The 144,179-nt window shown below is 43.6% G+C and overlaps 1 protein-coding gene across 1 annotated transcript; it reads left to right on the top strand.

Annotated features, from left to right (window-relative positions):
• The first annotated feature begins 40,597 nt into the window (after nucleotides 1–40,597).
• Nucleotides 40,598–108,364, top strand: PENK (proenkephalin). Its single transcript, XM_078685650.1, has 3 exons — nucleotides 40,598–40,864; nucleotides 42,691–42,837; nucleotides 107,421–108,364. Exons 2-3 carry the CDS (start codon nucleotides 42,694–42,696, stop codon nucleotides 108,069–108,071), a joined length of 795 nt encoding a protein of 264 aa, XP_078541776.1. The 5' UTR covers nucleotides 40,598–40,864; nucleotides 42,691–42,693; the 3' UTR covers nucleotides 108,072–108,364.
• The last annotated feature ends 35,815 nt before the right edge of the window (nucleotides 108,365–144,179 follow it).

Genomic DNA, 144,179 nt, shown 5'->3' on the forward strand with positions numbered 1-144,179 from the left:
AGTTTTCTTACACTGTTTGTTGTTACTATCCTTGGATGTTGTCTCTGGACATATCTTGGATCTGGCCTAGAGAATGTAAACCCTTGTGTCTTATTCAGGAATCTATCTTGACAGTTGTTTGTGTCTGTGGGCCAGATTAACCATTTCTTCCAATCAGGATTAGTTCTGTTTTTAAGTAAAATTGTTTTTATGTTGACCCTTCCTTCGGAAGTGTTTTTACTATCAGGTGTAGGTATAGGTATAGACGGTTTGTTCAAATCTTTTATATTGGCTAGACAAAGACAGGATGTCTGTTGCACGGTGTCGTTCAGAAACATTATTTGTTCAGGGATAATGCAGGCTCAAAATAAAGATTCTATTCCCTGCACCTGCCAGTCTTTTGTGCCCCAGACAGTTTTAGTTTCAATGTTGTCACTCCAAAATTCAAAACCTAAGGAGGACAGCTGGGCATAAAAGGCTGCACAATAAGTTTGCTTAGTATTAGTCAACATACTTTTAATTCCTGTCTTATTAACATTTTTAAAGTAAAATGATTCCGGATTTGAGACATTAACCCCTTGCATGCTGATGACGGCCCCCAGCCGCCATGCACTACGGCGCTCGTGTGCCGATGACGGCTGGGGGCCGCCATAACCCCGCCCACTTGCGATTTTGCCGCACAGGCGCAGAATCACGGCCGCACGCAAGGGGTTAAAACCTGAGAAGTATGGACATTTTTCATAGAATGTTTTTGAGCTACCTTTTGGTGGCTTTGGACAATGTTCCCATTGATTGAAAGTATAAACATTTGTAGGGTTTGCAGATTTGTGCAAATAATGATGACCATAGTGATTATAACAGTACATTTGTTCATAATCTGATGAACCTTCTAAGTATTCATGTTTTGTAAATTTTGCAGACATCTCTAAGTCTGACATCATAGTATTAACCGTCTCAAAGTCCCAATCATCAGTAAATGAGCTGGGTGAAACAAAGTCACTAAAGGAAACCTTAAATTGATGTAGAATCTTCAACAGCTCCGCTGGGCCAAAGATGTCATAATCAGTTCTGTCCCGTGCCATACCACCAGGTATAGGAACGGCTGTGATGTTCACTGATGTCAAGTCTCTTTGTTCACGATGAGATGATTTGTGTGGCTTGAGGAGTAAGTTGATGTTCTTACTTGCTGTGTCCATTTTACTACATTTTCCATTTATCAGCATTCCCAAATTTAACACAAGAATTAGCCAAAATAGGAGAAAAAGTACGCCTAGCACAATCCAAAGTTCAACCCATGGTGAAACCAGATACGTTTTTACAAGTTGCTGAAAAAGTTCTGTTACTTGGTTTTTTAAAGTTCTTTTTTATGGAGTTGTTTCAGGCTCACTGGGATCCTCGGAAAACGTATTAAAGTTAACAAAATAGCCAGATGAAGCTCTGTCAATTGTAGGTATTGCATCTCAAGAGGTACAAGTTCCATGGCTTTATTGCTTAGTCCTTCTTTTCGCACTGTAGATTCCTCAAAGGTGATGAGTCTCTCAGTTTGAACCTCTTGGATAGTAGCAAGATTTGGTTGTCTGCTACATCTTTGGAGTCCACTGGGCCTACTACTTATTATTGGCCACATGATGTGGTTTTACCAGGTCGATAGATATGAACCTGTTCTCCTTTCTTCCAGCAAGGGGCGGCAGTAACACTGTTCTTGATCTGTGGATTGCTAGCACAGGTACTGGTTTTCTGTAAGAAGTTCCAAATTCCTTCTTATCCGCGATCTTTTCTCTGACTAGATCCCCAATCTTAGGAATCCAGGCAGGCCTTGCTGGGACAAGTGGTTCTCCTTCAGTGGTCATTGGCTTCTGTAATGTGCTGCTTTGACGTCTCCTTTTTTCATTTAAGTACTGCAAATCAGCCAAACGGCTTTGATATCAAAAGGTTTTCGTTCTACCACTGAAGTGTGACGATCAAGGTCCTGGACAAGCATTCTAGTACCAAAAAGGATTTATTTCGTATGGAGTGATTCCACCCAGAGAATTTCTTGGCAGATTATTTAGACTACGTTGGACACTTATTAGATATTCGACCCACCCGTCACCCGAGCCTAATACCCTAGCTGTTATAGATTGCTTTATGTCCCGGTTTTTTCTTTCCACTACAGAATTTCCCTCAGGATGGAATGGACTAGAATACCGCAATGCAACGCCCAGATTGGCCATGGCCTCCTTGTAAGCTTTGGAGCTAAACACAGGACCCTGGTCAGAATGTAGTGTGCCGATTGCGTATGTGCCGATAAAGACTCGCAAATCTTTTATAACAGTTCGGGTGTCAGCTGAGCGCTGAGGCCACATCCAAATGAATCTGTCCTAATAGTTGTGGGACTGCATTTGTCCATAGTGATGTCTGCATGTAGATAGTCTAATGCTATCTAACAAAGGTGTCTGTACTGGCTGGCTACACTGTAGTCAGGTATCTGGTGGCGTTCTCTCCTGCGATCTCTGATGCAGTCATGGCAATTAATTGCAAATTCATGAATGTGGGCATTCATCCCTGACCACAAGTATGTCTGTTTCAATTCTAGTATCGATTTAGAGATCTCGATGTATCAGACCCTCTCCCTAATGTGCTTCGTATATCAAAGCTACTCTAAGTCTCCTGTTTGGAATTAACCTATCCCCCACTCCAGGGATTCTAGCAAAAGGAACGGAGTTGGCATCAATTATGTATGAATATTCGAGTGGATATTTTTGAGTAACGCTGCACCATTGCCTTTGCTTGTGGCATTGACAGCTAGCATTATTTCGCCGTCTATTTTTGTTTTCGAACGAGTGATTGCAGCTACGGAAGCCGTTTGCACAGCTGCCTTTGCGGCTTCATCAGCCAAAGAATTCCCTTAAACGTGAACGCCATCATGCTTATGACTCAGTGTATGGATCACGTGAGTCTTTTGTAGTTCCTTTTGTAATTGAACTACTTGTTCCCAAAGAAACGTATGCTTTATTTTGCCACCTTTTGAATCTTTGAAACCGTTTTGAATCCAATTCTGCAAGTATGCATTGTAAGATTGAACGCAGTAATATGAATCGCACACTATGAGTCCGGGGAATTTGTGATCGGTATTTTCAAGCGCCATCTTGAATGCTTGTAGTTCAGCTCGCTGAGCTGTACAATCTCTGAGAGATTGCGTTTTTGTTACCATAGGTCGGAATTTACCAGCGAACTTTAACAATCACATACGCAGCACTACAAGCTTGTTTACCCCCCAATTGCGGGCTGTGTAAATTATACATTCGTACTGTTCTCGAGGCAGAATCTCAGTGGGCAGAGGACATTCTTGTTCGTATTGTAGAAATTCTTGTGTTTTCAAATATGGGTTAAAAACGTATTCAACGTCTGTTGCAGCAAGAGAGATAACCCATTGTATCCATCTTGGATGGAACGCCTTTGATTCGGAATGCTTGCTTTTGTCACTGCCTCTAAGGCAGGTACAGGAGTAAGGACCATTATGCGTTTTCCCTGCACTAGAGCTCTCTCTTTTGCTACTGCAGTTTGAATCGCTGTCAGAATTTTTTTTGTTGAAGTGAATTTCATCTCAGATTGTGTGTACAAGTGTGATTTATAAGCAATTGATACTTTTTCACCTTCATTAAATGTTAAGTACGTGAATCTGCATCTTCCTGGGATGATTCTGATTACAAGGTTGCGTACGTTTACGCGTGTCTGTAAATGTGTCGTTGCTAACATGTCTGTTTGAACTGAACGCAAAATATCTGTTTGTTTCAGAGTCCAAATAGTGGTTTTGACATCAGGTTTGATTAATTCCTAAAGAGGTTTAACCCTTTCCGCGTAATTTAGAATGTAAGTTCTTCCGAAATTCAGGAAACCTAAATTGACTGTAAGTTTTTCAGCGTTTTTGGAGGTTGGAGTAGCGCACACTTTTTTTAAAAGTTGGTTGCCAGGCTTTTGCCTTCACTTGATAACTCGTATCCTAAAAATAGGATGTTGAGGTGGGCAATTCTTGATTTCTTAAAGTTGAATTTATTCCCTTCAGAGGCGAATCCAAGTATAATGGTATTCACTCTGTTCAAGTGCGTGTCCAAGTCATCGACTGTTAGATAGATGTCATCGACATAAGATAATGCCTCATCATCATACGTTTGTAGTAACTCTGTTACTCTAGCTGAAAATAACCCGGACTATTCTTGAATCCCTGGGGGAGACGACTGAAGTGACGGTGTGTCCCCGTAATTGAGAAAGCGGTCAAGTACCTGCTTTCAGGTGCAATGTTTTGACAGAAGAAACCGTTAGAAATATCTAATGGGGTTTTATATTTTTACGCACAATGTTATTCATTAGTGCTGCACTGTGTGCATTTTGTACTGCAAATGTTTTGCAACAAGAGTTTAAATGTCTGTAGTCCAAAACTAGACGATATGTATTTTCTGGTTTGGAGACAGGAAACAAATGATTGTTCACTGACAAGGTGCTTGTTTCAATCACCCCTTGATATTCAAGTTGATCTAATATCTCCCTGACCTGTTTTTTAGCTTCTTGCTTGACTGGATACTGCCTCTGTGCAGTTGGTTGTGTTTTTAACTGGATTTTATGGTGAGGTGAATCCTCATCCCATCCTACATGATTTTTATATAATACTGGAGCCAGGGCTACAGCCCATTTTCTGGCACAGGTGTATTTTAAGTGAATTGGAATATGATTGGAGAAGGCTGGTATAATGATCTCTTCGCCATGTGGGCACTCCCTGACAAATTTTGGTGGCCAGTCTTTTTCAGCTAGAAGAATGTCATAACCCTTAGAGAGCTTCTCCCAAAGGAGTGCTCTTACTTTCCGAGTTATGTCTCCCTCCACCCGGAGCATTACTTCATATAACTTAGGGGGTACACTAACCCTGGTATTGGCAGTTTCAACTTGAATGTCCTCATTCAAGTCCACTGTCTCCAGATGATCCTTCAAGATCTGCTGCGCTGTCCAGCATTGTCTGAGCCCACTCCCCGTTCTTGAGTTGTGTCCTCAAGATCCTCGGCATGTCTTACTTTTAGACCTGCTCCCTTCTTTTGGTGAATTGAGTTTTCTTATTTTTTGGAACGTGTTGATCATCTTTGGACTCCACGCGTTTTTCCTTGTGTTCTGACCGTCCTCTTCTTTCAGATTTCTGTGAGGAATTCTGAAAGGTACGAGAGGAACGTGTATCAGTATCTTGATATCTATCAGGTTTTTTCAAATTATCCCTATTCCTGAGATTATACCTCTTTTCAGAGGGCTCCTTTTGGGAGACCTTCCTCGGGACTGAGAACGCTTCTCGTTAGAAGTCTGTTTAGTATTTTCCCACTTCTTGTTAGGAGTAGTGAGAGTGTTTTTAATAAAGACCTTTTCAGGACTTTCTGTTAGTTGGGGCTTGACTGGTTTCCTACCCAAACTATATCTACCTAGTTCTTCATAAGATTTTTCAATTATTCTGGCCAGTTCATATGGTTGCTCAGTTACATCAAATTCTCTTAATTTTTGGCGGATCACCACAAATGCTGCCTCACCTTTAATATTAGCTAATATTATAGCTGAGACCTGTTTGAAATCTCTCAGTAATTTCATACCCAGATTCAAAGCAGGCTCTGCCCCGTATTCATTTTGAATCTGTTTCAGGACATCTGGTATAACCGCTATAGACAGAACACCATGTGTTTTTGTGTAGATTGCAGCAAAGACTGTACCCCAAGTGTCGCAGTCCTCCAGGTGTGGTGCGATCCCCATTGGTAAACAGATTGTTAAAATTCTGTGTTTCTCATGAGGGGTAGTATCGGGAAATACTGCCTCGATTTGAGTAATTTTTTGAGCTATCCAGAATGGAATTTGTTCCCTTTTTGCGGGCAATTACCCAATGACTGATTGTATAGTCTGTGGTGTGATTTTATTTGTGTTCCCCTGGTGAGGTGTTTGTTGTGGAATCCTTAAAGGAGGTTCGACTGTTAGAGTCCGCATGACATATAGAACCAATTGTCTATGTATTTTGAATAGTTGTTTTAGTTGGACTAATAGTTCAGTGTCTGACATTTCTTCAATGTCAGGATGTGGTGTATAGCTGGCTAGCACCGGCCATGTTGCTCCTGGTCTACCTAGTGGACCGAGCCTGGTAATGTGATTTTGATGTTGTAGGGCGCCTATAACCAGAGCGCATGCTCTTGGTATGTTAGTGGGATTTCAACATCCTCTAAAGAAGTGTATTCCGTTGGATGTTCCTCTACTTTGTAGTAGTGAAACACATGTGATACTGGATTTGCCTCAGGGGAAAAAACCCATGAATAGAATACCTGTGTCTCCTGATATTCATGTACCTCTATGACAAAAATTACCCTACCACCTCTTGGTGATAGGCCATTTGTTATAAGCGTTATAGTGATGGTTTTCCTTACGTTTTCCAGGATGTTTATAGCATCCGAGTCGGTTTCTTGGAAACCTATAACGTCTAAGCCCGGTTGGGCTATAGTGGCTGCAGCTCCACCGTTCTCGGTGTTATTGCTGTTATTCAACATTGTTTGATGAAAGTTGCAGAGCAAGTTTCAAGGAAGCAAAGATAAGGTGCACAATATTATGGAACACTGTATCCTTCAACTTTGAAGAAACCAAAAACTAATACATAGGATTTTCATCCTACTCAGTTATGGCAGATATGTTATCCTTTTATCCACTTCAGACGTCTATTGGAGTATTTTAAGGGAGAAAGGGGTCTTTGTGAAAAGCACGACTGAGTTACTCTAGTATCTAGCGTTAAATTAGTGCCTTGCCACACACTGGGCGCCATGTAGTGTTGTTCCTATATTCCCAATAGGCTCCGCGCATTGGAATAATATATCCTATAGATTTAACGTAGGACTTAGGTCGACTAGGTCTCTATCGAATATATTAAACTTAATTGTGAGTGCCGGTTAGCTCAGAGGTCACTAGAAACTTTCTAAAATAAACAAGAAGGGATTCGTTTCTGACAACCGCATAAAAATTACAACTTTGTTTCCCCAAGAATAAACGTATCTTCAGAGTCGTGGAAACAATAGATAGATATTTTACTCAGTCAATCGTGCATGCTTTGTTTCATTAGAGGTGCAGAGAAAATAGAGAGACGGGCGTTTTCAATAAAAGGGATTTATTGAACAGTCTTCTTTCTCATGCAAGTAAAGTGAAATGCTACAATCGTAATACTGGCTGTAAAGTATAATGCATACAACGTGAAGAGTATTATAAAATAGTATTGTAAAAGCATTGTATGGTTTCTAAACCATAGATAAATACATACATAAATAACAAAGGCTAAAAATACTCAACTGGTGCTTCTAAAATACGCCTACCCCGAGGTACCTAACCTAAGTCTAGTACGAGGGAAGAAGTAAGTGAGGTGTAGCATAGGTTTAGTTTCGTGGCCAAGAATCTATCCAAGATTTCTCTTTAGGGTCCAATCAGCTCCGTACCTTGGTTTCAAATGAAGGAGGTCTGGTATCTCTGTTTCGGGACTTGATGTCCCAACACCCCGTGAGGGGAGCTTGGAAACACTGGAGCTGGATTCTCAGCGAGAGAAAGGACAGCTTCTCGATCAGTGCGTTAGCTGGAGGGTCAGCTTCCTTCGGCACTTGCTGTAGCGAGCTGGGTCGGGCAAGTAGATAGTGGAGCTGCTACGAACCACTGTGTCTTTGCTAGAGCAAGTGTAGGCATATTTATACCTCAAAGGTGCCTAGTTTGACGTAAAGTCGGGCATAATAACGTTATCAAAGAACCCCAAGGGAATGGTAGTTCTTAGAAAACTCCATGAATTCTTGGACAAAGCAATATTCAAGCAAGAGGATGTCCCTGACTGCTTAAGCCAATTTTTCCAAGAAATCGTTGTGGCTTTTTGGAACGGGTGGAAGTAGCCATGCCTGTATTCGGACTGCATGGGCTATGTCTAAATAAGGTTATGATTTCTATGCCTATATAAGGGCAATGTGAATTGTAGCTATATAAGGGCATGAATCGGTAAATTTCGCTCGGATCCTAAAACGCCATACAACATTACCAAGAATAGAAATAGATCACAGTCCTCAAGAACTAGCCTTGGATTGGTCTATTCTACATATACAAAAACCCAAGGTCCTACAACAAGTATTGTCTGCTTATATTCTGAAAAGAATTGTCTGGCATTCAGATAAACAAGATGCCATTTTGAAATTTACCGAATTTTTTAATGGATCATGTAGTAGTGAAAAGTCAACTAAAGAATTAATGATGGACAAATGAAAGGTCATCTATTAGTCTGTGTAAAAGCAAAACAGCTTAGATCTAATAAAAAAGTGGTATACACCTGCACTCTTCCAACAAAAGAAGGCACTCAACAGAGCAACAAGGGCATTATAATGTTAGAAATAACTTTCAACAGTCTCCTCTCTTAAGAGAAAACTGAGGAGGCTAATAAGGGCCAATCCAAAGGCTAAGATGGATTACCAGCGGGAACTATGGAATAGATTGCTAAGTGCTAGTAAGTTTAATAACTCCTTGGCTTTCTGGGAAGTAATTAATTAACTTGAAAATGGTGTAAATTAGGGCCTGCAGTGCAAATATCACGGTAAGTGACTAGCCTGATTATATCGCTACCTTGTATGGTCCTAATGTTTTCTCTACAAATTGGGGAAATAGAATAAATGAAAATGTACCATTTCAAATGAAGTTGAGTAGCCAAATTGATTCAGCAACGGTGTTAAGATTCACTCCTTTAAGCAAAGATGAATTATCCAACTTAATTCAACAGGTTAGATAGAATGGGGCCCCGGGCCCAAATTGTCTTCCAAATGCAATTTTTAGAGCAAATCCAGATTTGTGGTTTGACATTTGGGCTCCTATATATAATGAGGTTCTTCAAATTAATGCGGTTCATGAGACAAGGCACGTAAGTATCCTTCAACCTATTTACAAAAGTGGTCCATCCAAAAAACTGACCAATTACCAATTCTTAGCCCTAACAGATGCTGAGGCAAAAGTCGTTGCCACCCATTTATTACAGAATCCGAAACAATGGTCAGTGGACAAACATCTAATCCCAATCAATTAACTTGGTTTTCATAAAGATCAATCCACAGTTCCTAACCAACTAACGTTAACCCTGATGGCTGAGAGCCCAGTTTTGAAAAAACAAAGTCTATTTGTCTGTTCTGCATTCGACTTGTTCCCACAAGCCATGCTTTGGAAAAAAAATGTAGGATGAGGTATTCCTCGTAAATTACTGGATGCAATCATGCTAATATATAGAAACAATTAGTTTCAGGTTAAGTTAGGGGATGGCCGCAGTCTGACTCAGCGACTCAAAACTTAACGGTCTTAAAAAAGGGTGTGTGCTTGCTCCGTGTATTTAATCTTTTTATGGCAGATGTGTAACAGCATTTGGATAAGATCAATGTCCATCCACCCAAATTTGCAAACTGTCACCTAAAATATTTACAATATGCGGACCAAACGATTACTTAGTCAGACCTCTATAGGTCCACAGCGACTTACAGATTCTTTTGAAGAATATACAGCTATGAATTCTCTTCAACTAAATACTAAGAAATGAAAGATAATGAAGGTAGGGGCATTGTTCGCCAAGTTTAAATTATGGCATGCAAAAGGAATGACAATGGATGTGGTTAAGAGCTTTAAGTACTTGGGAATCCTAATTGAGGATAAGGTCTTTTTTAAAGGTCATTTTAATGTTTTAAGATCTAAGATATCATCTACTAGCTTTGCCTTTAAATTACTATGAGATAAACTTAGATGTCGATTGTATGACCATCTGGTGAAAAAAATGAAAGCCAAGTTGATTCCAGCTTTAGTTTATGGATCAGTTATGTTGAAAGGGAAGAATGCAAAATTACATGACTTACTTCAGATCAAAGCATGTAGATAGTTTTTTTGGATTCCAAATGAAACCGGACAAGCTGGAGTTCGAAACCGGACAAGCTGGAGTTCATCTAGAGTTTCTTCTCCTAACCCAAGTCTTAGCAAGGCAGGCAGCCTCTCTCAAATGTATGTATTCTTTATCTTTATCTGACTCAGGCTCTCTGGTGAACATGTGTTGGTAGGATATAAATAACTCGACCCATGCTCGAGCTTGGAGATCCTCTTTATCTAATTGTTGCCAGACTTTTGAGCTGCAGTCTGAATTTCAGGACATGACCAGAGCCTCTCTTAAATTTTTCCTGAACCGGAAAACAAAACTACTGTAATTTATAGCTGGTTAGGATGCTCTGACAGCAAAAAAGCATGCCTGGGTGGTCTTAAGATCATTTGATAGACTGAAGATCCAGCCTTACCTATCTGCACATTTTACGCCATGAATGAGAGATATCTTTTTTAAATTACATCTTGGAGATCTCCAACTAAGGGTGGAATACCAAAATGGATACAACAAGGACATCCAATTGTTGCAGACTTTGTGGATATGCACAACAAACTTTATTACACATTGTTTGTGTATTTCCTTATTTACTTGAGGCCTGTTGTGCTCTTTTAAAGCCATTGTTTTTAAAAAGCAAGAGTGTGAACATGTCAGCAAGTTATTATGCTTTGTTTATCAGGCAAATCAATCCCAATGATTTGCCAGTTTGTTAAGTTCCTGGTTTTGGTGGAAAGAATGTTTACATCTTTATCTTAAACCATTAGCATTTTTGTTATTCTTCTTCTGTACTAAGTGTATAGTTGTTATACTGTGATTATATGAAGTTATCTTTTTATATCACATCAATATTTAATGGATTGATAAATTATAAACACTTATGCACTTTAGTATTAACATGCCCTATTTGTTTTGCAAATCTCACCTTTGTTATTTTTATGCTATTTTGCTTATGGCAAATGTTTCACTGCAAAATGTAGTTATTTTATCTTGTGCTATTTGTGATGTTTTTTATTAATCAGACAATAAATATTATTACATAATGTGAGCCCTGACATGACAGAAACATGGGGTGTCCTCACTGATCCCGACCCTTTTCATGAACCAGCACTTTGGTAAAATTGCTGAGTAAGATTGTTTATGTCCCCTTTCTGACCTTACTTAGAAGACAATTAAATGATTTATATGTACAGATTGTATCTAATAATGTTATTATGGTGCTTGTTTGTTATAGCCATGTACTATTGCTTCTGTGAGTGTACACTTGCTCTAATTTTAATTTTAAACACATTTTATACAATGTGTTTGTTAGAATTGGGGGTCTCTAGTTGGCAGAGGTAGGTACTTGTGACAAATAGGGACCCTCTCCTCTAATCAGGATAAGGGGATTACACTCCAAAAATAACCCCTGCTGACCCCCTTGGTTGCTGGGCACGAGCTGCAAGGCTTTATCTCAGAGACGTTGTAAGTTAAGCATTAGTGACCACATACAGTAACCCAGTGACAACACTACAAATGGACACCAAACAAGGTTTTATATAAAAAATAAGTATACTTTATATATAGTTACCACAAGACCAATAAATGACAAAAATAATCCACAGTACTATTATATTTCAAGAGTTCTGGTTAAAAGGCCTAGTTCAAGGTTCTGTGCAAGTCGGTAGCCCTATCCGGCTACAGCGTTGTTGAAATAACACAGAGTCTAGCAAATCCAGCGGACCGCGTCGGTACGGGCCCAGTCAAATGTCGACAGACTCAGTCATGGTACCTTTTACATGAGGCGGCCGGCACGGATGTGCCCGCTAGTTCCGGTGTTCGTCGCGATTCAGAAAAGAAAGAGTTGCAGGACGCGATGTCCCTCGATGCGGTGCAGGCAGCGGCCCATTGACAGAGTCGGTGGATCCAAGGCGTGCGTTGCAGGGCGAGACAGTGCTTCTATGCAGTGCTTGCAGCTTGCGGTGTGGCGACACAGCCGGAGTTCGGGAGCTGGCATCGATCAGTCTGGACAGCGGTGTGAGTCGGCCGCTGTGTCAAAAAGCATGCGAGGCGGTGCCCAACTCCGGGGCGTTCACAGGACTCGGAGTCAGCAGCAGTGACGGCGTCCGTCAGGCCAGTACGAGTCAGTGTAGCTAGGCGCTGCACGTCGCGGTGTCCACCAGTCGTGGTGCAGGCAGCGGCACGGTGACAGCGTCAGGACGGAGTCGGTGAGCTCAGAGCTTGCGTTGTTCGAGGCGGACGTTGCTTGACGTGGTGCCTACAGGACACCAGGCCGGTCGTGAGAGTCGGTCACAGCTCCCTGCCTCTGTAGCCACTGAAACAGTGATTCCAGCAGCAATCCACAAAGGCTGGTGAAGTCCACTGGTCCTGGGACTTCGGTTAGGGGCAAGCTCTCTTCCAAGCCCTTGGAGATCTTTTGCACAAGTTGAAAGTAAAGTCCACAAAGTTCTTTCTCCTCTCTTTGGCAGTCAGGCAACCACTGCAGGCCAATCCCCCGAACAGCACTCCAGCTTTGGGAATAGTCTCTCCTCAGTTTCTTCAGGTTCCTCCCCTCAGCAGAGGTTTGTCTTGTAAGTCCAGAAGTGATCTAATTTCTTGGGATCAGGGTCCCAATATTTATACCCCAACATCCATTGTTCTCTGAGGGGAGAGGGGCCTGTGCCCAGTCCAAACCAATTCTGAAGCACTCTGTTTACTAGACTTCTCCTTTCCATTCACAGTGCAGTGCAGGAACATCAGACGCAGCACAGGAGGTGGAGCCAGCATTGTGGAAGGCAAGTAAAGCCCTGGAGCACTTTGTTGACAGTCTTCCTTCTCTTATTTTAGCGTGCAGGGCAGAGATATCAGACGCACCACAGGGGTGGAGCCAGCACTGTGGGGTGGTGGGCACAGACCTATTCATGTCCCAGGTGCAACTCCTCCCTCCCTTCTAGATGCAGATCTCTCTATTCACCACTGGGCTGACTCATTCTGTCTCCTGGAATCCCCCAGGGTATACAACCTTTACAACGCAACTTTTACCACGACCTACCATTACCACGCATTTTTTACAACGCAGGATCCATTACAACGCATACCATTACCACGCATGTATTTACAACGCAGGTACTTTTACAACGCATACCATTACAACGTAAGTATTGGTAAGTATATTATTTTATTAAAAATATTATTTGGTTTTTTTTGTAAAGGGGTATTTTTTGGGTTCAGGGTCAGTTTTGGGTTTTTGGGTAAAGGGGTATTTTTAGGGTTCAGGGTCAGTTTTCAGTTTTTGGGTAAAGGGGTATTTTTAGGGTTTAGGGTCAGTTTTCAGTTTTTGGGTAAAGGGGTATTTTTAGGGTTCAGGGTCAGTTTTCAGTTTTTGGGTAAAGGGGTATTTTTAGGGTTCAGGGTCAGTTTTCAGTTTTTGGGTAAAGGGGTATTTTTAGGGTTCAGGGTCAGTTTTTAGTTTTTGGGTAAAGGGGTATTTTTAGGGTTCAGGGTCAGTTTTGGGTTTTTGGGTAAAGGGGTATTTTTAGGGTTCAGGGTCAGTTTTGGGTTTTTGGGTAAAGGGGTATTTTTAGGGTTCGGGGTCAGTTTTGGGTTTTTGGGTAAAGGGGTATTTTTAGGGTTCAGGGTCAGTTTTGGGTTTTTGGGTAAAAGGGTATTTTTAGGGTTCAGGGTCAGTTTTGGGTTTTTGGGTAAAAGGGGTATTTTTTGGGTTCAGGGTCAGTTTTGGGTTTTTGGGTAAAGGGGTATTTTTAGGGTTCAGGGTCAGTTTTGGGTTTTTGGGTAAAAGGGGTATTTTTTGGGTTCAGGGTCAGTTTTGGGTTTTTGGGTAAAAGGGTACAGTGTAAAAATTAAATATAATTAAACTTAAATTACATTAAATTAAATTAAATTAAATTAAATAAATTAAATTAAATTACATTATATTAATTTTAATTAAATTAAATATTAAAAAATATTATATACTTACCAATACTTACGTTGTAATTGTATGCGTTGTAAAGGTATATGCGTTGTAAATACATGCGTGGTAATGGTATGCGTTGTCATGGATCCTGCGTTGTAAAAAATGCGTGGTAATGGTAGGCGTGGTAAAAGTATGCGTTGTAATGTCATACATCCATCCCCCAGCCCTGTCACTCAAACTCCAGACAAGGAATACACAACCTAGCAGAGGCAGGCTTAAAAGGTTTAGGCAAGCAAATACCTATTTTCTAAAAGTGGTATTTGCAAACACAGAATGTTAAAACCCACTTTACTAAAAGATGTACTTTATCATTCTGAGTCAAGGCATACTAAACTCGAATTTCTACCATGTTCACTGAGTCAGGTAGGATTATAAAATGTAATAATTCTAACAGCCCATTCTGGCCTATGGAGAACAGGTGGCCTTGCAATAGTGAAAAACGAAAATGGCTGTAATTCACTATTAGGACATGCCACACACATCAGGGCTTGTCCTACCTTATACTTACAATGCACCCTGCCCTTGGGCCTACCATAGGGGTGTCTGATATAAAGAAAAGGGAAGGTTCAGGGACTGGCAAGTGGGTGCACTTGCCCAGTCAGCATGACAGTACCAGATTACAAAGAAAAACCAAAGGTGATGATGGACGGAGCGTTGAGAATACAAACACTCACCCCCAGTCAACTGATCTGGGTTTAATCCATCACCGTTCTTTAGCTTACTCCGCCACCCCAGTTCAGACATGGCCATATGCAAATCAGTCTGACCCTGTTCCTCATGGGAACAGTCCAGCCCGAACTGCCAAGCCATGTCTTCCCTGGACCGGAATCAAGCTTCCCAGGACCGGTTTCTGGCATTACAGCCGTCTTCAGCCGGGCTTGCTTGACTCAAGTGGCACAGTGAGCAAGGGACTCACGTCTGAGCATACCCTGCCAACTTAGGGCGAACAAAGAAAAACCAAAGGTGATGATGGACGGAGCGTTGACAATACAAACACTCACCCCCAGTCAACTGATCTGGGTTTAATTCATCACCGTTCTTTAGCTCACTCCGCCACCCCAGTTCAGACATGGCCATATGCAAATCAGTCTGACCCTGTGCCTCATGGGAACAGTCCAGCCCGAACTGCCAAGCCATGTCTTCCCTGGACCGGAATCAAGCTTCCCAGGACCGGTTTCTGGCATTACAGCCGTCTTCAGCCGGGCTTGCTTGACTCCAGTGGCAAAGTGAGCAAGGGACTCACGTCTGAGCTTACCCTGCCAACTTAGGGCAAACAAAGAAAAACAAAAGGTGATGATGGACGGAGCGTTGACAATACAAACACTCACCCCCAGTCAACTGATCTGGGTTTAATCCATCACCGTTCTTTAGCTCACTCCGCCACCCCAGTTCAGACATGGCCATATGCAAATCAGTCTGACCCTGTGCCTCATGGGAACAGTCCAGCCCGAACTGCCAAGCCATGTCTTCCCTGGACCGGAATCAAGCTTCCCAGGACCGGTTTCTGGCATTACAGCCGTCTTCAGCCGGGCTTGCTTGACTCCAGTGGCAAAGTGAGCAAGGGACTCACATCTGAGCATACCCTGCCAACTTAGGGCGAACAAAGAAAAACAAAAGGTGATGATGGACAGAGCGTTGACAATACAAACACTCACCCCCAGTCAACTGATCAGGGTTTAATCCATCACCGTTCTTTAGCTCACTCAGCCACCCCAGTTCAGACATGGCCATATGCAAATCAGTCTGACCCTGTGTCTCATGGGAACAGTCCTGCCCGAACTGCCAAGCCATGTCTTCCCTGGACCGGAATCAAGCTTCCCAGGACCGGTTTCTGGCATTACAGCCGTCTTCAGCCGGGCTTGCTTGACTCAAGTGGCACAGTGAGCAAGGGACTCACGTCTGAGCATACCCTGCCAATTTAGGGCGAACAATGAAAAACCAAAGGTGATGATGGACGGAGCGTTGACAATACAAACACTCACGCCCAGTCAACTGATCTGGGTTTAATCCATCACCGTTCTTTAGCTCACTCCGCCACCCCAGTTCAGACATGGCCATATGCAAATCAGTCTGACCCTGTGCCTCATGGGAACAGTCCAGCCCGAACTGCCAAGCCATGTCTTCCCTGGACCGGAATCAAGCTTCCCAGGACCAGATTGCACGCAGGCTCTGCAATGGCAGACCTTAGACACATTTTACAAGGCCGCTTCTGTAGGTGGCACAACCAGTGCTGCAAGCCCACTAGCAGCATTTGGATTTCCACACCCTGGGCACACTCAGTACACTGTACCAGGGTCTGACAAGTAAACCAAATAGTCAATCATGGAATCACTAATTAATACATCAATTTACAATAGGGAGAGCAAATGCACTTTAGCACTGATCAGCAGTGGTAAAGTGCCCAAAGTCATAAAATAGCCAACAGGTCAGAAAAAATATAGGAGGGAGGCAAAAAGCTCAGGGATGACCCTGCAAAAAGGGCCATATCCAACACAACCCCCCTCCAGCCAAAACGCAGTGACCAATCACTACCTTGATGGGCTTCCCTGCTTAGGGCGATAGAACATGAACCTGGCCCGCAACAGCAGGGGCATATTCCAGTTCTATGCCACTCTGAACCCATTTCAATTCCTCTGTCCATAATCTCAGGGTCCACCAAGCTAATCCATGGAGAACCCTTTTCTTCACCTGTGGAACCCACCTGTGCAGCATCTAACCTTAACTTGCTCACAGGTGTGTCCCAACAGACAGACAGAAAGTCACAGTGGCCACTGACAGTAGTCAGGGATGAGACCCAGGCCTTATGCCTCTCAGGGCTCTAAAACCTCTGTGGTATCCGAGAGCAGGGGCCAGTAGCCCCAGGTGCTTGGCACCCTTTATCCACTCTCCCTCCTGTCAGGTCAGGTATGACATCCTGGCACTGACCCACCAGCCCCAGGCCTGTACCCGGCGGCTGGACAGAGACTGGGGTGGGCTCTCCCACACCCGGTCCTCCTCCTTGGGGCTTTTTACCCTCCCAACTGGAGCGGTACCCCCTTCCAGAATTGTCAGGGCACCTGTGGCAGGTGTCCTGCACAATTCGCCCACCAGTTCAGGGGTTCTATCCTGCAACTGGGTAACCAGGTCAGGGGAGACACCCTGAGTCTGGCTCTCAAACCAAGGGTCTAAACCCTCTAGTTGAACCGGGGTCAGAGGCGAGGACTCCCTCCATCTGCACCCCCTTCCAGAGTGCTGTACCCACCCACCTGGAGTGGTACCCCTAGAAGCTACCTCAGTCAGGACACTGATTATAGTTGCCCCTTCCTCCAGGTCAGACAACACCTGAATCTGGCTCTCCAACCTAGGGTCTAAACACTCAGGCTGCACCGGGGTCAGAGGCGAGGACTCTCTCCCTCTGCACCCCCTTCCAGATGGCTGTACCCTCCCACCTGGAGTGGTACACCAAGAAGACAGACTGGTAGGGACACTGATTACAGATGTCCCTCCCTCCAGGTCAGGTAACCCCTGTACCTGGCTTCCCAACTCAGGGACCAAACCCTGCAGTTGAACACATGCCTGGCTCACCAGGACTTCCTTGGGAGCACACCTGCCCCCCCCCGAGGGTAACACATAACTCCTGTGTTGTGTGATAGTCTGCCTGGCGCAGATCTCCCGTCCCCTGTCCATCTGACAGTGAGCGAAGTTCCCCAGGACAGAAGTGGTGTCACCATGGTCGTTCACTGGTGATGCAGCCCTTCTGGCTGGCCCCTGACCCACTGGTTCTTCCACTGGGGACTCTTTCCCCTTCTCGCCCCTCCATCTGGACTTCTGCACCCTCCCAACTGCAGCGGCACTGCCAGACTCCAGAACTACTGGAGCTCTGCTTACAGGGGCTCCACGTTCTCTAGACACTGGGAGATCCTCCTCAAACGGCCTACAAGTACAGCCTAGGCCCCCGACCTGATGTTCCCTTAAGAAACCATCCAGGCCCTGAGACTGGGTTTCGGGTACCTTGGGACAGAACCCACACTCACTCCTCCTCCTCTGAGACAGGACGTGAGCCCCTATACCACTCCCACTACACTGGGACCTAGCTGGGCTACACTGAACCTCTTCCATCACACAGGACTGGAAGATACCCCAGTCAGTCTTGTTGGAATCACTCCCCAATGCTTCTTCAAACCCTCTAGAATCCACCAACGGGTCAGGCTCCAATGTGAGCGCCCTGGGGTCAGAGAACTCACTCTCCAACAGGTGTTGGCATAGCTTGGAAAACAGGGACTTACAATATGTTCTCCTTCAATTGGAACACACAGCCCCCTACAGGGGTTAACCAAACTATCCTTCACCTCACCATCCAGGGCCTCACACACATACTCCACACCATTCTCCTAAGATTGGCAAGACAGTACCTGACTGTCTCTGTCATACAACCCACACTCTTCTGGGCAGTCTTCACACTCACATTCCAGGACTTCAACTTTAGGGGAACCCCTCTCCCTGCACCTCTCATCTAGAGTCAGCAAAGTGTCCCTCCCACCACCAGGACCATGAACCCCTGCACCAGTTACCCTATACTCCCTCAGCACTAGAAAATTCAATTTTGCTGCCACCATCTGAGCTGGACTCCACCTCTAACTCAGCAAAGCTCAATCTCTGAGCTACACACATTTCTTGTTGCTGGGCTGAGACACTCATGGCCTCAAGCCCCTCGAGTTCTAAATCAAGCTCCCTCATTATCAACTCATGCTCCATTTGCATTCTCTTTGCCTCTAGGGCCAATTTCCTATTCTCTAACTCCAGTTGTACAATCAACTGGAGTTTGGCCATCTCCATTTCATGCATCCTGTTTTCTCTCCTGTCTTCCAACTCCTCCTGAGACAGTCCTCTGGCAGAAACACTGCTACCCAACGGGGAGGTTGCACCCCCCCTTCTGGACCCAGTGGTCCTTCAAGCTGCTGCTCTGCATCCTCATATTCCATCATATTTCCAGGGGCATTCTTTGCCTCAACCCAGGCCCTCAGCGCCTTTTGGTACTGCTCCCTTCTGGAGAGTCCGGTCACAGAAATGTTTTACTTTTTGCAGAAGCTCCTGAGCTGTTTGTTGGTGTAACTTTCTAGTTTCTCTTCCTCCCAATCACAGTCAACAGATGCAACGGAAGCTGCCTCTTCCATGATGGTTGAATCAGGCATGACTTTTCAAAAAAATGGAGATCCCTGGCAAAAACAAGTATCAGAAGTACGTGGTTTCGTTATGGCCTGCACTCACTAAGCAGTGTTCACCAATCACTGTACATGAGTCACAAATGCAAATCCAGAATCCCTTCCGCTGACTACCAATGTTAGAATTGGGGATCTCTAGTTGGCACAGGTAGGTACTTGTGACAAATAGGGACCCTCTCCTCTAGTCAGGATAAGTGGATTACACTCCTAAAATAACCCCTGCTCACCCCCTTGGTAGCTTGGCACGAGCAGCAAGGCTTTATCTCAGAGGCATTGTAAGTTAAGCATTTGTGACCACATACAGTAACCCAGTGACAATACTACAAATGGAGACCACACAGGTTTTATATAAAAAATAGTATATTTTATGTAGAGTTACCACAAGACCAATAAACGACAAAAATAATCCTCAGTACTATTAGATTTCAAGAGTTCTGGTTAAAAGGCTTAGATCAAGGTTCTGTGCGAGTCGGTAGCCCTATCCGGCTACAGCGTTGTTGAAATAACACAGAGTCTAGCAAATCCAGCGGACCGCGTCGGTACGGGCCCACTCAAATGTCGACAGACTCAGTCACAGTACCTTTTACTTGAGGCGGCCGGCACGGATGTGCGAGAGGTTCCGGTGTTCGTTGCGGTGCAGAAAAGATAGCTTTGCAGGACGCGTTGTCTCTCGATGCGGTGCAGGCAGCGGCCCGTTGACAGAGTCAGTGGATCCAAGGCGTGCGTTGCAGGGCGAGACGGTGCTTCTATGCGGTGCTTACAGCTTGCGGTGCGGCGATAGAGCCGGAGTTCGGGAGCTGGTGTCGATCAGTCCAGACAGCGGTGCAAGACCGGCGGTGCGTCGCAAAGCGTGCGAGGTGGTGCCCAACTCCGGTGCGTTCATCGGACTTGGAGTCAGCAGCAGTGACCGTGTCGGTCAGACCAGTACAAGTCGGTGTAGCAAGGCGCTGCACGTCGCGGTGTCCATCAGTCGTGGTGCAGGCAACGGCTCGGTGACGGCGCCAGGACGGAGTCGGTGAGCTCAGAGCATACCAGTGTTTTGATTAATGCCTCTGGAAGAAAGGGGCTAATCTTCCTTATCATTTTTAATTTATAATGGGCCGTTGTCGCAACTTTATTTGCATGGTCCATAAAGCTGAGACCTTTGTCGAAAATGACTCCCAGATTCCTGACCTTTGCAGTTGGGATGGGGGGTGTACCAAAGGCCGGTGGCCACCAGCATGATGGCCATTCTGGGAGAAGAGGTCCAAAGATGACTACCTCAGTCTTCTCTGAGTTGAGTTTGAGACAGTTTGTGGCCATCCATGCTCCTATTGCCGTCATTCCATTTTTGAAGTTGTGGGCAACCTGTCCTCCATCACCCTTAATGGCCAGTACCAGCTGCGTGTCGTCCGCATAAGATGTTAGGCTCATCCCATATGCTCTGATGACATTTGCAAGGTCCGACACATAGATATTAAATAGTGTCGGACTGAGGGATGAGCCTTGGGGGACACCGCATGGCAATGTGAGTTGAGCAGACTGGAACGGTCCAAGGGTGACCGCTTGAGTTCTCTCAGCGAGAAAGGAGGCAAGCAGGTCTTTGGCAGAGTGACTGATGCCTAGCCTTCCGACACGATCGACCGGGGTGTTATGGTCGACCGTGTCGAAAGCTGCTGACAGATCAAGTAAGACTAGAATAGCAGTCCCACCTTGATCCCTTATATTCCTGACATCGTCGGCAGCCTTGATAAGGGCGGTTTCAGTCCCGTGAAATCTCCTAAAGCCATACTGAGAGTCATCCAACAAACGATGTTTCTCGATGTAATCTGAGACTTGGGAATTCATTGCCTTTTCGGCCAGTTTGGCCAAAAACGGTAGACTCGCAATGGGCCTGTAGTTTTTGAGTTCATTTTTGTCTAGGCCAGGTTTTTTTAGTAGGGGTTTCAATAAAGTTTTCTTTAGTAAATTAGGGTAATTCCCTGAGGACAAGATGGAATTGCAGACTTGTGTCAGCGTTGGTATAATGGAGTCCAGGACTGGTGGTAATACTGAGAAAGGGCAGGGGTCTAGAGCAGAGCCTGTTTTAATTGTAGAGACTATGCTTTTTATGTGGTCATCTGTCAATTTCTGGAAACTAGTAAAAACAGTAGTCAGATGTGGACATGATGGAGCCACATTCGTCATAGCTGGTTTAGATGTGAAAGCTTGAAAAATATCGTCCACCTTAGTGAAGAAGAATTTTGCCAAGGCCTCGCAGAGAGCATGGGAAGGAGGGGGAATAAGGTCGGGGGCGTTTCCTGCCAGTGTCTTAGTGATTTCATATAGACGTTTACTGGAGTTTTTGGCGTGATCGATTTGATTGGTATAAAATAGTTTTTTTGCTTTAATGATCATGGATTTATAAAGTGCCAGAGAATCTTTATAGGCTTTCTTGCTTGCTAAGTCGTAAGTTTTTCTCCAGCATCTTTCCAGGTTCCTGTTAATTTGTTTTTGCTGTCTTAACTCGTTGGAATACCATGGGGCAGTCGGTTTTGATCTATTCCTGGACAAAGTTTTAATGGGGACAGTGTTCTCAGTAGCCTGAGCAAGCCAGGTGTAAAATTGTTGTGTGGCCACATTGGAGTCAGTGGATACCAATGGACTGGTATTGTCCAACTGTTTTTTCAGCTCAGTTGGGTTTGATATTCTTCCAATCTTTGAAGGGGCATTGTCTAATGTGGCGGGTTTCATATTTTGTAGGGAGTTAGTGGTAATTTTACCGAATATGACATAGTGATCGGTCCACGGCATTGGACGGATGTCTGTTATTTGGAGGCCGTCCACATTGGAGAATATAGCGTCTAGTGTGTGGCCTGCTAAGTGCGTGGCCTTGGCGACTAATTGTTTCAGCCCCAATGTTTCCATGTCCGCTATAAGAGAGGCTGTATCAGTTTGGTCAGCCTGGTCTAAGTGTAAATTGAAGTCGCCTAAAACAGTTAGCGTGTTTTCGGTAGCTAAAGTTTCCATCATTGTAGTAAAATTGGCAAGGAAACCAGTTTTTGTCCCTGGGGGGCGGTAAATCAATACTCCCTTGAAACTGGATAGTGAGCAGAGCTTTATTCTAAACTGTAGTGCTTCACAGTGGATAGAGGGAATAGGGGTGATTGTGACGGTGAAGCGGTCTCTAGCTATAATAGCTAGACCACCTCCTTTTTTCCTAGCTCTGTCTTGCCGATAAGCTTTGTAACCGATAGGAACCGCGGTGACTAAGTCTGGTTCTGATGACTCATTAGTCCAGGTTTCGGTAACGAAAAGAATATCAAGCTTGTTATCGGTAATGAGATCGGCTACTTCCTGGCTATGTTTACATAGTGAGCGGGAGGCAAAAAGTTCAGGGATGACCCTGCAAAAAATGGCCAAGTTCAACAGTGTTTAGTTGTACTTTTATGGCTTGTAGCAGAAGTAAAGTTTTGACTAACCGATAAACACATCCGTGCTAAATATGGCACCTCATGGCCCATGGCTGCCATTCCATAAAGATAGAGCTCACCTGTCTGTACAGGGTTGTGCATTTTTTGTGGATTACCTGTTGGTCTTTGCAGCACAGCACTGTGCTCCAGCTTGATTGGAGGTCCTCATGTGTGGAGGCTTGGATGGTCAGTTAACCAACCATGCTTCTGGTGGGTAAAATTGTGGTTGGCCACAAAAACCGATAGACACCTTAGAATCAGACATTCAAAGGTCCAGTAAATTATAGATTTGGCAGAATGTGTACCCTACAAGAGGGCAGTGGTACTGCAGTTATCAGGAGATGTTGGGGGGCACTATAGTGACTGTCCCTAGTCCCTTCTTGTGTGACCCTTGGTACTGGCCTTGTGAAGTGGGGAGGTGGTGCTTGCAACAGGGGATACAGTGATGGTCCAGTTTCCCAGGTCCATCTCCCAAAAGGTGTTAGAGGGGTTCCCTCTTTGGGGCTGACTCTGACATTGGAGTATTTCGGGGTCCTGCTGAAATCTTGGTCAAAGCTCCCTTGTTCAGGGAAGCAAGTAGGTTTGCTCCTGTAAAAATTCAAATGGGACCCAACATATAATATCAGTGAGGCTCCAAGAAAAATTGAAATGATCTTGAAGAGTAAGCAATGTGGTCAACCATGATTAATGGGACTTTTTTGCTGGATAGGTGATAAAATATCTTTTTAATTATTCCTATGTTTAGGTTTGTATACTGTAAGAAAGTAGAGGTGGATGTGAGTCCAACACAAGGGATAAGACCGCCAAATTGTCAGGGTAACTCACAGAATCAAGAACTTAGACTTGGGATCAGTCTCCCGGCAGCTATGGCAAAGGGCAGACATGTATAACTTAGGAAAATGTGTAAAATATTCATTAGTATAAAAAGAGTGTAAAAAGTCAAAACAAACCACCATAAAAATCCAATAATCAATTCAGAATAATAGTGAAAATGTTACTGAGTAAAATGACACCAAAATGGCAAAAATCAAATAAGGGAAACCGAAGTTGTGAAATTTTAAAGATTGAAAAAGTAAAGTGCCAATCAGTAGTCACTGTTTGCAGTTGACTAGAACATTAGCACAACTTCAGCTGACCACGATCAAGTGTGGGCTTAATACACCAAGAAGGTTCATCCAAATCAAAGGTTTTACCTTCTTACTTAGCCTCTGAAATGGAAGTCGAAGTCCTCTAGCAGGGCAAGGTTGCCGGCGGTGTTAGCTTAAGTGCTGTCTAACCTGGATAGCTGCAGAACGCGGTTCAACTAAAGCTGTGGGGTTTGGTTGGAAAAGCTCTAGGCAAGAGAAATTCAGACTGTGCAGCCTCTGAAGTCCTTACATCAGGCGTATCCTTCTTGTGCCTTCGCCAGGTCAAGATTTTTACCTTCTGAGTTAGGGCCTGATTTAAAATTTGGCAGGCATGGTGTGTGATGGAGTTGCCTGTAGGCCAAACCCTAATCCAGGTCCCTAGTCATTTTTATGGAGTTCAATATCCTCCAGCAGGGCAAGCCTGAAGCTGTATCTGTCAAAGCTGTCTCAACACCGGAACCCTGTGCCACAAGGTCCCACTGATATTACCAAGGTCTTGGAAGGTGAAATATTTTCTAGGTCCCAATTTTTAAGAGTTTCTGCATAACTCCTCTTGGTCACGTCTAAGACTCCCAGGACCTCAGACGCATCACTTAGAAGCCATGGCTCACTCCAGCAGAGGCCAAGAGCAGGGTCCAGTCCAGTTCCAGCTGCGACTGATCCCTTGGGCAATTCAATAAAAGGCCTCTAGTAGCTTGTTGTGCATCTGTAGCTACACAGGTAGTCAGTCAGCTGACCCGTGGAGTTCCCATCTTAGTCCAGGGTACAAGTACGAGCAGGTCAAGCCCTTCAGGTCTCCACACAGGTCTCAAACACCTGTTCTTCCGTAGGTTCAGAGAGTGTTCTGCTGAGCTGTGGGTGAGGTGCCAGCTTTGTATATTTCATGAGTTAGTGGGTGGGGGATAAGTCCTGGCTATTCACTAACCAACTAGAAAATGTTTTCAGGGCCAAGTCTTCACACTTTTGCAGTACATCATGTTTGCCTTACTGCAAACTATCCCAATGTTCTCTGTTTCGCCACTGATAGGACCTTGTGTGCCATCCATGGATGCGTTTAGGGAAATGAGCAGTCACCTCCTCTTCAGCTACACCAAACTGGCTCTGGGACAAGCCCCCTCTCCCACTCACCTGCTGCCAAACTGGCTACAGAGGGCACATAGAGCAAAAGGCTTCTCTCCCATCAGCCTCCCTTTATGCTTAACCCCTTCCATGCTGCCGTCGGCCATTGGCCGACGGCAACGCTACCTTGCTGATGCTGCCCTCGGCCAATGGCCGACGTGGCCCCGCCCGTTTTGCAGACGTGCCGCACTTTCGCAAAATCGGCAGCGCAACCAAGGTGTTAACTATGAATTAGCAGGCTGCTCCCTTCCCAGATCGTTCCCAGCAGTTCTTCATGATCTGATATCTCTCAAATACCTCACACCCAGATCTTCCTTTGAAAAAGCCGAAGCCAATATTCCTGTTCTGGGAGCAGTTATCATTAAGGGGTAGACTGGCAGGGCCAAATGCTAGCAGGCTAATATTGATTAACTTATTGGAGGCTCAGGCAGGTAAAGTGTAATCTTTTTTAAATAATTGTTCCTATTTATAAAAATTCAGACTGCACCATTGAATTGGATTCCTAATAAACAGGACAATTGTGTTTGAACTATTCCAGTAGCATCTGGAAATAGCAGAGTTATTATTATTTCCTGAAATCTATGTTTCCTCATTGGACAGCTACAGCCCTTTACAGTGAAAATATGTTAGGGGCTAGTCACTGCAGGTACATTCCAACACATGGGGCATGAATCATTTGGGTAAAGTATACTTTTCAGTAATTTAGACTTTTGAGTATGTTTACTACTTTTTCTTACTCACAAAATGTGAGTGTAAGTTACTACTAAAAACAAATGTAGTCAGACCAGCACCACACTTGGCCTACCACTGGTACTGCAACACCCTCCCATAGAAAAAATGGAGGTAGAAAATTAAAATAAAACTCACTGGAAATAATGGCAAATTAAATTAAAATATTTAAAATAGTAAGAAAATATAAATAAATATAATTTAATGGTGATAAAATATAAATTACAACATATTTATTATTTAGTTATAACATATTTTAATACGATATTTTGAATTTGAAAATTAAAGTAACAATAATTTGCACTAAAATATATGTAAATGAATTGTAATTAATTTGATGAATTGCTTTTAAAAATAATTAATACATAGTCAAAAAATTTTTTTATTTTAGGTGGAAATGTATTTCTTTAACTTAAACTAAAAAAACATTTTTTTAATGTAATTTAATATAATTTTATGAATTAAAGTTGTATTTCAAGATTATGTCAAACTGGGGTTGGGTGGAGCTGGCAGAATTTGATTCTGTGGAATTCTGCAGAATTACATTAAAGTTCCGCGAGATATTGTGGAATTCTGCGACGGGTAGGAATTGGCATTTGACGCTATTTTCTTAGCGCAAAATGTACCCTCACTTAAAAAATTGGAGGCAAGGATGCATTTGCGCTAAGATAATAGCGCAGTCAAAAATCACTCGGTGCCCCTATATACTCAGCATTGATTACTGCAGAGTATATAAAGGCGCCACCGCCAAGTGGTATGCAGTAGTTTTTAAACTTTAGAAACCACTGCATATCACTCTGCAGTGCATACCCCTCGGCACCCTGACATACTCTGCAGTAGTCACTGCAGAGTATGTAAGCACGCCGAGGGGTATGTACTGCTGTGCTGTGCAGTGGTTTATAAACAGAAGCAGTCCCTCAGAGTGACTGCTCTTTCTTACCACCCTGTTTAAAAATCACTGCAGTGCATACCCATCGGTGCCGTTGCATACTCAGTAGTAATTACTGCAGAGTATGTAAGTGCGCCGAGATTTATGAACTGCAGTGGTTTCTGAAGAGGGTCACTAGAGGGAGCAGTCCGTATATGTTTTAAATTGCTTGCAGATTAAACTTTAATCTGCAGTGATTTTTAAGTGTAGAGGGGCTGATGTCTCTTCCGGCCCACTATAAAAACATGAATTTGCTGCAGATTAATTCCGCCGCCGGAGCAGCGTAATTTATAAGTAATTTTGCGTTACAATAATAATGCAGATTTACCAAATTCCTCCATTCCACCAGCGGCATTAATAATTCCTCCCAGGCCTAAGTAAAACCTGTTGTGGATTATTTTATTTTGTTCTACATTTAAAATAAATATAAAACATCAATTCACATTAAGAGTTAAGATAAAAATATTTGTAATATTTGTTTTCATCTTAAATAAAAGTTTTTATTTTTCCTTATACTATGCCTTAGTGGTGAAGTATAGGAAAACATTACATATAAATGTATTTAACTGAAAAATCAATGTTCAAAATATTCTTTTACCATAGTTGTACAGCATAAGGAAAAATAAAAATGTTATTTAACGCAAAAACAATATTTAAAATATGTTTATCTTATAAATTAAGGTAATTCAACATGTATATATGTATTTTAAATGTAGAACAAAATGCTATGGCACTTTTAATTTAGTTTTGAACTAAATCTTTATTCAATGAAAATGTATTGAATTAAATTAAAATTACTGTTTGTCTTTAAAGTTAAAAAAAATTCCACCAAAGTAAAATTTCATTTTTTATCATACATTGATAAAATATTAAATGTGATGCATAGATATAATAGAAATCAATTTGGTGATGTTTTAATAAAAATTATTGTTGTATAAAAAATTTTAAACAATAGTGTACTCAGATATTATATTATTAAACAATATATATGTACTATTATTATACATTTTAACATTCAAGTGTATTAATTTGTATGTTTAACTAATTTAAATAATGTAATTTACCATTGTTTCATATGGAATTTTATTGTAATTCCCTAGCTCCATTCTTTTCTGTGGGAGTGTGCTGAGTACCAATCAAAAAATAGAGATAAACGGTGAGGGCACTTTTTGGTATGCTTCTTCTTTATCATCTTTATTTCGACAATATTGTCATAAAAGAAATCACATTACATTCAACGATAAAATTTAGCACACTTCAGATCAATTCATTACATTAAAAACAAACATCAAGTCATATCCGGTGAGCTATATCATCACAGTGAAATACAAAATCGATAAAAAGCATTAAAAACATGATCATCAGAGAGCCCTGTCATTATGTAGTTGGTAATCAAACTCCCCAAAGCTATGTACATGTATCTACCCTCTCCCACTGGGCTGAGCATTCAGATAATTCCGTCTCATAATCCACATTGCTGCTAAAAATTTGGTTACAGCAAAAACGATTAGAGGGGAAAGATCAGTTTTTAGTATTCGGAATGGTTCATGGCACTGACTAATCCCCAAGTTTTTACAGATTGGAACTATCCACTTTTTTCTTGGGATCTGATATCCAGGGCAAAAACACACGACATGCAATTCATTTTCTGACTCTGCAGAACAGCCTGGGCAGTTTTTTGTGGTAGGTGGGCGCCATTTGCTTGTAAGGGCTCTGATTGGCAAAGAGCTGTGTCTCCATTGGAGATACAGTTTCCTGAAGCCAGGAGGGCTGATATCATTCAGAACAGACTCCAATTTGTAATAATCCTTAGTCATAAAAAATGTGTTGGTCAGAGTTCCTATTTGGGCGTTTGATAGGCGGGCAGATAAATTGTATTCAAAGTACAGATTAGCCAGCTGCTTACGTGATATATTAGTACATGCTTGCTCCGGGTTACTCCACATAAGAGGGAGGCTCAGCCTCTCAAATTCCTGTCTTATGTATTTTAACCAGGAGAGTTGTCACGCATTGGGCAGTTTTAGGACCTCCTCAAGTTCTTGCCTGTAGTTATTAAGCTTTGGAGTTACCCAGAGTCGCCTCCAAAAAGTCAGGAGTTTAAGGCCCAATTTCTCATTAACAGGTCTACGGCCCAGGTCTAGCCTTAGGGGCAGCAATGGCATACTAGATGGAAGTGAAAGCAGCTGCCTGAGGAACTTGTTTTCCGTGACGACTATCGTGGGGGCACAATTGTGGCCCCACAATTCGCCGCCGTAGATTACCGCCCCTCGTGCCTGCAATTTGTAAATTTCTAGCGGTGGTCCAATTGGCTTAACTGTGGCTTTGCTTAAAAGTTTAAGAATGCCCCCCGCCTTTTGAGTGTGCTTTAGTTGAGATTTTATTTGATGTTGAGCCCAGGTCATACTCTCATTAAGGGTGAGACCCAGATACTCAAACGTCTGCACTCTTTCAAGCCGGGTTCCTCCAATCACAGGACTTGGGCGCGTTATTTTCGGGGGGTTAAAAATCATGAATTTCGTTTTGGAAGTATTTATTTCCAGCCCCCGTTCGTAACAGAAATTAACAAAGGCGTCCAAGACTCGCTGAATACCCATAGGAGTCTTCGAGAGTAATAGGGTATCAGCCGCAAACATAATCGCGGAGGCCCCAACCCCAGCGAGCCTTGGAGCGTCTCTGTTGGGGACCGCATTCAGGTGGGCAATTACCCCGTTGACGAAGAGGCAAAACAGGGTGGGCGCCAAGACGCAACCCTACCTCACCCCTCTGCCAACGGGGAAGCTAGATGACAATTTGCCTTCTCTCCCACACCTGACCTGCGCGAAATTCTCTGTGTGGAGTCGGATTATAATGTTCAGTAGAGGGCAGGAATGCCCATATCTTAGAGCACACTCCACAATTTCCTTCGTGGGACCAGGTCAAAGGCCGCACGGAGATCCACGAAAACAGTATAAAGTGAACGGCCCTTGATTTTAACCGTTTTCCAAAAAAGCATGGTTAATCGGAAAATCTGGTCCGTGGTCGAAACGTTCTTTCTAAAGCCTGCCTGATATGGGCTTAAGACAGAGGTCTTCAAACTTTTGGGTGCCGAGACCCCCCTGTCAACATTTTCAGTTGTAAGGACCCCCCTCCTGACAAACATTTCTAAACCAGTAGGCAGGGCTCCTGGAATTATGAGGCAGGTGAGGACCAAATTATACGACAGGCGTGACTAAATTGTGTGGGAAGAAAATTTAAATAATGTTATGTGATGCCGCGCTATTTTGGGATAGAATTACTTCGTTATTTTGACATTTTTTGCACTCTGTAAAACTGAGGACAGATTTCACCCCATCAGTACCAGTTTATAACCAAAATACAGCAATTAACATCAGAAAGATGTCTAGTCAACCTTTGTGTTGGGCCTTCCACTCCGCAGGAATACGTGCTGCCACATAAGAAGCTCACCTGGCCGAGAGCAGCAGGGGTCCCTTAAAACCCTGGCGGTCTTGTGCAGAGTTAAGCAATTTACTCATGCCGCTTTCCTCCCACGCCTCCCTTCCATCCCTCTCTCCTCTCCTCTCCCAATCCCGGATCCCTCTCTCACTTTGCAGGCCATTTTCTTTCACCCCTTTTTACAACTTCTGAACTCTCCCCATTCAACTTCTCATTTCACCCTTAATCACCTCTTGCCATTCTGTCTTTTCACTGCCCTCATCTCTAACAGTTTCTCGCATTCATCTCATGGCCCCTATGGCCCCGTCACTTCCTGTGCCCATCTGCACTTCTCATTCACCTCAAGTCTCTCCATTCAAATTGTTGTCTATTTGTATCTTACACCTCTCCAGTCCCCCATTCGTCTTTAACATCTCTCCTTTGTTCTTTCACACCTTATTGAACCAATGTCCCTCTCCCCTGTTACCTCAGCACCAGAGCTTAATTTGAGCAGGTGGCTTCCAGTGCTCCGCACTAGCACCTACTTGTGCACACTGGCACTATGACCATCTTCCACAATGTGGCTCTGTCTGTGTAATTTAGAGATCAGCTGCTTATTAATTCAATATACATTAAAAACGATAAACTCCTGACATCCATGCCATTCTCATAGCTGTGGGGGCTTGAAATAGTCACACTTGCACAGTGTTATGGTTGGAAGTTGAATAGGTATTGTCATTGGCCGCACAGGCAAGGCAACGGGTGGGTGGTTAAAGTTGCAGTGGCCTACTGGTGAGGTCCCTAGCACATGTTTTATTACAAATTAATCACTGCTCAGCACCCACCCCAGTACTCCCTCTCTTCCCCTATCGCTACTGTCTCTCACCCATGGTGCATCAAATTACTTTTTAGGTCACAGATCATCTCTCAGCTATCTTCTCTCACAGTCTGACAGTAGCCCTCCTCTGTGCCCTCAACTTTCCATCACACTCACTTCTTGGGTGTCCGCACTTCCCTTCGGCACTTCACATTTCTCCTCATCCCTGACCTCTTCAATCAAATTCTCTCACTCCCTTGCTGTCCTTTCTCATCCTATCATCTCTCCTCACCGAGCACACGGGTTAGACCTGTATGCTCCTCTTGGCCTGTGCCACTCTGCCTATTGTTCCCTAATTCAGGAAGGCAAAAATTGTCTGTCTTGCTGTTTTGGTGCAGGCTACACAGTTATGGACCGTGCACCCTCCTTTGCTTCGCTCCACCAAGAATCCGTTATCCTTTAGAAAGATATAAAAATCCGGCTCTAAGCTCTGTAGGTCACCCCATTTGGCTGATTCTCCTTCCCCTTCTGTATGTTTCTCATTTGCCTTCAAGCAGAAGATGGCTATTAGCCCCAGGACACCTTTTGGTAACAGTAGCACACTACAAATGTAAATAATAATAGTAATAAGCAGAAGCAGGGGAGCCACTAGACCCAAACTTCGCGGGGGGCTGCACTCCCAGGGCAGGGCTGGCCCTAGCACTGGTCACACACAGCGCAAGTCTTTTTTGGTGCCACATCCCCCGTTTCCTCCTTCTCCATAAATTCCCTCACTACCACTCACCAACAATGCACCTCATCTCTCTGTAGCACCTTTCTGACAAACTTTTTTTTTATAGTGCTACTCATAGTTTACTCACACTCAGTTCTGTGATCTGCATAGTACATGTTCTTTGTAGCAGGCACATTAACCCTCTGCACTCTGTGGATAACAAGAGTGACCATGTGAGTGCGCGGTGAGCAATGCAACAGTGTGAGAGTAGGGAAAGAAGAGTGACTGCATGGTGAGTGAGGGGACCATATAAATTTGGGTCTGGATGTAAGTGCAGAGTGGGACGAATGAATGCATGGTTAGTGATGGGCTTGTTTGAGCGAGTTGCAAATTGAGCAGTGAGAGGGCAGGTGAATGAGCTGTCACATGAGTGCAGGGTGAGTGCAGATCAGTAGTGTGACTGCAGGCTGAGCTACAGGGTGAAAAACGCAAGTGCATTGTGAGTGCAGAGTGATCACTGTGAGTGCAGGGTGAGAGGGTGAATGATATGAGTGCATGGTGATCAGTGTGAGTGCATTGTGATCGCTGTGAGTGCAGGGTGAGCGCGAAAGTGAAGTGCGAGAATGAGAAGTTAGTTCTCTGAATGCAGGGTGCATTCCCAGACACTTGAAGTAACTCAGCATATTATTGACGGTGGCGTAGGGTTTAAGATATAAGTTAAACTATTGCTATTATGACATTAATCAGGGATTGAGGGTGGAGGAAATAAATATTATGCTGATCCTGCAACACACTTCCAGTCCTATGGTTAGGGTTGCCTGCTCATTATTTTCATGTCCCAGACGGTACAAAAATAAGCAGTCACCTAAAGCTGTATATTTCAGCACTCATCTGTGCGTACTTGGAACAACAAATATAAATAGAAAGCACTTTTAATTGTGTTCTAGGGCTGCCTCAATGATCCATGACTGATAATTAAAAGGAACAAACACAGAAAAGTCACATTACGAATGAATGCATATGATTTCATTTACAATCCTATTTAGTGTCAAGAGGAGGCCTTTGCAGGCTCTTTAACCATCAAATGGCTGGTATTTTTCTTCTGGCATCCCTACTTTATATTTCTTTTCATGTAATGCATTCTCACGCTACTGCAGTAAATGTAAAATTCAAATGTAAGGAATAGACAGAGTTGGGGCCCAGGGGGTACTGGAAGTAGAAAAACGAGCATTGGCATAGCCAGTAGGTCTCATCTTTGGGACCTTATAAGTTTTTAGCTATGCAACAGTTTATGTTATTGCACCAAGGATATTGTGCTGCATAACTAAATACTTATAAGGTCCCAAAAGCGAGACCTATTGGCTATGCCAATGCTTGTTGATCCTCCATGCAGGAAATAAATAAATGGTGGGGAACAGGTCTTTGATATTGAGACCAGGGTGATCTCTTTTACTAAAGCGTCAGAAGGATAACTCAAAGCAGTTTTAAATAATTATGCAATATTTTCTCACAAAATGTATAAATTAACACACCAGGGGCCCGATGTAGGTAATTTTATTTTACCACCTCTTAAATACCGAATCATACCGATTCGGTATTTAAGAAGTGGTAAAATATAAGTACCGAGATGTAGGTAAATACAGATGTGCATTTACCGAATCGGTAAAATTCGGTATTTACCGATTCGGTAAATACCGACCGGTAAATGCCCATTCATTCCTATGGGCTTTGAAGCCCATAGGAATGATTGGGCATTTACCGGTCGGTATTTACCGAATCGGTAAATACCGAATTTCACAAGGGTGCAGGGGGTGTCACTTTGACACCCTCTAGCACCCCCAAAACGGGTTCAGGTGCCATGTGGCAGGCATACCTGCCCTAAGGGCAGGTCTGCCTGTCATATGGCACAGGTGTGCATGCACACATGTGCATGCACACCTGAATCGGTATTTTTCCATCAAATAGGATTTGATGGTAAAATACCGATTTTTTAATGCTTGTGGGACTCTGAAGAGTCCCACCTACATATCAAATTTACCGAATCGGTAAAAAGACCGATCGGTAAATTGACAGAATCGGTAAATTTACCGACGGGTAAATTTACCGATTCTGTGAACATATGCCCCCTACATCTCCATTTCCATTTACCGGTCGGTAACGGCCGAATTCGGCCGTTACCGACTGGTAAATGCCTACCTACATCGGGCCCTTAGTGTTTGTGTTTAGGATTCAAGGCCAAGTTATGCAGTCGGTGATAGGTTACAATTTGCTAATGTTGTCAACAATTTCTGGTTTGCACAAAGCTGTTTTGCAAGCCTACTAATATTCTTAACGCTGCAACATGTTTCCTAGCAACACGTATTTCATTTGGGACACTGCTTTCTGATATTCTGAATGCCCACAGTAGATAAAGGGCTATTAGCTTAACATATGGCGAAAACTTATCCATTGTGGCATAAACCCTTAGTCTCTGCCTGGTAATTATAATGTAAATATTTTATATTAAGTGGTGTAATGTTTTGCATTCTAATCATGCATCTTCGAGAGGAAAAAACATCTTCAACTTGGTTGTGTTTTTTTTTGCCGCTATGCAGTTCAGGTATTCCAGTAAGGAACTTTGGGAATGTCGGGCTCTAAAGCCGCATTTCAGAATGGCCACTAGTCAAAAATAGCTCTTTTACAGCACATATGTAAATATACAAATGGTCTTTAACGATCTGTGAAAAACTCTGGCGTGCCAGGCTGTGCTGGAGATAAGACTGCAGACACAGCCTAGCGGAGCCCACAGCAGCTTGAGCTGAGACACACTACAGGGGAGGAGGGGGGCTGAATCACTTGTTGTCCGATGGGCAGAAGTGTGAACGGGAATGCGCGACCCCCATTCAATCACTCCACGGCCCCCCTGGGGGTCGCGCCCCACACTTTGAAGACCCCTGGCTTAAGATATCAGACTCCTCCATCCAGCTCTCGAGGCGATCTAAAATCAGCCTCACGAAAAGTTTCTGTGAGACGTCTATTAGGCTAATCGGCCTGTAGTTGACTGGGAGCAGAGGTGATCCCTTCTTGAAGATAGGGACTATCTCTGCTCCCAGCTAAGTACTTGGGACCGCCATGCCCCCTAAAATTGCGTTAAAAATCAACGTTAAATAAGGGGCCCATATCCCGGGTTCATGTTTAAAAAGATCTCCAGGGACCTTGTCCAGCCCCGGGACTTTACCAGCAGGGAGTCTAGCGATAGCGTCCATGACCTCCCCTTCAGTGAACTCATACTCAGATATAACTGGGACAGAGTCAAGCTCTGTACCACATATGGGCAAATTCCCAATGGAATTGTACCCCCGGTATAGGGTATGGAAGTGATCTTCCCACACCTCTGCAGCGATGTTGGGTGCTACTGCCAACTCGGGTTCGGCCGAACCTGTAGTTATGATTTGCCAGAACTTGCGGGTATTCTTCACTGCAAGGGCAGATGTTTGGTTTGCCCAGTTCTCGTTCCCCCACTCAATATTAGCATGGTGAATTAATTGGCGGTATGCTATCCTCCTGAACTTTATGAGTGCCCTGCCATTGTTTTGTTTCAATGCCTCAAGCAGTTCTCTTTTCGCCAGTCTACAGGCCCTGTTGTACCAGCTGGGCTTGCTACCTGCCCTGCACCCTCTGAGATCAGGAGGGTTTAAGATTTCAGCCAGGCTAGTAACTAATACCCTGTTAAGTTCTGCAAGCCTTTGATAAGTTTCATGTGTCGGATGTTGTACCTTTAGTACGCCTGCAACTTCTAGTACTGGGATAAGCCGAGCATAAAGCTCCGCCACTTGATCTGGATGAGTGACCAGCTTGTCCCATCTTACCCTAAGTCTGTTGTTTGAAAGAAGGGCCCTGTTGGCTGGACCAGACTCAAGTGTAGAACTGCCCTTTAAGACACTTGTAAGGGCAAAGTCAAGGATCAGTGCATTATGATCGCTCTCTCCCCTGGGTGCCACTCTGAAATCTAGTACCCTATGCCAGGCACTACATTCTACTAGGATATAATCAAGGCGTGCCTCCCTCCCTGGTTTATTAAAGGTGTTCATCGGAGGGATGTCCGATTTCACCCTGCCATTGCAAGCCCTGATTGAGTGGTTCAGCATCAGGGTAGTTATTTTATTGCCAGAGGCGCCCATGACCTTACCAATGGCCCAGCCACTTGAGGGATTTTCCAAACATCATCCTCCTCCTGGTTTACACCATCCATCAGACCCACAAGTGGCTCGGAGTGGGAGTTGAAGTCTCCCCCTATCACAAGTGTCACTCCCTCAGGAATATCTCCTAAGAAGGAGGCAAGCTCCTCAATGGCTCTGGACTCGGATGTAACACTCACAGGTCTGGAATAAATGTTAACCATGGCAAGTCTGGCACCATTCCGCCACTCCAGGATCACACATTGCACATCCTCTGATGCCGTATTCATGACCCTAGCAGTGCAGCCTAAATCGGCTCTCATACAAATCGTTAACCCTCCCGACGGTCTGCCCTTTCCCCCTCACCTTGCGGGGACTGAGTATGAGGCATAGCCTATTCGGAATTGTTCTTCCCGTGCCCACGTTTCCTGGAAGAGACATACATCGGTCGTGTCTATGAAAGAACACCAGTCAGGGCAGGCCAGTTTGTTGCTAAGAACTGCCACATTCCAGGAAACTATTTTTATTGTAGTTGGACCCGGGGAACGGCCTTGAGCTTGCGTGGAGGGTTCTTTTAAACTAAAACCTGTCGGGTCGTGATTCATAATTACTTGCTGCATGACCCAAGTATCTGTGATGTCCACCCCTAACCCCTGCTGAGCTGTACTTAAGAGGACAGGTAATTAGTAGGCTAGGGAGGTTATGTGAATGAACAATAGAATGGTTCAGTGGGTGGGAAATTACTAAGCTAGGGGGGTTAGATGGAGGAACAACCCCCCCCGTTTGCCCCGAACATTCTTTGGGTAGTCCCCATACTTTTCATAAGGTCTACAATGCCCCGGTGGCCGTTTCTAGTGCTTGTAGCCTACACTCAATACAGTCTAGTCTAGCCACCATGGGGTCCAGCAGAGATTTCATGGTATTGCTTAAAGTGCGGGTAAAGTTATCCTCCCCCAGGTATGCCCCTCCCCAAACCTGAAAGCAGCTGGCTGTACTACCGTTAAAGTTTGCGGGGGCACACTGCAAATATCATTAACTGATGGAGGGGAGACCCGGTCTGCTGTGGGACCCGTAATCTCAGTAATGGTAGAGCAAAGATCTAATTTAAGCTTTTTCCCACCCTTGGTCTGCCTCCCGTGTTTCCTTTTTGGAACAGCCCCTTCCCTCACCCCTCGTAGCTGGGGGGAGCACCCCTTCAGATAACAGACCATTATCAGTCATTGGGACAGCAATGATTTCAGGAATAGCCGGCAGAGAGTCACTGGGCAATGGTGGACTAGGCCTTCACTCTTGCAGGACGGATGGTATTGTTTGGTCAATACTGTCCAAAAGGGCGTTATGTGAGTCCTCGCCCTTTTCAGGGGTTTAAGCGTTCGCTATTAGGCCCAAAGAGGATCTCCTGACACTTTCAATCCCCTGCGAAAGTCTTCTTTCTAAAACCGTTAGTTCATTTGCCACCAGTGAATTAGCTCTAATGAGAAAATTGTCCAAAGTACCTGCCACCATGGAAGAGGATGCCGTGGCTCTGCTTCTCAATTCCCTTGTCGCCATTATCCCTGGTCTTGGCTGTATCTCTAGTTCAGGTTGTGAACGGGCTTCACAGTGTTCAAGGGCAATCAACCATGGACCAAGAGAGGTGGCCCGGTCCGGTCTTGCTCGGTCTGTAACGGGCTAGAATGGGCCCGCCCTTGGCCCGGGCTTTGCCGGTGCGCGTCCCGCGTGCGCGTGTAGTAGGACCCTAAATAGGGAGGCGGGGCGGGAAGAGGACCCAGGTGCGGCCGGTGGCTGGTGTGCTTTGCAACCTGGTCCTCGCAGTCCCGCAGTGACAGCAAAAAGAAGCCCCAAGTCGGCGTGGTCCCTGGTAAGGCTGGCCTCGAGCAGGCAAGGTCCCACAGAAGTTTTGAGCCTCGAGCGCACTAGGGAGTAATTCACCAAAAAGTTCAATATATATTGTATTCCTCTGAAATGTGGGTGCTCTTCTTCCTCAGGTCCACCGTTCAGACCAAACAGATCAACAAATACAAGAGTTAATGGAAGGAGCGCCACATATTTGCAAAATAAAAGGTCAACAGTCCATGTTGTAGTCCTTGTTCGATTTGTTTTCCAAATGATTCACCAACAAGTTCATTTTCCAACAGAAAAAATAATTCAGTCCAATATCAATAATCCAATATGAGGATGTAGTTCAACGATTTTTTGTAGAATTGACAGGTCCAGCTGCAGGTTTAAAAACAGCAGGAGTCAGCCCACAGAGGTAGGCCTGGTGGCATCTTTCCTTTGTCAGGCTAGTGGATGGTTGCAACATGTGCTGCAGTCCACAGGAGACTTTTAACTATTCCATACCTTTGGTATATTTCTCTCATCATATACTACGGCCATACTGAAAAGTTAAATATGGCAATTACCAGTTAATCAAGTTAACCACGTTTTAGGGGTCAAAGCACATACTCTGGGGACTGGACAGCAGTGGTCCAGTGTGCGGAGATAAAAAACACAGTGGCATTAATAAAACAAAATGGGATGACCAAGCAAAAAACTGCTGTTTCTCGCATATATGTGCAATGTTTTTTTTCTTGAACTGTATGCCAATACTTATGTTTTAACCTGGTCTATAAATAAACCTTGGGAGATCCCCTGGCTATTATCCCAGCTCCTATGAGGTGACGATACTCTGTTCACAAGCCTAGGAAAGTATCTCCAGATTAGTTTAACAACAACAATACCAGGAGAGCTATACACGGTATTGCTGGATTTTCACGTCACATCAAGCTCAATACAGGGAATATTATTGTGCTGCTGATCACGAAAAATATTAGGTATGCTATTCAGCCAAATATGAACCAGCCCTAGTAAACTCAAAGCAGCATTTATGGGGACACAGCAAGCCCTTGGAAACGTTAACCATATATCTGGAAGGCAACCTGAAGCAACCATTGGCAAAGTCAATAGGTCGGGCTTGGATTTTTGCACCTGAATGATTATTTTTAAAGCCTGAAGTGAAAAAACAAGAACATTGTGAATTCTGTATACAATGAATCTGTGAGATAAATAATGTTATATAATACAGAGCACTTTCGAAATTGAAAATAATCCGTCATACGTTACAATGCAAGTACTCCATAGGTGATAAAAATGATTCACCAAACATCCAATAGCATGAGGTGAGAGAGGAGGTTTACTCTTCTGGGCAAAACCTACAGTAGTATATTTACATTCTAAAGAACTGGTAACAATATGTTGTATGGTAGCTGCACTGTCAAGCCAGACCTAACAATCTCTAGTAAAGCCAATAGCCTTGCTTGCATTTGGAGTTTTATTTAAAGCATCAAAAATCCTTCCATACTTTAAAAGAACAGAGCAAAATTATTGTTTTCTTACAGATTCCATCTATGAATTTAAGGCGGTAATGTGTGATGAGTCGGTGTTGTATTGTGATGTAAAGTGATTGCTCATGCTTTGCAAAGCAAGTACTCAATAGTGGGTGGAATAGTACAGCAGCCATATCAGGAGGTGAGACGAAAATATCCCTAAGGTGTATGTATATTTTAAAGAATTAGTAACAACAGGTTATACAGACATCTGCGCGGTGAAGCGAGGCCAAAAAAGATACTGCTGTGCTATGTGTGTTGGTTGTGTGATGTGTTAAGTGAAACAGCAATTACATATTCTACCGTAGTAATAAAAGTATTTGGAATTTGACTGGTGAAGGTTAATACTTGTGATCACATGTGTACCACACAAGGGAATCAACCCGTAATTGAAAGGCACGCGAGACATCATTTCATTGAGATTTAAACATTAGAGTAAAAATGCAATCATAATTTAGCTGACTGCAACCACAGGCAACCCTGCTGATTTTCTCTGCTCCGGCTGCTTTTGGGATTATCTGCCTCCAGTGAAGTCATATAGACGTGAAATGAACGTCACTTCTTTATATCCGTGGTGTCTCATCAATCATTTGGAACTGCATTTCATTCCCTGCCTGTAATCAGCCTGCCAAGAGCCTGCAAGAAATCATTTTGATCAGATTCCAAAGGTGAAGTGGGTAAGTATAGCGTTCACTGTGTTTCCATTTACAAATGCAGCGCAGCGATTACTCTCAAATCGGGAGCATGGGCTAACACATAGGACGTGACTGGTAAGGGGCCCACATTAACTGGTGTGAATGTGTATGTCAGTTCTGGCAAGGTCTGTGTGCATTTATGTTTTTGAATTATGGTTGCTTTGTCAAATGGTCGAGGATAGGTCAGTTGTAAAGACGAAGTGGAGAGAGACGATATTACACGTTTTGCGTAGGACTGATGCAGTCATGGGTTGCTGATGTACTCTGGGGATAAGAGGAGGAACACGCATTTAGGGTCTAGTACAGTACTTGCATGTGTCAGAGAACAAGAACACAGAGTTGACGTCATTAAACACATCCCGTGTGTAGTTACTCTATGCATTACCTATGAGCATTATCTTTCTTATGCACGGTTATACACTCTCAGATACACTAAAAACTTCGAGGGTCTAATAAATGTGGAATAAAATCACTACACAAATATAAAAAAAAAGTAGTGAAAGCAGCATCATCTTATGTACACCTAAAACTCAAAGTCTTCACAAGAGGGTATTAATAACGGTAATGCCACAATGTCACATATGGGAAATGATACTTTCCTGGACTCCTGGATAGAAATTGTTGAAAAGCTCGTATGCAGACACCCTCTGCCTTTCTCGTCTACTGCTGTCGAAATGATTTATAGGCGCAAAAAAGAACTTTCCAGATAAAAAACACTGCCCCTCCCTGTAATAATAATATGGTCTCCCATAACACAGTAGGCGGCGAGAGCGTTGAAAGTGACTCAGCGTGCATCACTAGTCGCTCCAGGTGACAACCCTCAGCCCCTCCACCCCCGTGCACCCTCACGCATCTCTTTCTCACCCCCTTTCAAAGCCCACCGCGCCTCGCAGCGCTCCCTCCTGGGAGCGAGGGATCACAACAAGGCGCAGACGGACCCCCTCGCCTGGCTGTCGTACCTCCTACGTCAGCAGCAGCCAGCTCGCTATTGGGGGAGCGCTCGGCTTTTCCCTTTTATGACTAATTATAAAGTGCGCGCGCCCTGAGCCCCGGCGAAGAGAGTCCAGTCCCGCACTGCCATCCCACTGCTGAAAGGGACGGAGCGTCGCTGCCTCGCGCTCTCCTCGCCGTTCGCACTGCAGACAGACAGACGCCCGGGCTGGTGGCTGCGCCCTCTCACTCTCTGGCGCGAGCTCCAGTCTTGCGAGTTAACTCCAGAGACCCCCAGTCAGCGCGCGCGCTGCTATATAAAGCCGGCGCGAGCCAGAGTCCCAGGAACAGCCCGGGCTGAACACAGAGCTCCTTCTCCAGCTGCAGCAGGAGGACCTAGCAGTGTGAGTAAACTTCTTCCCGGCCCCTGATCTCCGCGCACCTGCGCGCGCTCGCGCGCTCATGCTACCTTTCCAGGAGGGCTATATTTTGGATAGGATTGCACAAGGTGCATTTATTTCGTATAGCTGGATGCTGGCAACTAGCGCTGTACCGGGGCGTTGCACGATAAACAACGCGACAATACTTTAAAAGTCAGTTGCGAATTGGTATATGACACATTTATTCTTTACGAAGCGGCGCCTCTAGTTTGGAACTGTACTAGAAGTTGTTGGTATGTTAGGCATTTTCGAGCTACAAAGGGCGTGTAATTTTAAGTGCATTAAACTGCTAATGCCTACCCCCCAGATAGTGTTAAAAAACATAACAGAGTTGGCGTTTTATACTAGATAACAAAATGACATGCGAGCAGACAGTTGCATTTAAAAAAAATATTATTTGGAAATAAGGACTTCTGCTTTTACTGAATGCTGGGTTTGTTCGGGGTATACACTCGAGAGCGGGCGCTTTGGGTGGGTGCATTGGCGACAATGCTTCCCTCGTACGTTATTGGGAGCCTATAAGGACCATGCGGTCCTGACCCGAGCTAACAATCCTGCTGTTCTGGTGTGTGTTTAGAGACCTGCTGCTCACGTGTAGCCCTGTCCTGTGTTCCAGGCACCGGTGCCCGGGGCTTTGTGTGTTCATAGTCCCGCTGCTCACGTGTAACTCTCCCTTGTGTTCATAGTTGTGATCCTTGTGTTCATAGTTGTGATGCACCTCGATTGTACCTTCTTGTGTTCACACAGTCTTCCTCCTGTAACAGTTTTGTCTTCACAGTCCTGCTGCTTGATCTCTTAGAGCCCTGTGTTGTCTCCACGACACTGCTTCGTCTTCTGTTCTCATTCCTGCTTCTCACCTTATGACAGGCGCACAACCCCCCTTCCCCACCCCCACTCCCGTCATTTGTGTCAGCCCAGGCTGAGACAGCTTCCCGGGGACACACACAACCGCACCCGAGGACCTCACAGGTCTTTAAAGACCATTGACATGTTAACGAGGCTTTGTTGTTTTATTCACCCCTTCTTAGAGCCTCTGCATCTCCACTCTGCCTATTGCTGCCCCCCCCGATGTTGGGCTCCAGTTGCTCCTCTGCATTATGATGTAGTGTTCAAAGTCCTGCTAAACACCTGTAACCCTCCCTTGTGTTCAAAGTCTAATGCTGCTCACCTGTTACCCTATCCTGGTCCTGCTGCTCACCTGTAACCCTGCCCTGGCCCTGCTGCTCACCTGTAACCCTGCCCTGGCCCTGCTGCTCACCTGTAACCCTGCCCAGTCTTCATGCTAATGCTGCTCACCTGTAACCCTGTCCTTGTCCTGCTGCTCACCAGTAACCCTGCCCAGTCTTCATGCTCACGCTGCTCACCTGTAACTCTGTCCTGGTGCTGCTGCTCACCTGTAACCCTGTCCCCATCTTCATGGACCTGATGCTCGCCCCTAACCTTGTCGCGTAATTTAATTCCTGCTGCTCACCTGAAGCTCTGCCCAGTATTCCCACTTCTACTGTTCATCTGCTGCTTTCTCTTGTGCTTTCCCTCTACCTCTTACCGCCCCTTGTTTGCTGGCCTGTTATCTGTTGGTCATATTCCTGCTTGTGACCTGCCTTTTGTTTACATTGCTGCCTGCTCCTCACTAGTCGCCTTGTCCTGCTGGTGCCCGCTGCCCTCCCTTTCGACCTCCGCCCTCTGTATTGCCCGTGCACCTGCCCGCTGTCCCCTCGCCTGCTGTCTGCCCTCTTGCACTCTCTTGCGCCCACTCCAGTTGCTTACCGGTGCCTCTCTTGCTCCCACAGCCCATGGCGTTGCTGCTGCTCCGGCACTGCTGCCGCCTGCTCCTGGTGCTCGCTGCCTGCCACATCGCGGCTGTCCTGGGGGAGTGCAGCAAGGACTGCGCGGCCTGCGCCTTCCGGCAGGGGGCGCGCACCGACATCAACCCACTGGTGAGTAGAGCGTACCCTATCCATCCGGGAGCTGAACCAGTGACCCCTGACCTCTGAAGCAGGGGCCAGGAGAGCAGAAGATTCAAAGGGGCCACTCAGTGTAGAGACAAATGGTTCCTTTTACGCAGTCCTGGATGTCCACCCGTCCTCAACAATATGTATTTCGGAACACTTGTTTTTTTGATGATATCAGTTTGGATTTTAAAATCTGTTATGACCATTTTACCGGATGATCCCTTCAACCCGCCCCCACACTTGAGCATCAAATAGTTTATCAACTTTTTTAACGCTGCAACTGCACCTTCGATTGATTATTAGGGCGAGCTGGGGGTTGGAGGTCCTACCAAACGTGAGTGACTATAAACCTGCACCTACATACCTATACATATATTAAATATACTGTCTGGTATATAGAATGTATGAACAGAGGAAGAGTACACTGGAAGGGCCGCGCGCACACAGCACAGCATTGTGCATGATGGCTTGTCAGTACCCCATACATACTCACCAGTGGGCAGAGCGTCACCGGTATGAGGGCATGCGTCGTGAAAAATATAACTTTGCATCTCAGATTGCTGGTCAGTGAAGCGCCAGAGCCTCGGGGTCACTCAGTTGAAGCTGGAAGGGCGGCCTCTAGGGGTCGCGTTCCTCTATTGCTTATCTGGCAGTCAGTTTATAGCGCTCTATTCCGAAGCTACACTCCGCTATTTCTACTTTTCAGCAGTAGTTCTGCCAGTGCCGCTGCGTACTTTTCAGTCCGAGTCAGGAGACCAGCAGTCTTGGGTAAGCAACAAATTAACAATACAGGGTGACATTTAAGATTATACATTATCGCATCTTTACCGCGACGGTAACTGTTTACTGGTCCCACGGCCGAGCACATACCTAAAATGGAGGGCTGCACCCAGAGTCCCACATCCCGCTGACATTCGGGGCCCCAGCTCACTCTTCGGTCCTTCATACGCACAACAGATGCACATAATGAGCCGAGCTCCAGTGGTATTCGTGTAGGATGTGACCAGACTCGCCTTTACAGGTGCTGACAGCGTAAGCTAACGCGCTTGATTTTAATATAAGTTCGAATACTGTGTTCCTGACCATGGGGTCCGAAACCATGTAGGATTAATGTGTTTGATGATTACTATTTAGATATTTACCTATGTAACCCGGAAAGAAGGACCATTATATAAGCGGTAAGAATACTAAAGTATGTGTGACCCTCAGGTCACACGTTCGAATCTCGGCAAGACAAGTTCGACGATTCATCCTTCTGAAGCCGGTAAATCAAGCACATTAGAGCGGTGATAGTAACAGGTGATGTTTATAGCGCATTGGAACGACAAGTCTGCGACTGCAGTCGATACAATACATTATTATTTTATCAAGATAAAGATAGGCGCTCGATGCATCGTTCAGAAAGACCATAAAAGCAATGAGTATACAATAAATCATGTTTTACACGTGTGGTTTATAGCGCACTGAAACGACAAGCCTGCGGCTGCAGTAGCTCAAGTACATCATTATTGTATACAGATACATATAGGCGCCCGATGCATCGTTCGGAAAGAGCATGGAAGCAATGAGCATACAATAAATCATATGTTTTTCACAAAACATGTCATTTTCAACTTGTCAGCTTTTGAGACTGCCACCGTCTGACGTAAACAATTGTTGCGGCGGCAGACGGATAATAACTTGGCATTTCAATGGGCGGGGCTACATGACTCCCCTCAATCTTGTTTATGTGAGGTTTGTATACAGGTACTTGGCCTCGCAGCGCTCTTCTGCGCTGAGCATGTGGTTGGGGTTTGGGGTTTGCTCTGCCCACGGAGGGCTTCGTTTAGTCGCACCAACAGACCATGCGTACTGAGTTTAATACGTATAAACTACGAATGTGTGCGTTTGTATACTTTGAACATATGCAGAATTATATGGCCAGCCAATACCTTTCAGTATATATCGTATTTCTCTGTCAGAGTTATGCAATATTCACTTCGGCATTTTTGGAGAATTATATTGAAATGATTAGAAACAATGTACAGTTTCCCCAGAGACTGTCGATACACGTCATTATAACGGAAAACACAGAAATAATTCGTGTTTAATACCATAAGAACGTTGCCCACGCCAGAGATAGAACGGCAACAGTAAATGTTAAACGCTTTTGTTTACGCAAAATCTGTCGAGTTTTGATATCTATTGCATGTTCATTGCTGCGCCAGAGTGGGCGTTCAATGAATGTAAATAGTGCGCGGGGGATGCGTACTTCATTGGTGCGGTGTAAGCATCCCACGCGTGGTCGCGGTGGGACATTACTTTGCTAGGATTACAGGTGTCAACCGCGTACCCGATTCAGAACTTTAATCACATGGCATAGTGTGAGCATTCAGCGCTTCCCGGACCGACCTTATAGTGACTCTGAGGCACGGGCACGCGAAGTATAAGGCGAGTATACTTCGCGTGCCCGTGCATCAGAGTCACTTTACTACCAATGTATAATTTAATAATCCGGCGCATACCTGAGTCAAGAACATATTTGTTTATGTTTTATATAGCACGAGTTAACCCGAAGATTACAGCAGATCCAGTTTCGTTACAGATGGCCACATTTATATTTTTTTTGGGGGGGGGGAGTGATTTACCCAGAATCACAGTATATTGAGCGGCGTTGCCGAGACTCGAACCCGGTTCCCCAGGTTCGAGGTCGACCGCTCTAGTAGCCGGGAGGCTACATCCTACCTATAACCTTGCACACTATTAGCATCCAGCGTTTAACCGAGGGAGCACTTAGCAATATGAGCCCAGCGCGTGCCCGATCCACAATTTTACTTTAGGAAGGATATCGTGAGCATTGAGCGCGTACCCAAGCTGGGACTGTACTTCCCACGTTTAAGATAAGATCCCAGTGCGTGCCCGACCGAGCCTGTACTTTACTTCTGAACTATAAAGTGACACCCCAGTCGTACTCGAACTTGGACTTTACTTCCCAAGTATAATGTAGGGATGCAGCCCATTTACATTACATTTACAATCCATCGCGCGGTAGGGCCAGAATGTATTTCCCAGATATAATGTAACAATCAGGCGCGTGCTCGTACTGGGACTGTACTTCCCAGGTATAAATAAGGAAACAAGCGCGTGCCCGGGCTGGGACTTTACTTTACAAGACAAGGGGGGTGGGGGGGGCACGTCTTGGTGCACAGGGTTCACATTTCGAGAAACCAAAGCGCGGGCGGTGCAGCCCTCGTCAATGCTCTCACTTTGAAAAGAAGTTCACGATGCCAATGTGAAGCAGTGAGAAGTAAAGGTAAAGCCTTGGAGCGAATTTGAAATACTCGAGCTAAACAATGCGAAGAAGTCACCAAGGGCAGAGGCTTTGTTTCCAACCCTGAACCGGCCAGTCACACGCCCTGCCTCTCCGACATACGCCACATGACGGATGTTTTTGTTATTATGTTTGATGGTTATCTTGCTTGCATGTTTGGAAACCCGTTGCAAGCTTAGGATAAGCGGAGCTAAGCATGGGGACGGGCGCGAGGCATCGAGCACGAGCCACCAAGGCTGTGCGAGACCTGCATGCTCGTAGCTTACAGGGCTAGTGCACATCACTCACACTTGCCACTGACGTGCCAACGAGGGTGGGTGGGTGCAGCACTCGTGCCAGGCAAGCTTTGGAAGGGGTGCGCCTCATCCCAGCAGGAGCATTCATTCACTGGCAGTGAAGATGTCCACATTACAACTTGCGTTCACTGCTTGCACTTGAACCTGAAAAATGTCAAATATTATGCACGATTTCTCAAGCGGGAATAGACACTAGTCTAGGAATGGAACCGTGTATTCATTCAGTACTAGGGAAAACACAATTGAAACGCAAACAAGCCACATTTTTATTTTGTGACGCACAAATGCATCATTAGATTTTCAACAGTGTCATGACTTCAAACATGCCGTGTGCTTAGGGTGACCAGATTCTCAAAACAAAGACACTTCTCCAAAAACGGGGACCGTCCCAGGAAAACGGGGACGTCTGGTCACCCTACGTGTGCTGCTTTAGGGGTAGCAGAGCCCGGCTGCCTTCGACATAGGGAAACACCGGATCCTGGCGGATTACTTTAGCACAGCAGATCTCTTTCGTAGACATGATCAATTTGTATTCCCTCTGGCTTTGAGGAGCAGCTCTACGGGGACTGTACCCCAATAACGCATATCCCTTTCTCCTTTAATAATTTAAGCCAACGGGCAGGTTTATAAAATCTCCGAATGTCAACGTCACCCCAGGGGCGTAACTCAGGCCTCTGCAGCCCCTTCGGTGCGTGGGTTCCCCTAACCCTTTTCAGCCGAAGACCAATTAATGCATAACCGTGAGATATGGGAGACTCCGGGCACCCTCCCCCATTCTGCAGGGGGGTGGAGGGACGATATTTTGCGTCACACCTCTGACCTACCGCTGTGATAAATGCAGATACCCAAGCATATTGCATTATATATATTTTACATATGATTGTTGAAATTGACTGAGTGGTCACAAAAGTTACATCTACACGACGATAGTATGTCTATGTTACGTTCTGCTGTGTTAAGTTATGGTTGTAACGGTATGTTATATTATGTTATGTTGTGTTAAGGGCACACGGGTATCCAGGCGCTGAGAAGGTGAGTAGGACGAGCCTATATCCGGCTGTGTATTCGATGTACCAAACCCTAATGTACAACAAACACTTTCACATTAAAGTATGTGAATAAATCCCCAGTGGAAGAAAAAACACGTCTCTTTGGTATCACAAGACGGAAAATTTCTATGTAAATCAAGGAAAACCCCTTTGAAATTGGAGTCTTTTTACGTGGAGGCATTTCAACCACAGAGCAATCTTCAAATAGTGCCCGCACCCAGCACTGTCCCAGGTACTGAACTCCGAGCATGGGCTTGCTGCAGCTTCTAGAGCAGGGAAGCCCCAGTAATCGAATAGCTGAAAGACAATGTGTCTTTCGTTGCCTAACTTTATCCCGACTGGGCCTAAGCCCATGTTTTCATGAGTTTACTTTACAGTGGTTGAAGTGCAAGACACTTAACTCAGAATTGATTGAGTGAAGCAGTAACTGCAGACAACACACACTGAAACAGTGAGCAGCAGTTTCCTCTTTTTCAAAACTTTGCTGTCTGCACTCATGCAATAACACAGAGAAGTTCCGACTTAAATAGATGTGCTTTAGACAGTGCGAGTGCATACAACCAGGCCCTCAGCTCTGAGAGAGAGCACATGCTCACAATACAGTCTCAGAAGTTATTTTGTTAGTCTGCTTCAGATGCACACAGAAGAAGAACAGGCATCCCTGCTGAATTAAACTGAATGCAACATCTACTTGTATTTACCAACAGAAAGGTGGACAGTCAAAGAGCAATTTTCTTTTCTGCCTCCAAGAGATCTCGTTTCAGCACTAGGATGCTCATAGGTTCTGTCAAGGGCAGGTATCTTCCACCGATCCTGAATTCGAAATCTTTTATAAATGTTCCTATCTGCTTGTTCTCAATCTCGATTGCCTTAGACTCTTGACTTCTCCTTCCTAACAAGATCTCTGGAACATCTATTTTAAGGACCAGAAACTCTCAGGACACGGTCATCTCGTCTCCAGATCAGGTAGATTGAGCAAGAGGTTAGGTTGTAAAGCAAGAAACTGTGTCTAATCTGTCCATCTGCTTTGTCAATGGTCATTACTTGAGTAAGTGATTGTATTTGCCTTCATACCAACCCTTCTTTGTTGTGACCAGAGGATGAATGTACCAGCTCCAGTGGTGGGATGACTACGTAATACTACTCTACGGATTGACAGTGTCTGAATTCAGTAGCTCTCAACTGGACACGATTAAACCAGCCCATGTGGGAACTGTATGTCAACAGTGTATGGTCTACGCCAACTCTGATTTTTAAGTTTATTTTTTCAATGTGATTTCCAGAGGCTTTGTGCGTGCCTTCATACACGCTAGCTTCAAGAATTCGGAAGCTGCCAGTGGCAGGGATCTTGATCGAGATTATTGCTAAGGATGAAGCACAAGATCATGTAAGGACACAATCAATTGTTAGCCCCTTAATGGAACCTGTTCACACATAGAAGAAATCCAGAGAAATACATCATAGGACATTCTTAGTTTGGAATACTTGCATTGCAGGACTTATGCACCATAGTGTAGAGAAAACATTCATTTGCCTAAGGCCAGGACTAGTATTTTCTGGGAGACATTGGAGATCCAAATGAGGATGTTGCAACTTCATCAGAATCTCTCTGAATTTGCTCTTTTCTCAATGGAACTTGCATGCTCTCAACACACACAACTGGGAATAACCACCAGACCAATCCAAGGATGTCCCACTTTCATTGGATACTCTCAACTTACACCGTGCACATGGCAAAATCCTTGAACATGAAAGGACTAAATCAGAAGGTCCACACTTTGCCACTAGCCAGATGACTCCATTTAACTTCTGACTCAGCCCATCTGACAACTTTTATGGAGACATTTTGTTGGGAAATTGCCCTCTCTGAAGGGTCACCCCAAACTTTTTGATTCCTCCTGCTCGTTTTCTGACCTTCTTTTTGTTGGCTTTAGAACTCTGGGCACTTTCCCATTGCTTATCAGTGCTAAAGTGCAAGTGCTCTCTCCTCTAAACATGGTATATTTGGTTTACACCTGTTTGGCATATTTGCATTACTTGTAAGTTCCTTGTAAAGTGGAATACTATATGCCAAGGGCCTGTAAACTAAAAGTGACTAGTGGGCCTGCATCACTGATTGCGCAACCTACAGAAGTAGCCTTTCAAACCTGTCTCACACCTGCCATTGCAGGGCCTGTGTATGCAGTTTACTGCCACTTCCATTTGGCATTTAAAACTACTTGCCAAGCTTGAAATTAGCTTTCTATTACACGTCACCCCTAACGAAGGCCCTAGGTAGCCCTAAGGGCAGGGTTTTTCTGTGTAAATGAAAGGTAAGACATGTACCAGCATGTTTTGCATGTACTGGTAGTGACAAACAGCCTATTTATTTTTTCACTACTGTGAGTCCTTCTCCTCTCATCGGTTAGTATTGGGAATTCCTTAATACACATTTAAGCTGTAATTCATGATCAGAGAGAGTAGCTTTTTTATGTTTCATGTGTTTGGAATGCCAATGACAAATCCTCTTTACTAGTAAAGTTGGATTTAGCATGACTATTTTAGAAATGCCACTTTTAGAAAGTGGATGTTTCTCTGTGCTTATAACTCTGTGTACTTTGCAGCCTGTCTGCAATACATGTCTGGGCTGTGTGATATCTATACTTTGTGCATTCCGTCTAGACAGCCACAACACAGGAAGAATAGGTGTGTGTGAGTACACATCTACATATATCTGCATTCTGATGGCCTTGCCTGGGCAGAATGGAAAGAAGGGGTTAACACTTTACTTTAATAGAAAGTGTCCTGTCCCCACAAAAAACGACTGATTTCCCCCCACAGATAGCCTAGCAGACTGCACTGGGTTGAAAGAGATACTTGTGCACTTCAGCGAGCTGCTTTGCAGTCACCCCGACATCAAAGGCACTTTTGGGTATAAGTACTGGGTCTCTGACTCCATCAAATCAGACACTTCTGGATCTTGAACTGAAAATCTGTCAGAAGGACTGACGTACTGCCTAAAAGACTCAACTGGACTGCGTGGGCTGCTTGTTGCCTTGCTGCTCCCTGGGTCTGCTGAAGGAGAGCTGGACTCTGCCTTCCCTTCAAGTGATCACCAAGGGCTTGCTGGCTTGACTCATGTTTTCTGAAGTTTCAGGGACACAAAATCCTTCCTGCAATTCTTTTAGTGCTGCTGGACTCTGTGTACTGTGAGTCCCACCCTTGCCTGTGGTGCTCTCTCCAAGTTCTGGGCCTCAGAAGTGGTTTTTGCAGCTGTTTTCTACAAAACCAACGTATTGTCACCACTGCACCAATCGGAACCGACGCATTGCCCTTCGATGCAGAGGCTGTTTGATGACAGCGGTTCTCCACTTGCACGGCCCGATGACGATGCTCTGCGCAGCTCAACAAAGACGCATTGCCTTAACCTCAGCAAAGCTCAACAACGACACAGCGACCCAACTGCGTGGAAAATATCAGCCCATCGTGTCTTCAGCGTCAATGCATTGCTCCATCCAAGGTACTTTCTCAGCGGGCACTGTGTGGATCCTGGATCCGGCCTTCCCTCCATTGCGGTCAGCCTGAACTTTGGATTTGCACTGATCCCTCACAACCTCAAGTAAGCTTTTGACCACTAGCGACTTCTGAGCACTGTTTTTTGGTTTTAATCTTTAAAAATTCATATCTCAACTTCTACTGATTGGATTTTTGTTGTTTTGGTCTCATTTTGCTCAGATCCATATTCTCTATTACCCTAAGCCTGTGTGAAGTCTTTTTTATGGGGTATTCATTGTGTTACTGTGTGTGTGGGTTGCACAGATACTTTAAACATTGACTCTTTAGATAAGTCTGACTGCTCCATTCCAAGCTAACAGAGAGTGAGCACAGGTTACATCCAGGGCCGGACTGGGAACACAACCCAGCCATGGCAATTCTGCCAGACCTGCCTGGGGGTGGGTTGAAGGTAGTGGCAGTATGATAGCACCACTGCAAAACCGGACCCAGGTAACAATACCAGCCCCCACCGCCTGAGAACAATGGATTGCTTATATGTTAGATGGTGGTACTGGGAGACTGATAAGCATTTCCCAGTGTATGTTTTCTGACCCCTTAAAACAAGGTAACAGTGATAAATGGTGTTTGATATGCTTGATTCTTTAACAAGGGCACAGCAAAAAGGTGCAGAGCTGGCATCTATAGTAGAAAGATCAGATGTTACAATTTGGCTGTAGTTTAGGGATGCACCATCCACATCGGTGAATGCAAAAGCACAGCTTCAAATCTGCCACTGAAGCTGTAAATGGCTGGATTCGTAACTGGCAACTAGCACAATTCAAAACTAAAATATTCTGATATGTGGAAAATTCCACTTTCAAATTTAGCTAAGACTCCCCTTAATAGTGTCTTAGAGCTTACATGACATGGGTGCATAATATCATGTAATACTGAGAATGGCCATTCCTTTCAGTACTAAGAATAAAAATGCTATTTCATCGAACAGGATATACTAGCATTTCCCTATTGTAAAAGCCTAATTGTGAATAAAGCTACATTTCCCTAGGTTTGCTTAAGCAATAGCTATCCAGACAATATAATAAATGTACACCAGCTTGTCCACATGTGTCATAAAACTCATTAATTTCTGCCTTATGCCTAGATGAATATTATAACCAGTTGTGCCAGTCTCTCCCTCTCCCAATGACAGCAATTTTCTAGTCCGGTCTGCTGATTAGACATGATGTGTATATCATAGAAGAGGTAGGGATCTTAGCCTACCAGCAGATCTCTGGCAGGAAGGGTGAGGAAAGATGAGTAGCAGACAGGAAGGTATGGAATGTGGGGAAGGGGAAAAACAAAAACAGCAGGTGAGCACCAAAAGGACTGTTGGGAACTGCCAGAAGTAGAATGTTGGAGGCGTGGCTTGGGAGGCAATGGAGTAAGATGTGCCTTCCTTGCTCTCCGTGTCCCCGAGGCCCACAGAGATGCCCTCTACTGCTGCGGGGCAATCAAGATAGCAGCCTGCAGCTCCGACTACTTCTGATGCTGGCCCGTATTCATTTGAGGTGGTTGTACATTGGGGAGAGAGAGCCTGCACCAGCTGACTGATCCCGGAGGCCCGCGGTAGAGGTGCAGTCCATCGGCACCATCTTTCCTCCAACCCCAGCTGAGCCGCTTCCACTACAGCTTGCGGTGGGCAGGCGGACCTGCTGCGCTTTGACCCCGGATACTTTCATTCACAGGATATCTTTTGAATTTAGCTTGCTCATCTATGTATGTCGTGAAGATGAACTCAAATAACTGAGTTCGAAACGCCGTCGACCCCCTACAACATGAACTCCTTTTACTCTGTTAAAATTTTCTAAAGGAGCTTCTGTCATTCTTGTCAATGCAATGTCTTTATTTTAATTTCACCCTCACTTATCATGTCACACCTACTGTCACTTAAAGTGTGAGCACCTGAATACTAATATTGTGGAATGAAAACCTGTCATACACTGACTTACATGTCCCTACTTATATTGCTTACCGCTCTCATTTAAGAATTAAGTTCTTAATCTCTACCTTTAGTGCCCCCCACAGGGTCACTTCGACTTGGACCTTTAGGCCACATCAGAGCCATTGTTTCCCTAAACAGTTTACTACCCCCGGTTCACATATTGGGGTAACCTTGTCCTCCTTACTACCTATAGCACTACTTTACATCGATGCCAAACTTTTCACAAAAATACTGGCTTAGCGGCTGAAACCATATCTACCAAGCCAAATAAATCTGGACCAAGTGGGCTTAATTCACCAGCGACAGGGGGCAGACAACGTTCACCGTATAGCACACCTGCTAGAAAAATTGCATTGATATGATATCCTGGCGTACCTTCTCTCGCTTGATGCAGAGAAGGCCTTCGACAGGGTAAATTTGGTATACCTATGTGCAGTGCCGAATAGGAAAGGGCTGGGGCAGGGCTTTAGCAACAAAATCAAGGTCTCATATGTGGCACCAGTAGCAGGTGCCCATGTCAATGGGAGAACTACAAGACCTATCTCCCTCCGGCAAGGTACACGTCAGGGATGCCTGCTATCGCCTTTACTGTGATAACTAGCGGTGGAACCCCTTGCTATCAAAATTTGTACTATGAAACAAATGAAGGACAGAATGCTGAATAAATCATACATTCACCCCCAGTCAATAGATCTGGGTTAAATCCATCGTTCTTTTGCTCACCACGCCACCCCAGTTTAGACCCAGCCATATGCAAATCAGTCTTGACCCTGTGCATCATGGGAACAGCCCAGACCGGACTGCCAAGCCAGGTCCTCCCTGGACTGGAAACAAGCATCCTGGGAGCGGTTTCTGGGTGTTACTCTTCATCAGCCAGGCTAGCTTGAATCCAGTAGCACAGTGAGCAAGGGACACGGTGACAGGCATACCTTTTGGTGGTCGAACGCATAAGATGAGATTGTTTGCAGATGACCTCCTGCTTACAGTGAAGCAGCTTGAGGTGTCTCTGCCTAGTGTTGTGAAGTGCCTACAGGACTATGAGGCTGTCTCTGGCTTTTGGATCAATATGGCTAAGTCTTCCATGCTCAATCTAACCATCCCAGCCCGAGATGTACTGGCCGTATAGACCCTAGCATCTTTCCAATGTTCCTCTGACTCCATCAACTACTTGGGCCTTAACATTACCCCTACACTCACTTCTTGGACTCGAGCCAATTGGTTCTCCCTCCGCCGCGTCGTCTTGGCTGACCTTTAGAGGTGGAAGCCTCTTCATATCTCTTAGCTGAGGCGCATTAATGTCATAAAAATGAATGTATTGCCAAGGGTTCTATACCTATTTCAAACATTGCCCACGCCAATCCCGCAAGATGATATACTGCGGCTGCAAAGAGACATCCGCGCCTTTATACGGGAAACAACCCAGAGTAGCTCATTCCCTGCTGATGCTACCACGAGACAGGGGTGGCTTAGCTTGTCCCAACCTCCTGGAATATTACTGAGCAGCCCACCTGCGATATATCTCGGAATAGGGGGTACTGTAAAGTGAGAAGCATTGGTTCCACATGGACCAAGCAGTCACATGCAGGCCTCTCTGGGACCTTGCTTGGCTGCCTAAACATGCCAGACCGTTCAGTGCTTATGCTACCACGCAGACCAGGATGATGCTATAATTTTGGGACCGGGTGGCTCTAAAGAGGGGAATGACTACCTTTGCATCTCCATATTCTCCCATTTCCCACAATCCAGCCTTCCCTCTGGGACTCTCACCCCTTTATTTCCACAATTGGAGGAACGGGGGTTTTTGCATGCTCCAGGACTTCTATTCTGGTGACCCCATGAAGTCGTTTGGCGAATGCAGAGCGGACTCCAAACTTCCCCCCACAGCGTGACTCCAATGCCACCAGCTAAGGCACTGGGTATTACACCCTACAGTCTACCCTGCTGCTGCTCGCCCCCACACTTTGTTTGAGTAGCTGGTCCGACCCTTTGATGGAACTTGAGGACTCATATCTAACATGTACCAGGTGCTACACCACTCCACCCTTCCTTGTACACATGCATATCAATCTCTTTGGCATAACACAACACAAGATGAAATACCACCTAACAGTGGGAGACATTATGGGGGGGATATACCTAAAACCTATCGCAGTCTCTCCCTCCAGGAAACTGCATATAAATTGATGTTCCAATGATACTATACACCTGCTTGCTTATCCTCCATCTATTTAGAATTCTCCCCTCTCTGCTGGTGGTGTGGGGAAGGAGAGTGGACCTCTGTTATATTTGGTGGTCCTGTAGAGTGATCGTGATGTACTGGAAAGAGATACTGGGCCATGTTAAATACATCATAGGCTATCCATTCCCCCTCTCATGCTCTACAAACATCTTGGGCCTATGCCCTTCTCACTTAGTCGCAATGACCCACACCGAGTGGACACACGTGAGCTACCTGCTTTTGGCAGCACGACAACTCATAGCACTTATGTGGAAGCAACCAGCCCCTCCCTCACTCAGCCAATGGTTTGTTCAAGTGTGCCATCTCCTAACAATGGAGCGGATAAGAAGTTTTGATGTCTGTAGACGCCCCTAATCCAATACCTCAAGCATATAGAGTTTACAGTTTTAGCCCCCCCGAAACGTCAGACACTACAGCTTCTAGATTAAGGGTGTCCCCCATGCCTCTCACACTTTACAGAACCTTGCCAAATACACAGTACCCCCCACCTTGCTGGACAGTACTACTGCCCGTGCACACTCTGTCCCTTGATAGATTAAGGTCTGTGAATGTTATGTTTGTATGTTATTTCTGTTTCACATACAACTGTACTGTTTTGAACTTAATGTACCAAGCTACATGAGACAGCCTGATATGATGACTCTGTTAAAGCTATAGTTATGCTATTAGGTGGCTTTGAATGCGCCTGTACATGTTGCTACTGCAGGTTTATTGGAACCTGTCGCTACCTTGCAAACCTTATGGCTGATAATGCAATGTACAAGTTTTCTATTTTTGTGATGATTAGTAAAAAGAACTTTAGTAAAAGAAAGTACCATGCTTGTACTGAACATGGGTCTGGTGTGAGGTTTGCCTTTATTAGTGACCTGCTCCCAGCCATCTTGGCTCTTGTCTGGGCATAGGTTTTCCCAGGCATAGGACTAGCCTGAATGTGTTTCGGGTAGGAGGAAAGTAAGTGGATCTCATTTCAATAGGCTAACCCCTCTCCATGCTTCTCAAGTAGGGCCACCCTTGGGCATGAGCAAGCTGGGCCCAGGCCCAGGGCACCATTATTCCAAGGGGAACAGCAGGGAGGTACCTGACTTATGTCATGCAAACAGCAGATTGTCCATCCCACTTGGTCTCAATCGGGTCCCTTTAAAGACTTTTAATCAGCCCTTAATGTACCTCAGCGTACTTGTTAGCATCCCATTAACCTCCTGTCCTCCCATCTTCCTCCACCTCCTACCATCACACTGCAATGACCCACCTGCCCTCACAACAAATACCATGTTTATTTCCACCCAGGGCGCTGTCCCGGTCAATCCGATTTAGTGCCGGCCCTGTTTTCAGGCATCAGAGATGCTGGCCTTCTTTGGTATTAGGGACATAAAAGGACAAGAACAGTATCTTTACAAAAGAACCAGCTGATCAAAGAAAATCTGTAACCTGTGCTGAAGCCCTCACTGGAGAACACAAAGGATAAGAATTGTTAGAACTGGGGGTCTCTAGTTGGCAGTGGTAGGTACCTTTGTCCAAATAGGGATCCTTGCTTCTAGTCAGGGTAAGGGGCTACACTTCTAAAATAACCCCTGCTCACCCCCTTGGTAGCTTGGCACGAACAGGCAGGCTTACTTCAGAGGCAGTGTGTAAAGCATTTGTGAATACATACAGTAATGCAGTGAAAACATGACACCACACCAGCTTAGAAAAAGAAGTAATCTTTACTACTTAACACAAGACCAAACAACAAAAAGTCATAATACTGTAATCAAAAAGAAGACTTTGAAATGGTAGAAATAGTTTAATTCACTGTAGATGGTAAATGCAACACTTTACTCTAAAAAGTACCTTGGATGCGTCACGCAATACAAACAAAAGAAGCACAGGGAAGGTGATGCGTTGGTTCCTTGCTTCGGGGGAGGTGATGCGTCAGTTCCTTACTGCAGAGCAGGGGAGATAATGTGTCGGTTCCTTACCGGAGAGGAGGTGATGTGTTGGTTTCTTACTGCATTCCGGTTACGATGCGACAAGATGGCGCCTCGATGTGATGCGACGAACTGGTGTGATGTGACAAAATGGCATCTATGATACAATGCAACACCATTGGATGCGATGCGATGCGTGCACGCCCGACGGCTGTGCGGCGAACTCGGTAACTTCTGAGCCATGACAGGCCCTGCGACACGCTTCCCTGTTGATGCGACGGCGACCTCTGCGGCAGCAACTCGCTTCTCCGGTGATGTGACACGCTTCGTCGGTGATGCGACGGCGAACAGCTGCGACGGTGGCACTCTTCTTCAGCGATGCATTGGCAATTGCTGTGGCAGCAACACGCTTCTCATTGCATCGTGCTTCCAGCTCCCAGCGAAGCGCAGTCTTCTCCTAGGGCCCAAACAACAGTAGGCACCTCTCTGCAGGTAGAATTCTCAGCAAGGGAATTCAGGGGAGCTGGTGGTGAAGTCTTGTATACCCGAGACTACAGGCAAGTGGCAAGCACATTTCAAGCCCTTGGAGATTTTTTTTCAAGATTATGGAAAGTTCACAAAAGTCCTTTTCCCCTTTCCTTAGCAATAAAGTAACCACTGCAGGCCAACCCCAGAAATAGCAAAACAGCATTGGGGCAGTCTCCTCCTTCAGCTTTCTTGGTTCTTCTCCTTGGCAAAGGTTTGTCTTGATTCCCAGAAGTGAGCTAAAGTTTTAGGGTCTGGGCCCCAATATTTATACCAGTAAATCCTTTGCCCAGCAAAAACCAGTTCTGTGCAGCTTCCTGGCAGGAGGTGGGGACAGCATTGTTAAAATCAGACCTGGCCCAGGTAGCTGAAAGGAAATCTCCTTCCCTACTCTCTATTCTATGAGGGCTCACGTCAGTGAAAGAAGATCTCCCCCCTCTCTATTCAATGCAGGTCCTGTTCAGCCCAGCACCCTGACCCATCAGACTGCTGGAGCCAAGACCCTCTCCAGCCCCCTGTCACTCACAAACCAGACATGGAATACATGGAATACTCACACCTAGCAGAGGCATGCTGGATAGTTAGGCAAGAAAATACCTACATTCTAAAAGTTGTATTTTCAAACACAGAATGTATAAATCACCCACACTAAGATGTATTTTAAAATTCTGAGTTCAGGCATACTAAACGCGAATTTTTACCTAGTTCCCTGAGTCAGTTAGGATTATAAAATGTTATAATCTAACTGCCCATTCTGGCTCATGGGAACAGGTAGCCTTGCAATAGTGAAAAACAAATCTGGCTGTAATTCACTATCAGGACATGCCAAACACATCAGGGCATGCCTTACCTTTTACATACAATGAACCCTGCTAATGGGGGTACCATGGGCCTACCTTAGGGGTGACTAACATGTAGAAAAGGGAAGGTTTAGGGACTGGCAAGTGTGTGCACTTGCCAAGTCGACAGGGCAGCCCCAGGCTGCACACAGGCTCTGCAATGGCAGGCCTGAGCCATATTTTACAAGCTGCTTCTGTGGGTGGCACAACCAGTGCTTCAAGCCCACCAGCAGCATTTGATTTACAGGCCCTGGGTACACATGGTGCACTGTACTAGGGTCTGACAAGTAAATCAAATAGTTAGTCATGGAGTCACTGAATCCGTTACAATAATTTAAAATAGGGAGCACTTGCACTTTGGCACTGAATAGCAGTGGTAAAGTGCCCAAAGCATCTAGACCAGCAAAAACATAGCAACACACAGGAGGCAAAAGCAAAAAATGGAAAGGAGTTACACACCAATGGTGCCAGGTCTAACACTTGTCCCCTCCAGCTGAAATGTGGGGAGAACTACCCACCCCTTGGGAGTTCTCTTCACTAAGGTGGAAAAATCTTGACAGACCATCAGTATTGGCGTGTTCTGTACCAGGGTGATGTTCCACCATCAAGTCCATTCCCTGTAGGGAAATGGACCACCTCAACAGCTTTGGATTCTCACCCCTCATCTGCATCAACCATCTGAGGGGCCAGTGGTCTGTCTGAACCCGAAAGTGAGTCCCAAACAAGTATGGTCTCAACTTCTTCAGTGCCCAGACCACAGCAAATGTCTCACGCTCAATTGCACTCCACATCTGTTCCCGTGGAAGTAACCTACTACGGGTTGGTGTAGGCCCTCCTCATTTATCTGTGAAAGAACAGCCCCCCACAGCATGCTCTGAAGCGTCTGTCTGTACAAGGAACTCTTTAGAGAAGTTGGGCGCCAGAAGCACGGGCCGCGTGCACATGGCGGTCTTCAGGGCATCAAAAAGCTTTCTGACAAGTGTCAGTCCAGTACACTTTCTTGGGCTGCTTCCTTGAAGTCAGCTCTGTCAAAGGTGGAACAATGCTGCCATACCCCTTGATAAACCTCATGTATCACCCAGTGAGTCCTAAGAAGGCTCTCACCTCTGGGTCTTGGGGGTTCCCAAGCCAGGATGGTCTCAATCTTGGGCTGTAGGGGGCCCACCTGGCCAATCCCAACCTGGTGTCCCAAGTACACCACAGAACCATGCCCGATCTGGTACTTACTCGCCTTGATCGCGAGGCCTTCTCTCTACAGTGCCATCAACACTTCCCAGAGGTGGCGCAGATGTTCTTCCCAACTGGCGCTGAACACTGCAATTTCATCCAGGTAAGCAGCACTGAAATCTTCCAGTCGCGCCAACACCTGATTGACCAACCTCTGAAAGCTGACAGGGGCATTCTTCATCCCAAAGGGCATAATCCGGAATTGGTAGTGCCCATCTGGTGTGGAGAATCCTGACCTCTCTTTTGCCCCATCAGTTAAGGTAATCGGTCAGTACCCAGATGTTAGCTCAAACGTGCTGAGGTACCGGGCAGCCCCTAACCGTTCAATGAGCTCATCAGCTCTGGGAATGGGGTGCACCTTAGTCCTAGTGTCTGAATTGAGCCCTTGGTAGTCCACACAGAACCAGAGTTCTGGTGTGGCATCCTGTGTGGCAGCCTTTGGGACCAAGACCACTGGGCTGGTCTAAGGACTGTTAGAGGACTCAATCACCCCTTATGCAAGCATCTTGGAGACCTCCTCCTTGATGCAAGCTCTCACCCTGTCAGTCACTCTGTAAGTTTTGTGCTTAGCAGGAGGACTGTCCCCAGTGTCGACATCATGGACACACCAATCAGTTACACTGGGAATAAGGGAGAACAGATCAGAAAACTGTCAAAACAACTGGTGACAGTCATTCTGCTGCTCAGGGGTCAGGGTGGAAGAGAGGTTTACACCATCAACTGACCCATCTTGCTCTGTTGCAGACAGGAGGTCAGGAAGAGGCTCAGTCACCTCCTCCATTTCATCATCTGTCGCTAGGAGCATACCCACTTCGGACCTTTCTTAATGGGGTTTCAGGTGGTTGTCATGCAGGACCCGCAAAGGGTTCCTGGGAGACCACAAGTCCACCAAGTAGGTGACATCACTTTTGTGCTCCACCACCTCAAATGGTCCAGTCCACCTGTCCTGGAGTGCACAGGGCTCTGTGGGGGCCATGACCCAAACTTTCTGACCAGGCTGAAGCTCAAGCAGAGTGGCATTCTGATCGTACCACCGCTTCATCTCTTCCTGGCTGGCTTCCAGATTACACTGGGCGAGCTGCCTAAAACGCCGGGTTTGGTTTCTGAAGGCCAGCATGTAACTATATGCATCTTGGGGAGGTTTCCTGGGAGCTTTCTCCCAGCCTTCCTTTACCAAACTCAGAGGTCCTCTTACAGAGTGACCATACAGCAGCTCAAAGGGGCTGAAACCTAACGACTTCTGTGGCACCTCTTTGTAAGTAAAGAGAAGGCATGACAAGAGGACGTCCCACTTACGCCTCATAGGTTCCTCAAAATCCATAATCATGCCTTTGAGGGTCCGGTTGAATCCCTCAACCAACCCATTACCTTGGGGTGGTAAAGAGTGGTGAACTTATGAGTTACACCACACTCCTGCCACAGGAACATCATATACTTGGAAATGAAGTTTGCACCACGGTCTAACACCACCTCTCTGGGGAACCCCACACAGGAGAAAATTCCCATTAACGCACGACACACTACGGGGGCTGTCACAGTCCGGAGAGGGATGGCTTCCGGGTACCGGGTGGCATGGTCCACCAAGACCAGGATCAACCTGTTGCCCCTGGCTGTCTTGGGATCCAGTGGCCCCACAATGTCAATGCCCACCCTTTCAAAGGGGGTGCTGACCACAGGGAATGGCCGGAGAGGAGCCTTGTGCATCTTCCCACTCTTTCCACTTGCCTGGCAAGTCTGACAGGTCCTGCAATGAGTGTCTGAACACTTGCGCATTTGGGGCCAATAAAAGTGGGTAACAAGCCTTTCAAAAGTCTTGTCCTGCCCAAATGCCCTGCTAAAGGTACATCATGAGGCAAACCCAGTAGGAAGGCTCTGAAGCGCTGGGGTACCACGAGCACACGGGCTGACTCAGGCTCAGCAACCTTAGGCTCACTATACAAGATACCATTCTCCAAGTCGATCCAATGTGATCCAGACTGATCACCTGCTGCCTGGTTTGTGGTCTATTGGTGCAAACCCACAAGAGAAGGGCACCTTTTCTGCTCCTCACAGAACTCTTCCCTGGAGGGTCCTCCTTCCTGCTGCCAATGGGTCAGCTGAGGCAGGTCTCCCAGTTCAGCTACCTGTTACCCTGTAGGTTCCAGGTCATCCCCGTCAAGGTCTGCCTCCTCCTGGACCATGGGAACAGTGGACCTCTTCCCTTTAAGGCAGGCACCTGGGCCACTCTTTTAGGCTCCAGGTCCTCTTGAACACCCTTACTGGCTGCCATGGACCGAGTGGTCACACACGTCCACTCAGGCAGACCCAATATCTCCAAATAAGCACTTCGCTCCACCTTAGCCCAAGGGGAGCTCTCCAAATCGTTACCCAACAGACAGTCAACAGGCATGGCTGGCCTCACAGCTACTTGAAAAGTACCTGAGAACCCACCCCACTCAATGGGAACCCAAGCCACCTTGCCGTGGCTCTCTGTGTTGTCAGGAGCAACAACTGGGTAAAATGCGTTGGGAACCACCTGCTCTTCAGACACCAGCCGACAACTGACAGCTGTCACACTGGCTCCGGTGTCTCTAAGAGCCTCCACCCTATGGACATTGATGGTCACCCACTACCTGTACTTTTTAGTGTTATGAGGCAGCTGGGTCCTGGGGACCATCTCACAGTCTCCTGAAGAGACTAGGGACATCTCTGCAGGACCCCACCCACATTGGGCACCCATCTCCTCCCCAGGGCTACACTAGCCATCTGCCGGGGTGGTGCATCAGTGGGTGCTATTTTTTTGTCTGGGGCACTGGGGATCATAGAACCGGTGGCCCACCTTACCACACTCAACACATTTCAGGGGTCCCTTATGAACAGGTGTACCTGTTGGGGCTCCAGGCTTCTTCTCAGGGGGAGGCTGGGAACCCTTCCCTTGGTTCCCTTGGGGATTACTTTGGGGCCCTTTCTGGAACTCCCTCTGTTTAGCCTTGTCCCCCCACTCTTCTGCTGGGGACCCTGCCCACCTTTGGCGAAGTCTCCCACTCACCCAGCAGTCTGCCTCCTCAGCCAACTTCCTAGGGTTAGTTAGCTTGCTATCAATAAGGTGCTGGAGGAGCTTTAGGAAACAATTATTGGACAAGTCCTCCCATGCAATCAAATTATAGAGAGCTTCGAAATCATTCACTTTGCTACCCTTCACCCAACCATCAAATACTCTGCCAAAGAAAGAAACATACTCTACCCAAGTGCTAGACTCCAGTTTCTTGCAAGTCCTAAACCTTTGTCTATAAAGCTCAGGGGTCAACCCATATCTGGATAATAAGGCTTCTTTCATGTGCACATAAGAATTCTGATCTTCAGAAGGCAAATCCAATAAGGTATCCCGCCCATCACTGAGGAACCGCCTCCACCACCCCGCTCCTCAATCCTTCTCAGGGACCCAGTGGGAGGTCATAGCTACCTCATAGGCCTTAAACCATTGCCCAATATCTTAATTCTTATGTAACTTCTTAATGACATCCTTGGGAATAAACACTCTTGTTTCTACAGGCACGGATGGTGTGCTGCCACCAGAGGGAGTAATTTCTAAACTCTTGGCTTTCAATTCCAACTCCCTCAACATCCTTTCGTGCTCTAAATGCATCCTATTTTCCTCCAAGGCTCACTTCTTATTCTCTAACTCCATCTGACCACCCATTAAGAGCTTGGCTAGCTCCATCCTATGCATTCTATCTCTCTCCCTGTCCTCCAGCTCTTCTGGGTCCAGGGCCTTTTAAGAAACACTGCTGTCTGTCCTGGAAGGTACTTTCTCCTCAGTCAGGCACAATGGCCCATCCAGTTGCCCATCTGTATTCTCTGCCTCATCTATAGGGTCTTCAGGATGCTCAGTAGCATTTCTAGATTCGAACCAGGCCCTCAGTGCCTTTTGGAACTCTTCCTTCTTGGTGTTGCCTTTCACAGGGATTTTAAATCTTTTATAGAAGGTTTTAAGCTGTGGCAAAGTATAGGTATCCACCCTATCGTCTTCAAACTGTAGATCCATCGATGCATTGGATGCTGCTTTGCTCATGGTGAAAAACAGTTGGCAGTTCTCAAAAAGCAAGAAGAAGTTCCAAGGAAAAAAATTCTACCAAAATATATGTGGTCGCGTTATGGTCTGCACTCGCTAGTAGTGTACACCAATCACTGTATATGAATCACAAATGCAAGTCCAAATCCTCACCGCTACACTTCTAAAATAACCCCTGCTCACCCCTTGGTAGCTTGATATGAGCAGGCAAGCTTATCTCAGAGGCAGTGTGTAAAGCATTTGTGAACACAGTAATGCAGTGAAAATACCACAAATGGACACCACACCAGTTTAGAAAAAGAAGTAATCTTTACTAGACTTAACACGCGACCAAAGGACAAAAATCCACAATACTGTAATCAAATATAAGACTTTAAAATTTTAGAAATAGCTTAGTTCAATGTAGATGGTAAATGCAACACTTAACTCTAAATTTACCTTGGATGCGTCATGCAATACAAACAGAAGGGGCGCAGGGAAGGTAATGCGTTGGTTCCTTGCTTCGGGAGAGGTGATGCATCGGTACCTTACTGCAGCGCAGGGGAGGTGATGCATCAGTTCCGGATGTATGACGTTACAATGCATGCTTTTACCACGCATGCTGTTACAACGCAGTTTTTACAACGCAAACCGTTACAACGCATAGTGCTTTGGGGTGCTGGATAGTGAATAGTTTAATTTACTATTCCAACTCCAGTCCCCGTGGACACTAGGGAAGGTGTTGGATAGTAAATTAAATCTATTCCCTATCCTAGAGCGCCCCCCAGCGCAATGCGTTGTAATGGTTTTCGTTGTAAAACCTGCGTTGTAAAAGCACTGCGTTGTAAAAGTTTCGTTGTAAAGGATGTTTCCCATCGGTTCCTTACCGGAGAGCAGGTGAAGTGTCGGTTTCTTACTGCGTTCCGGTTTTGATGCGACAAGATGGTGCCTCTATGTGATGCGACGATCCGGTGCGATGCGACAAAATGGCGTCTTTGATGAGATGCAATGCGTCCATGCCCATCGGCCGTGAAACAAACTCAGTAACTTCTGAGCCGTGACAGGCCCTGCGACACGCTTCTCAGTTGATGCGACGGCGACTTCTGCAGCGGCGACTCGCTTCTCCGGTGATGCAACACTCTTCGTCGGTGATGCGACGGCGAACAGCTGCGGCACGTTTCTTCGGCGATGCACCGGCAGCTGCTGTTGCGGCGACATGCTTCTCCTCGTTGCGTCACGCTTCCAGCTCCCAGCGACAAGTAGTCTTCTCAGAGGGCCCAAACAACAGTAGGCACCTCTCTGCAGGTAGAATTCCCAGCAAGGGAATTCAGGGAAGCTGGTGGTGAAGTCTTGTAACCCTGAGCCTTCAGGCAGGAGGCAGGCACAGTTCAAGCCCTCAGAGATTCTTCTTCAAGATTATGAAAAGTTCACAAAAGTCCTTTTTCCCTTTTCTTGGCAATAAAGTAGCCAATCCCAGAAATAGCAAAACAGCACAGGGGCAGTCTCGTCCTTCAGCTTCCTTGGTTCTTCTCCTTGGCAAAGATTTGTCTTAATTCCCAGATGTGAGATAAAGTTCTAGGATCTGGGCCTCAATATTTATACCAGTAAATCCTTTGTCCTCTGAAGGCAGAGGGTGCGTGTGCCCAGCCAAAACCAGTTCTGTGCAGCTTCCTGGCAGGAGGTGGAAACAGCATTGTTGAAAGCAGACCTGGCCCAGGTGCTGAAAAGAAATCACCTCCCCCTACTCTCTACTCTATGACGGTTCAGGTCAGTGAAAGGAAATCTCTGCCCCCCCCCCCACTCTCTATTCAATGCAGGTCTTTTTAGCCCAGCCCTGACCCATCAGAATCCTGGAGCCAAGGCTCTCCTCAGCCCCCTGTCATTCACAAACCAGACGTGGAGTACACAAACCTAGCAGAGGCATGCTGGATAGTTAGGCAAGAAAATACCTACGTTCTCCTAAAAGTAGTATTTTCAAACACAGAAAGTGAAAATCACCCACACTAAAAGATGTATTTTAACATTCTGAGTCCAGGCATTCTAAACTCGAATTTCTACCTAGTTCCCTGAATCAGTTAGGATTGTGAGACGTTATAGTCAAACTGCCCATTCTGGCCTATGGGAACAGTTAGCCTTGCAATAGTAAAACACTAAATTGGCTGTAATTCACTATAAGGACATGCCACACACTCAGGGCATGTCCTACCTTTTACATACAATGCACTCTGCCCATAGGGGTACCATGGGCCTACCTTAGGGGTGGCTAACCTGTAAACAAGGGAAGTTTTAGGGACTGCCAAGTGTGTGCACCTGCCAAGTTGACATGGCAGCCCCAGGCTGCACACAGGTTCTGCAATGGCTGGCCTGCGCCATATTTTACAAGCTGCTTCTGTGGGTGGCACAACCAGTGCTGCAAGGCCACCAGTAGCATTTGATTTACAGGCCCTCTACATACATGGTGCACTGTACTAGGGTCTGACAAGTAAATCAAATAGCCAATCATGGAGTCACCAATCCATTACAACAATTTACAATAGGGAGCACTTGCACTTTGGCACTGAATAGCAGTGGCAAAGTGCCCAAAGCATCTAGACCAGCAAAAACATAGCAAAAACACAGAAGACAACAGCAAAAAATGGAAGGGAGACCCACGCCAATGGTACCAGGTCTAACAAGAAGGTTGTGTATACCATAGACCTCTGGGAACTGGGACCTATGCTGGAACCTTGGGTGAACAAAGTGGGTCAGCCTGTCTTCCCTGTCCATGTCCCTTACAGTTTGGGAACTTTAGGAGGAAAATATACAGCTGCCCTTTTGGGAATATTTGATTGTTCCAGCCTGAAGAGTAACGGACACTCTCCTTGCATTTGTCAGGTAACACATTCTGAAGGCAACTATTTTGGTGGATGAGTGGCCTCTAGTGGCCACTTTTGGTAATACATTTAGACTAACATTCGTTTTTACATTACCTTTGTTAATTCTGAGTTTTCTTTAAAAAAATCACATCTCTTGAATTATTTATCCTTTTTTTGTCATTTCGGTCTTGTGTTAATCAGTACATTTATCATTTTTTGTCATGAAAATTGTGTGGGAATTTTAATGATTGCTTTCGTGACTTTAATATTGTTTTGATGCTACCTCAATACTTTACTTGTATTTCTCTGAGGAAAAGCCTGCTGCTTGGTGCCATTGCTACCAGCACATTAAACTGTTTTTTACCTAGCATGATGCTAGTCAGTCATGTACAGCTGACTGTGCTCATACATTTATTTATTTATTTATTTATTTAAAGAGCTTGTAGAGCTCGCAGCTACCCCAAAAGGGTCTCCCTGCGCTATTTAGTGTGAGAAGCAGAATAGCAGGTCTAAAGAAGTTGAATTTAGTCAGTGCTGCTAAAAAGTAAGGTTTTTAGGTTTTTGCAAAACTAAAGCAGTGAGTTAGAAGATCTATGAGAAAGTGGCAGAGCATTCCAAAGTTTAGGGCCCAGCACAGTAAAGGAGCGACCCCTATGACGAGCTCTGCGGAACCTCAGCACCGAAAAGAGAGTGAGGGTGGCTGATCTCAGCTCACGGGTGGGGACATATGGAGACATCAGAGCTTGGATGTAGGAAGGAGCCAGCCTGTGTCTAGTGTGAAACATGTAGCACAGGTCCTTAAACTTGATCCGTTTGTCCACTCTTAGCCAGTGCAGTCTCTGCAGCAGGGGGGAGATGGAAGAGAATCTCTGCAGCCAAAAAAAAAGGCGGGCAACCGCATTTTGGATGATCTTCAGGCGGCGAATAACGGCTTTGTCAGCACCCAGATAAAGGACATTCCCATAATCCAAACTGGATGTGACCAAGGCTTGCAGCAAAGTTCTCTGGCCATCTGGGGGTATCACCCGGAGTATTTTCTTCTGCCATTTCAGAATGGAGAAGCAGGAGGCAGTGAGCTTAGAGACCTTTGGTGTCAAGGAAAGATTTTTGTCAATAATGAAAACGAGATTCTTCACTTTATCCACTGGCATGGGCACTAGGACCAGTATGGCAGGCCAGTGGCTGACTCCCCAAGATCAGGATTATTTCCCAGGATCAGAACTTTGGTTTTGTCGCCATTAAGTTTAAGGGCATTTCTGTTCATCCAGATTGCGACATTGGACAAACCTTGCCTGAGGGGTAGGGGTCTTTTCTATGAGCCTTGGATAGTGAGAAGATAATCTGAGAATCATCCGCATATGAGAAAACTGTGAGACCAGACTCTTCAATCACATCCTTCAAGGGGCATAAATAAATGTTAAACAGCAGGGGTCTCAAAAATGGACCCCTGTGGAACCCCCGAGGCTAGTACATGCAGTAGCGCTTATTGTTTGTCCTAGCCAAGGGCCACACATAGGTTTAAATCTCATTGTCATAACACTGGTTTATATTGGAAACACATATTTGAATCAACTAGCATTCACTCTCCACTTTATAAGCTTTTTTGCCAATATGTCTGTGAAACAATGTGATTCATATTCATGCTGGCCAATCCACACTATCCCACAAGCAACAGAGTTCATCCTTTGTCCACATTGTTGTGTGCCTCATGGGGGTTGGCGTTAATTCTGTGTTGAATAATTAGCAACTGACCTGATGTTCAAAAGACATATTTTCTGAAAAATGTAAAAGAAAAACAGCAAGAAAGACTGGTTTTGTCAAAATATGTGCCCTCTTACACACAAACATAGTTAGCATTTGATCTTGTGGTTTTAATCCACGATTTTTTCAGTTTAACTATAACGTCACTATAACATTTGTCTTTTTCAGTGTATTTCTATGTTTTTAAAATGTTTTATTTCCTAAGTATAACCCCCCCAGTAACCTTTGTTTATTTCAGTGAATTTCGAGGGTATTTAACTCTGTTTCATGAATATAACATCCCTGTAACCTTTGTTTTTTTCAGAGAATCTCTATGGTGTTTTAAATGTTATTTCTTAACTGTAACCTGTAAACTTTGAGAATGGATGTGTGAGTGGATGTATGGGTCTGTGAGTGAATGTGCGAGTGCCTTTGTGTGTCCATGAGTGGGTGTGTGAGTGCCTTTGGGGGTCTGTGAATGGGTCTATGAGTGACACTATGGGTTTGTGAGTCGGTCTGTGAGTTGATGTATGGGTCTGTCAGTTGGTGTGGAGTGCCTGTGTGTGTCTGTGAGTGGTGCTATGGGTCTGTGAGTGGGTGGGTGAGAGCCTCTGTAGGTCTGTGAGTGGGTGTACGAGTGCCTCGGTGGGTCTGTGAATGGGCATGTGAGGGCCTGTGTGGATCTGTGACTAGGTCTGTGAGTGGGTGTGTGAGCGGTTGTGTGGGTCTGTGAGTGGGTGTGGGAATGCCTGTGTGTGTCTGTGAGCAGGTGTGTGAGTGGTGCTATGGGTCTGTTAGTAGCTGTTTGAGTGCCTGTGTGGGTCTGTGAGTGGGTGTGTGAGAGGGTCTGTGACTGGGTTTGTGACTGGCTGCGAGTGGGTGTTTGCGTGGTAGCGTCTGTCTGTGAGTGGGTTTGTGAGTGTCGGTGTGGGTCTGTGAGTGGTTGTGTGATTGGCACAGTGGATTTTGAGCGTTTGCATACTAGGGTATTTAAAAGGGAGAACCATGGGCTCTGCTCTCATCAGGAGACAACAAGAAAGAAACCACTCCCAGTGGGAGCCCAGGACTCTGGGTCGGGTATTCCTACCACAGACACAGAACTAAGGCATATTGCATATAGTTACATTAAGGTCTGAAAACGTTGTGATGTGGGTGAAGTGGCTACAGAATTGTTCTGCTTCACATTTTAGTATGTATTGATTAACTGTGCTACAATGCACCTAGTGCCAGGTGTGTTGGCTTTTGCTAATTCCTGCTTTAATTGAATGGGAAGGAATAGGGGGTGGAAGGCACTCTGGAAGTTTTGCCTGATTATTACTTTCTCAGTGGGTGGCAGAGCATGTCGACTGGCTAGAAAGTACCTCTACACACAAATGCACATTACTTTATAGTCCTGTTCAGAACACACCCTACGTGTCTTGTTTGAACACACCCTAAGTGTCTTCTTTAAATTCTGAATGGCCACTGTTAATTCTTACATATGACCCCTCCTTGCAAACATGCAAATGTGCAGCAATGGGAGACGGAGTTGGCTACGGAGATATCTGACAACTCTTGGGGGCATCTGGCAAAGAGCTTCTCCGGTGATGCAACACTCTTCGTCGGTGATGCGACGGCGAACAGCTGCGGCGGCGGTACGTTTCTTCGGCGATGCACCGGCAGCTGCTGTTGCGGCGACATGCTTCTCCTCGTTGCGTCACGCTTCCAGCTCCCAGCGACAAGCAGTCTTCTCAGAGGGCCCAAACAACAGTAGGCACCTCTTTGCAGGTAGAATTCCCAGCAAGGGAATTCAGGGAAGCTGGTGGTGAAGTCTTGTAACCCTGAGCCTTCAGGCAGGAGGAATTGGAATTGGAATCGGTATTTATAAAGCGCGACTGTCGCTTCGGAAGAAGCATCCTGGCGCTAACTGGAAGGTGAGCGGAGGTGGGAGAATTTAAGGCAGGATTAGATGGCGTTCCGCACATACTCGTCTGATAAGCTGAAGATCCATGTTTTCAGTTGTTTCCTGAATTGGCTTTCCTTTGTCAGTGATCTCAGATGCTGGGGCATTGCGTTCCATGCTTTGGAGGATAAGTGGGTAAGAGTTTTACCCCCTTTGGTTTTTAGGTTGAACCTAACTAGTGTTAGAAGGTTGTTGTTGGAGGATCTCAGGGACCTGTGAGGATTATAGTGGGGGTAGCGTTTAACTAGGTACTTGGGACCAATATGGTTGAATGACCGGAAAGCCACGGTTAGGATCTTGAACAGGATCCTTTTGTGCAGGGGTAACCAGTGGAGGGTTCTCAGGGCGGACGCGGCTGAAGATCTTCTGGGGAGTTTGAGCACGAGCCTCGCCGCCGAGTGTTGGACACTCTGGAGTTTTTTGAGTGTGGATTTCTTCACACCTGCCAGGAGGCCGTTGCAGTAATCTATGCGAGATAGGATTAGTGCCACGGTAACCGTCTTTCTGGCTTCAATTGGAAGGAAATCAAAAATTTTTTTGAGGGATTTGATGATTCCGAAACAGCTTCCTGCGACAGTCCTGACATGCTGGTCAAAGGACAGGTTAGTGTCGAAGGTGACGCCAAGGTTTCTTGCAGTGGTGACGGTCTGTGGGGGGGCTGTGGAGTCCTTTGGCCACCAGAGGTGGGGACAGAAGTTGACGTTTTTCCCTATGGGGAGGATTTCTGTCTTCCCTGTATTACATTTGAGGTGGTTGGTTTCCAACCACAGGAAGACCTCTTTCAGGCAGTTAGTTAAATTTTGTTCAGGCACAGTTCAAGCCCTCAGAGATTCTTCTTCAAGATTATGAAAAGTTCACAAAAGTCCTTTTTCCCTTTTCTTGGCAATAAAGTAGCCAATCCCAGAAATAGCAAAACAGCACAGGGGCAGTCTCGTCCTTCAGCTTCCTTGGTTCTTCTCCTTGGCAAAGGTTTGTCTTAATTCCCAGATGTGAGATAAAGTTCTAGGATCTGGGCCTCAATATTTATACCAGTAAATCCTTTGTCCTCTGAAGGCAGAGGGTGCGTGTGCCCAGCCAAAACCAGTTCTGTGCAGCTTCCTGGCAGGAGGTGGAAACAGCATTGTTGAAAGCAGACCTGGCCCAGGTGCTGAAAAGAAATCACCTCCCCCTACTCTCTACTCTATGACGGTTCAGGTCAGTGAAAGGAAATCTCTGCCCCCCCCCCCCACTCTCTATTCAATGCAGGTCTTTTTAGCCCAGCCCTGACCCATCAGAATCCTGGAGCCAAGGCTCTCCTCAGCCCCCTGTCATTCACAAACCAGACGTGGAGTACACAAACCTGGCAGAGGCATGCTGGATAGTTAGGCAAGAAAATACCTACGTTCTCCTAAAAGTAGTATTTTCAAACACAGAAAGTGAAAATCACCCACACTAAAAGATGTATTTTAACATTCTGAGTCCAGGCATTCTAAACTCGAATTTCTACCTAGTTCCCTGAATCAGTTAGGATTGTGAGACGTTATAGTCAAACTGCCCATTCTGGCCTATGGGAACAGTTAGCCTTGCAATAGTAAAACACTAAATTGGCTGTAATTCACTATAAGGACATGCCACACACTCAGGGCATGTCCTACCTTTTACATACAATGCACTCTGCCCATAGGGGTACCATGGGCCTACCTTAGGGGTGGCTAACCTGTAAACAAGGGAAGTTTTAGGGACTGCCAAGTGTGTGCACCTGCCAAGTTGACATGGCAGCCCCAGGCTGCACACAGGTTCTGCAATGGCTGGCCTGCGCCATATTTTACAAGCTGCTTCTGTGGGTGGCACAACCAGTGCTGCAAGGCCACCAGTAGCATTTGATTTACAGGCCCTCTACATACATGGTGCACTGTACTAGGGTCTGACAAGTAAATCAAATAGCCAATCATGGAGTCACCAATCCATTACAACAATTTACAATAGGTAGCACTTGCACTTTGGCACTGAATAGCAGTGGCAAAGTGCCCAAAGCATCTAGACCAGCAAAAACATAGCAAAAACACAGAAGACAACAGCAAAAAATGGAAGGGAGACCCACGCCAATGGTACCAGGTCTAACAAGAAGGTTGTGTATACCATAGACCTCTGGGAACTGGGACCTATGCTGGAACCTTGGGTGAACAAAGTGGGTCAGCCTGTCTTCCCTGTCCATGTCCCTTACAGTTTGGGAACTTTAGGAGGAAAATATACAGCTGCCCTTTTGGGAATATTTGATTGTTCCAGCCTGAAGAGTAACGGACACTCTCCTTGCATTTGTCAGGTAACACATTCTGAAGGCAACTATTTTGGTGGATGAGTGGCCTCTAGTGGCCACTTTTGGTAATACATTTAGACTAACATTCGTTTTTACATTACCTTTGTTAATTCTGAGTTTTCTTTAAAAAAAATCACATCTCTTGAATTATTTATCCTTTTTTTGTCATTTCGGTCTTGTGTTAATCAGTACATTTATCATTTTTTGTCATGAAAATTGTGTGGGAATTTTAATGATTGCTTTCGTGACTTTAATATTGTTTTGATGCTACCTCAATACTTTACTTGTATTTCTCTGAGGAAAAGCCTGCTGCTTGGTGCCATTGCTACCAGCACATTAAACTGTTTTTTACCTAGCATGATGCTAGTCAGTCATGTACAGCTGACTGTGCTCATACATTTATTTATTTATTTATTTATTTAAAGAGCTTGTAGAGCTCGCAGCTACCCCAAAAGGGTCTCCCTGCGCTATTTAGTGTGAGAAGCAGAATAGCAGGTCTAAAGAAGTTGAATTTAGTCAGTGCTGCTAAAAAGTAAGGTTTTTAGGTTTTTGCAAAACTAAAGCAGTGAGTTAGAAGATCTATGAGAAAGTGGCAGAGCATTCCAAAGTTTAGGGCCCAGCACAGTAAAGGAGCGACCCCTATGACGAGCTCTGCGGAACCTCAGCACCGAAAAGAGAGTGAGGGTGGCTGATCTCAGCTCACGGGTGGGGACATATGGAGACATCAGAGCTTGGATGTAGGAAGGAGCCAGCCTGTGTCTAGTGTGAAACATGTAGCACAGGTCCTTAAACTTGATCCGTTTGTCCACTCTTAGCCAGTGCAGTCTCTGCAGCAGGGGGGAGATGGAAGAGAATCTCTGCAGCCAAAAAAAAAGGCGGGCAACCGCATTTTGGATGATCTTCAGGCGGCGAATAACGGCTTTGTCAGCACCCAGATAAAGGACATTCCCATAATCCAAACTGGATGTGACCAAGGCTTGCAGCACAGTTCTCTGGCCATCTGGGGGTATCACCCGGAGTATTTTCTTCTGCCATTTCAGAATGGAGAAGCAGGAGGCAGTGAGCTTAGAGACCTTTGGTGTCAAGGAAAGATTTTTGTCAATAATGAAAACGAGATTCTTCACTTTATCCACTGGCATGGGCACTAGGACCAGTATGGCAGGCCAGTGGCTGACTCCCCAAGATCAGGATTATTTCCCAGGATCAGAACTTTGGTTTTGTCGCCATTAAGTTTAAGGGCATTTCTGTTCATCCAGATTGCGACATTGGACAAACCTTGCCTGAGGGGTAGGGGTCTTTTCTATGAGCCTTGGATAGTGAGAAGATAATCTGAGAATCATCCGCATACGAGAAAACTGTGAGACCAGACTCTTCAATCACATCCTTCAAGGGGCATAAATAAATGTTAAACAGCAGGGGTCTCAAAAATGGACCCCTGTGGAACCCCCGAGGCTAGTACATGCAGTAGTGCTTATTGTTTGTCCTAGCCAAGGGCCACACATAGGTTTAAATCTCATTGTCATAACACTGGTTTATATTGGAAACACATATTTGAACCAACTAGCATTCACTCTCCACTTTATAAGCTTTTTTGCCAATATGTCTGTGAAACAATGTGATTCATATTCATGCTGGCCAATCCACACTATCCCACAAGCAACAGAGTTCATCCTTTGTCCACATTCTTGTGTGCCTCATGGGGTTTGGCGTTAATTCTGTGTTGAATAATTAGCAACTGACCCTATGTTCAAAAGACATATTTTCTGAAACATTTAAAAGAAAAACAGCAAGAAAGACTGGTTTTGTTAAAATATGTGCCCTCTTACACACAAACATAGTTAGCATTTGATCTTGTGGTTTTAATCCACGATTTTTTCAGTTTCACTATAACGTCACTATAACATTTGGTTTTTTCAGCGAATTTCTATGTTTTAAAAAATTTCTATTTCCTAAGTATAATTCCCCAGTAACCTTTGTTTATTTCAGTGAATTTCTAGGCTATTTAACTCTGTTTCATAAATATAACATCCCTGTAACCTTTGTTTTTTTCAGAGAATCTCTATGGTTTTTTAAATGTTATTTCTTAACTGTAACCTGTAAACTTTGAGAATTGATGTGTGAGTGGATGTATGGGTCTGTGAGTGAATGTGTGAGTGCCTTTGTGTGTCCATGAGTGGGTGTGTGAGTGCCTTTGGGGGTCTGTGAATGGGTCTATGAGTGGCACTGTGGGTCTGTGAGTGGGTCTGTGATTTGATGTATGGGTCTGTCAGTTGGTGTGGAGTGCCTGTGTGTGTCTGTGAGTGGTGCTATGGGTCTGTGAGTGGGTGGGTGAGAGCCTCTGTAGGTCTGTGAGTGGGTGTACGAGTGCCTGGGTGGGTCTGTGAATGGGCATGTGAGGGCCTGCGTGGATCTGTGACTAGGTCTGTGAGTGGGTATGTGAGCGGTTGTGTGGGTCTGTGAGTGGGTGTGGGAATGCCTGTGTGTGTCTGTGAGCAGGTGTGTGAGTGGTGCTATGGGTCTGTTAGTAGCTGTTTGAGTGCCTGTGTGGGTCTGTGAGTGGGTGTGTGAGAGGGTCTGTGACTGGGTTTGTGACTGGCTGCGAGTGGGTGTTTGCGTGGTAGCGTCTGTCTGTGAGTGGGTTTGTGAGTGTCGATGTGGGTCTGTGAGTGGGTGTTTGATTGGCACCGTGGAGTTTGAGCGTTTGCATACTAGGGTATTTAAAAGGGAGAACCATGGGCTCTGCTCTCATCAGGAGACAGCAAGAAAGAAACCACTCCCAGTGGGAGCCCAGGACTCTGGGTCGGGTATTCCTACCAAAGACACAGAACTAAGGCATATTGCATATAGTTACATTAAGGTCTGAAAACGTTGTGATGTGGGTGAAGTGGCTACAGAATTGTTCTGCTTCACATTTTAGTATGTATTGATTAACTGTGCTACAATGCACCTAGTGCCAGGTGTGTTGGCTTTTGCTAATTCCTGCTTTAATTGAATAGGAAGGAATAGGGGGTGGAAGGCACTCTGGAAGTTTTGCCTGATTATTACTTTCTCAGTGGGTGGCAGAGCATGTCGACTGGCTAGAAAGTACCTCTACACACAAATGCACATTACTTTATAGTCCTGTTCAGAACACACCCTACGTGTCTTGTTTGAACACACCCTAAGTGTCTTCTTTAAATTCTGAATGGCCACTGTTAATTCTTACATATGACCCCTCCTTGCAAACATGCAAATGTGCAGCAATGGGAGACGGAGTTGGCTACGGAGATATCTGACAACTCTTGGGGGCATCTGGCAAAGAGCGGCTAAATCTTAGATTCTTTTCTGCTATAAGGTCAAGATATTGACTCGCTGGTATCTTACACCCATTAGACATACATACATTAGACTGACTAAGATGTTTAGGAGTTCGGATGTGTGCTGAAAGGGGTGTGAAGAGAGGTGGCTTTTCTACACTCCTGCCCTGCAATCTGGACATTCAGGGTACAGTGCAGTCCACTTCAACTAGAACCATTGACGTTTCCCTAAATTTTCCCCATATCGACTTCTATGGACCACCTGATCTCTCACTTCCTCCCGGCAGCATGGTAGTGTATGGCGCAAATGTGGAAGCAACCCCTTCCTTCTTCTTTAAATATATGGTGGGGAAAGGTGTGGTCCATCTATGCAATGGAGAAATTGACTGATATTACTGGGTACCGGGTGACCAAATTAAATGCTGTATGGTGCCCCTTTACTACCCATATCAAGCGCCAACATCTGGCAGGAGGGCTTCATATGACAATGTCCACGGTAATACGCACCTCTGATATCCACATTATGTCGTCTTCTGACCACGAGGAGGGTTCTGTTGAATATAATTTATGTATCTGTGCTCGTGGTGAGGGGGTGCTGTATCAATTATTTAAAAAATGCCTGGGTGTGGATGTTCTGCTTTTACGTCCAATTTTCTTTTCTTCCATTTTTTTGAGCAAGCATGAATATTTCTGGCAGATTTGTATGTTGTGTCCTGTTTACTTGTTTTCTTTTGAAAATGCAAAATAAAATCGTAAAAAACAAAAGAAATATCTGAATGACACTGGACGTCAATTAGGAAACAAAGACTGGTGATACTGCAAATTGTAGTTTTAATCATGGATACTACAACTAGAAAATATAACTAAATAGTAAAAAAAAAATTATGGGTCAAAAAGAAAGGATTGTATAATTAGCTCATCACTAAGGCGCCTATCAGGATGGCGGACGGACCTCCGTTGGAATTAGGATGTGACCGCCACCCTGGCGGTCACATCCCGTATAGTTAACATTGCGGCAGGTGCTGCTTTAAGCAGCACCCGCCGCAATGTTAAATATGCATGCTTTGCATTTGCCTGCCGCTTTGTGCATGCAAATGCAGGGGGTACCATAGGTACCCCCCATGTGCACCCCCCACCCCGACACCCTGGGGGCCCGCAAGGGCCCCCCAGAAGCTATTGTCCACATGCTTTTCCACGGCGGTAAATCCGCCGCGGAAAAGCATGTTTACTAACCCATCGTAATTTGGCTGGCGGTGTCTTGCAGACACCGCCACCAAATTGCGTCCAACACCCAGCGGATCAGCGGCGGACGGACCTGCCGCCCGTCACTGATCCCACCGCCATCATAATCTGGCGGTGGGTGTTTAGCAGGTCCGCAGCGGTGATTCCGCATCCTCCGGGCCGACGGTGGCTTCCACCGGCCCGGAGGATGCAGAATCACCGCAATCATAATCGACCCCTAAATTCAGAGCTCTAGCGTTTTCAGAGATATAGTGCTGTGTAAGATCTTTTGTTTACGTTTCGGGGTCTATCTTTAACAAAACTAACCTCTGAGGTTGATCAGCATTCTTCTCTGTCATGTGTAGTGAAGAGTAGTGGCATAACAAATTAATACAGAGTAGACAGAATGAGAGATGTAAATGGTAATCTTCTCTTGTTAACAGATAGGGATTAAGCTGGTCCTATCAATAAAAGATGCAGAACAGCTGAGAATCTACTAAGCTCAAACTATGCAAATATTATTTAGGGCATGAAATTATATTTATTAGTCAACATGCACAAATATATGCTTTTTAATTGTCCAAATCCTATTGCTTATATTCTAAGTTCCTTTAAATGTAGGATATCAAGGTATTGGACCAAAAAGGATTGAACAGTTTAACCAGCTATAATTCTACTTTAAAATGTTAACCTTAAGTATGCCCATAGTTTACTGAATAAGAGACTTACCATGCTTGCTTTTTCAAGCTAAGCAGTTTTTTTCATAAAATGTGAAATCAATAATAAAGAACCATTTTAGTACTCTTCTGACACACTAGTCAAACTGTTGTATCCACTGAGAGAAACTATCTACTGTACAGAACCCCCCACTTGATATGTTAAATAAAGATTATAATCAATGGAAAGATATACAGTATGTAGTGTGGAAAGAGAAGGAATTTTTGGCAGAATGTACAGTCATCTAATACTCGTTCCTATACTCATAGAATTAGTGTTTGGTTGTGCATTCAATCTAGGTATACTCCCTAAATGTAGTTGTTTCAGTAGTATATACTATTGCAGATGTCTGTACCAAAATTGTACTGCTTTGTGTCTCATTATTTCAAAGGTAAAGGGTTCATATATAGCTAGCAGGACAGGTATTATTGGATATGTTTGGTAATATTATGAATGTCTTAACAAAATATTCTAACATTGAAATTGTACAACATAAATTTCCGTAAATCTATTTTTTTTATTTATTGTTCCAATTGCCAGCCAACACATATTTTGCCCTATACGATGGAGTGCAGGCCTAGAACCTTTTCAAGGATCAGTTTCCATTGGTTCTGAAAGGAATTAGTGTGGCTATGAAGAATAAAAAAACAAGAAACCTCCTAGATTGGATCATCCGTGCTTAGAGGTTTAGGAAAACATACATCGGTCCACAGGGCAAAATGGTGCATGTAACATATCTGTAATGCAATCCCTTAGATGTTGGTGTCTGCCATCTTGGAGTTGGTCCTTGGCACACAATATTGTGGGAGAATGTTGTCTGTCTTTGATTAGGTACTAGTAATATGACACTCTGCCAACTTGCTCTGGATAGCAGTGCGTATAGAAGAGATGTAACCCGGATATACACGTAGAGCTTTTTATCTTGAAGTTATTTGCATTTTTGGAAAATACAAACATACTACATTAATTAAATCACACTGCTAGTCATTCTTGTGCAGCTCTCAGGCACACCCGACCTGGGTGTGCCTGAAAGATAAGTTGTTGAAAAGAAGAAAGGACAGCAGGAGAGTTCATCAGTGCATATTCTTTATTGACCATCCACTCTCCAACAGCTCCTGAGGACCCCAACATTCTAAGGTGAGCTCTAGAGGGGCATACCAAGATGAGGGCAGGGGAGGGGTGGACGGAATGTACCACGTGAGAACAAACTACAACACACCTCCCTTCCTATACAATGAACGGAGGTAAAAGAATTTAACTATACAACGTGGATTGAATGAAATAGGGAATGTGGTGTCACTCACAAGTATACCTGTGGAATATTAACAGACTTACACAAGGAACAATAGGTCACATTTCAGATCTTACAATTTTGTCACAGCTCCACCATTGCCCATTGTCGAGTTTGACAATTTTTTTTAGAGCTTTGGCAATGCGGCAAGGAGGGTAAAACTTACTCTGGGTGTGCCAGTCTTCCGTGTTTCTCCTGACTTGTACCACATCACCAGCTTCCCAAACAGGTGTTTTTACCCCATGTTTCTGATCGTACCATTCTTTGTAATTGGTTTGATGAGAGACCAATTTCCTCGTACCCTCTTCCCAGTCGCGGATTGCTTCCCTGCCTCCCTCCAGCCAACTACGGCAGAATTTGGTGCATGGTTCTCTCCTGCGGAGAGAGACGAAAGGGGAGATACCAGAAACCAGGTTCGGGGAGGTGTGATATGCCCATAAACAGTCCCTTAGATGGTGCTCTTCATCGTGACCGTTGGCAACAGCCAATTATTATTATTTATTAAGTAATTTTATAGAGCGCACAGCTGCCCCAGCAAAGGGGCGTCCCGGCGCTGAATATGTTCTTTGATCAACCTGTTAGCTTGTTCAACTAGGCCATTGGCTTTCGGGCAGTAGCGTACCGTCAATTCATGTTTTACATTCATATTGTTTAGAAATTCCTTCATGGCCTGCGAGGTGAACTGGACCCCATTGTCCGTGATAAGGGTAGAGAGTATGCCCTCCTCTGAAAATGCATCTTTGAGGAATTCCAACACAGTGTTGGTGCTGACGGGATGCACAAACTTCTGGGAGATCCAATGTGAGGTGTAGTCAATTAGGACAAGCCTAAATCGCCTGTAGGTACCCAGGATGTCCATGGGTCCTATGATGTAAATGGCTAGCTTGTTCCAAGGTTTGATCGGAATCTTGACCGGGGAGAGGGGTGCCTTGCGTAAGGTTTTAGACTTGTCGCTCCTCGCGCAGCTTACACAGTCTTTGACTTGTTGATCCGTCATGGCGTCCATCTTGGAGAACCAGAATGTCGCCCTGATTCTCTGTTTCGTGATGCTGCGCCCCAAGTGCCCCTTGTGCGCCAGTTCAATTATTCTTTTCCTGAGTCCTGTAGGTAGTATCACCCTGCATTAGCGGTACACCTTCCTCCCAATGATACTCAAACTCGTTTCTGACTTCCCAGTTTTCTCTCAGTTCCTCCTGTCCTGTCGGGCCACCCTTTTACCATGATGTCTCTGAGCTTGAATAACTCTTTGCCTTCCTCCATGAACTTGTCCCACTCTCCTTCTGTGATGGCAGGGTTGTCTACTGCCATGATGGAATTGTCCAGAGTTTCCTCTTGAACATTAGTTTGTAGAGGGGACCTTGAAAAGTAATCAGCAATCTTATTTTCGGCTCCGGGTACGTACTCCACTTTGAAGTTGATGTTCTCAAGCCTCAATATCCATTTACTTAAGCGTGGAGTGCAGTTTTCCATTCCTTTCACAGGTAAGATGGAGGTGAGAGGTTTGTGGTCTGTCCTGACGGTGAAAGTCAAACCCCACAGAAAGAATTTGAAATGCCTCACCGCCCAGAAGCACGCCAGAGCTTCTTTCTCAATTACGGAGTAATTGTGTTCTGCGCTTGTGAGGCCCCTGAAAGCAAACGCTGCAATCTTCTCTTCCTTCCTTTCCTTTTGAATAAGAGGGGCACATAGGCCCTTGTTCGAGGCATCTGTGGTGAGGATCGTCTGCTTCCTGTTGTCAAAAGTCCAGAGTGCCTGTGAGTTCAGGATTTCCTCCTTTAATTCGTCCATGACACTCTTATGTTCTTCCTTCCATGTGAAATATTTGTTCTTCTTCAAGAGATTACGCATCGTCTCATATTTCACAGCAGTGTTTTTGATGTACTTGGCCATATATTCCATAAGTCCCAGAAATGATTTGAGTTCTTCTTTGTTCCTCGGATAAGGGGCATCCTTCATTGCCCCCAACAAGCTGTTTTTGGGTCTGAAACCCTCCTCCGAAAATGAGTGTCCCAAATAGTCAAACGATGTCACTCTTATTTTACATTTGTTCCTTTGTACCGTCAACCCAGCATCCGTGAGCTTCTGGAACACTGACCTGAGGGTGCAATCATGTTCTTCTACACTGCGACCATAAACCAGGATGTCGTCTTGGAAGCACATCGATCGGTCTACTCCTCTCAGAATTTGCTGCATTATCTTCTGGAAGACCACCATAGCTGACGCTAGTCCGAAAGGCATCCTTCTGAACATGAATGCCCCTTGGGGGGTTATAAAGGCGGTGAGTGGCCTGGATTCTGGATGGAGGTCCACCTGGTGATACGCCATCGAAAGATCGATTACACTGAAGTATTTTGCTTGTTCCATGGTGCTGAGCAGCTCATTATTGTTCGGTAGAGGGTGCCTTTCTACTCAAATGTTTTTGTGAAGACTATGTAGGTCTACACATAATCAAGTTCCTGCTCCATTTGCTTTGGCTGCGATAACCACTGGGGCCAACCATTCAGAGCAATCCACAGGTTGGATGACCCCCATGTCACGCAATTTGTTCAGTTCCTTTTCCAAAGGTTCTCTCATAAGTTGGAGTACAGGGCACAATTTGTGGACCACTGTTCTAGCACTTGATTTGAGTTTGATTTTATGTTGGAATTCGTCCAGGCAGCCTAGCTTTTCTTGGAATAGTCCAGGAAACTCTTCACAAATGGTATCGCCACCATGGATCTTTTCTGTGAGCAGTACTTGCTCTTTGCTATTGGGGTATAGGATGATGCCTTGATCCTTTTGCTGCTGCCATCCCAGCAGGTTGGATCCAGACTCCACTATGTATACTTTACCGTAGGCTTCTCTGTTTTTGAATTGTATTCTCATTTCCTTCCTCCCTATTCCTTGCTATATCCCGTGGGGGAAATGTCAGGTTTCTGTAAGGAGGTCACAACTTGTTCCCCAAGACTTTCATAATCTTCCTTGTTTAGAAGGGTGAATGGAGAACAGGAATCAGCATACATGGTGACATTTTTGTTGTTCAGTAGCACCTCACATTTGGGATAAATGACACTAATCGAACCAGCATTACTCTTAAGCTGCAGTATGAACTTTTTCTCACCAGCTATTACGCACTTAACTTCCTTGTTGTGTGCTCTTACACCTTCTCTCTCACTGTCTCTCATGTGGGGTTCTCCTGCTCTGCACACCCTGGCAAAATACCCCCTTCTGCTACATTTCTTACAGGTTAAGCTCCTCGCAGGACACTGAGGGAAATTAGCAAAATGATTGCTGCTACCACACCTTTAACACTTGAAGTGAATTTCCTTGTTGTTAGCCTTTCTACTTGCACATTCTTTATTTATTAGTTTGTAAACTTCCCCTTCTTCCTCTTTCTCTTTTACAGTAGCCACCACCTCACTGCTAGGCTTCATTTCTTTTATACACTTGGCAGTGTGTTCAATTGATTTTGAAATCTCGACTGCTTCCCTCAAGCAGGGGTTCTTAGCCAAAAGTTTCTCCTGAATGCGAGTGTTGTTAGTGCAATGCACTAACTGGTCCCTTATAAGGGAGTCAGTGAGATTCCCAAATTCACACAACTGTGTAAGACCCCACAAAGCAGCAATGTAATTTTGGATAGACTCTTGCTTTCCTTGCACTCTCTTAAAAAACGTATGGCGTTCCAGGACAACATTTATCTTATCTCCAAAATGCATTTCTAATTTTTCTACAGTGCACATAAACAGATCAACGTCCCCCCTTCCTCTCTTCCTGCAGGTTCAGGCAAGGTCTCGTATATTTTTTTTCCTTAAACCCCTAAATTGTGTAAAAGGATATGTTGTTTCTGCAAGGACGTAAATCTTTCTCCCCCAATGGCAATGATGTATGATTCAAATAGCTTGAACCATTCCTTCCAGCATATTTCTGGTTCACCTATTTCCTTTAGGAAAGGGGGTGGTTGGCTCATGCTCGCCGCTGCCATCATGGAGACAGGAGGAGAGGCAATAGAAGATGTGCCCCAGGAGGAGTAATGTATGACAGGAAAGGCGGGAGAGGGCCTCGGAGCGCCACCTGACAAAAAGTTGCCCAAAACTGACAGGAGGAGGAATGGACAGATGGAGGCAAAGGTAGGAGAAAAAGAATGCCTCCAGACAGAGGAATGCTTGCAAAGAAATGCGGATGGGACCCCAGAAGATTCCTAACAGCAGGATACCAAAACTCTGGGTCAAGGGAGAAGCAACGTGAAATGAGATGGGGCCAACCATATCTTAATGGCCTATACACACAGTACCTTAATGCCCAGTATACACCCGGTAGATAGGCCCATGGGAAAAGTCTGTCCGCTGCAGAAAATGCTTGCTGAATATGTCCGTTGCTGCTGAGGCAATAAAACTGCACTGAAGGAAATGCTGTTGTCTGATGTATTAAAGGTCCGTAGAGCAACTTGCAGCGCGAAGCAGAGACGAAGCGCCAACACACACTGTGGAGAAAGTACAGTATTACACTCCGCTGGTGATACTGATAAGGGAATCCCTTAGTGGCGCACACAAAAAGCTGACAGGATCTGGAAGAAGCCTTCGCCAGTGAAACTGCTGAGGGAATCCTTTTGTGGCGCACACGAAGAGCTGATAGAATCCGGAAGAAACACCTGTCGGTGAAATTGATGATGGAATACCTTTGTGGCGCACAAGAAGAGCTGACAGGAACCGGAAGAAATGCCGCTCTCCCAACGAACCACAGGAACCCTTCGGCTGGCAGAAGTGATTTCCCACAGTACGGCACTACGGCAGCGCCGGAGGAACCCAAGGTGAAGGGAAATTCCAGCTGAAGGCATAAAGCATGACAGGCTACGGCTCACACACTGACAGTGGGCGGCAGCAGAAATGTTCCCTCAGAGACGGCACTTCTCTATGGTGGATATGTTTCCTCAAAGACGGCACAACTCCACACCAAGGATACAACGGAGGAACTCACGCTGAAAAAAAAGAACTACGATGGATTTGCGGGAGACAGCACAGTTCACACCTCCGTTTTAAGCATGGGGCAGCGAGCGATCTTGAATTCAGATAAGTACTCGATAATCCGCTCACGCGAGAAATAGGAGGTTACAACTGCCAGCGATCTAACTCCCAGATCGCACCAGTTGACAAGGATGATTTCGCAGGATAACGACTTTAGATGATCTCCAAAGGAAGTGACAGCGGATGGAATGGAGAGAGTACACAGAGGGGAAAATGGGAAAACTGCCCCCTGCGCAGTGGTCGCCTCCAGTGTTGAAAAGAAGAAAAGAACAGCAGGAGAGTTCATCAGTGCGTATTCTTTATTGACCATCAACTCTCCAACAGCTCCTGAGGACCCCAACATTCTAAGGTGAGCTCTAGAGGGGCATACCAAGATGAGGGCAGGGGAGGGGTGGACGGAATGTACCACTTGAGAACAAACTACAACATAAGTATTTCATGCTCTTGTTTGGATAATTGCAGTCATATAATAACTGCTCCAATAGTCATGTAGGTGATGGATCAACTTGTTCTCCTTTTTTGATTAACAAACTTTTCAGAACATTAACTGAATGCTAGACCTCAGTGACACACAGGAGGAAATGTAGCCTATACACGCTTTCTGCAGCCTACTTAACTCTGGGGTCACCCCTTACAAACTGCCTAGCTAGAAAGCATCAGGCTATTGGTTGTAATCATAAACATCACTCTTCCACCATACTCTAGGTCTGATTGTACAGGTAATCTTACTCTTAATATCAAAAGTGAAAATTTCTTGCCAGTTTCTATTTACTACAGCTGTGACTGAGAGATCGAAACCTTCTCTACCAATGCACATGACACATGAGATGGCCAAAGCCTCTATGTAAACCTAAATGAGAGACCTTGCATCAATCAAACGTACAAATGGAGCATTTTAAGAGAGCAACATGGAATCTGTGACCAAGGTGAAGTCAATCAGATCAGAAATTGCCTCATTCCAGTCTATATTTGACACACCAGACAGACAGCTGAGGCAAAGGGAGACCAACTTGAACAACTGGTGCTCCTTGATACCTTCGGGTCTAGTTTGCGCTATATAAAACTCTCAACAAAAAAAAACTAGTGAATTCACAAGATTCACCTCAAGACAAAAACCTGAACCACATCTAGCAATAAGCACTCCTCACACAAATATACCACATTCAAATTACGTTCTTACCAAAAGCAGGTACCAAAAGACTTGAGAATATATATATGGTTTTCATTTTCATTTATGGATCATTTATAAAAAATATATTCTTTTATATTCAACATCCAACTTCATCAGCTTATAAATGTGGAGGTGTAGCAATTCGATTGCATAGAACACTCTCACACAAAATCCTTAGAACATGGGTGGACAGAGGTGGCTGATTTATCATTACAAAGAACTTTATAAGCATAGTGGAAACATGTCAGTATTCCTCCTTAAGATATTCAGAATCCTTATTGAAATTGGTGAGACAAAACTAGCAATGAGGGGAGACAAGTACAAGATGCTAGACCCCACCCAGGATAGTTCTGGAACACCTGACTTCCATATTTGTAGGAATTGATGTCTAGTCACAGATATAATGAAATATTAGAAACTAAGAGATAATTGGAGACCTTTACACCAATATGATACGTAGTTTCCCGTGGCCATGGTATTTGCACTTGTATTTCTGTTTTTCTTGCATCTAACATGTTATTGCTGAAGGTGTCCATGTACAATTTTGGAAGAAGGTATATCTGACCGCATGCCAGTCTTGTTACGCAATCTATGGGGATGATAATGCCCCCTCTAAACACATGGAGGAGAAATACCTCCAAGTACAAACCCCATGGGAAGAACGTAAATTAAAAGACATCTCTGTACTTACCTGGAAAATAATTTGGGTGTCTTTCATCAAAGAGTTCATAGTACAACAGTCAGTGCTGATGTGACAGAAAGACAGGGAAAAGTAAGCTGCTGTAAAGGGATCTGTTAGGGATCTCACAGCCAATTACAATAGCTTCTGTGTGACCAGCCCAATCAAAGGGTAAATGTGACCTAAACTTTTATACAAAAAGAATATGACATGGCAAAAATAAAAAGGAGGCACTCTGATCATGGCAAAAAGACAGGGAATTATGGGTAGCTCAACTACACCAAATGAAATTATTCTTGATAATACCAACAATCAAAATGAAAGAAGCAGTCTGAGTACTCGCCCACTAAACGTACGTGACGTGCATTTCTTCAGACATATGATATGACTCCGATTATAGGGACATGCAAGCTCAAGAGGAAGACTTTAGAACCACTGTTAGGCTGCTGACCAAGTCTTTGGAATCTCATGATGGCCTGAAGGTAGCAAACAGTGAAAGAAGATATGTTCTTTGAAAAATTGTTAGGCACCTATGGATTCCCAGTAGAATTTTACAAAATCAACAAGACCAAGATTGTGTCCCTCCTACAGTATTGAGGGTGCTGACCCAATAGGTTCTCAAATATCTGAATTTAATAGTCCCATATGATTGCTTATACCAAAATCTGGGAATGATCCCTACCTGGTCAAGGTAGTAGCAAATGCGTTGTGATCTTGTACATCCATCGAAAGTAGAATTAGTCCCTGTCCACTCCTCCTCAGGTGACCATATGAGAAACCCATAACACCTCTGATGACAGATGCAGAATGACCAAGACAAGAAGATAGTATTATCTGTTAGATGCTGAGAAGGCTTTTGAATGTGTGGAGTGGGAATATTTGGTCCAGACTCTCAAGAGAGTAGTACTAGTGCCTAACCTCATAGCGAAATTCCACTGGCTATATATATATATATATATATATATATATATATATATATATATATATATATATATATATATATATAGAGAGATATATAAATGACCTAATGGTGATAGTAAGTAGATAGTTATAGTTAGGACCAACTTGTCCCATAGATGAGGCGTTTTTGTTTTGCTGATAACTTTGGTGCTGATTGACTATATCTTCAAAACTAGTTTGCCACTCACTTCTGCTGCTGTCTTAAACGTTTCGGGGTGATTCGTCAAGCGAGGGCCAAGGAAAAAGGGGGTCCCAAAATACTATTTTCCCAAGCAATGTCTATGGGGATTTTGTTATTTTTAGACATGCTACAACGCGAACCGCTGAATGGATTTACACCTAATTTGGCTAAAAGTTAGATCTTGGTCCAGAAAGCGTGCTTTTCATAATTTGGTGTAAATGTGTTCACCAGTTTCAGAGTAATTAATTAAAGGATATAAAGTATAGAAATCTAGGGACGCAGATCCTTCCCAGATCCACTCACGGTCACGGAGGACTGTGAATCTCCAGGGAAAAGCAAGGCCCTGGTTGGCTGGCTGCAACCCGAAAGAAAAGTTACAGACTCCATTTAGTTTCTTGCTTGGGCTGGAGGAGGCCAAAATAAAGTGGAAAAACATAATATAAAGGATGAGGATACAGGTATCTGTCAGGGACTGTCTGGGACACAGTCAGGGACTTGGGCAAGGACTGGGAACTGGGTAGAATACGTACGCAGAAAGAGGAGTACAGCGCTGCCCAGGATCATACAGGAAGTCAGAGGAGAAAAGGGATCCAAAGGGGAAGCCTGCATGAAGGAACAAGATTGCTAAGACTCAGAAAACACAGGCACTCATGAGGTGATCTAGCATTCCGAAAAATTACACCCAGGATGAATGTGCAAGACATTTATATGAAACAACATTGACAATAAAGGGGAGTGTGGGATAAAGCACTCAGGAGCTCCACACGGTGAGATTGAAGCTCAGTAAGTTTCTCACCCACAATTGCTGTTACAGATACTGACTGCAAATACCCACATATAGGATATGCACGCAAAGGCAGGGTCTGTGAAGCTTATACCTATGGTGATGTTATAAATATAATTCAAAGACAATACTCACAGTCAACAAGAAACACCACCTAGCTGTGTGCCCACGGATCTTTGCGATCAAACAGAAACATGCATGACAGTAACAGCAAGGGGGTAGAACTAAACACAAGCACAATAGACAAGGAGCTAGCAAGGAGGAGTGCTTAACAGGAAAGGAAGGAAATCACAGGGCACACTAGGCAGAAGGCAGGTAACAAACATACAAGATAACAGAAGCAGGAGAGCAGAATAGAAAGACCGCAAACTAGGAACTGGAACCGAGGAATTGGTAAGAAAGGCAGGGACTAGAAAAAGACATACAGAAGGGAAGGCTACAAGGGTACACTAGAACAATGCTGGATCAGGAATCAAGAAACAAAGTAGCACTGAAGGCTGTGCCGGAGCAAGACAAGAATTTAGCAAAAGCTCAAAAGCCAAAGCAGCACTGCAGGCAATGCAAGTTCATGAATAAGGGAAACTGCTGTAGCTCAGGAACAAGGAAGGCTAAGGCTTAGGAGCAGGAACTAGAATTGAGCTAACGCTCAGGAGTCAAGGTAGCACTGCAGGCAGTGCTAATTCAGAAACAAGGGAAACTGCTGCAGCTCAGGAACAAGGAATACTAAGGCTCAGGGGTCAAGGTAGCACTGCAGTCAGTGCTAATTCAGGAACAAGGAAAAGAGCAGCAGGTCAGGAACAAGTAATAACTAAAATTCAGGAAACACTGAAAACAAAGGATAGCAAAAGGTCAGAAAGCACTGGAAACAAGGGTCGGTCCACCGGTACACAGCTACAATGACCAACCTTGGACTGAAGGGTGCTGGGGCTCAGAAGCGCTCACAGTAATCACATGCATAAGGTGTGAGCAGGCTAGCAGCAGCCAGCCACAGATGAGCTGAATTCCTCCACCCATCCTTGGCATGCAGGTGTGGAGACGAAGCAGTGAGTAGGGAATTCTAGGTAATGGAGTTTGAGGCATTAGCAGGCTGGCTTGCGCAAAACCTGGCATGGATTGGGAATGGATGGCCATTTCCAAGTAGAGTCCAAATAGCTGGAAGTCAGTATATACATAAAGGGGAGGGGCTGGAAGTTTATTATAACACTGGAGAGTCCCACAGTTCAGCCCCTGGTGGTGGACACGAGAACGCAGGGAGCAAGTCATGACAGAATCCTGCCCCTATAGGGTTCATTGTCTTTTTTTCTGGCCAAACCACGGAACCGCTCAGTGCAAACCCCAGTGAAAATCTGCAATGGGTCCGCAGATGTAAAACGCACAAAAAACCCTCACTCACACACCAAAATCCCTGACCACACATGGCCAAAGGCATGGTGTTGGCCGTCTGCGGCTAGGCCCTGCAGCCACCCCCAACCGCGCACGGCCAAATGCTGTGCGCAGCAGTGGTTGTATTAACGGATTGTAATTATGTATTAATTTACGTTAAAAAAACATAGAAATTCACTGACAAAACCAAAGGTTACAGGTCAGTTAGTTAAGTTGACGTTTTACCCACAAAAAACCATAGAAATTCAGCAGGTATAGTTATACTTATTGTGATACCTATCTAAAGAAACTATAACTCATTCCGTTAAGTAACTTTAGGCCACAAGTTATAGTTTCTTACCATATGTTAACTATAACTCATGACTTTCTATGGTTTTGTGTATGTAACATGTCAACCTAACTATAACATACCTGTAACTTTTGGCTTTCTCTCTCTATATATATATTCACTCAGAAAGCCAAAGGTTACAGGAACATTATAGTCTGGTTAGGTACGTTATATGTATTTATTGCACAAACAATCTCCTATTGCACTCCAGTCACTACAGGAGTGAGCGCTATGACTGGGGGAGTGCACCCGTCTAACACATAACGAAAGTCCATACACATACCAGACCTCAGGAGGGTTGTGTCAGAAACAAAAAAAAATATTATGGTACAAACAGTGTTTTTATCAGTCATGAAGCCTTTAACTAACCATGCTTGTTGGAATTTAATGAACTATTTATACTTTATGGGTACAATTAAAAAAGAAAATGTCCATTATGTGCACGTTTTAGTCCCCAAAGCGCAGACTGTAACTACATCAGGTCTTGGTTTGTGGATCCTAAAATGTACCTTTATCTAATTATGTACATAAGGGCCAACACCAACTTCAGTTTTCCAACCTCAATTACTCTTTGTTAGTGAACCTGGAGTATCCTCTACAATAGATTTTTGTATCTTTGATGTGTAACATGGAGCAACTGTACGATTAAGGAGTGGAGGTTTAGGGTTAGTAGAAGCTGGTGTATTATTCAGAATGATGTCATTATTAAATTTAAAACTTTTTTTTGTGCCAGTAAGAGCCAAATGTCTGCTTTAAAGATGCCAAAGTGTCCATGAAAAGCACTAAAGGCATTTGTTTGTTTTGGCAGTTAATTTGTTTGCCAGAAGAATTTATGGAATTGTGTCCAGGGAATTCATAAAATCAAGAGCAAATGCTGGTTTATTTCAAAATTGTGAAGCATTTGGTTGAATGCCGTTCTAATAATGATCATCGAGTCAAGGGCAAGCATATTATTATTGAGTCGATCTATAAAGAATATACTTCGACATAAGACAGATTTGAAAATGATTGATTTGATGATTTGATTTTGAGTTTTATAGAGCGCGCAGCTACCCTAGGGCATCCCGGCGCTGGAGACCGCGGTCCTGAAGGTTAGGAAGTCAGGGGGGGGTGCTCAGGGGAAGAGAAGGGTCTTCAGTCTCTTCCTGAATCTGAGGTGGTTTTGTTCTTGCCTCAGAGGGAGTGGGAGGGCATTCCACAGCCTGGGGGCGTTGTATGAAAACAGGCGACCACCTGTTCTGGCCTTATTAATTCTGGGAACTTTTGCCAGGGAGAGGGAGTTGGATCTGAGATGCCTCGTTGACTGTTGATGAGACACAAAAGTACTGAGGATGAGGGGGCCTTCATTGTGAAGTATTCTGTGGGCAATGCACAGGGTCTTGAAGTTGATTCGTTCCTTAACTGGCAGCCAATGCAGACTTCTGAGGGCTGGCTTAGCCGAGTTCCTTGCTGCGGTTCTTGTGAGAATTCTTGCCGCCGCATTTTGTGCACATTGTAGTCTGTGAATTACAGAGACTGGGGCCCCCAGATATAGGACGTTCCCATAATCCAATCTGGAGTTCACCAGCCCCTGCATCAGAAGCTTCCTTGATTGAAGAGGAAGTAGATGGAGGATCTTTCGGGCCATCTTCATAAGGCCAAAGCACGTTCCGGCGGTTTTTCTCGCTTGAGTTTTAAAGCTCAGATCCTGGTCCAACCATATCCCTAAGCTTTTTACCTCGGGTTTTGGGGGTGGTGGAGATCCCATGCATGGTGGCCAGGGAAGGGGTGAGGGGATTTTTTTTGGATTTCCTAGGAGAAGTATTTCTGACTTTTCCCCGTTCAACTTTTGCCGGGACTCACACATCCACTGGTGAACTTTTTCTAGACATCTGACTAGATTGGGGAGGGCATTGTCTGATTGGTTGAGGGATACGACAAGCTGAGTGTCGTCGGCATACATTATTGATTTAATCCCGAAAGGTTTGACAATGTCCTCGAGGGGTGCCATATATACATTAAAAAGTGTGGGGCTCAGGGAGGAACCCTGAGGCACCCCACACTTGAGTGCCTGAGCCTTCGAGATAGAGAATCCATCAGTCACTTGAAAAGACCTATCTTCAAGGAAAGACGTAATCCAGGCCAACGCGGAGTCCTCCACTCCAATCAGTCTCAGACGGTGAACAAGGGTTGCGTGGTCCACCGTGTCAAAGGCGGCACTCAGGTCTAGGAGGATCACTGCCACTGATCCTCCTTCGTCCAGAATGCCCCTTGCTTCCTCGACCACGGCTAACAATGCAGTGTCCGTCCCCTGTCCAGGTCTAAAACCTGTCTGGGTCTGACGGAGGATGTTATTGGTCTCTAAGAACTCGGAGAGATGTTGGTTTGCTACTCTCTCAGCGATTTTGCTAATCGCCGGAAGCAGTGAGATCGGTCTGAAGTTTGAAGGATCATTGTGGTCGAGGTGGGGTTTCTTTATAAGAGCCTTCACAGTAGCTTTTTTCCAGTTTGCTGGAACTGACCCATTTTTGAAAGAGGCATTGATCAGGCTGGTAAAAGGTGTGGCAATGGTGGAAGCAACAAGCTTTAGTTTGCTTATCGGGGCTGGGTCAGATGGGGCTCCGCTTTTTACTTTATGCAGGACCTTGAGAAAAGTATCGGTGGTAATTTGGGGGAAGGAGAGTAGCCTCGGGCTCTTTTGGGAAGCCAGATGGTAGGGGTCTCTTAGATCGAATGGGGCCGCCGGGAGGGAGTTCAGAATTTTTTCGATTTTTTTCGAAAAAAATTCGGCCATCTGGTTGCATTTTGTTCCATCCTGGTCAGGGGGTGGAGGGGGATCCTGTATTTTGGAGAGGAGTTTGACTATCCGATAGGTCTCTTTTGCGGAGTTACCCACGTTTTATTTGTAGCTCATTTAGGGATTTGTCATTAAAGGATTAAGCAAGGACTTTGTGTTCAACAAGCAGAAGGCCTGATATTAATTTCACAATCACAAAAAACTTAAATCATCTTGCTGACCAATTAGATTTTTTTAACCATTTGCTGCTGTGGTTTGTGGATACTCCATTGCTGGGGCTATATATACACACACATCACATGCCACCCAGTCTTGTTCTTGATAATCCTTTCTTTATCTTTATCGTTTGAAATTGAAATACTAGCATAGATGAGAGTAGCAGAACCATACTGTGATACACGGGTTCTTTTGGAAAACCATTTCTCAATGTTAGACTTCAGACTCAGTAAAAGATTTTCCTATTTAACATGATCATATATTTTGTTTTCTGCACCTCATTTGAAAATAAAAGGTTCGTTCTAAAAGTCTCTAGTTAACCAGATTTTCTCTGATATAGGTACGGCCTCTTGTTAATTTGTTGTAAACCACTCATTATTGATTTGGCTTTGACAGATCTACTAAACCGAAATGTTGGTAATGCTTTACTTTCAAAGTTGATGAATAAATACGCCTAGTAATGTTCAAAGAACTGGGGATCTCCGTTTGTTATTGGAGCAAGGTCTACATCTGACACTTTAAATGAGAGTTGAAAAATAAATTAGGAAATGGCAACATTATATATGGCTACTAAATGGGGAAGGATTTGTTTGAGGATTTCTGAAAAAATAAAGCTGTGAGGGCTTTTATTACGAACATAGCCTCAAATGCTTTGATGGATTTGTTGGCTATTCTTTTACTTGATTCCTCCAGTTGAGGCAGATGTATTGCATCAGTGAATGAAGAGATAGCTTAAGTTGCAGTGGGCTGTTCCGGATATAGAGCTTCTTTGATGATTACATGTGTGTTTGTCCCAACTGAAAATCTTTCAGTTTGCTACAGCTTTTTTTCTGAGTAGATATCCTTGCTGCATTCTAGATATATTAAACATATAAGGGAAGAGCCTGACCCTGTGTGCAACCCATTTTCAGTACTGTTATCATATCAATAATGAAAATGTATTTTGATGGGCACATCTATTTAGCTCAGTTTAGTAAATTCAGTTTGTGCACGTCACTCTATAATCTCTCCAATAACTTTCAGCTCCCTTTCTAGGAGAGTAGTTTTTATTCTAATCGTCCATGTTATTCTGCTGATTACAGTTATCTTTGAAGTTTCAGCTATAAAAACTGTCAAATGGTCCATATTTAGCCTTTCCCACACATCATTAATGTTATTAATGCTTCCTGTACTTTTCTTACAGAAAGGAGTTGAAATCTTCCTGTAAAAACAAATATTAATTTTTATGGATTACTTGAATTAATCTAAAAACATTGAGTACAAGCAAACATATGTTTTTGTGACAAAAAGAACATGCTGCCATAATAATCCCTGTCACTGAAGGGAATTACTTTGTGTGTAGATGTGCTCTTGTGAAAGAGAAGAATGTCATTATCCACAGTGAAGTTAACCAGTGGCTGAAGTGGGGTACCTCATTGCCCTAGCTATAGGCAGACAAGAAATGTGAATGACACATCAACTGACTAATGGATGAAGAGGGCTAGCTGAAAGCCCCCATATGTAAGTATACTGTATATATACAATTTAAGGAAAATCAGAAAGCCCTGCCTACTGCCAGACATAAAAACAATTGATCAGATAACTGCAACAAACAAAGTTCTAGTTCAGCAAACAAGTGATCAGTTAAAGACTTGTTTTCCAATTAGGGTATCTGAAAGATGTGCTTCCATTAATGTATGTTAGTAGCAAATCAATTCAGTGATACTTTTAGGAATAGTGGAATAAAGGGTGCAGGCTTGTAGTGTTGGATTTAGAATTGTCCAACTACTGGCTAAATCCATGCCATTTAGTAAAAAAATTTATATTTGCCTATCTTTGTAGTTTCTTCCTTAAGTACTGCCACTTAAATCCAGAGTGTGGTATGTGCATATGTGAATATTCACTCTAGCGCTAAACATCCATACTGCATATCCATCTTCTAGGAGATTAGGTATTTAGGATAGGTTCTCTGCAAGATAAATTGGCATTTGTGAAGGTTAATGGAATGACAGATATTTATAGCTTAAACAATACCATCAATCCTCATTATATACAATTTCACTTGTTATTTTAGATTTGAACGGTCTGTGGGAATGTGTGCTTGTAGGAGTTCAGCCTTTTCTGTGTGATCAGCTCTGATTTTTTGCGTTTTGCTATAACCTATTTTATTTAGACTCTGTACACTGAGACACTGCTTTCCCAGTAGCCCGTGTATATACTCTACCCCATACACATGGTTAAATCAGCTTATTCCTAATTGCCACATTTAACTTGCTAGTAAATCACTAGTACATGGAGTAGACTTGCACCCAGGGCCACAAAGTTAAATGTCACCTGTGGACTGCAGCACCTATTTTGCAATCCACTACAATAGTAGAGCAAACATGGCTACAGGCCTTCCCTGTGATGCCTTACTGCTGCAGTGTAAAACCTACATTGCTGTCTGTTAAAATAACTCTTTTAGGCATGCAAAAAATCCCTTTTAAATAATAGTAAGTCACTCCTATGTAAACCTTGTAGCACATAAAGTAGAGTGCATGGTATTTAAAAGTGGGACATGTAGAAAATTAATATTACTATATCCCTACAGTAACAAAGCCCAAAAAGCCATTTTGAATGTGGTAGACATACCTGTCCTATGTAGAAAACCAGAGTACAGATTAAAATATCAATACTGTTTTCCGGGAAAGGGACCAGCTACAAAAATATTTACACCACTATTTTTAATAGTAATTACAATTTCAATTCAAAGGTGAAATGGTGAATATTTAAGGAAAGTAACTTTTTGAAAGTTACCATTCCTCCTGTCTGAAGTTCCTAGAGGCAAATTTGTATTAACTCTTCAGAAACTCTCAGCTTGCACATAGCCAAGGAATAGGTATCAAAGAAGTGTGAAATGCCTTCCAAAAGCAAACAATAGCCTGACCAGAATGGGCACAGAAGACTCCTCTGAAGTCTTCAAAATAATCAAACTTGGGGTGTGGGCATCCTTTGACACCACACTAACAAATCCTGCTTGACTAGTCTATACAGCCACATGTAACACTTGTGGTGCACTTGAAAGGTAGAAAACAGAATGCCGAGTCAGTTCTTGTATATCCCCTGCCTGGTTGCGGAAAGGCCCTGCTTTTGTCCTGCCAGACGTCTGTCTATGGGTTTGTGGTGGGTACAGTGCCTGCTTCAAACTGGATTTTAGGGTTAGATGTGGGCGGACAACAGTGGTTTTCCTATGACACCAACATACACACACCACAGCCCAAACTTAGGGGCCGATTAGGATGAAGGATTTTCCGCCTCCTCCGGGCCGGCGGAAGCCAACGCCGGCCCGGAGGAGGCGGAAAATCCTCTGCGGAGTCACCAAAGACCCACCGCCGCATTAGGATGGCTGGTGGGTCTTGGTTTCCGTCCGCTGCTTTTCCGCCGCGGTCGGCTAACAACCGCGGCGGAAAAGCTCTCATTTGGCTGGCAGTGTCTATCAGACACCGCCAGCCAAATTAGGAAGCATTTGTAAACATGCTTTTCCGCGGCGGTTTTTCCGCCGTGGAAAAGCATGTGTACATTTGATTTCGGGGGCCCGTTGCGGGCCCCCAGGGTGTAGGCGGGTGGGGGGTGCACATGGGGGGTACCTATGGTACCCCCCAGTATTTACATGCACAAAGCGGCAGGCACCGCGCGGTGCCTGCCGCTTTGTGCATGTAAATGTTAGACATGCACTTTTAACATTGCGGCGGGTGCTGCTTGAAGCAGCACCCGCCGCAATGTTAAATATCCAGGATGTGACCGCCAGGGTGGCGGTCACATCCTAATTTGCACGGAGGGACCGCCGCAGCCCATGCGGACGGTCCCTCCACCTCTGGGATGGCGGACGGACGCAAGTCCGTCCGCCATCCTAATCGGCCCCTTAGTGTGGTCACAGACTTTCTCCATCTTGAAAATGCCATTACACATGACGTTTTGGGCCTGTTTGGATTTTGTTGTGGCAACTTTGACCCCATTGATTATGGAGTGCCCAAGAGTCACCCCACCAATTAGCTGGTGGCAGGTGTAAATTTGGCACAAACAGGTATCTACTTCAGTACACTTTCCGTGCCTGCAGAAAAACAGAAGAGGCAAGGGGCGCTGTCTGTGGCATGAAAGGAACCTTGAAAAACTGGACCTGTCTCTCTTGTACCCAGCACAATGAAGCAGACTCAAAGAATCATCTGGCTGATCTCCTGTGCAGCTACAGGGAGACAAGCTGCAATAAGCCTTTCTCCTAGCATGACAAGCTGGCTAGTAGCAGTTGGGCCTGGATCAGACCTTGCTAGTTGTCTCTTCTGGAGTGAGCCTTTGCCCCTGAGTGCTGCCCCTGAGGTCCCTGGAGCCTTAGAAGTGGCCCAGAGGAACTGCTTCAGAAACCCTGAAAAGTTGGAACTTAAAATACAAAGTCAGAAGGTAAAATCTTTGACCCGGGCCAACCTGACTAGTGTACCTGACCCACGCTCCATTGCGGTCAATCTGAAATTGCACCTAGGTCCCAGTCTACTGCAACTGTAGACTATTATTGGTGCTTATCAGTTTTTGGCGCTTTTAACACTTAAAATTTTGAAAATTCATATCTCTGGTTCCCCTTATCAAAGTGTTGTCACTTTGGTGTCATTTTGTATAATAAATGTTACTCTGTTATTCTAATTAGGTTTGGGATATTTATCTTTTGGTATTTATACTTATTTTGGTACTGCATAAATACTATGCATTGCCCTAAATTAAGCCTGCCTGCTATGTCACAGCTACAAGGGGTTGAGCTCAGGTTAATTTAGTGACTTGGATGTTTCACCCTAACAAGGGTTGTGATTATTCCTTGAAGGGGGCAGACACCCACTCCAAATAATTATCGAATTTCTCACAGTGCTCACATTCTGTAATTTACTAGAATATTATTCTGTACAGTACTATATCAACCAATATTTGCAGAGCTTTGCATTTTCACTGTTAACAAGGTATGTTATTTGAAGTAAAATAATTGCAGGTAGATTTGCTTTTACGTATGTAAATATTTGTTTCCTGATAGAGTGTTTTTGAAACCTTTAACATTTCAGATTCTGATCTTAAGTATGTTAGACATTGCAGTTTACACTTACCATATCACAACACATTGAAACAGAATTCCAAACCAACATTGAAAACAACATGGATATGCAAATACGTTGCTGAGCTTCTTAGTAGTAATCACATGCAAAAACATTTACACATTCTAAAATATAGCCAGTGCTTATTTCCAAATGCATAAATGTAACACATCAGTGCTCATGCATTGGTTAATTTTCTTTTTGTTTCTCCTTGGGGAATCATTCTCCTTTTAGAAAAATCCCTTCCATCCACTTTCCCACAAAGAAAGATAATTTATTCTCTACTTTGATAGGAATAAATCTGCAACCACTTTCCACCTGCATAAAGTTTGTGAATATCCACAAACCTGCGAATCTGTGGGTTTACACCACCGTTTTCCAAGTTATCGCGTTGAAATGACAACTATATCTGTATTTACTTACACTTTAAATTATATCACACAGGTATAATTTTCTCTTGTGTAAATCTATTAAATTGCAAACTTAAATTTGCATTTGGAAATAAGCAACTAGCTTTTTGAGTCAGGCAGGAAGTTACTAATTTGGTCGTAATTACCAAATATACAATAATAATCATGTCCTTAGAAAGATAATACCTGTATCTTTTCTGAGAGCTGCCTTGAGCCAATAATGTACTGACTGAAAGTTCTATTTTCACTATCAGTAAACAATAAACTCATTTGAGGTGACCTTTTGTCTCGAAAAAAGAGCTCTGAAAGTTCAAAAGTTGTCTTTCAGTCTCAAATGAACTTACCCATTGTAGATAGATGTAGCACTTAAGACATCCAGAAAGGTCCTACCAGGACAAAGGGCCAGTTTAGCAGAATAGCGACTCTGTAGTGCAAGGAAATTTGTATCGAGGCCTCTCCCACCCTTGGTTCTCATGGTAGAAATGTGTCACAGAGTAGTGCCTCTTTCTTTCTCTCCTCATGAGCATTGTTTATGTTTTGCAGGATGAGGACATTTTACAATCTTAGTATGTGTTATAAAATATCAGACCTTCCTGAATTGTGAATAATAAAATCCCACAGATATATACAACACCCCCAATTTAAAGGCATCTTTGGAAGATAATGAAACTCCAGGGCTGGGGTATCCCCGTGTCTTTGAGTACTAAACCAGACTACAAGTTGAACATGCAAAGTTTTCCTAGAGAAAGTTCTACCTAAGCTACAGTGGAGGAACTATCGACAAATCCAGAAAATAAATGGATTTGGTCCAAATCATAGCCCAATAATAGGAGATGGGGAGCAAATTACAACTCGTTTGACAAAAGAATTTTAGCAGTTAAAATAAACAGATTACCATTTCAGAAAAAGTGGATATATTCTCGCTTTATGGTGGCAACCAAAACTTTTCTGAGGGAACATTAAATATTTTTAATGTTTTTCTCCAGGATATTATCACATGTTTCTAAAAGGTATGCTGTTTGTAAACCTGTTAAATGTTTTGTTCTCCTGCTAAGTACTACATATCCTCAATTTATTGTATGTCACTACTACAATGCTATTTACAGTCAAAGGGGTATTTTTAAAGATCGAGAAAGCCTTACTAACTTTGGTGTGTTTACTCCCATTTCTTCAACAAATAGCCAACATGCTGTTCAACTGCTAGACCTATAATGTTTACAATGTAACCCATATATCTATTTTTTAAGAAAAAATGTACTTGTGTTTGTATTTCACTCGATTTATCAAAAAATGTAATCCTCATCTTTTTATACAGTCAATATCTAAATCTTCACTAAAACACATACTAAATACTAAATTGTCTCAACTTCTGTTCTGTGTCACAAAGCCATCTCAAGCTGTATTCCGCATCTCTTTTTCATATCATTCATACTTGACCTAAAAATATCACAGGGCCTAGTAAATCTAATTGGATATTACTGATCTGTGACATGTGTTCAAAATGTATTGACCTTGGGTTTTACAGTGCCTATTTCGATTAAAATAATGACCCTCTTCCACAAAAAAACAAAGCATGAACCTAAAGTGGGTGCACCCTCCGAAATTTCTAGCCATGTTTGTGGAACCCTGTTACTGACTGTCTGCTTTTCATGTGCCTGAGGGATGGGCTGTCCCATTGCTCATGCCAAGGCAGCTCTGGGAGATTCACCACTCAGGCCTAGTAGGTGGACAGCTCTTTTCCCCGCTGCAGTCCAACTTGTCTGCTATGATACACGTCAATGGAAGAGAAAGCCGAACTTGATAATGTTTCTACCTACTTGGAACCAGGTGAACGCTCAAGTACCTTACAGACTCTGAAGGAGATGGTGGATATTCGTCAAAGTCACTGTTAGTACTTCAATGTATGTGGAGGAAAATTTTCTTTTGAAGTCAGGTTTGGTGAGAAGGGAACCACAGACGGATTGTTAAATAAGATTATCTTTAAATGGTAACATAAACCATTCTTTGGAATGTACAATACACACTTTTACATCTAAAACCGCTGTTTATTTACAACTATTGAAAATACAAAACCCATATTTTGTTGACAAAGAAAATGTTCCTGAATACCCATTTATCTATATAGATTTGCCTATTAAGCTAATATGGCCACGTTTCAGCGCGTGGTGCACCACATATATATTTGTTTTACATTTTTTGTAGCAAGAACATTCGTTTTAAGTTACTACACTTTATCATACTAGTAGGCAATTAGAATTAAAATTGTTTTGGAGTAACTATAACATGGAGACTTAGAATGCTTCTTGATATAAATATTTTGCTCTCTGCACAAATTAAAACAAGAACTGGATACGTAGTGCAGTACTGCAGAAATAGCACTCGCTAGTTTGTGGTAAAACATGCCCTCCCTCAAGGCTGATGTCTTCCCAGGATACCCTCTGGCTGTTGTATAAAGGTTCAATTCTCTTGATATCCATAACTCCGCATTAGGGCATTTAAGCATGCTAATGCTCTGAGGGGTAAATAATAGGTGTGTAATTATAAATTTACAAAAGCTCGTATCATGCAAGCTAATTTGTCCGAGGCATACTGTCAGCAGACCTTCAGTTACTGCTGACACTGCTAATTGCATTTCTCAGTTTCCTTTTTCAATAGCAGTACTTCTGCTAATACAAATTCCTCAACCTCCTAGATCAAACCATGTACTCAGAAAATAAATAATTTAATCGGAGAAAAATATACTTTTGAAAGATTCCGCATGGTACCACTTGAGTGTAACCGAATACAATAATCTATCATGTTGATGAGGAAAGAAATCCCAGAGGGAAAGAAAGATCTTAAGAAAATTGCAAAATATGACTAGGAACACTGAATTTCAAAACTGCCCAGTAGTGCTAATTTGGGCTCATAAGCAATGTAATTCCATATTACATATTATTAGCCTGTGGTAATTTGCACTATTTGTTTTTGTTGTGATTATTTCTGTATTACGGCAGCACAAATCTTAGTATTTGGAAACATGGACAATATATGAACTGTCTCTGTCTCGAAGAGCCCTAACCATTGCAAAAAATGTAGCATCAAACGTATCTCACTTGACTGTATACCACCTTAGCCATGCTTAATTTGAGCCAGTGGTTTATGGTGCTGGTCACCGGCACTTAAATGTTAACACCAGCACTTATGACAGTCTGTCTGATAGCGACACAGTTTGTCGAATTTAGAGAGGAGCACAACAACAGTTGTTTATTAATCCTATGTACGTTTAAAATAACCAATAACTGCCACCTAAGTCATTCTTATAGCTTCAGAGGCTGAAATAGTCTGACCTGTCAAACTTTCAGGAATCTGATGGTTAGTGGTTGTTTTGGTACTGTCATTGGTAGTGATGGCAGGGACAATGGGTGTCGAAATCTACAGTGGCCTAACGTTGAGGGCCCTGGTACCTACATTTTTACAAATTAAGCACTTCCCGTACTGTGAAGGAGCATCACACAAAATGTTTGTTACCATCCATTTTTATGAAAAGATGATCAGCACCCACCATTCATTATATGTAAGCATTCCATATTGCTTAAGTTACATAGTGCACAGACTCCATCAAAGATTTTCTAAAAAGGGTTCCTTTGTTCGCATTTTCTCATTCTTTTAAAAACTTTTCTTCCATGTAGGCAATGCGTTTCGTCCCTTAGCAGAGACTTCTTCAGGGCTACAAAATTCGGACTATACATACACAATTTAAAATCATTTAACAACATTCTTTACACACAAAACGCCTATTGCTTGCAAGTGGTACATATAGTCCAAGTTTACAAATTGTATAGCTAAATACTGAATCACTGTGGGATCTTAAATTTCTTTCCTCGAAAAACACGACTGTGCACATCATCCTCAAATTAGATTCATCAAAACTCTAAATACTTTTCTTACTTCCTACTTATGAGGCCACTACACATCATTTTCAAATCTGTATAGTTGTGTTGCCCAAGTGGTGCAGTTTATTGGTGGGGGAGCCACTAAGATCCTTTCTTTTCTCATGAGTGATCAACAATTTATCACACATGTATTATATTCCTCCAAGATTGTCAATTTATCAGTCTACGTTTTGAGTTAATAACCATTTTTGGGTAAAAAAATTGCTGATCGATTATGAGACTTCATTTTACCATACATGAATTTAAAGTTTCTTTCTCCATTTGTTTGTTAGATGAGCACCAAGTACCTGTACTTCTTGTAACTTAGTATATTTACATATATTTACTTTGACTTCTATTAATTATTGTTGGTATTTCTAGTGCATTAAAACAGTATATTCTAAAATATGCTGACACTCAAACAAGGTAAATGAACATGTCGTACCAAATGTACCTTTGTGTTGTACTGGCTCCTGTGCCAACCGAAGACATAGAGAGACTCACAATATAGTAGTTTGGTGACCAGTGTTCTCTGAGATATTTTATAACCTTTTAAGGATGTCAGGTCTCCTATTTAGATTGTGTCTAATATCGATAATATTAGGGCTGACAAGTTTGCCAGGACTAATTAAAGTATTGATAATCATTCGGGAAAATCCTGGTATTGAATCCAGTATTTTATCTGAAAGTAGACTCTTTGACTTTCAGAGTAATTCAGGACAAGATAGAACAATAACCCGGCCTGCGCCGACTGAATAGATTTAACCTGAAAGCAAATGCAGAATCTTCCCAGGATTGCCAAACTTGAAGGGACACCGCATTCATATCTGAGCCACCATAGGAACTTTATTTCAAACGATACTTTCACGCCCTGAAGAAGCCACAGGAGTAAAAGCCAAAAATAAGGGGCGAAACATGTTTTGGCTGTGCCAAAAAACATTTTTGTTCTTGTTCTAGCTTGTCCTGAATGACTCTGAAAGTCAAAGAGTCTCCTTTCAAATAAAATACTGGATTCAGTACAAGGATGTTTCTGAATGATTATGAATACTTGTATTTTTCCTGGCCCACATCTCAGTTACTAAATGAATGGGGAAGGGGTTTCCCATTGCCGTGCACAAGTAGTTTCTTAAAATAGCCTCATTAATAAGCAGGAGCGCATTATATCTGGACCCATTACCCCTTCAATCTACATAGTCAATAAGATTAATGCACCTATAACTAAAGAAAGATTGAACCACTAAACCCACTGTTCCATGCCATGGGGAGACCATACCAGTAATCATTACAGTAAGTCATTAGTGAATATATCTGATGTGTATGTGTCCTAATTCAATGGTGTAGGCAGCTGAACCTGATATTGGTCATTTTTATGGAAGCCCTCCTCATCCGTCCTCCGTGTGAGGACTCGAGATGGACCATCTTGCTGCAAAGGATTAGTTTCACTTTTTTCTGAAAAATCCTTCTTGCTTAAAACTGCTGTATTAGACTCAGTGCATAGAAGTGGCTGCAGACCAACATGTGTTTTACTTTTGGGAAAACATTACACTAAAATAACACGAACCACCTCTTCTACTTTCTGTTGGTACATAAGGATTTCTTGCCTCTCTTGTTCACTTCAGTGTGTGTAGGCAACTAACACCATGAACTGTCACAGCACTGTGGTGTACAATGCTCTTCCCCAATGCATGACTATTGTACATGGTTGAACCTTGAAAACTTGTACTTTCTGCCAAACTGAACTAACCTGATGACCAGCGCCCTATGTTACAGAAAACAAAGGTATAATACTACTAACAAATGTTACCGATCTTAAAACTCACCTACATAGAAAATAATCTCTTTTTTTAACAGCAATGAAAATGCACTTTCCTCATAAAGCAGAAGTGAGATTAAAGTTGTGAAGCTTTATGTATCTTCAAGGGAAGGCCCCACTCTAAGGTGCCTGCGCCTAATTGGGTTTGTTTCATCAGGCACGATCCAGCGAAACCTTTTTAAGACGTGACCTAAATGAGGAGAGCCTGCGGGGTCTTATTATGTAGCCCTCAAAGAGAATACAAATCATGTTGATTATAAGTGCAATACACAGCACTGTATTTTAATCTAATTTCATGTGCCGAAAACCAGGATCATTAAAGAGGAACCTCACCTTCCGGCGCTCTTTATGTTTTCATGCGGTTTGATCTATAATGAAGTGGAAAGGCGAGGGCTGCCTTCTCCGGGTGCAACTTCACTTTCTAACCCCGTGTTGCTCCTCTGATTTTTAAATAGCTTGTTTAATCTGCCTTAATGTTTAGCAAACAGTGCCGAAACTCTGCATTCATCCACTGCTCTGCTAGACCAGGCAGCCTTTGAATCTTTTTCATTTGTTCTCACATTCCCACTAGGTTTAGAACAGACATGGAGAAGGGAAAGTAATGTGGCAGACCACGCGCCATTTAAACATGGTGGATGGAAACACAGTGCCACAGAGTTAACTTAACTGGGAATGGTTCATTCTGTGGGCGACAGAAATTGTGCAGTCACACTATCATGTGCATCTATGGCAACTAAACTTTTGTGATTTTGCGTCTGCAGGGTCTTCTTCCTAATTATGGATTTTCCTCATTTGCCACATATTTTACAATCTGCTGCATAAGCTGCAGATTTCAACTAATCATAGGCCTCAAACTCAAATGGGTCAAAAGCGACACAATGAAACAATACAAATCAGTGACAGTAATTACAAAAAGTTGCTGTCACTTTTCAGCGAATGGATACTTTATGTAGGTATTATATTGTTTATAAGGAGGTGAAACTTTGCCTAGACAGTCTTCGTGACTTCTTTGAAGAACTGTGGAAGAACTTTTTTACAAAATGAAAAAATCATTACATATTTAACAGTAATTTCCAACGAGGTGGAAATAGTGGTATCTTGTCATGAAATCGTTTTTTTTTTATTCGTGGAAATTCCTGTTATACTGCGGGCACTGTACTCAATGTAAAAGTTTTATGAAGAAAGCAAGCAGAGTACAAAAAAAATTACAAACATTTGACTTCTCCATTTTAAAGTCTGATGTCTCGAAGCTCACAGTGCTTCCCTGTGGGAGGCTTATCTTATACAGTTTTAATGTGCGGTACTATTCTGCAGGCCTATTTCTTGAAGGAAAGAGGTGCTTCAGGCCCAATGTGGGGGCACAGTGTAAATAAAAAACTAAAGACAAGTTATAAATCTCCTCTGGGGCACACAGCATAAATCATGCACACCTTTTATGTCAAGAAATATATGCACACGTAGGATACTTTTCTGATGAGTGAAGAATTTTATATTTTACAAACCTAGGGAGTTAGAAAGAATAGTGTTAAAAAATTGGTATTATTCATGAGTGTCCCTGTCCAACAAAATGTGTATTTTCTTGCCGTAAAATGTAGTAAGTGCTACAACATAATTTGTTTCTCCATTGCTGCATATTTCCAGTACAGTCAAATACATTCATATGCAAATAGCCAGAACACATGCATATTTAGTCCCTGGTTTTGCAGGGCCCCACCTCCTTGGGTGTTAAGGAGTCACTACAAAGAACGCTGGACACTAGCCACAAGCTGGAACCTTACTGTCAGTAAAATACAGAGGCTCCGCACTGGCAGCCAGGAAGTGCCCCATTGTCTTTAGAAGTGGGAGGAGGTTTGGGAGGGATGAGCGAGCTAATGGTTGAGCAGCTCCTCATGGATGCCAGGAATCTCATTGGCCTATATTCTTGAGGTGTGTCCACATTGTTTTATATACGGCATGTTCTGGAAAATGATGTAATCCAAGAGGAAGTGTGCACCACAAGAAAACAGTGGCCGGGTCATTTTTAAAAACACAACAATCCAATTTCTTTGCTACACCACAGTGTGTAAAGCCTACAAACTCCCGCAATGAGGTATATTAATGGGTTTGTTCCATGTACTACGGAATTTCAGTGATGTAGTGGAGGCCTAGGATGCCATTGGTATATCACATACAAAAATTACTCTGGAGTGCAGGTGTTTATTAAATGCTTACAGAGATGTTACATGGCCTCCAATCCTTGTTCAACATCAACTTTCGTGAATTTTCAATTGAAAGTAAGTGTAAGAAAATTAATGTGAAAACATCAGATGGCTTAAATAAAAACTGTCCTGCATTAAAAAATGATGTGTGGGTAATTGTGAATGACGACGTTGACGCATGGAGTAGTGTGATTATTACTTGCGACTATCGCAATATAAAATTGTAACATAGGTTGGTCTATGTGCTGTAATTTGTGTGGATCGATTGCACACCAAGCCATATTACTCCTAATAAATGTAAAGCATACGACGTGTAACAGAGCACATTGCTCTGCTCCTACACTATGGGGGTGATTAGGATGGCCGGCGACACCCTACAGGTAACAGGACCGCCGGCTGGCCATGCGGCGGTCCTGCCACCCCAATCATGATGCGACCGCCACCGCGGCGGACCCACCTGGGATTTTAACATTGCGTTGGGTGCTGCTGACTGGCCGCAATGTTAAAATGCCATGTTGTGCAATGCCATGCCATTGCCTCTACATTGTGCATGGCAATGTAGAGAGGTTCCATAGGTACCCCCCAAGTGCTGCCCTCCAACCCCCCACCCTCCCCCGGGGGCCCGCAACAGGTCACCAAAGCGAATCCCCGCCAGCCTTGCCATGGCGGCAATGCCGCCATGGAAAGGCCTTTAACTCCTTCCGTGCTCATGACGAGCTCAGCTCGTCATGAGGCACGGTTGCGCTGTGCTCATGACAAGCTGAGCTCGTCATGACACGCGCGGCGCTCACACGCGGGGCTAATTCCCCACTGTGCTGAGCGTTCCGATAAACAGGCGTGGTCATGACGAGCTCATCTCGTCATGAGCACAGCGCCACCGTGCAGCGTGACGAGCCGAGCTCGTCACAAGTACCATGGCGCTGCGCGCGCCCCCCCCTCCTCCCCCCAGCACCGCGGGGAAATTAGTCCCACGGCGAAGGTGTTAAAACCATACATCCTAATATGGATGGCGGTGCCTGCTAGGCACTGCCACCATATTGTGCCCCAGCTCCGGTCGACCGTCGAAAATAGCGGCGGACGAACTTTGTGCTCGCCGCGATACCCCCGCCATTCTAATATGGCGGAGGGTAAATCGGGTTGCGATGGTGGGCGGATTGCCACCAAAGGCTGGTGGAGGCGATCCGCCTGCCATCCTAATCAACCCCTATGTGTTTTGGTATTTTCATTTAAAATGGTGCCATGGCAAGATTTGTACATGATATATGTGTTAGTAAATGTAATTGTGTACATTGCAAAATGTATAGTTAAGATTTAAAGCACATAAGGGGCATGTCAATATTTTGAGCATTTGCTTGTGCATTCCAATCATTTATAGCTGTCATCCTTAAATGATGTCATATTTTTCTTCTCAGGCATGTACACTGGAATGTGAAGGTAAATTACCATCCTCCAAAGCCTGGGACACATGCAAGGAGCTGCTGCAACTCATCAAATTGGACATTGTTCAACAAGAGGGAGAGAGTGACCAAGACATGGATGCAAACCACCTGCTCGCCAAGAAATATGGCGGGTTCATGAAACGATATGGTGGATTCATGAAGAAGATGGACGAGCTTTACCGCGTGGAACCTGACGAGGAAAACAATGGTGAGATCTTGGCCAAGCGGTATGGAGGCTTCATGAAGAAGGACTCTGATGCCGAAGCTGCAGATCTTCTGAGGGAGCTGCTCGGCACCGGCAATGCGGAGAACCCAGAGGCTGGGCATTATCGAGACAGCACCAATGACAGCCAGGGAGAGGTCAGCAAACGATATGGGGGCTTCATGAGAGGAGTTAAGAGAAGCCCAGAGATGGAAGAGGGAGCCAAGGAGCTGCACAAAAGATATGGAGGTTTCATGCGAAGAGTAGGAAGGCCAGAATGGTGGCTGGACTATCAAAAAAGATACGGGGGATTCATGAGGCGCTCTACCGATTCTTCTGCACCCTCAGAAGAAGAAGCAGAGAGCTATTCCAAAGAGATCCCAGAAATGGAGAAGAGATATGGTGGATTTATGAGATACTAAAGACCCGCCCCATTCTCACTCAGAAAGACTGCCTCATTGGTCATATTTTATTGTAATGTGTTGCTTGCACTGTACAGTTTTTTACTGTCCTAGTTAAAAAATGCAACATGCAATCTGTCATTTCAGGTTCTGTGTTACTGAAGTCGACCTAACTTCTGTTTTAGTCATATATATTTGAGTCTTGATTGTAGTTCTTATGCTAAAACTATTTTTGTTACCTTCATTTTATTTTGAAAAGAAAGCACATCTCTTAAAGCTTATTGTATATATAATAAAAAATTCATCAAACTGCATCCTGCTTGTTGAGTGTCAGTTCTTCAACAGTAGCATGCTCTGACTCTAGTTGTTATTATTTTTATACTGTTTACTCATCCTTCTGAGTATGAAACAATCGCGTTACCCCATATCCCCCTGCCTCTTCTCACTCCTTACAAACAATGCTTGAGGCGTGCCCACGCTTCGGGGACAGGCCGCTCACTACCGAAACAGGAAAATCACCATGTCTGTTACTCTTCAGTCTGGGACATTGAAGAACCTCAGCTTCCCACCATCCTCCTGTTCAACAACAGCTACCTTGTGCCAGGTATTTGCAGAAAATGTTGATCGTGAGCACAGATGTAGTCGGCAGCTAAACAACAAAAGCAATGGGTGGAATCCTTGAATTATGCTCAGCCACTGGTACTTGAACGGCATATATTAGCAAATTATAATCTGGCCTCTGAAAGGCAGTCTAGAATATGCAAAGTAATGGCATGAGCATGACAGTGCACCGTCACTAGATGAGCTGATAATGTGCAACAACTGATTTGCCTCATGTTCATTTCCCCCAAGGGGTGCTGTGCATCCTCCGGTGTCTCCCACATATTGGTTGCTGCAAAGGAGCAATGCAATGCACAGCTTCAGGCTGTCTGAGCAACAAATGGGGCAGGAAGTTATGTGGGACAGCAGACTGTTCCGACCTTACTGATCAAGCACGTATGCAAGCCAGGCGGGAGTGCCTGACTCAGCAATGGGGACAGGTTTGCAGACAGCCAGCAAAGTATACAATACACCGGTGTTTTCTTACACAGTCTGTGGCACTGGGTCTGAGTTGGACCTTCTGATGGTCATGAGGTGGTGAGGGGAAATCCCAAGAGCAAGGGTATGAGGAAGGATTTGGAATTTGGCACAGAGACTTCTTCCTCTTGCGGCAGGGTGACAAAATAATGCATGAATCTTATCACCACAAGCATTCTAAGAGAGACTTTTCAGTGGTTGTTCTGGAGCCAACAGTTCAACAACAGAAATATGAAACTGAGCAAGAAACTACGGGACTTGTTTAGAGTTTAGAAGATATCCCGCCCATCCAGTTTATAGAGCATTGGGCATCTATGCAATCTAAATAGGGCAAAGGAGGCAGCCACTACTGCTAGGCAGATGTTACAGAAGTGGCAAACTTTTCTTAAGGCTCCATGTTCGAAAATATTTCTTGAAAAAAGCAAAAGGCAAAGGAAGTGTTTCAGGAGGATGTTTCTCCATCCTCTTCTGCCTCCTCAAGTTCCTTTCCCTTTTGGGATAAAGTGGCTGTAGGTGCAGAAATGTGGGAAAAGGAATTGTGGAATATCTTGGTTTCCCAGTAGAAGGGACTCCAGGGATAGCCTGCAATATGTTGCCTCAGTGGTATCTGATTCCAACCGACATTTGATTCAAGAGGTCAACTTTCAAGATTGAAAAACGTGGGAAGGCTTTGTCTTGCATGTACCCATCGGACGAATCACGCTTCTAGGAGTCCATTCAGGAGTACACTTGATGGTAAGCTTGGCAGGTTATCCGTCAGTGGTGGCAGATACAGTTACACCTAAGGAGTCAGAGGACACGGTATGTGAGCAAGGAAAATTACTAAGGGCCAGATGTAGGTAGGATTCATTTACCGATTCTTAATTACCAAATTTTACCGATTCGGTAATTAAGAATCGGTAAATATGAAGGGGGGACATGTAGGACCATCCAGATGTTTTTTTTACCGAATCGGTAAAAATCTGTATTTACCGATTCAGTAAATACCGACCGGTAATGCCCATTCATTCCTATGGGCTTTGAAGCCTATAGGAATGAATGGGCATTACCGATTCGGTATTTACCGAATCGGTAAATACCGAATTTCACAAGGGTGCAGGGGGTGTCACTTTGACACCCTCTGGCACCCCCAAAAGAGGCTCGGGTACCATGTGGCAGGCATACCTGCCCTAAGGGCAGGTCTGCCTGTCATATGGCATAGGTGTGCATGCACACATGTGCATGCACACCGGAATCGGTATTTTACCATCAAATTGAATTTGATAGTAAAATACCGATTCTGTAATGCTTGTGGGACTCAGAAGAGTCCCACCTACATTTCAATTTTACCGAAGAGGTACAAATACCGATTCGGTATTTTACAGAATCGGTAAATTTACCGATCGGTAAATTTACCGATTCTGTAAAATACAGGGCCCTACATACCATTTCTCAAATACCGGTCGGTAACGGCCGAAAATACCGATTTTTGGCCGTTACCGACCGACCTACATCGGGCCCCAAGACTCTAAAACCAAACACTTATGCTGGTATACCACCCAACCCATGCTGTGAAACATGGATTTGAATGTTCTGTTCAGATTGAGATGTAACATTTCCTGCCCAGCCCTTGCGTTAATGCCTGGAAGTCCCTGATATAATTATATATTGATTATTCTTTAATTAAGTCCATCTCAAGATGCTTAGATACAAACATAATCACATTAGGCAGTAAGTCAATCAGGATTTGGTTTATTTAGACTGTAGTCTATCAAACTACACCAACTACATAACAATGCAATTCAATTTCAATATTTACTTACCAGCGTTATTATTGTCTTAAAAATCCTTTACCGTTATTAAAACATTCCTGTTGCAAATGTCACGTCTACAAATTGCATATTCATTAAAAATGTAACTGTTAAAATCCGATTACTTATACAAAATTTAAAAAGATGGGTTTTAGAGATTTCCTGCATAACTACACTAAAAACGCAGTCTAAAAAAATGCATTATAATTCGTAGCTATTTCACATACATTTTTTGCCCGATTTAAAAAAAAAATTGTTTCGATATCTCAGAACAAAAATAGAGTGGATTTAATACAATTCTTATTTTTAATACTGCTAGTCCTATGTCAGAGTTTAGTAATTGTTCAATATAGGGAAATACCCCCTCCAGAGACCATTATTCTCTGATATACAGTGTTGTGTCGAGCATGAAAGCAAACTAATGCACTAGGGAGATTTAGTAAATATTTTATGCATCTTCCTTCTATCTTTTTCCATTGATAGTTGCCATATAAACAGAGTATGTGTGCACCCTTATTGCAGCTGTGAGTTTATCGTAGTATTGTAGGCAACTAACACTGGTTTTAAATTATTTTCCGTAAAATCCTTATGACATTTTATTGTCTTCCCAAAGAGGATAGTGCCTTGGCTTTCAATGCCTCAATGTGTACATTCCACTTTAGTTTGCTATTAAATATTACACCAAGGTAATCCTAGGAGGACACCTCTACAAGTTTTGAAACCATTAAATGCCAAGAAAATGAGGATGATTTTCTTCCAAATACTAGTATTTAAAGACATTTTTTTTAAATTCAGAATTTGTAGAATTCTGTTACTTTTATTGAAAGCTAGTTTGAGTGTTCTCCATTACAACCGAATCATCAGCCTATAGGAAGCACAAAATGTGTTTCCCTTCCATCTTTGAACTAAATCCTTTTGTGTTTGCCAGGGCTGAAGGTAAGACAGCTAAGTGCAGAGCTAATAATAGGGGAGCTAGAATACAGCTCTATCTAAGGCAATTTTGTATTTGAATTTTACTTGGGAGGGAACCTTCCTAATCTATCTCAACTCTAACTCAGTTTCCCAAGTGTACCTCTCAGAATTTCAGAAGACATATGGTATCTGTAGGTCTTTTAGAATTTCCCACCGTATCGCTCTATTTATGAGGGTGAGTGCCACACAGTAATCTACAAAACAACACAAAATGCCCCTTTACTCTATATATGTATTTGCCACGGCTCGTAAATTAAAATAAGGGCATGGAGTTGAGTGTCTCTCTTTAATTCTACCTTGCTCCATTGGTATTAGATTATAAGCATCAACCCAGTCCTTTTGTTATTCCACAATTATTTTCTTGAATAATTTTACACCCATATCCTTTGGACTTATCAGTCTATAGGATTTTGGGGATTTAATTTTGCCTTTCTTATGTATCGATGCTATGATCGATCCTTTCCAACTATGTGCAAATTGTACAGTTAAAAGTATTAATGAAAAAAGAACCCTGCCCACCAGTCAATTTGGGATTTTATATCACAGGCACCTGCACAGCAATCTAAATTATTTTTGGCGATTGTGTAACTAAGTAGATTCTCTATCTGAAATTCAGACAATAGAAATAGGTGCTTGTCATTAATCTTTGTTGTTAATCTTTTCAGGTAATCAATCTTTACCGAGATGATCTTTGGAGGATTGAATGGTTTAAGCGTAGAGTAAAGGCTACGAGCACACACTTTTGCAAAATCCTGGTTAGGACTTCATTGAAGAGTTCCAGGTCATATTTGAATATGTGATAATCAAACTTTACCGAGACGAGTTTTGGAGGATTGAATGATTATCTTAATTTTATTGAAAGATGTACAGGCGAATCATCACTGCATTTCATCTATAAGACTTTAATATCTAATATTAGATCCAACACCAGACATTTAAAAAACATAATCTATTGGGCAAAATTGCTAGCTTATTTGGAAAGTTTGCTGTGTGGGTGACTAGAAGATAGCCCCCACTTTTACACAGAACATTCTCTTGGTTGCTAAAAAGTTTGAAAGATCGCTGGAATATCTAGAAAATTGTCAGTCCTGTTAAGTTGCAGATGGTATGCTAAAAGATTTTAATATTTCTTTATATAGAGGATCAATTTTCTTTGGGGTTAAGTGTAGAATAAAGGCTACGAGCGCAAGATTTTGCAAGATACAGAATTTCTCAAAATCCTGGTTAGGACTTCATTGAAGACTTCCAGATCATATTTGAATAGTTCAGAATTTAATGGATGAATATATAATCATTGATCACAGTTATACCATTTATACATGAAGGGCTCTTATACAATTTTACCAGGGTAACCCCTGTCCACTTAGCATTTTGTATATATCACTGTTTCATTGTAGCCATCTTTTGGTAACTAAAGTCAATATGCCCCTGAAGCTTGACCTGAGACTCTTGGTACACAATATCAATATGATTGGAGGAAAAGCTCTGATGGTAATATATCCCCACACAACATGGTCTCCGCAAGCAAATTACAGTGTATGAGGAACATAGCTCCTTTAACATCTTGGTAAGAAGCACTCTTGTAAGTCCATGCATGTTCCCTGAAAATAATGAAAGTGTGTGTGAGGTGTTAATTCCTAATCTATATAGCTCAGAATAATAACCCCCCTTTAAAGTTTGCTCCAAGACCTAAAGCTTGCAAAATAGTTCCCATCTGTTTTTTGAAGACTTTCTCGAATATATTTGGAACATGGGGACATTTTCCTTAAGTTTGTCCTTTATGAGTATAGATCTAACGGAAACTATCTGCACATCCTTCATTTGGCAGCTGGATGTAGACTTGATTAATGCCCAGTCCAACATGATTTTTCAGAAACTGAGTTATTTCAGGTGCTAGCTAGATGTATTTCCACCTCACCTACAAATGTGGGCATGAAACTTGGGCATGAAGTTCATTCTCTGCCTTATTTCCTACCTCTATTGATAATTTGGAATTTGAGTATTTTTGTTACATCTCTTCCTGTATTTGTTTTTACAAATCCTACCCGTTTTAAGTCACTAGATGTTCCAGATTTCAAAGAAGAGAGTAGGTTAAGGCCTGGAGAATTCTATAATGATTTAAAGGATTCATTTTTTATTTTATTTCCCTTTCGCAATGCTTCTACATGCACAATCAGTTCCTTAGTCAAACTACTTGAAATTCTTCTTATTCCTTGTAACTTTTTCCTTAGATTGTCGTGGTGTATAAACTCTTTTCTCTTTTGTTTTGAGGACTTATCCTTTTCTTTACTCAAACTCTATAGTGGGTTTTCATTGATTAAGGGATAGTTTGGAGGGGAACGACCTTTACAACGCAACTTTTACGACAAAGTACCATCACAACGCAACTTTTACCCCGCAGGTGCCATTACAACGCATTCCATTACAATGCATGGCATTACAACGTAGGTGCTTTTACAACGCATGCAATTACAACGTAAGTATAGGTAAGGTAAGTATTTAATTTTAGTATGTTTTTTTAGTTTTATAAATTAATTTATTTTAAATAATTTTAACATTTTAAATAAATGTAATATTTTTTTAATTAAATTCTTTTTTAATTAGGTAAGTATTTAATTTTAGTTTGTATTTTCTTTAGTTTTATAAATTAATGTATTTAAAATAATTATAACATTTTTAATACATTTAATATTTTTTTAATTATAATTTTTTTTAAATTAAATTTATTTTAGAATAGTCAAGTCAAGTCAAGTCAAAGAATTTATATAGCGCACTACCTACCCAGAGGGTCTCAAGGCGCTTAGGGAGGGGAGGAGGATTACTTGTCAAATATCCAAGTTTTAAGTTGCTTTCTGAATGCTAGGTGGTTCTGGGTAAGGCGAAGGTAAGTGGGGAGTGAGTTCCAGGTTTTAGCAGCCAGGTATGAGAAGGATCTGCCTCCCATGGTGGTCTTGTTGATGCGAGGTACAGTGGCGAGGGCTTGGCTGGAAGAACGTAGTTGGCGGGAGGGGGTGTAGAAGGATAGTCGTGAGTTGAGGCATTCTGGCCCGATGTCGTAGAGTGATTTGTGTGCGTGGGTTAGCAGTCGGAAAGTGATCCTCTTATTGACGGGTAGCCAGTGGAGGTCTTTCAGGTGACCAGAGATGTGTTCGTTGCGCGGGATGTCTAATATGATCCTGGCTGAGGCGTTTTGGATTCGTTGGAGTTTCTTCTGGAGTTTAGCGGTAGTGCCTGCGTAGAGGGTGTTTCCGTAGTCCAGTCGGCTCGTGACCAGAGCATGGGTGACTGTTTTTCTGGTTTCGGTGGGGATCCAGCGAAATGTTTTTTTGAGCATGCGAAGAATGTTGAAACAGGATGAGGATACGGCGCTGACTTGTCTGTTCATTGAGAGTGAAGAATCCAGGATAACGCCTAGGTTCCGTGCGTGGTCTGTTGGGATGGGTGCTTTTCCAAGGGCTTCCGGCCACCAGGAGTCGTCCCATGCAGAGGGGGAAGTACCTAAGATGAGGACTTCTGTTTTATCTGAGTTCAGTTTCAGACGGCTGTGTTTCATCCATTTGGCGACTTCTTTCATTCCTTCGTGTAGGTTAGTTTTGGCGGTGCTGGGGTCATTGGTGAGAGAGAGGATCAGTTGAGTGTCATCCGCGTAAGAGATGATGTTGAGGTTGTGTTGGCGGGCGATGGTCGCGAGGGGGCTCATGTATACGTTGAAGAGGGTGGGACTGAGTGAGGATCCTTGTGGTACGCCACAGATGACTTCAGTGGCCTCGGACTTGAATGGTGGAAGGCGGACTCTCTGGGTTCTTCCGGTGAGGAACGAGGTGATCCATTCAAGTGCTTTTCCTTGTATTCCGATGTTTCTGAGGCGTTGTAAAAGGGTGCTGTGGCAGACTGTGTCGAAGGCTGCAGAGAGGTCGAGGAGGATGAGGGCGACTGTGTCTCCATTGTCCAGTAGAGTTCGAATGTCGTCTGTTGCTGCGATGAGGGCGGTCTCAGTGCTGTGTTTTGCTCGGAAGCCAGATTGTGAGGAGTCGAGGGATTTGTTGGCTTCGAGGAAAGCGGCGAGCTGGTTGTTGACAGCTTTCTCGATTACTTTGGCCGGGAATGGAAGGAGCGAAATGGGGCGGTAATTTTTGAGTTCGGTGGGGTCCGCTGTGGGTTTTTTCAGAAGGGCGGTGAGTTCAGCGTGTTTCCAGCTTTCCGGGAAGGTGGCGGAGTTGAAGGAGCAGTTGATGACGTCTCGGAGGTGCGGTGCTATGACGGAGTCTGCTTTGTTGAAGATGTGGTGAGGACATGGGTCTGTGGGGGATCCTGAGTGGATGGAGTTCATCAGGCGGATGGTGTCCTCAGTGGAGATTGGGTTCCAGTCGTTAATTAAATTAAATTAAAAATAGTAATTTTTACCTCTACACTATCCAACACTTACCCTACTATTACACCCTCCTGGATTTAGAATAGTAATTTTTACCCCTACACTATCAAACACTTACCCTACTATTACACCCCCCCGGAGTTAAAATAGTAATTTTTACCCCTACACTATCCAACACTTACCCTATTATTACACCCCCCCGGAGTTAGAATAGTAATTTTTACCCCTACACTATCCAACACTTACCCTACTATTACACCCCCCCGGAGTTAGAATAGTAATTTTTATCCCTACACTATCCAACACTTACCCTACTATTACACCCTCCCGGAGTTAGAATAGTAATTTTTACCCCTACACTATCCAACACTTACCCTACTATTACACCCCCCCCCCAGAGTTAGAATAGTAATTTTTACCCCTACACTATCCAGCACTTACCCCACTATTACACCCCCCCTGGAGTTAGAATAGTAATTTTTACCCCTACACTATCCAGCACTTACCCTACTATTACACCCCCCCGGAGTTAGAATAGTAATTTTTACCCCTACACTATCCACCACTTACCCTACTGTTACACATCCAAGGAGTTAAAATTAATAATGTAAAAATATATTTAAAAATTAAAAATCAATTACAATTATTTATTGAATAATTTTTGTAATTTAATTAAAATTAAATTAATATTAAACAAAATAAATACTTACCTATACTTACGTTGAAATGGCATGCGTTGTAATAGCACCTACGTTGTAATGCCATGCGTTGTAATGGAATGCGTTGTAATGGCACCTGCAGGGTAAAAGTTGCGTTGTGATGGCATGCGTTGTGAATGCATGCGTTGTAACGTCATACAACCGTTTGGGGCATTATTCTTTCTCCCATTTCATCATCAGGCTTAATTTGGTTAGTATTTATGTAAAAGCCCAATCCTTAGAGTTATTTTTTAAATTAAGTTCTTTTTGTTCCTTTGTTTAGATTTTGGCTCCTTTCGTTATCAGAATATATATTTTTTTTAAATATGTGTTCACCTGCCTATTTTATCAACATGGGCCTCCTTGAGATATAGAGAGATGAAGCCAGTCTTTCTTGAGTATGTACGATAACAGCATCACCTAGACTGGTACTGTTATTAATGTCTACCATTTGTTGTATTAATGAGTGCATACAGCTTTTTGTCTGATATACCTCTGTGCTATAGTAGCTAGGTGATTTGACTGTGCTTTTAGTACATCAATATTTAATACCACCACCAAGAGCAAGAGCTTGCTGATGTCTCCAGATCTAAAGACTAATTGGTTGCTGTCTCTTCGGAACACCCCTAACCCATGGGGTGGGTTGACCCCTCAGGCGCTGATCATTTTGAGATTCAAATGGGTACTATTACTATTAACTAATTTAGAGAGGGTATACCAAACGTGGTGAAGACAAAATATGAGGCTTTAGAGGGCGCTTTACTGGGTCTACTTTATCAACCATTGATTGTGCAATGTTTAAATCCTGGACCCCTTCCGTACTACTTGTTTTATCTAAATTAGGTTTTGTAGCTACCAATGCCCCAAATCACTCACTTTTCTAAACTTAAAAAAGTGCTTTTCTGTAAAGTGTTTTATAGACTTTGCTAGGGGAGAGGCCTCCATAGATGGTTCTTGAGCAACTGCGGTACTGCTATTTTCTTTTCCATTGGTTACCAGTTCCTTCCATTCCCACATGGTGCTTTAGTTTCTATCACTATAGCTGCTTGGTAATCCTCCAAAGAGGTCTTCTCATAATGTGTATTCTGTACATTCGCTGTTGTTCCCTACTTCCTAGGGCGTTGAGCTGCAGGTCTCACATGATTTAATTACTTTGTTCTCCCTCCAGGCATTACTGAGGGTCTGAATGCTCCTGAATGCTCCTCCAGCACTGCATCAACTTCTGTTTCTCTTATACTGCCACCACCATCACCTCTCACAGCTCTTTAAAAATCTTGGATTCTACGTCTCTCTTTATCTGCTGCAGGTATGACAGACTGTTTAGTAGGCAAAGCACTGCAGAATACACTATCCCAGCTGAGCTGCATATTTTCAACCACACCTTGCCACGCGCCCACATCCCCCCTGGCTTCCCGAAATGGAGGGGAGATACAGTAGTGAAAGTCCAAACTGCCTGCTCTCCTCAGTGCCTCAACATCCACTGTCTCCTTGCATTAAATACTCCTGTTATCAATTCAAAAGGATTGTGGATATTCAGTTCAGAGACTTGAGCCCACTTGAACTCATGGTCTGGATCAACGCGCACATATTTTCTCTGTAAACCACGCACCTCCAGTCACACACCTACCCATACGCAGGTCTGCTAGTAGTTTTTCACAGGGTACCAAAGCTAAAGCTGGTTCTGATACTGGGGCCCTGAAGAGACCTGTAGATCAATATAGAGCAACTGTAGGACTAATAATTCAGCAATCAAAGTCTCCAAAGGGCACTGACAGCCAAATTCAGAGCCGGGCTGAAACCAGAAGCATAGCTGGAGGGGCATGAGCACTGGTTGGATGCATGCCATTCAAAGTTCATGCTGCGCCAAAATCACCTCATGCATTGCCCTACTAATTAAACACGTCAATACCTCACTGTCCAGTCTAAAGGCAAGAACAAAAGGCCAAATATTAAGCATTTTAACAATCGCAAACTGTCTGATTCGGCGTTCGCATCGTGCTATGCAATAATCCTATTTTAAGAAAGCATTGAAAATGTACTAATACCTCAAAGGAGGTAGTAACCCATTCACAAAAGGGAAGGGGTAACCTTATTTTTTTAAATAATTTATTTCCTCATGTAACCTCCATAGAATAAGCAACCTCTCTGTCTAAACCGTCCCTGCTGCTCATAACTTGGGGGACCAATCTCAGCTGATGGTCTTACAAGAGCCAACCCGTAGTACACATCATAATCTGACCGAGAGGTATAATCATTGGATGCACTGTTCCTAGCATACACCACTATTCAAGGTCTAAGAGCTTCCAAAATAGCCCAAGCTCAGTTCTTTCCCTATATGCATTAACCTTTTGATCTATACCCCTAGAGTATCTTACTGAATTCCACCAGCCTCTCCAGGTAGGAGGTGCTGTCTGGCGCCAGTTCTTACAAATTTCCCTTCTTGCTAAAAGAATTAAGTAAAACACTAATTTATTCTGCAGCCCTAAAAGACCTTCCACCCCATCAGGCAACAAAACAATACCAAAAAGAATTACAGGAGGGCTTACCTCCACATCTTTACCCAAAACATCAGACAAGGTCTTACTCACTTTGCCCCAAAGCTCCTTTAGTAGGGGGCAGGTAGCAAACATGTGGATGTCGTCCGCCTTCTGGGCACTACATCTCATACACCTGGCTTTTCCACAGCCCCCTATCTTAGACAGTTTGAGTGGAGACCAATATATCCTGTGGAGTGTAAAAAAATGTTTTCTCCTTAATGCAGCAGATTTGATCAGTGGGTAAAGCATGTCTAAAGATACTTGCCATAATTTTTTCAGCTCCTCATCCGGCAAGTATTTCTCACAAACCAAGTAAGGATGTTCGAGCTTCCTGTCTGCTGCAGAAAGGAGATAGTTGTACCTAAGTGCCAGTTCCTTCTTCTTTGGGCTTTGATCTTGAAGATCATCCTCCATTGAGTTATCCACAGGGGGATGCCACTGCTGATTCTTGCACCACATTGAGATTTGGTAGTATTTAAATCTGGATAATGTACCGCGGGTTAAATTATTCCAAGTATCCCATGACAGACATTTGCCTCCACTACCATGTCCATCGAGCGTGCAACTCCCTCATCTTTTAATGGCTGAACCAAAGCGTCCATGAGGCACTCAGGTGTTCCCAGAGAGTCCCACATGGGGGCTCATTCACTATATTAGGATAAACCTGAACTACAACGGCAGTCATACCACAGTTTAGAAGCAGCATATAAAACCTTCAGCCGGAATTTTTTGGGGGCACAAAATGTATACATTAAATCCTGTTCAGGACTGTCTATTAGCATAGCCTTAAACATACAGCCAATCGAGGTGTTATCTGGCCTAAGAAGTAGCATAGTACAGTTCTTCAGTTGATATGCCCAACAGTACAGCTGGAGTTCAGGTAAACCCAGGCCGTCATGCATAAGCTTACGCCCTAGCTTCTTCCATGACAACCTGATCTCCTTGCTCACCCGTACAAACGCAGAAATCCTTCCCTGAATTTTAACTAAAAGGGCTTTACCAAATGCCAACTGAATATTATTAAATAGATATGCAAACTTGGGTAGGATACATATGTTAATCTGGTTAACTCGCCCAAAATGTGTAAGAAGGAGGTTCTGCCATCTTTTCAGAAGTACGTCAGCCTCCTTAGAGACTCTAACTAGCTTTGCTTTAGAGATTTCTTTTAGCTCCTGTACTATGGTTACACCAAGATAGCTTATCTCCTTAGATAGCCTAACCCTCTGAACTGCCACATTCCAAGCCATAACTTCGGTCTTGTCATAATTAACCTCACACCCAGACAGTTTCCCAAAGGCCTATACTTCTGTAAAACCCTCTGGTAAAGTGTGGATGACATTAGTCGATAATATGATCAAGTAATCGGCATACAAGGCTGACTTCCTTGTAAAACCATTTACGACAAAAGGGTAGATCTCTTTGTTCTGCCTCAAACACTGAGCTAAAGGCTCAATGTATAAGTCAAAGAGAATAGGAGACAGAGGACACCCTTGTCTCGTGCCATGTTACATTGACACAGGAATTGTGAGGCTGACAATAACCACAATCTGAGCCCAGGGAGATTTTCTGGTTTTATGAAGGACCTCTCTAAAGGTCCGGATGGTGTGAAAGTGCTGAGGCTGTGAAGTGTGGGGAGGGTGTGAGGCGAGGTGAACGTGACATATGTGTTTTTTATATATATATGCCAGCTTATACCTCTTTATTTACTTACGGCCACGCTGTCACGCTATTCCTAAACGTCTAGGTGTACTGTCGCCGGCATTTTCTTTTACCTGCATTTGCCCGCATTGTGTCTTGATATGTGTGTGCTCAGGCATGGCATTTCTAAGGGCTGCTAACGCGCTCGGCGAGTCCCGAGCAGCGTGCCGCACCCTGCCTTGAACTGCAAATTCCCCTTCCTATTCCTGGGTTAGTCTTGGTAGAGTCAGCACAGGCTGTTTCCTGAAAAAGCTTCAGGGGGATAGCTGGAAGTTTGCTGAGTGTGGTTTGCCTTTCCTGGAGGCACAGACAGGAGATACATTTAAAGATGGACTTAATACAGGTAAAATAGGGTAGACTGGGCATGGTGTGGATTCAGAGTATATGGAGTTAGCATCCGAACCACCTCTGGGTAAAGAGCATGTCTCTAAGGGGAGTGAACTATTACTATTACCACAGCATAAGGCGCACTCCTTTTTATCCACCAACTCTTTCCCTGAAAATGAGGCATTACTTGGCAAGAGGTATAAATTAAGGTCTAGTACTTTTCTTGGACGGGAATCTATCCCTCAACATCCTAGTCAACCCCCAGGGACGGCATTGTGCAAACACAAGAAAAGAGACCTTCCTGTGAAGCCAGGGAAAATATTTCCTTTTAAAGAGAGAAGGAAGAAATCAGCTATTGTACCTCCAAAAGTGACCCCTTCACTTAGGTCCTACTTTAAACCGACCCCGCAGTGTAATATGGAATCTACAGAGCAGGCAGTAGCCCCGCCAGGGAACCCCCTGTCATTACATCCAGCTGTGCCCACTCTAAATAGATTCTTGGTCCTAGATGACCTGGCGCCTGTATCTGGGACTTGTGGGTTGGAAAAGGGGGGTCAGACACCAAGTACACTCTTAGATTGAGCTCCTAAGGTCACTCCAGGCCTGGTCTTGGTACAAGGGATGCTGAATCAACTGTCGTTAGAGTGTTTTTTAACTTCAGAAACCAACTAAAAGAGAATCAAGGACACGTGTAGTAGACTGGAAGAAAATCTCTCAGCACTGGCACAACGCATGGATGAATTGGAGAGTAAGGTGGGAGAGCTAAGGTCAGACGTGAATGGTAACACTCAGGAAGTGGTCAAGCTTAAACTGAGTGAGAGGGATCTATCTGACAGGTTAGAAAGGCTGGAAAACAACTCCAGGAGAAACAATATCAGGATTCTCGGCATAAAGGAGGGCTTGGAAGGGGACAATGTTAAGGCTTTTGTCATAGATCTCCTGACTAAAGCCTTCCTGCAAGTTGCTTCTTCTGCAGTGTTGGAAGCAGAAATTCAACAATTGCATCTGGACCCTTTCAAGCTCAACCCTGGTCAGGAGAAGCTCAGGAAAATTCTGGTATACATGCAATCGTATGCCCTCAAGGAACAACTATTGGGGGCAGCCCTTAAACAAAAGATCATTCTGATGCAGGACGTAGCATTTAAAATAAGGTCGGGCATTTCACGAGTCACAGAGGACAGAAGGTGGGAGCTGGGCAAATGGATGGATCATTTGAAGAAAATAGGCGCGCCCGTGCAGCTAAGGTTCCCTGCCTTCCTCAAAGTGATGTGGGCCAACAAGATGTACAATGTTCATTCTCCAGAGGAGGTAGATAATTTTCTATTGCATAATAAGCCTTCAGCCAGCTAAAACATTTACTCTTTGTACGGTGGGAGCTCAGTATGTTGTTATATGAGATTAGTTGATGGATTGGTTAATAGGAGCTCAAATTGGCATATGCCAATAGGTAGTCAGGGAGGGTTCCCAGACGGGAGGGGGATGGGGGGATGCACGAGTGGTAGTGGGGAGCATTGGGAAAAAAAATTAAAAATGGAAAAGGGTACTCATTTTATATAACCTCTTCTAATGGATGCGGTTTGACCTGGGAACATGATGGTGGGGGCTAGAGCGGGTCCTATAGGAAGAGACTGTTTAGAAATCTTGTGTTGGAATGTGAATGGCCTGAGGGTCAAAAGAAGGCAGCGACTGGTTCTCCAACATTTGACAGCCCAGCTAGGATTCTTGTGCTTCAGGGGACGCATCTGCTGCGGTCTGAATGTACGGCACTACTTGGTAGACAAAGGTGGGTGGATAAAGTCGTAGCCACAGACCAGCAATGCTGCTCTAAAGGAGTCGCTATAATATTTAATTCAAACACCGGAGTAGATGTGAGCAAATCACAAACTGATGAGAAAGGGCATCGGATGGAGGTGGAAATTAGGAGTTGTGTTACTTCCTATACGTTGCCCAGTTATTATGGCTCTAACGAGGATGATATCAAACCCTTGAATAGTCTCTGCCTCTCTCTAGTTGATTTTGATGCTCCTCTGATATTCGGTGGGGATTTTAATGTTCTTCTAAATAATAGGCTTGACAGATCCTCTAACGGCACACAAATTGCCGCACCATGGGTCAAAGCCCATCTTCTCGCTATGCTCAGCAACTTACATTTATGCGAAGTATGGCGGAAGAAAAAGGGTGACGCCAGAGACTACTCTTTTTTTAGTAAAAAGAATGGCCACTACTCAAGGATTGATTATATCTTTATGGAGCTCCAGAAGTAGGAAAAGTAAGAAATATAGAGCATCTGCCCATTCATCTTTCCGACCACGGTGCAATAGCTTTAAATGTGGAGTTCCAGTCAAGATCCCCACCTAGAAGGTGGACCTTCAATAGGAGGCTTCTTCTGCAACCACATATTTTGGACAAGATAAAGAGGGAGACGGCTGTCTTTTTTAATCCAAACACCGGGCCCGATTCACAGAACTAACATACGACGAAATCCTAAACGTACTACTTTTTGTATTTACAGAAGGCATTTAGTAGTCTTAAATTAGGATTTTGTCTTAAATTAGGATGTTGTCCTAAATTAGGATTTTGTCTTAAATTAGGATTTAAATTAGGATTTTGTCCTAAATTAGGATTTTGTCTTGAGTTAGGATTTTGTCCTAAATGAGGATTTTGTCTTAAATTAGGATTTTGTCCTAAATTAGGATTTTGTCCTAAATTAGGATTGTGTCTTAAATTAGGATTTTGTCCTAAATTAGGATTTTGCCTTAAATCAAACTTAAGTTTAACTTAAGTTTGTCTTAACTTTAATTTAAGACAAAATCCTAATTTAAGACAAAATCCTAATTTAAGAAAAAATCTTAAATTAGTACAAAATCCTAATTTGAGACACAATCCTAGCTTAGGATGTAGTGTGTTTATCTAGGTACCTATATTGATACTCCTATTTCTGACCCTTGTCCGGTTATTAATTCACTAATGTCCATACACCGGCACAGAAACCCGTTTTCAGATTAGGTCATAGCGCATGCTGTCACATTAAGCAAGCACTATCCCTCCAGCCCCCTAGAAAGCACACCGAGTTCTCAAAACAAATCAAACCTCCAGCAGACCTGGGAAATCCCCCGCAGCTATTGTTTTGATTTCGCTCGAGAACTCCTGAAAAGAATGTAAGAACGACCAGTCCTTATGACATTCTTACTGACGTCTTATGTCCATCCTTACGTCAAACTCGGCACCTTTCAGGTATAAATATACCAACGCTGCCCTAAGCAGAGACACGGTGGTGACGAGCTTGGAGCAGCGCTACTTGCCGGAGAGCCCAGCTGATGTAGAAAAGCCCACGGACGCTGCCCCTCCCTTTTGACGCGCTGAGAGAGATGCTGCCTTTTCTCCTGCCGAGAAATCCAGCCTCCGACGTTTCCAGCCGCCCTCGCGGGTAACTGGGATATCGAGTCCTGAGACAGAGATACCAACGCTCCAGCCTTCTAAATCCCAGGTACTGAACTGACTAACCCCTTACAGAGAATTCTTGAGTCAGATCCTTGGCAAAACAAACTTAACTTAAACTGCTACTTATTTACTCCCGCCCACGTATTAGGCTTAGGTCAGGTACACCGGGGTAGGCGTAGTTAGAAGCACCAGTTAAGAACGATTAGTCAATGTATATATGTATGTATATCTTTTATCCATTTTAAGTATCATATGGCTAAGAAACCATATCAATGCTTTTACAGTATTATTTTATAATCCTGTTTTTACTGTAACTATAAGTATTGCAATAATAGTGATTCATTTCTCTTGTATGAGAAAAGAGACTGATCAATAAATAACATCTTTTTATTGAAACACGCCCATCTCTCATTTCTCTACAAACTGGTGAAACTAAGAATGCACGTACTGACTGAGTAAAATAGTTGTCTTTTGTTTTCACACGACTCTAGAGATATACTCTTGATTAGGGGAGAGCAAAGTTGTCATGTTCTATGGTTGTCAGAAACTAAATCCCTTCTTGTCTATCCAGGAAGGTTAAACTCCTCCTTGCCTATTCAAGAAAGTTTCTAGGGAACTCTGAGCTAGCTGGCACACATAACTTTAAGTCTAATATCGTCAGTAGAAGACCTAGTTAACCACAGTCCTACGTCTATACTATTGAAGATATTATTCCAATGCGCAGAGCCTATTGGGAAAATAGGAACTACACTACATGGCGCCCAACGGTTTGGATAGGTGATAAATCTAACACAAGACATTAGAGTAACTCAGTCGTGCTTTTTCACACAGACCCCTTTTTCCCATAAAACTCCAAAGACGTCTGGAGTGGGTGAAAGGTTAAATCCGCCAAACTTAGTAGGAGAAAACTCCTATGTATGGTTTTTGGTTTATTCAACGTTGAAGGATACAGTGTTCCAAAATATTGTGCATCTAATCTTTGTTTCCGTGGATATCCTGATCTGCAACAAAAATCCTTCCTGACAGTAAAATGTCAGAAACTGAAGAAGAAAGGGAGACAGCTAGAATAGCAGCTCAACTCCTAGCGGATGACAGAAGTCTCCTAGAGCAGGACCCGGATGCAATACTCATCCCGGTCAGCATAAGAAAAACTATAACACTTAAACTTATAGAAAATGGACTAACACCAAGAGGTGGTACAGTCATATTCGTAATTGAGGCACACGAATATCGTCAGACAGAGGTATTCTATTCATGGATAAATTTTCCAGCAGTAAACGCTGTAACAAAGGAGTTCCACTATTACAAGATAGAGGAACCTCCGGATGAGTACACCCCTTTCGAGGAGGTGGAAATACCACTCAAATACCAAGAGCACCTGCTCTGGTTTAAAGGCGCCCTAAAACATAATGATCACATCACCAGGCTCGGTCCACTAGGTAGACCAGGAGCAAAGTGGCCGGTTCTAGCCGGCTACACACCACACCCAGACATTGAAAAAATATCGAAACCAGAACTCTTAGCACAGCTAGAACAACTGGTTAAAATACACAGACAATTAGTCCAATATGTAATGCGGACTTCAACAGTCCAACCAGCTATTAAAATTCCACAGCTGACCCCTCATCAGGGGAACACAAATAAAATCACACCACAGAACATACAGTCCTGTCTAGGTAAAGTACCCATTAAACGGGAACAAATTCCATTCTGGTTAGCACAGAAAATCACTCAAATAGAGGCGGTATTTCCAGATACCACCCCTGTTGAGAAACACAGAATTCTGACTATCTGTCTTCCAATGGGGATCGCAACACATGTGGAGGACTGTGACACTTGGGGTACAGTCTTTGCTTCCATTTACACAAAAACACATGGTGTTCCGTCCATGTCGGTAATACCAGAGGTGCTAAAACAGATTCAAAATGAATACGGTCCAGAACCTGCTTTAACTCTGGGTATGAAATTACTGAAAGACTTTAAGCAGGTCTCGGCAATATTACTAGCAAACATAAAGGGGGAAGCAGCAAATGTGGCAATCCGCCAAATATTGAAGGAAACAGATATAGCAGACCAACCATTTGAACTTGCCAGAATCATAGAAAAATCCTATGAAGAACTAGGAAGAGATAGTTTGGGTGGGAAACCAGTGAAACCCCAACTAATTGAAAATCCTGAAAAGGTATTTATTAAAAATAATCTAAACACTTCAAAAAAGAGCTGGGATGGAAATAAACAATCCACTCCCAAAGAAAAAAGATTCCAGTCCAGAGGAAGGTCTCCTCGGCGGAGAGAAAGATCTCCGGACCAAGGACACAAGTCTCCCCAGAGGGAGCCCTCTGAGAAAAAATACAACCTTAGAAATAGGGATAATTTGAAGAAACCTGATAGATATCAAGATATTGATACCCGTCCCTCTCGATCTTTTCAGACTTCCTCGCAGAAATCGGAAAGAAGAGGACAGTCAGAACACAGGGAAGAGCATGTCAAGTCCAAAGACAAAGAACCTGCTCATCAGAGTAAAAAGTTACAATTTCCAAAGAAGAAGGTAGCCAGCATTAAAATAATCAAACATGCCGAGGATCCTGAGGACTCAGCTGAAAAACGGAGAGTGGGCTCAGACAATGCTAGACAGCGCAGCAGAAGTGAGCATAGCTCGCAAGATCCTGATGAATCATCTGGAGACAGTGGACACGAATGAATACATTCAGGTGGAAACTGCAGATACCAGAGTTAGCAAACCTCATAAAATATATGAAATAACCTTACGTATAGAGGGAGATAGGACTAGGAAAATAAGGGGTCTATTTTGGGATAATCTCTCCAAGGGCTATGACATCCTTCTAGCTGAAAAAGACTGGCCACCAGAGTTTGTCAGGGAGTGCCCTCATGGCGAAGAAATGATTATGCCTGCCTTCTCAAATCATATTCCAATTCATAAAAAATATACACTTGCAAAAAAGTGGGCAGTAGCCCAGGCTCCTGCACTATATAAAAATCATGTGGGATGGGATGAGGACTCTCCTCCTCACAAGATCCAGTTAAAATCTCAACCGACTGCACAGAGGCAGTACCCAATTAAGCAAGAAGTTAAAAAACAGGTCAGGGAGATCTTAGATCAACTTGAATACCAGGGGGTGATTGAAACATGCACCTCACAAATGAACAATCCTTTGTTTCCTGTCTCCAAACCAGATGATTCATATCGTCTAGTTTTGGACTACAGACACCTTAACTCATGCTGCAAAACGTTTGCAGTGCAAAACTCACACAGTGCAGCACTAATGAATAGCATAGTGCGCAAAAAATACAATACAACATTAGACATCTCTAATGGATTCTTTTGTCAAAATATAGCACCAGAAAGCAGATATTTGACCGCTTTCTCAATAAATGGCTCGCAAAAAATTTCTGTCATTTGCCCCAAGGGTTCAAGAACAGCCCAGGATTATTCTCAGCGAGAGTAACAGAGTTACTACAAATATATGATGATGAGGCATTATCTTATGTCGACGACATCTATCTAACAGATGATGACTTGGATACTCACTTGAAAAGAGTGAACACCATAATACTTGGGTTCGCAGCAGAGGGTTACAAATTCAACTTCAAAAAGTCAAGAATTGCCCATCTGACTATCCTACTTTTAGGATATGAATAATCAAGTGAAGGCAAAAGCCTGGCTGACAATTTCCTAGAGAAATGTGCTGTAATCCAAGCACCTAGAACACTGAAAAACTTGCAATCAACTCTAAGTTTCCTAAATTTCAGAAGAACTTACATTATAAACTATGCAGAGAGGGTTAAACCTCTCTATGATCTAATAAAACCGGATTTTAAAAGAATCAATTGGACTCAAAAACACACAGAAATTTTGAGATCTTTACAAACAGACATGTTAGTTCAAACGAAACTGCAAACACGCGATAACACACGCAACCTTGTGATTCGAGTCATCCCAGGAAGATGCGGATTCACATACCTAACTGCTAATGAGGGAGAAACGGTACCAATAGCATACAAATCACACTTGTATTCAGAATCTGAAAAAACATTCAGCATTAAGGAAAACATTGTTCATGCGGTTCAAACAGCTGTAGCAAGAGAAAGAAACCAAGCTGACGGCAGACGGATTACAGTCAGAACAGCAGAATCAGCCTTTGAGGCATTAACAAGCCCATGTAATTTACCTACAATGACACTAAATCCAAAATGGATACAATGGGAAGATTCTCTTGCTACAGACAGAGTGAAATACTATTTTGATCCAGAAATGACAAAATTAAAAAATCTAGAATATGAAGGAGAATATCCTCTGCCTGGCGACATTCTGCCCATACGACAGTACGCCTGTGTAATATATACAGACGGGCATGCTCAGCCCTCAGTTTGGGGAGAGCAAGCTTATAACGCCACATGCGAGATTACAAAAGACGTGTGGCGCGGAGGTAAATTGAGACCTCTGTTTTCAAAAACACACTCAGTGGAAAATAATTCAGAACAACAAACTGAAATAATAGCGTTAAGAATGGCACTAGATAATGCCGATCGCGAATTCCCGACACTAATAGTGTGCGATTCGTATTACTGCGTCAAATCATACAATAACGATTTACAGAAATGGATTCAAAACGGTTACAAAGATGACACAGGTGCAACAAAAAAGCAAAAATCGCTTTGGGAACAAATAGTTATTTTAAAGAAAGAACTACCAAAGACTCACGTGATACACTCACTGAGTCATCAGCGTGATGGCGTTCACGTTGCAGGGAATTCATTGGCTGAGACAGCCACAGCGGAAACAACTAAATCGGCTTCCATAGCTACAAAAAAGCGTTCAGTGAAATACATTGACGGGGAAACAATGCTGGCGGTAAAAACGTCATCAAAAGGCGACTGCTCAGCGCTACCCATCATGTATCCACTCAGTTATACATACATAATCGATGCAAACTCCGTTCCTTTTGCTCGAATCCCTGGAGTGGGGGATAGAGTGATTCCAAACATGAACAGGAGAGTCTTGTTAATAGCAGACGCACATATGGGTGAGGGTCTTAGACACCTTAAACTTAAGGATTCTCTAGAAGAATTACAATCAACATACTGGTGGCCAGGAATGAGCCTGCAACATCACATATTTGCAAAAAACTGTCCAAACTGCAACAGAGATCGCAGTGGTGACCGAGACGGTGTACTGCCATGGCGTTTCACCCAATAAGGATTAGGCTATCGACATAAAATACCCAGTATGAATAATGCGTCATATTAACATGTAGAGACTATTTTCACTCAAAATGTAGACCCCAGCTCTAAGCTGACGTCTGAACTGTTATAAAAAGATTTGCGAGTCTATAATGGCATATACGCATGGGGCATGCTACATTCTGACCATTGCACTGCTTTTAGCTCTCGAGCTTATGGGGGGTGTATGGCCAGCTTGGGCATTGCATTGCGGGACTCTTATCACTTCCTTCCTGAGGGAAACGGGATGGTGTAAAGAAAAAACCAAGGCACAGAGCAATCTATAACGGCAAAGGTATTAGGTTCGGGAGCTGGGTGGGTCAAACATTTAATAAGTGTCCAACGTAGTCTTAATAATCTGCCAAGAAATTCTCTGAGAGGTCTCAGTCCGTACGAACTATTGTTTGGGACTAGAATGTTAATCCAGGACCTCGATAGTCAAACTTCAGTGGTTAAAGAAAAATGCTTTGATATCAAAGATCGTTTGGCTATTTTACAGGACTTAAACGAAACAAGAAAAGACCTGAGCAACATAAAATTGAAACAGCAGCCAATAACCACTGAGGAGAAACCACCTGTCCCAGCAAGGCCTGTCTGGATTCCAAAAATCGGGGATCTGGTCAGAGAGAAGATCGCGGTGAAGAAGGAATTTGGGCCTTCTTACAGAAAAGCAGTTCCTGTCTTGTCGGTCAACGGGACAAGATCAGTAGTACTACCGCCCCTTGCTGGTAAAAAGGAGAACCGAGTTGTATCCATCGACCTGGTTAAACCACAAACATGTGGCCAATAACAAGTAGTAGGCCAAGCGGACTCCCAAGAAGTAGCAGAACACCAAAGTTTGCTACAAACACAGAGGTTCAAACTGAAAGACTAATCACACCTGATAAACCTATAGTGATTCAACAAGGACTATGCAACAAAGCGATGGAACTTAAACCTCTTGAAACCCAAATCAAAGCTTTACATCAAGAAACTCCATTATACAATGATGTAACCACAGACTATGCTAATGACACAAAGCAAATACCTAAAGCAAAAAGGAATCCAGAAGCAATCGAAACAATTGACAGAACAGCATCCGGCTACTTCATCAACTTCGATGATTTTTCTGAAGATCTGAGTGAACCTGAGGAACAGCCGACAACAAAAACTTTTAAAGACAAAGCAAAGGAACTCTTTCATCAACTAAAAGAAACCTATCTGATTTCTCCATGGATTGAAATTTGGGTGTCACTAGGTGTATTTGTCCTCATACTTTGGCTCATCATGGTACTATGCTTGGGACATTTCATTGAGGGAAAATATGATACAATGGACACAGCAAGTCAGAACATCAACTTGGTCCTGAAACCACACAAGTCTTCACACATCGAGAAAAGAGAACTTTCTTCAGTAAACTTCACAGCCAATCCTATACCCGGTGGGGTAGCATGGGACAAAACTGATTACGAAATCTATGGTCCGGTTGAGCTCCTGAAGTATCCTCATCAATTCAAGATTTCATTAAGTGACTTTGTAAAACCAAGCACATTTGCTGATGATTGGGACTTTGAAAGTATTAATGATATGATGTCTGATCTAGTAATGTCAGCTAAATTTACAGAACATGATTATTTGCAAGGTTCATCTAATTACGATCAAATGTTTTGTTACAACCATTATGGTAACCATTATCTGCATAAATCTACTCAACCTAGAAATGTTTTAAATTTTAACCAATGGGAACATTGTGCAACTCTACCAAAAGGCAGTTCAAAGACATTTTTTGATAAATATTCATACTTTTCAGGGTTCAACACAAGTAATGCAGAATCATTTTATTTCAAATTGTTAAATAAGACATGAGTGAAAACCATGCTTACAAACACAAAATTGATATATTCGGACTCATTTTTTGAAAAAATGAATACATTCGGTTTTGATTTCTGGAACAATAACATTGAAACGAAAACGATCTGGGGCACAAAAGATTGGCAAGTGCAAGGTATAGAATCATTATTTAGAGCCTGCATGATTCCAGAACAAATTATATTTTTGAATGATACAATTCAACAGACATCCTGTCTTGGCCTAGCCAAAATTAAAGACTTAAATAAACCGTCTATTCCAAAACCAACACCTAACAGTAATAGCACTACGGATGTTGAGATAGACGTATCCCATATTTTAAACCAAAACAGAACACATGCTGATTGGAAACAATGGTTGATCTGGCCCACAGACACAAATAACTGTCAAGACAGATTCCTGAACAAAATACAGGGGTTCACATTGACCAGGCCAGACCCAAGATACTCCCAGAGACAACATCCAGGGATTGTAACTACTTACAGTGTGGGGAAACTCTGCCTTCAATGGCTACATACATCCACACTGTCAGAAATTAAGCAACACTTAACTTTACTTAAAGAAGGTGCTGACTTGCGTGATTTCATCATGGGACCACGCAAACAGCGTCAAAAACGTTTCATAGCGGCCTCTATATATGCAGCTTACAACGAAGCTTGGAAAGTAACTCAAATTGAGACAGCAGAAAAAATACGGGAAATTGACCGTGTTAATTTGGAAAAATCACTTTCTGTTGTGGACAATGGGTTAATGACTCTGTCTTCCAGAATATATTCACTGGACAGTATTGTATCTTCTGCAATCGATATAATAGAACAAGACTTACTGATGTTGCAACACGGTCAGTCTCAATTACGTTCTATTGTACAGCTTGGCTGGACGTTACAAAATCTGCGTTCAGGCTATGTGCCTTGGCGTTTAATCAACACAACGTCACTATTTAATATCTTTAACCTTACTGATAAACAAATCGTTTTGGCACAAAAGGGTGCTGACTATACAATTCTGAGCATTGAAAAACTTGAGAGATTACCATTGACAATGTCAGAACGACCTGTCATTGAATGGATAATACATGGGATAATAAATATTCCGATAACAACTTTCCAGTTTCAATACTGCCAAAAATATATACAGGCAGGCCAGTATGAAAGGTTGGGTAAAGGATACGTTAAGTCCACATGGAACTTGCCTTATACACACACATGTGTCAGTAATAAAGGACAGATTGTATTTCTTAGTGGTAATAATTGTGAAAAATCACTAAGTGGCATACTTCTGTGTCAGGGTATAAGTTTGCATGGGGCCTGTGAAGGGACTTCAAATAACCTTTCATGTCACCAGTTAGGCACACCTGCAACACAAATAGAACCATTCTTTAGAAGACTTTCGAACGGGAGTTACATTCTAATTGTAGATCACAGATGTTGTGGCTTGCTGCCAGGAAAACCTTATCTTGTAAGCGTGACTTCCAGGGTCATGTGCTGTGAAAGAGTATTGTTCCCGAATGATGCTCCAGACAGGGAGGGAAGGTTATGGCCCAGTTTAAAAATCTCTTCTATTCGAATTGATACTTTAAGCAGAATGAAGACTGTGCTCCTACAGACGCCAACCCAGTTGACGTCATCAAAAGAAACGTATGATCTCCAAGTTGCAAGAACAACGGCAGAGATTCATGCAATGTTATCAACAAATTGCCCCCTACACTTCGCAGAAATGCTGAACGAAATCTTAAATATTTATGATACAAGTGGTATCGCAAGTGTATTTAAGACAGTTTTTTCAGGAGCTTTAACCCCATTCAAAGCGATCCTGGGTATTTTTCCAAATTTCGTCCATTCCATCTTTGGCGGACTTCCACTCCTGTTGGGACTCGTAGCAGGCATTTTATTCTTGCTACTCTTGCTTCGTTATGGCAAGCCATGTCACAGACAAGACTCCAGCAACAATGGAAGAAACGATCCTAGCTATCCGCTACCGGGACCGCATAACTAAAGTCCTTGGCTGAGCCCGGCTACGAGATCTAAATATGACCTGGTTTCTTTCATTCAGACCCATCTGGCAGAATTGTGTTATGCCTGTATTAAGGTGCATGCTATGCGGCGAAAAATGCGTGTTGGACACCTGTCTTACACTACAATCAGAAGTACCATTGGATGCAGATACTTTGTTGGGTCCAGTAAAGGCTCATGCATTGTGCTGTCCCCAGCGGCTACCTATCCTGATGACGACATTCGTGGAGACTTCACCACTACGATTGAAGGGTAGTGAAGTACAAGATGAAAGCAGCATCGACCAGGTACGACCTTCTGTAAGCAGTTCTGATCGAACCATCATTGAAAGCAATCATGCGCATGACTGCATGGTAGCGACATTTTCCAACCTGGTCGAACTTTCACCAGAAGCTGTAGACTGTTTTTTCGAGAGTCTGTCTGAAATGATGTTTTCACCGGAACAGAGAGAATAACTTTAAACAAACTTGCACACGGCGTTCCCTGAACTCTGAATTTGGCCTTCAGTCTTTTGAAAACAAAGTGACTGTGAACTATTTTTTCTCTTCTCCCCTGAAAAGCGAATACTTTTTTTCCAATTCCAAAATATTTACCTTTTTGGCACTTATCTTCTGCTTAAAGTAAAACTATTCTTAGAGAACAGAGCTTCTATTCTTAGGAATTCTAGAGACATTACATTACCTCAACCTCTAGCTTATATGCAATTAATTTTGTTTATATGTGATGAGATGGTCTCGCAAACTTTTTTCTGTATCAAGAGCCATTTCATGTGTAATTTCGCAACTCATTCATGCTGATATAAAATGTGCAACTCCCTTTTGAATGATTATACTGCTTGAATGCATACAGTACCTATACTCATTTCGTGCATTTTGCATACGGCATTTTTCAAATACAAAAAAAAAAAAATTTGTTTTTGGGGTGGTTCGGTATACACATGCACTGTTAGTTATGTTTACTATTGTTTAGTTTAGTAAATATGTACATAAAATCGTGGAGTGGGTGTAGTGTGTTTATCTAGGTACCTATATTGATACTCCTATTTCTGACCCTTGTCCGGTTATTAATTCACTAATGTCCATACACCGGCACAGAAACCCGTTTTCAGATTAGGTCATAGCGCATGCTGTCACATTAAGCAAGCACTATCCCTCCAGCCCCCTAGAAAGCACACCGAGTTCTCAAAACAAATCAAACCTCCAGCAGACCTGGGAATCCCCCGCAGCTATTGTTTTGATTTCGCTCGAGAACTCCTGAAAAGAATGTAAGAACGACCAGTCCTTATGACTTTCTTACTGACGTCTTATGTCCATCCTTACGTCAAACTCGGCACCTTTCAGGTATAAATATACCAACGCTGCCCTAAGCAGAGACACGGTGGTGACGAGCTTGGAGCAGCGCTACTTGCCGGAGAGCCCAGCTGATGCAGAAAAGCCCACGGACGCTGCCCCTCCCTTTTGATGCGCTGAGAGAGACGCTGCCTTTTCTCCTGCCGAGAAATCCAGCCTCCGGCTTTTCCAGCCGCCCTCGCGGGTAACTGGGATATCGAGTCCTGAGACAGAGATACCAACCCTCCAGCCTTCTAAATCCCAGGTACTGAACTGACTAACCCCTTACAGAGAATTCTTGAGTCAGATCCTTGGCAAAACAAACTTAACTTAAACTGCTACTTATTTACTCCCGCCCACGTATTAGGCTTAGGTCAGGTACACCGGGGTAGGCGTAGTTAGAAGCATCAGTTAAGAACGATTAGTCAATGTATATATGTTTGTATATCTTTTATCCATTTTAAGTATCATATGGCTAAGAAACCATATCAATGCTTTTACAGTAATATTTTATAATCCTGTTTTTACTGTATGCACTTTACTTAACTATAAGTATTGCAATAATAGCGATTCATTTCTCTTGTATGAGAAAAGAGACTGATCAATAAATAACATCTTTTTATTGAAACACGCCCATTTCTTATTTCTCTACAAACTGGTGAAACTAAGAATGCACGTACTGACTGAGTAAAATAGTTGTCTTTTGTTTTCAAACGACTCTAGAGATATACTCTTGATTAGGGGAGAGCAAAGTTGTCATGTTCTATGGTTGTCAGAAACTAAATCCCTTCTTGTCTATCCAGGAAGGTTAAACTCCTCCTTGCCTATTCGAGAAAGTTTCTAGTGAACTCTGAGCTAGCTGGCACACATAACTTTAAGTCTAATATCGTCAGAAGAAGACCTAGTTAACCACAGTCCTACGTCTATACTATTGAAGATATTATTCCAATGCGCAGAGCCTATTGGGAAAATAGGAACTACACTACAAGGACAAAATCATAATTTAAGACAAAATCATAACTTAGACAAAATCCGAACTTAGGACAAAATCCTAACTTAAAACAAAATCCTAACGTAAGACAAAATCCTAACGTAAGACTAATAAATGCCTTCTGTGAAACGGGCCCTTAGACTCTGCTGCTCGACATGTGAAAACGTGACAAAGCCATATTGGATTGCCCCAGAATGCTGTGCGGGAGGTTTGGGGTGGGGTGGAGGGATGATGTGGCATCCTAGGATTGCCCAGGGGTGTCTGGCAAGTGGAACCTCTACACACTCTTAAAAACTCCCGCACAAGGGAGAGACAGAGAACAAGACCATGACCTGGATGGTGATTGCACCAAAATCAGGGACAGCTGGAAGGACAATCCACTTGATGCCCCTGATGGACTAAGGACTCTGTCTGCAATTGACCCCAGGACAAGAGAAGCAAAGTAGAGAACCCAAGCACCCACAACCCTGCTACACCACCTCCTGCCCCCATGCCTATTACTGGGAGAGCAGAAAGACACAGCAGGACAGCAACCTTCCCTTTCGGATAGAGGTGGGAGAAAAGACACACTGGTTCCCGAGCAGACAGTGGATCCTATCAGACATGTGAGGAGCCGGTGGGGCTGAGCGGGTATTGGCTCCCATTGTGGACCCTAACAACTGCAGCACCCGGGTGCCCAGTTTGGCAGAGGTACCTGGTGAAACAAACCAAAAAGTAAAGAAAGAGATTGTGGCCAGCCTCAGTACACAGCAGGAGACCCCAACATGAAATATTCACTGCTCTGGCTGGACTGCTCCATTATGACCTACAAGGGCTTATCATTGGCATATTGTTCTTTATTGTGATGCCCCAAAGAGGAGCTGGGGTGCCACCAATGGATCCCAGCAAGTGCTTAGGCAGGGGTTGCAGGAGTGCAGTATCCCCCCTTTGGTTAACTTTAAAACGTAACCCTATTTCTTTCAAGTCATAGAGTGAAAAACCTGGAGAGACTTTTTAAATATTTATAAAGCACTTCCTGGTCTGGAGCATTTGTTGTACAAGTGGGGAGTGACAAGACCTCTAGTGGCTGGTCTTATGGCTGCACTTTATGTGGCTTCAGTATGTATAGGAAATATTCAGACACATGTTCTTTTGATTTTTAGTACTTTATTGAAAGTACTTAATATTGACAATGACTTTTGGAAAACGTTTTATTTTGATCAATAATTCACTGGAAAAAAAGATTAAAATAACTTTATAGTTAGGTGAATTTGTGATTGACTTTGGCCGTGCGCAGTGGGGGGTTGGCCGTATGGCCTGGCCCTTGGGACACCATCCCCCAGAGCCATTCGTATTTTTATTAAAGGGCAGGGGGGCATGCAGCCCTCCTTCACCGACTCTTGTTAGGCCTGGGCCATTTCTAAGAATAAAGGGGAGGGTGCTGTGGTCTCTCCTCTAGTAGCATCGTTAGATCCCAAGGACCCCATCCTGGTGTAATTTTAATGGCAAGGGGGCACAGGATCCCCAGGTTTATTTTGGCCCTGTCGAACCCATTCCTTACGGCCCGGCATCCTTATTAGGGGGGGCGGCACATGGCCCCCCTCCCAGGTCCAATTTCTGCCACCTGGACCCCATCCCCCAGGACCCGTTGACATTTGCAGGGGGAGACGGCAAACTGACCCCATCACTGGCCCAATTTTGGCCCTGGGGACTGCATCCTCTGTGGCCTGGTGGCATTTAGTAGGGGGAAGGAGGCAGGCATGTGGCCCCTCCGCAAGCTTATTTCAGCCCAGAATCACATCCACTAGGGCCCGGTGACATTATGCAGCGTGAGGGGGCATTTGGCCCCCCTCCCAGGGACCCTATTCCAGGCCCTGGTGACATTTAGTGGGGAGGGTGGGCAAGCAACCCTTCCTCCCTGGGCTGATTTCGGACCTGGGCACCCCATTCCCCAGGGCCATATTAAGTTAAAGGTGAGTGCCCTAGTGCCCACCCAGGGCACCCACCCTAGTGTCATTGTGAGGACATGGGGAGCACTAGGTATTGCTCCTGCCTACAGGGAACAGCTAATAATGCTGCTCCCTGTGGGAGGGAGGAATCTTTTTTTCTGTTTCTCCGCCGTTTTACTGTGAGCAAAGAAACAGATTCAAAGTCCACTCCCAGAAGGTGGCAGCATTTTTGAAGATTCTGCAAATTGAGAGTGGACTTGGTGTTTGCTCCCACTTTGCAGGAGATTTGAAAATGCTTCTGCCAAACGAGAGCAAACACAGGTTTCCCTATCCTTACGGCTGTAGGGAGGCACACAGCTATGTCCCGGGTGTGGGCTCCATGGGCCATAGCTACTGAGCAGGCCCGGAGGTGGTCTACCGAGGGCCATTAATGGCTCTGGGAGGGGGCTGCCAGACTCCCTTCCTTAAGATTATTGAACATGTGGGTGAGCTCCCCAAGGCTCTTTCAGGCTCGCAGAGGGGGGCTGCTGTTGTGAATCGTACTTCTAATGTTCCCTGAATATGTTTTCCCTGTCCACTGCTGCGCGTGGCATACGTCATCTCCGAATGCTCGGAGATTATTTATGTGACGTCACAACTGTCACCGGGCTTTGTCCGTTATTTGCCCTGATAATAGCGCACTGTTTCTTCTTGGCTCCCTGTGGGCCCTGTTAACTGAATAAATAATCTTTATTGACTATTGCCTCTTCCGGTGTCTATATCACCCCCCACAAAAATTGGCGACGAGGACAAAGGAGAAGAGGGTTCACGGGTACAGAAAAGAGAGAAGGACCAAGTATAAGTGAGTAATACTTATACGGCTACGTCTTTACAATCCAAGAGCAGACGGGAAGAATCGGAGGAAAAGTAAGTGGAAGCTTACCGGCAGTGCGTGAAAGTTTACCGGCAGTACGCAATGTCAAGCAATCCTGCAGGCGAAGGAGGCTTCGCTTGTGCGCAATCGTGAATCCAGTCAGGTGGTGCGCGTGAAGCATGCTGGGAAGTGCGCTAGTGAAATCTAAAATGTGATTTGATGAAAGAGCTGAAACGTCATCAGCGCAGGGTGCGTGCGGCCATTTTGACTGTAAACAAAACTTCACGAAGGATATTAGCGCGTATTTGGCAAACTTATTAATAAAAGCGACTAATGCTGGGGCCATGAAAATGAATGGAGGACAAATGTTAAGAGCATAACTAACAGTGCAGAATTTAACGAATGTGTGGAAATAACATAGAAAAAGAAGAGTAAAAAAAAAAAAATAGGAAGCATCTTAAAATGACAAAAAGTGCCATATAGGTGAAGGTCTCTTAAATGAACTTTTAACGAGAAAATCATACACCTATGTATAAAAAGTATATAAGGAAACTCTCAGCACTATAAGTTTGATAAGTAAAACAGAAACATAAGAATAATTGAAGAGAAAAATAAAATGGCACAAAGTAATAATATTTGTGTACCACCATTATTTCTGGATGAGCCAGGAAAGCCAGCAATGAGATGGAGAAAGTGGCTCAGAGCTTTTGAAAACTATATTATATCTATTGATGGGAAAAAATACGATGCAGAAAGAAAAACATCAATTTTATTTGGCTTACTAGGCAAAGCAGGCTAAGATGTATTTGATAGCTTGCCTGAGTATGAGAGCCCACCTGGTATTTTCATTCCTCTAGATGAGTACAATGAGGCTATAAAAAGGCTTGAAAAACAATTTGACGAGGAACCCAACATAATGGTGGGAAGGCATAAATTTGCATTACGAAAGCAAGAAGAAGGAGAAACAGTGGAAGAGTATATCGCATGTTTAAGAGTACTAGCAAGAGAGTGTGAATTTGAAGATATGACTGATATTTACATTAGGGACCAAGTGGTATTTTATTGTTACTCCAAAAAAGTGCAAGAAAGATTGCTGGCGTGTAAAAAACCAACTCTTCAAGAGGTTGTGGACATCGCTAAAGGCATAGAAAGGTCATTGATATCACCTAAAGAACTTGCTTGTACGAATAGTAATGCTAATGTATTTTATTTGCAGGATAAAAGGAGAGGTGAATACAAAGGTAATGAAAGAAACTGGAGCAGTAAGAAGGTAGGTAAAAATTTGAATTGTTTTACATGTGGTTCAAATGAACACTTAGCAGACAGTAAGTTATGCCCAGCCCTTACTAAAAAATTTTCTAAATGTAAAAAAACAGGACACTATACTACCTTATGTAAATCCAAAATGTCTTATGGAAATGTAAAAGTCAATGCAATTGGTGAATTTAATGAAGAAATGTGTGCCAACATAGTGTTGTATGTGGAAATGATAGATGGTAAAATTAAAGGACCTATTGGCGAGGTTAAAATTGGTGATGTTGAATTACAATTTACCGCAGATTCAGGATCACCAATCACCATTATATCTGACACAATGCTTGAGGAAAAATGGAAAGACATTAACCCAAAGGCTTTTGGGGAACAAGATATAGACATGGTTGGTTATTTTTGGGATACAGTTACCTTTAGGGGAAGAGTAATTAATACCAAAATTTATGTGGCAGTAAGAGGAAGGATTCTAATTGGATGGAGAGACTTGGCAAAGCTAAGAGTAATTTTGCAACCAGGTGCGAAAAATCCTATAATTCTAAGGGAGGATTTTATAAATAACATAGCTATGGATGAGGAAAACAGGAATCTAAGTAAAGTGATGGAAAAGTACAAAGACATTTTCAAAAATGAGATAGGATGTGTGAAAGGGTTTACCCATGAAATAAAATTAAAGGAGAGTGCAGTTCCCATGAAGCATAAAGTAAGAACGGTGCCTTTGTCAATAAAGACTGAATTAAAAAAAGTTCTGGAAAAATTTATAAAAGAAGGCGTCATAGAAGAAACAGATGAATCTGAATGAGTATCTGCAATTGTAGTCTCAAAAAAGAAGAAAACAGGAGACTTAAGTCTGTGTGTTGACCTCAGGTCTTTAAATAAAAACATTCTAGTGAATTGCCACCCTCTTCCAAAGATCCAAGAGATACTACAATCTGTCACAGGATCAAAATATTTCACATTGATCGATTTAAAGGCGGCATATCATCAGGTAGTTTTAACAGACAACAGCAAAAAATGTACCACTTTTATAACGCCGTTTGGGGCATACAGATATGTCCGGTTGCCTTTTGGGTTGGCTTCTTCATCAGGCGTTTTCCAAAAGTTGATGGACATGTTGTTCAGTGAAGTGAAGGGGGTAGAGGCATTTCAGGGCGACATCCTGATACACTCAAGAACAGAAAATGAGCATCTTGAAATCCTAGAAAAAGTGTTGAAAATATTAAAAAAATAGAGGGATGACAGTCTCCAAGGAAAAATGCAAGTTCATGGTCAACAAGATAGAATATCTGGGACATGTTTTGACTTCAGAAGGAATCACACCAAAAGATGATTTAGTCAAAGCGATTAGAGAAGCTCCAGAACCAAGTGACAAAGAGACACTAAAATTGTTCTTGGGACTCAGTGAATACTATTCGAAATTTATAAAAGGATATGCTGACATGGTAGAGCCTTTGAGGAAACTATTGAGAAAAAATGTGAGTTACAGATGGTCTCATGAACATAGTCAGGCTTTCAACAACGTGAAAAATAATATTGCAGTAGCACCTGCATTAAAGCTATACGATCCACAACTTGAAAATGTGATCACGGTGGATGCGAGCGCCAGAGGGATAGGCGCAGTGTTTTGCCAGCTCCAAGGAAAAAATTAGAATACTATCGCGTTCATATCCAGGAGACTGAACGAAACTGAACAAAACTACAGCACAATAGAGCGTGAAACACTTGCATGTGTCTGGGCAGTGCACAAACTAAAAGATTATTTGTGGGGCAAGAGGTTTATGATAATACCAGACCACAAACCCTTGGTCTACATGATGGACGGTGAGGGCCGTGGAAATGGCAAAGCAAGTTCCAGACTCATAAGGTTGTTGTCCAAGCTGCAGGAATACAATTTCAGCATAAGACATATAAAAGGTGGAAAGAACTGTAGAGCTGACTGTTTGTCTCGTTTACCTATATGCGATCTAACAGAAGACACACTAGATGATATTGAGTGTGTAGTGGCATGGGTGGATGCGAGAGTCATGTGTAACGGTTCAGTAACAGAAGATGAATGGATGCAAAATCTAGAAAATGACAAAGTATTGAATAAAGTAATCGAACACGTCAGAACAAAATGGCCGCCTATCAGGAATTTACAAAACGAATTAAGAAGTTATCAACAGATCGAAGAAGAATTGACCATTGAATGTGGGTTTTTGAAAAGAAGAGATCTATTCATACCGCCTGCAGGCTTGAGACATAAAATTGTGACACTTGCTCACAAGTGGCACCCTGGCAGCACAGCCACAAGGAACATTGTTAGAATGCATTACTGGTGGCCAGGGCTGGATAATGATGTGAAGAACCACATTGACAATTGCGAGAAATGCCTAAAAGCAGACAAACACTGGAAAATCAGTAAAGGAGAATTGCAAATGGTAGAAATACCCAACGGACCATGGTCCAAGATTGCAATAGACTTCGCCGGGCCTTTCAGTCTGTTACAAGATGAGTGTAAAAATATAATTGTACTGACTGACTACTACTCCAAATGGGTACACTTTAAGTTTGTGAATACAGTGACTACAAGCGTGGTGATAAAGTTTCTAAAAAAAATGTTGTCTTTAGAGGGGCAACCAAAGATCATAGTATCAGACAATCGTACTCAGTTAGTATCCTCACAAATGACAGAGTTTTTTAACTCAGCAGGAATCAAACAAGAGAAGACACCTTTGTATAGCCCAAAAAGTAACGGACAAGTGGAAAGGGTGAACAAATTTATAAAAGAAGGAATCCAATTAGCTATAGCTTCCAATCTAAACATGAAAGAGTACATTTGTGAAAAAATAGACCCATACAACAACACACTTAATGAGACAACGAAGAACACGCCTTTTTATTTGATGAGGGGAATGTTCTGTGATTGGTTCAAAGGAAATAGTACAACTCATGAAATAAAAGAAAATTAACTTAAAGTAAAAGAGAAAATTGTATGTAAGCAGGAAAAAAACCAAGAAATATGCAGATATGGCTAATAGAGCGAAAGACAAAGAAATAGAAGTAGGAGATTGGATCCTTGTGAAAAAGCCTTGCAAAGTGACAAAGGGGGAATCTGTGTATAGCGACCCAGTAAGGGTATGCGAAGCATCTAGAGGATCAGTGTGTATTGAGGGAAAAGGTTGGAGAAGCAAAGACGATGTCGTCAAATTAAAAAAAGGACAAGAGAAGATTATAATGAAAGACAAGGATGAGAGAGAGAAAAGTTTTGATGAAAGCATTTTGGAATGGGAAAATGTCTCTGAGAATCTAAGCCCATCAGGTAATGAGGACAATTTGTTTGACACTAGGAGCAATAGAGAATGGCTAAATAGCTCTAGAGGAGAAGACAGTTTGAACGAGACTGATCAAATACATCCTGACACTGTTGTGTCCGCAGGGCGTAATGCATCCACGGTGGGAGAGATCGTTAATGTTAACAAACGTGACTTTGTATGTACCAAATCCAAATCTGGAAGAATTGTTAGAATGCACAAACGTTTTGACGATTACGTAACAGGATAGTGTTTTCTTTTCTTTATTTAAACATTGTGGGGCATATTATCAAGGGGGTTTATCTCCGCTTTTTTGGCTTAAAAAGCCAAGAAAACGGAGATAAAATTATCTCCCTATTACCTAGCTGTCGCTAACACCAGTTAGCGACAGCTAGTAGGAGATAGCGACCATCTTGGACCCCACTTTGCATGTCAGTGATATTTATCACTAATG

The sequence above is a fragment of the Lissotriton helveticus genome, chromosome 4_1, assembly GCF_964261635.1.
Source record: "Lissotriton helveticus chromosome 4_1, aLisHel1.1, whole genome shotgun sequence".
NCBI lineage: Eukaryota > Metazoa > Chordata > Amphibia > Caudata > Salamandridae > Lissotriton > Lissotriton helveticus.

Coding starts and splice junctions, on each gene's coding strand:
- PENK (XM_078685650.1), top strand. CDS start 42,694: ATGGCGTTGCTGCTGCTCCGGCACTGCTGCCGCCTGCTCCTGGTGCTC. Junction 42,838..107,420: donor GCACCGACATCAACCCACTG/GTGAGTAGAGCG, acceptor TTTTCTTCTCAG/GCATGTACACTGGAATGTGA.